Source organism: Molothrus ater, chromosome 3 (assembly GCF_012460135.2).
Source record: "Molothrus ater isolate BHLD 08-10-18 breed brown headed cowbird chromosome 3, BPBGC_Mater_1.1, whole genome shotgun sequence".
Lineage (NCBI taxonomy): Eukaryota > Metazoa > Chordata > Aves > Passeriformes > Icteridae > Molothrus > Molothrus ater.
Window position 1 is genome coordinate 92,648,360 of NC_050480.2, and position 144,179 is coordinate 92,792,538.

Consider the following 144,179-nt stretch of genomic DNA (forward strand, 5'->3'; position numbering starts at 1 on the left):
CCCATACCAGCAACTCTTGGGATCAGTCCATTGCTTAGTATTGCTGATGTGTAAAATCTACAGCAACAGGAAAAATCGATGAAACTGTCTTTTTTTTTTTTTTTTTTGTAAAATTAATTTAGTAATTGTGTGCGAATATTACCATTTGAAAGTCACAAAATGAAATAATTCCATTACTATTTTTTTAATGAAAATCTTTCAGAATAATTTCTCCTGAAAACATTGAATCTTGCTGATAAAGCAGGACTGATGTATTTTATTTTAGAATAATGTAAGGTGAAAAGATGGCATGAAAGAAAAGGGATTATTAGAAAGCAAAACAATAAAGATGGTAAAAATTCAGAGATTATATTTTTCTTCACTTGTGTGCATTACAAAAATATCTTAACTGAAAGAATAAAAAAAACCCTTAAAAAATATCTCTGAGAAATGAATGGAATATTTGTTACTGCTACAGGAATTCAATCTAACGTGTATCACCAAGCAATAATAATTAGGCATTTTCTCTTTGTGACTTTCATGTTGTGCCACACATGCACATAAAAATCCCACCAGATCTAATCTGTAAAAAGAAACTGGAATGTACGTTTGTAAAAGCTATTTATTAAATATTACTTGTAGTACTGCAGTGCTCAAGCTCAAGTCTGGGACTATGATTTCATTTTGCTTGATGATCAAAAAAAAATTAAATAAAAGACACAATCCTTATTTTATTGTCAAAACACCAAGAAGTTTTTGATTCTGTAGGCTGTATTTTGAACTGCAACAGGAAAAGTTATGAGTTGCCAAAAGAACAAGGAGGGTCAATATATCTAGGAGAGGTTTTCCTGTACTTTCAGACTCCTTAACTGTTAAAATTTTTCTATTACTTGGTTTACAGTTTCAGTGATGTCATACGCCAGTATACTTTCTTTTATGTAAACATCAAGGGAAATTAAAATGTTAATCACATTATTCATGTAGCCCTTTGTTGTGAGAATCACCTATGAAAGATATTACAATACACATTTCACATTGCTAAGAAAAGATTCAAGTCACTTTATTTTTAAAATCTTTATTAGACATTAAATATGATTTAATTTCCTTTTCAATTATTTGAAGCATGGATTTAAAATGAAGCTGAAACAGAGTGGTTATTGTAACAAATCTGGGGAAAGGGAGATACATGTGCATTTAAAAATATATAGTGATCATAGCTATAGATACAGTGATCAAATCTAGTACATACAGTCTTGCTTTTGTTTTAATTAAAAAAAAATGCTACAAAATAATTTACCTTAATGAAAAAAATTCTAGATTAGGATTTTAATGATTTTTAAGGACATGTAATAATTGCATATAAAAAATGCACAGCATCTAGACATCCACTATATAAATATAGTTTTTGTAATAGTGATGTTTTAGTCTCCCTTCTTTAACCTTTCAGGGTAACATTTCTTCAATAAAGCAGAAGGGTGATTGCAGCGAAGCTTTCTCACCATATCAAGCACAAAGCTCGAGCTCATACAGTGAGCTTGCAGGCCTTGGAAACACGTATAAAAATGCTCAATGCAGGTTACCCTCGTCTGTACAGAAATGTTGTTCAAATTTAATTTTGTTGAAAGTTAGATAGTCGAGAATTTCAGGGGGCTTTATGTACAGGAAAAAAATAGTTCTTTGTCTAGTTTCTGTACAATTTCAAATATACTTTTGTCTTTGCTTCACAAGTTGCATCAGTTAAAAACTGAAGCTAAAGAAATGTTTAAAAATTACAGCTTGCCCTGTTTACATTGATCCCTGCTAAATTCATTCTTATTGTCCACAAACACATTCGTTCTTGCAAGGCCCAAGCTCGACGAGATAAAGCACAGACGTGTTGCAAAACATAAAGACAACGAATCATGCTCCTTTAAATCCCGCATCAGATATGGATTTTTTTTAAAAAGCTAATTATCAGCGAACACTGGTTTTGTTTTTATTTTCTTTTAACTGTAAGCAGTAAAGAAACAGTTACAGCACAAACCGGAAGGTTTTATTCAGTATCCTCAAAGTAGCAAACATTAAATAAAGAAATTATTTAACTGCTAACCGGGCTCCGTACAATGTTGCAGCCTTTCAGGAACCTTCGGTAGGTTATCGATCCGCTAGTGATTTACCTCCAGTTCAGCCATAGGGTGCAGGCATCACCATCCCTCGCTGGTGCTCGCGTTGACAACATTGCTCCTCTTGCCCACCGCTCCTGGAAGGCAGAAATTCGTCAGTCCCGCATGTCTGATCTGCTCGGCGGCAAGAGCAATGAATAGAATAGTTATCAGCTGTCGGGGTTTGTTTGCTTGTTTTGGTTTTTGTTTCGTTGTTTTGGTTTTGTTTTTTTTTTTTAAGGGAAGTTCTCAAAGCGAGCGCCCTGCGAGCCCTTCAACCCCCAGGCGGAGCCGCCTGGGCAGCCCCGCCGAACAAGGGAGAAAGGGAGAAAGGCGAGTTTCTGGCTGCTGGGGGCTTGCTGGGATTTCCCCTCGCCGCAGACCCACGGCAGGAACCCGGGCGCGATGTTGCAAGAATAAGAACCAACAACGCGTGACACTGTGGCACTTACGCGCAGATGCCAAAGCCCCTGGCAGCGCCCCGAGGTCCCTGGCTGGCTCCGAGGGAGCGGGCTGGGCACAGGGGGAGCCGTGAGCCGGGGGTGTGGAAGTGCCGGGCCTCCCCAGCGGGGCCGCGCTCCCCGGGGGCATTTTGGCTTCGCTCGCTTCCCATTCTTGCGGCGCTGGAACTCGGGAACTTCCAGCGCCGACGCCGCCGCGAGTCGCCGCGGCCCCACCGCTGCTGCCGCAGCCCCTCCTCCCCGTGCGTCGTATCCCTCCGCGCGCCGGCACCGCGCAGAGAAAGCGCCTTTCAGCCGCCCGCCCGCCGCCTTCCCGCCCACCCCGCCGACATCTTCTGCCACAGCCCGCCCGCCTTCCCGCTAATAAACGCGTAGCGCTCGCCCCTCTCTCCCCTCCAGCGCCGGACAGCGCTGGGGGCCCCCGCGGCAGCGGGGTGGTAGCCGGGGTCAGGAGAGTCCGGCTCCCCCCTCCCTGCCCTGCCTGGCCGCCCCCGCCAGGCAGCGCCGGGGACTCGGGGGGGCGCGCGGGGAAGGGGCGGCGCGCGGGGCCGTGGGGGCTGAGGAGGGGGCGCGGAGGAGGAGGGGACTCTTTCTCCTGGCGGAGGGATCGCGCTCGCTCGCGCTGGCTGGCGACGGCGGCGGCGTTGGCGGCGGGCGGCTGCGAGTTGTTGTTTCCTCCTCCTCCTGCTGCTGCTGCTGCTGCCCGTGGGTTGAATGGTGGAGCCGAGACTCTCCCCGGTGAACGAGCAGTGACAGCGACCGGGCGGGCGCATTTCGCTGGGACCCGACGCTGCCGCGGGAGCGCGGCCCGGGCAACCCCCCTTCTCCCCCTTTCCCCCCCTCCCCTCCCCGGTTTTCGCCTCGCCATGTCCGGGGACGGCGGCAGCCGGCACACGGCGGAGCTGCGAGCGGGTGAGTGGTGGCCGGGGGATCCGGAGAGGGGCGGCGGGCAGGGGGAAGAAAGGGAAGCCCGCGGGAAAGAGGCGAGCTCCAGCCCTGACGGCCTGTCCTCTCTCCGCAGAGCTCTACTTCCTCATCGCTCGCTTTTTGGAGGACGGACCATGCCAGCAAGCGGCTCAGGTAGGGGATGGAGGGATGGATGGATGGCTGGATGGATGGATGGATGGATGGATGGATGGATAGCGCCGCCGGGCCTGGTGGGGAGGGGGCGGCCGGGCAGGGCGGCTGATCGGGCGGCGCGCTGGCCGCTTCGTCGTCCTTCTCCCTTTTTCTCTCTTTTTGAAACCTTTTCTCACGCCTCGCTTTTGTTGTTGCTGCAGGTCCTGATCCGAGAAGTGGCGGAGAAAGAGGTAAGAGCGGCGCCGTGCACCCGGCACTCGCCCCGCCTGCGGCCTCCCTCCCCCTTCCCTCGCTCTCCCGCTTCCCCCGCCCCATCCCGGGCGCTGCCGGGGGGCTCCTCGGGGGCGGGGGGAGCCGCTCACGGGGCGCCCTCTCTTCCCTCCCTCAGCTGCTGCCCAAGCGCACGGACTGGACGGGCAAGGAGCATCCCCGGAGCTACGAGAACCTGGTAAGAGGAGCAGGCGCTGGTAACAGGAGAGAGCGCTGCGGCGGGCAAAGTTGTTTTTCCCCCTCCCTCACTCTCCCTGAACAGCCCGGTGAAAAAATTGAATTTCCCGCAAAAAAAAAAAAAAAAAAAAAAGGCACCAACTTAGGAAAAAAAAAGCAACAAAACTTTGGATTTTTTTTTTTTAATTTTAGTTTATTTCTGACAGCCTCTGTCCCTCCCTGTACCCCCTGTCAGTGTCCCGGGGCGGGCTCGGGCCGGGGTCCGGCCGGTGCCCGCCCGAGCGGGGTCAATAACAACGCGCGCGCCGGGCCCGGCCGCTCTCACTCCGCGACGTCACGGACGCGGTGCGGGCGGGCGCCGCAGCCGCGCGCGCGGCGCGGCGCCGGGCGGGGCGGGGCCAGCGGCGGCGGCGGGTGCCGGGGCGCGCGCGGCCGTGCGGGGGCGCTGTGCGCCGCGCGCGCACACAATGGCCGCGCTCCGCAGCCGCACCGCGCCGCGCCGAGCGTCTGCCCCGGGCGGGCCCGCCCGCCTGCCAGGTGCGCTGCGTCCCTGGCAGAGTTTTATACACCGTGTGCGGTGCGTGGGAGTAACCGGGATTGCCAGGGTCACATCAGAAATTTGATGGGTGGATTTTTGGTTGGTTCTTTTTTAAAACTTCCTAGTGTGTGCTTTTCATCACGGGTTAGATCAGTGATAAAGTCAAGTGTTCCTCTCAGCGATGTACCTCTGGCTAGCAGAGAGGGGCCTGGATTTTTTTCCCCTAACATGTTGTTAACTGCAGCACTTGGCAAAACAGCAAATGAGGTGTCTGAATTGTGTGTGTTAGCAACTTGTTGCTAGTATTGTGTTCATTGCAGGTACACTACTTTATAATTTAGTCTCTGAATTTCTGAAAACGATTTAAGAGAAAGGCTGAGTCCTGTTTGTGATGCTCATCAAAGAGAGATTTCCTTTGCTGGTTGCTTGTAGTACTTCTGAACTCCAGTACTTCTGAAACATAGATATGTTGAGAACTTTTGAACTTACACGAAAGGAGACAGAACCATCTCCATTTGTAATGCCTCTGATACTCCATTTGTAATGCCTCTGATAAAGACTGTTGCCATATACATTTTTTTAATTCTATAACAAATGTTGTCGTATGAAGCATAGGTATTTATTGTAGTTACAACAGATTTACTTGCAGCATTGCTTTTTTTCTGTAGCAAGAGTTGCATTGGCATAGGCATTTTCATGTGTATGGTGTGGAAGAGTTGACAGCAATTAGCTTGTGGAAAACATAAGAATACATACAAGTATTTTTTAACTTAAAATCAAATATGAAGAAACTCAACTGGGCATTTCAAAGTGCATGATATATTATGATATTCTTAGTTACTTATTTGTAAGGCTGTTTTACCCATTTCAAGGAGTTGCTTGGTAAAGCTTATCAATAACCTTTCTCTTTTGTCCTATAAATTATAAAGACTTGGAGGCACAGTCTTAGTGTAGCATGGATTTGAGTTTCTTCTATATAGTTAGAGTATAAAAGGATGTGAAAAAAAGAAAAGTGAGGAAAAAAAAGACACTTTAAAGCTTGAAGTAAGAAGAGTTGGTGGGAAATAAGTTCATTCAGACCCTTTCCAAGAAGCTTCTTTTCATTGTGGAATGCAGGTAAATACCAATTTAGTAAGCATAGGTAATGACATAAGATGTACTTCCTTAAAACTTGGACTTGATGCTGGATGCTTATATTCAGAGAGGTGATGCTGACTAGCTCCTTTCTCTTTTCCTTGTCTTCTCTTCAAAACAAAGTTTCCTTAGACTTCCTAATAAACATTTCTAAGTGCTTTCCCACCTTTTCCCTACCTAGATTTTGGAGGAGGCGTGTGTCTGTAATTGGTTACTTTGTTATTGATGTTTCCCTCCATCTGTATTTGTTCTTGCTTCAGCTGTCAAAGCTGTGTGAACTTTGTATTACTTGACATTTTAGGCATGTGAAAGCTGGCACGGAAGTGTATTTGCACATGACAGTTGTATTTTGTACAAAAGAAGAGTTTTTCACTGTGTCCTCTTTAAACAAAAACTTATTTGTCTCGAACCAAAGGATTCTTAGCTTTTGAGATAGAGAATGATTGAGCTAACGTTTGTTTTTTTTTTTTTTTTTAATTTTCCAGCATTAAGATGCGAACTCTTCCTTCTCAAGATGGCACGTTTTGCCATGTTTTGATACCCTTTCTCAGACATGAATGCCCTAAGCTTTCACTAAACTTTGTAGAGAGGTCTGAAGGGATAAAAGGCTAAAAAAATGAAATTACCAGTAAATGTAGTGTTAGATGTTTGACTTTTACTCTGGGAAGGAATGAGGGCTCTGTTTACTGGGATAAAATTTAATCCCAAGCTTCTCTTTCGTTGTGTACAAAATCATGCTTTTTATTATACCCATATTTTTGAAAAATAATTCCTTTAATATATATGAATATATTTTCAAGAGATGGTATTTCTGGTTTTGTCCTCATTTGAAAGCATTTATTTAAGAATTTTTATTCGAGTTAACTTTTTGTTATTAGACTGGAATTCACAGCCCTAGATGTTTTATTTCTGTTACTTAATTTGTGCAAATAATGTTAAATCTGGTGCAATTTTTGTCTTGCAAGTTACTTTAATTTTTCTGTTTGGTCAGTGAAAATAAATGTTTCATTTTATTAAATAAGCTAATACCATGCTGTGCATGCTTATAATGCCTAATACAGGCAAATATGTGAGTTTAGAAATGCTATTATATTATGTTCTTAAATTATTTTTCTTGAATTCCAGTATTCCTATATTATATTTTTCTAGAGTCAGTATGTGTGGTGAAATAAATAACATGAATATGGCTTTGATAGTGTAGGCTCTTATTTCAGAGTGCTGATCTCATTCTAATATTGCCAGTGTTAAGATTTCTATTTGTGCTATAACCAAGACCCTGTGACAATGGAGTCCCAGTAGGCCACTTTCAATACAGATCTACCAAGGATGGTGGGACTCTTCAGTAACAGATCTCAGATGTTTTGTGTTCTTCCTTCTGTTGTGAAGACTTGCAAATTGTAGGATAGCTTATTTTCTCTCTTTTGAAATATTGAGGTTTTCTTGCTATGGGAAACAGAAACTGAGAAATTTTAAGAGTTAACAGCAGAGCAAGGCAGCCCTGTGGATTGTTTAGACGTTTTGGATAAGATGTTTAAGTGTTGTGTTACATTTTTAAGCTTTTCAACACCTTTGTTAGGGCCTTTATTACATGAGCAAGCTTTGGCGCATCATTTGACTCCAGGGTAATTGTTTTTTTCATGTTGCAGTTTCCCTATGGGTGTAGCTGCACTAATTGTATGCTGTGGATGAAAGCTGTGCATTTCTGCTGCATCTTTTGTGTAGGCACGAGTGCTTATCCAAATGTGTGGTTAGTTGGATGAGGCAGCTGACCTGTCTCAAAAATGAACAGTAATTTTAAGATGGCTCAGCTCGTTTTGTGTGCTACACCATGGGTCTTACCGCCACCACGAGGGAGATGATAGGAGTGAGTGTGGAGGGGTTGGAGAAGGTGTTGCAGTTGCTTCTTCTGGGACCAAAGTAGACTTCATCTGAATGAAACCAACTGTTGACATTCACTTTGACAATTTGGAGCTACCATAGGGAATGTTGTGGGTTTTTTTTTGGTTGGTTTTTTTTTTTTTTGGTGTATGTGTGTGTTTTGTGGTGGTTTTTTGTTTTATTTTGTTTTTAAGGTCTTATCCAGAATATAAATGTAATTGTCATTTTCTCTGTTGAATTAGAATTTTATTCATGGTGGTGATGGTGGTGGTTGAGGAGGGAGAAAGCTGGGACTTCACACTAAATAGAATGGCCCAATATGTTTAATAGGCAGTATGTCTTGGTCTCAGGAACTGCTGATGATTGTTTTGCTGACATATGTGCCTTTCTCTTCTCCAGCCCACAATTCTTAATGTGATTTCAAGTAAAAATTACAAAACACTTTTTTCAGGCCATTTCACTGTTTTTTTTTGTTTTTTTTTTTTTTTTTTTTTTTTTTTTTTTTTTTTTTTTTTTTGTGGTGCAAACCTCCGCGAAGTTACAAAGAGTATCTGTGGGACTGGGACACTAAGTACATTGATACTGTGTTTCTTTGTTCATGTAATAGTTAAGTCTTCTAGCAGAATTGTGGTTACTATTTAGAAATTGTTTCTTAATAAGTAACCAGGTAATAAGTGGTTTATTTCTCTAGGAAAGAAAGCTTGTTCTGTAAAGATATTCCAAGAAATAGGGAACAAAATTGAGTTGAATCAGAGAGCTGCATTATCACCTAGATTTTATTAACAGTATTTTGAGGATAATCTATACAATATTTTGGAAGGTGAACTTGGCACTGTGGTAAGAAAACTGAAGTATTCTGATTGTTATCCTTAGCCAGATTTTTGGTCTCATTAACTGTGCTTCTGTTGGACATATATCAACTTGAATATATCCTCTGAGTTCTAAAAGACAAATGTGTCTGCTCTACAGACTATTCCCATAGTTGAGAACTTGGGTGATGTTAAAACCTCTCTGTTCAGACCAGTATATTTTGATATGGGGAAACACTTGTTTGTTTTAAGTAGCACCACACATTTGTTTGTTCCACAGATAATCAGGAGAAAAGGCCAAGCCAGCTGTGTTTTGTGCTAGTTCTTTCAAACTGGGACTAAGAAACACTGTTGAGAGATGGGATGAAGAGGAATATCAAGTTTCTAAAGTGTAACTTTTGTTTAAAAAACCCCAAACCCAACAAAACCCACAAAACATTATGAGAGAGTTTAAGAAAGGCAAATAGCTACAGGTAATTTAACAGGCACAGCTGAACATCTTAGTCCATAAGGCAAAAAATGCTGCCTCTGCTCACACCTTCTCATGTGCTAAGGTTGTGGCACACTGTTTATACTAAGGCTTGAGTTTATCTGCTCTGGCCTCCCACCTATTAAAAGCATTAAATAGTTGAAAAAATAATGTGTTCTTGGAATGGCTGGTTTCATACAGATGTATTTAATTAGAGAAAGAGTAATCTCACAGCAAAATAATAGTCATTCTGATTGGAAATAGTGGTTAAATATTTGTATAGTTTTAGCTCAAGCAGAATTGGAAGTATCCAAGAAATAAATAGTTTTGGGGAAAATTATTCTCCCTCCCTGTTGTTGGTTGTCCCTGCCCTGTCTCCCCCCTAAAAAAAAAAGAAAAAAGGGAATAAGAATTCTTCAGAGAAAACTACTTCCATTTTGTTGCAATTCCTAATTTTAAAGTGATAAGGCAGTAGCTGGTGGTACATGGTACTCTATTAGATTGATGATCTGATAGAGTACAACAATTACTGTAATTCAATTTGGGGCTTGTTTTGGGTAATATGTTACATAGCAGGGTAGTTAAAGTGGGATAGCTGCTGGTGTTAGTAAGATTGAGCTCTCACATCTTGGAATATAGGTAGCTGACTGACGTAGTTTTTGTTGTTAAATGTCCTTGTGTGGAAATGTGTCTTTCTGAAACATATTTACAGCCAATCTGGTAGTTGAACATGTTGACTGTTAGCAGGGTGAGGGGGGAAACTAACAATTTTTGAGAGAACGTTTCAGTGTGCAGAGTATTTGGAGCACTAGAATAAGGTCATATTTTACTTGATGTCTAAAACACTGGTGGTGAATAACTGCATTATGTATTGCAGATTTAACTAAAGGCTCTAGGTCAAATCATGATTCTTTTGTTTTATTCATTGTGATTCTGATGCTGAATTATGCTGCAGAGTCATGCAGAATGAAAATATAAGCACTTAGGTCTATTTCAAAGGTGATAAAGATTTGTATGTTAGTCCAGATAGGTGTGTAGCTGCATTTTGTGCATTCCCGTGCTGCTTGTTTGGAATGGGTGAAGTTGGGGTAGTTGGTAAAGGAGAGGTTTGAGGGCAATGTTGCTTCTGATTTTCTAGAAAATAATATTTATGCTTAAGATCTGAAAATTTTGTACTTGCCAACAGAGTTTAATTTATGTTACAGTAATGATTAAGAAGCGTTAACTTATGTGAAAAGACTGTGAGAACAAAAAGAGGGTTTATTATTTTACCTTAAAAGCACGTCTTCTACGCATTTCTTTTGGGAGCACAGACAGAATGTGACACTGAAAAAAGCCTAATAGGGCAAGGAAGAAAAACAACTAGAATTTCAGCGGAGACTGGCAGAGAAAAAATCCTGCACTTTTTATGCTGTTTGACATCACAGTTTTGGCATATAAATTTAAAATTCCTGTTTGTAGAGTCCAGTTTTCACTTTCATTTAGAGCTGTATGAATTTTAAATACTTGTACATCTGTTATTTTTTTCCTTTTGCTTTCCTTTCTCTCTTGGAATCATAGATTGATATCCAACCAAATTTTATTCTGTTCTTTCATTCTATTCATTTCAAATTTCATTCCGAATTGTGTTGAGCTTTCTGTTCTGACAAAGCTTCTAAAGTTACCATTAAAACAAAAAATTATTGTTTTGTTTCAATAATCTGACTTGAAAGTACTCAGGTTGTGGGTTTTTTGCATTGCAGGTATATTTTTGTTGATTCTAGGTTCTTTTTGCAGTTTGTCACTGCAAGAGTTGTTTCCTGGTAGGCTGCACCATGGAGCAATCTGAATAATTTTAGTTTAATGTATTAAATAAACTTATCTTGTCCTGTCTTGATTTGTTGCTACGAGGTTGTGGTTATCTTTTCTGCAATTCTCATTTTTCCTTTTTCAAAAGAGAGAAATTGGGTGAATTTCTGTTACACAGTTTTTTAATTAGTGACTTCCACCATAATACTCACACATACAAATTAGCACTGGAACAGACTTCCCAGAGTGATGGTTAAAGCCCCAAGCCTATTGCTGGCTGAGACATTTGGGCAGTGCCCCTAACACTGTACTTTAACTTTGGGTCAGCCCTGAAGTGGTCAGGCAGCTGGAGTAGATAAAGAATTTTATTTTTTTTAATGAAGAAATTATGTCACCTGGAGAAAATTAATAGCCTGTTTTAAATAAGTTATTCAAGTTCCACGTTTTATTTGTTTGTAGAAGAAGAAAAGGAAAAATAAATCAGTCCAAATAAAGACTTTATTAAATAAGTTTTCTTATCTGATTTTACAGAGAAACGAAGCCTATCTTTTTATTTAAGTTTCTTGTGTGTACTTTAGCTTTATGAAGGAAAACAAGGGCCGAATGTTGACTGTTCATGGTTCATGAAGTAGCTCTATAAAATTCCTGCAACTGACAAGTATTTAAATGGGCAGTGCCACTTCTGTTTTGGCAAAGTGTACAGCTCCCAAGTATTGTTGAATCAGTTTGTTAATGAGCTGCTGCAAATGCTGCTTAGTACTGAACTATGATTACTTAGACAAATGCTGTGAAGAAGCATCACACAACTACTGCATAATGTGTCATAAATAGCTCTTTTCACATAAATGGACTTAAACTAGAAGAGACTTCAGCGTGGGTGTAAGGTATATATTGAGATCTTTAATACAGATGATCAAGAGCAAAACAGATAGCTCTTATCAAAACATTTGCTTTAAAAGCTGCAAGAGGAATTGAGCCTACCTAGTTTCTGCTAAAATAAAAAGTGAGTGCATGGCTGATGACAAATCATGAGAAATATGACTCAAGATGTCAGCTTGCTGTAGTTTTGGAATGTGTCAAAGATTACTTACTTCATTTACTTTAGATTTTGTGCATTTCTTAGGATGTGTAAAACTGTAGGATCTTGAGCAGGATAAAATGACAACTGTATTGTGTATTTAGTTGTGTTATTCATGGTTAAACCAGAAAACTCCATAGTTTTTAATCTTTGAGAGATGAATTCAGATTCTGCAGATGTAAATTCTGGTTTCAGATGGAATTAAGAAAAGAGCAGTGTTTGTTAAATTTTTGTGCTCCTTTTGATAGGAGAGAGGAGAACAAAAGCTAAGGAAATGGATCAGGGCTGTTGATGGCAAAAGTGTATACAGCTTCATAACTTCTTATGGCTATTTAGATATTTTAGAGCTCTCATGCATATATTTTGACTGTGATTACTTCTTTAAGCAGAAAAAAGCATATTGATTTGCTATTCTGATTAATTTTTCTTATCATAATAATTCTGAATTATTTTTTGCCACTCTTCTGTGTGAATGTCTGATGACATTGAATTTAGCAATTTTAAATTAACTGATCTTTACGAAGAGCTGCAATTTTATTTAAGTAAAATAAAATATTTTTTTTAATAAAACTTTTTTTTTTTTGCTTGTGTCATTTTTGCAAGTTATTGAGCTTTTAGGCAGCCAAATTCAGACAGTTTGCAAGGCTTTCTAAAAATTTAATATAATCCATAGAAGGAAAACCTCTTTTTCCAGGAAGCAGCTAAACATTTGCCTACTGATGGGAGGTAGTAAATAAATTCTTATTTTGCCTTGCTTGCTGTGCAGATTTTGCTTTACTTATTCAACTGTTTTTATTTCAATCCACAAGTTTTTTCTCTTTTACCCATCTGATTTTCTCCACCATTCCACTGCAATGAGAATGAGCAAGTGGCTGCAGAAGGCTGAACTGCTGGCCAGTGTTAGACCAAGACAGGACAGAGAAAACTTTCCCTCCTTCACTAGGAGATTGTGGTGGTGGTAGGAATTACTGGTGTTAGCAAGGTTTTTCCAGAACCTCAGTTTCAGACATCAGCACTCTTTATGTTAACAAACTGCTGGAGTACATTAAATGATTGTGGTTGTCAGCAAGATAGGAGAACATTTGATGAAGAATGAGGTATATTCTGTTAGTTGAGTGTAATATAGAAGCATCATTCTGCCTAAGTGCAGTCAAGATCTCCTCTAGTTAAAGAATAACAAAACATCACAAGCTTTCTCTTCAGTATTTTGCTGTTTTCCCCCCTCTTCTGTGAAGTAAAACTGTGAAGATGTATTTCAGGCTGGATGAGGGACAAAACTACTACATGCCAAATTCTATACAAGCATCTGAGAAATTGAGTCTATTCTCCCCCTTTATTTATAATTTTAATTTGTTTCTGTTATAGTCTGAATTGACAATAGCTTTTGCGTTTTAAAAATGCTATTTCTTAGGCAAAAGCCATATGTTAGTAGGATTTTTACTGTTGTCACATACATTTCAAAAGCATTTTCCCCCCCTTATTATTTAAGACAGTTCTCTGATCTAGATTTATGTTAGTTCAAAAGAATAAACTGTTTTTATCTGGCAGTCATTAAAGGTGGTTTATTATCAAGTGGTGAGAAATTATGTTGCTGATAATAGGTGCTTGTTTTTGTACTGTGTAATTATGACCTGTTGCAAAAACTTGTCATGTTTCTAGATGCAAGAGGGACGACATATACCAATTTAAAAGTTGAGTTACTTAAGCCAACGTTTTTGTTTCAAAGCTTTAGATGTAAAATAAATCAAGCCAGTTGTGAAGTTTCAAGGTGTTTTAACTTAGGTAAATTGAGACAGAATGTTTTTTAATTTTCTTTTACAAAGCTATGTTATTTATTTAGTATTTGTAATTATTGAAGAAGTAAATGTTCCTGTCTTTACAATCTTTGTCTCATCTTTATCTTACAATAACTTAAATTGACCAGACCACTACTTAAATGTAACATTGAATATATACTTTTATTTTTTTTTTTTACTGTGGTTATAAGGGAGCTTATTAGCATGACCAATTGTGGCTTGAAGTCAGAAAGTAGTAAATACCAACAGTTCTCTGTACAAAATGGCATGTACTGAATAGAAGAATTAATTAGGACCAGCTGGAATGAATTATTGTACTTAAAGGTCATTATTCCTTTTTATCCTTTAATATCCTATAATTTTGTTACAAATTTGTGTAACAATCTGGGGGGGGAGAAGATTAAACCAGTAAGGCATCAAAAGTTTTGCATTCTTTCTCAAATGTTCTGTTTGCTCTTTGATGTAATAGGTGAAATACTACAGACACTTGGCACCTGATCACTTGCTTCAAATATGCCATCGACTTGGACCACTTCTAGAGCAAGAAATTCCACAAAGCGTCCCTGGAGTGCAGACATTATTGGGGGCTGGCAGACAGTCTTTGCTTCGTACAAACAAAAGTATGAAAATTGCATGAGCATTTGAGACTTCTTGATATTTCATACCTTTCCTGTGGTTTTGCATGAAAAAGCTCACTTGCCTTCATTTTTTGGTGTGATTTTTAACAAACAGGTTGCAAACATGTTGTATGGAAAGGATCTGCTCTTGCTGCACTACATTGTGGAAGGCCTCCAGAGTCCCCTGTAAATTATGGCAGTCCACCTAGTATAGGTGAGTCAATTTTATTCTGGCACTGCCATTTTAATACCTAACTCTCAGGGTGAATGATTATTATGATGGTGAGAGATAAATAGTAGTTCTGTTTATATTTACCCTTGTTAGTGTCACATACCTTACTTCTAGTGTTTTTATTAAGATGCTGTGTTTCTATATTTATTGTAAAATTTCTTCTGAAGCTAATTTTGTTTTTGAAGTATGAAATTGAATGAAATGTATTTAAACTATAACTACATACAAACAAAACTCTTTCTTAAAGATATAATAAGGCTGCCAGTAGATAAATAATTAGTATCATAGGGCAGCAAGGCCTACACCTATTGGTAGGAAAGTAAGTCTGGTAATGGTTACCTTTGGAAAGAATTGAGTCTTGTAGAAGTTTTTCTTTTTGCAGTCTGGTCCATTCACTAATTCTGTAGCTGTCCTTTAGCTTTCTCTGCTGTGCTATATCATGAAGGATGCATGTGCTGTATGTACTGTTGAAAAATTGAAAGCTGGAGGTCAGAGGTATTCTAGTTTTTATTTTTAAGCTCTCACATGGTCACTGAAATGCTTGTTAGCTTTCATGTTTTAAGAACAAAGATACACACTTGTTTAGTTGCTAGAAGGATCAAGATGTGATATTTTAGAAGATCCTTTAAGGAGCACCCTTTCTCTTTTTTTCATGTATAGAAAAATGAGCAGAATCACTGGCATCTTTTCATCTTTCTCTATTGATGTCCACTGAAGGGGAAATGATTAAGACCAAATTGTCTGTGTGGATTACACCAGAAAAGGACTGGTGTAGGTCTTTTTAATAAAATGGTAGTTGCAGATAGATGTGCAGTGTTGGATGAGAGTGGGCAGAGAATATCCCGTTGATTGGCTCTGGATCAGGTGCAGCTGCCTTGGCAAAAAAAAAAAAAGAGAAGATTTGCAGATGTATTGGGAAACTAATATATAACAAAGTATGTGAAAAAATATATTTACATACGCTATATATAGTATCACGGTATAAATATGTAGGCACACACTATTAGGGACAGAGACTTTTTTAATGTGGTAACTTGCCATGGCAATTCTTCAGTCTCTAAATTCCTTTTGGAGGCTTTTGGTAGCATCTAAGTTTTTAATGAATTTAAATAGATACAGATAACATGTATAATCAAGAGAGGTTAATTTGGGCTATTTGTATTTTTTCTTCAGTTGAAGAAACTCAAAATCAAATATCAAAATATACACCATTACACTTAATCTAGAGAACTATATTTCTCTCACAACAGCTGGATCAGAACCATGCTATAGCTAAACTCTCAGGTTCAGCACAGCCAATTTTGACTTGGTAGATGGCAGAGTATTTAGTGTCCTCGTAGCATTTCCATTTTAAAGCACAAGTTACATGCTTTCCATGATATTTCTGTAGATGCTTGGACTGTAGGCTGAGAGTGTGGTTTTGCTTGCTGTTTAGAGCTGAGCTTTAAGAATTCCTCAGCTGGTATGTGTATTGATCAGCAGTGGTTCACTTAAACCCTAATGTAGCACCTGCATCATTCAATGTGGTTTTGGTTAGAGCCACTGGTTTTGTGTTCACTTAGAGGGTATTTTCTGTGTTGTGCTCTAGGTGTGTAGGAGAAAATGCTTGTTGCTGGTTAGAAAATTCCCTTCTTGAGTGGTTGTGCAATGGCTTGATGATAATAGTCTTGGAAAATCTTGGGCTATTTTTGCAAGGTGACTGTAGGACTGAGCTTTTTAATAGTGAAGATTTCTTTAGTGGTTGCTTAGCTTTTCTTGTGAAGCTTTTCTTGTGTTAAAACATGTTGGAGGAATCAGAATGATTGAGGACTGTTTTATGTTGTACTGTGGCTTACAGTGTGTGGTAGCTGGTGTATACTTTTTAAAGGAAAAAAGATCAGTGTATGAGATCCATGGTAGCTGAAGTTCAAAGAAAGCTGTAGAGCTGCTGTGGTAGTGAAATAAAATGTTAAGAAAAATAACTTTCAGACTCTTTTTAGAGAAGAGCAAGTCAGGCTTTTTAAATAAATGTTATTTTTATTGAACCTTTTGTAAAGCACTGAATGTTTGCAAAATTACGGTTATTTCAAATATCACTTTTTTCATGACCAGTAATTTCCTTTTCCAAACATTCTTATAAGTGCTGGTAACTGAATGTTTTCAACTGTGAAGTGTATTTGAATTTTTGCGATATTTGGTTCAGAGCTGTATGCTAAAACATTTACTTTTGATGTATCTTACTCTGTCTACTCTGATCTCTCAATAAAATAAGGAACCTGAATGACGTTTCTTTTATAAATTGAATTAGATTTTTTTTTTCTGTTTCCTTAAATAACTTCCAGTTTTCCCCTGGGAAGACTACATTTTATGTAAAAAAAAAAGTTAGAACCTATTATTCTTCAGGCTGTATGTATTTCAGGTAGATAACCTACTAATGTTTAAGGAATAGGAATAAAGACATTGAAATTCTTCTGTGTTGTCCAGGAAAACTTAACTTACATTTCAGTGAATGTACAAAGTTGTTAATTTATTTCCTAGCCTGATGAATCAATGCAGGTATGATGCTGATGGGGTATTGTTTAGAATTATTTTTGTTGATATTGTGCCACCTGCCTTGTAGGTAGCTGGCTTATACCAATTAAAATAGATCTGTACAAGTACATATTTTCCCCTGGAAACTACAGAGTATCTGTAGAACATGATGAAAAGTAAAACTTGAATATGGAATAGTCTTTGTCCAGTTGGGCTCACTTGTGTATATCTTATATACTCTCATTCACTTGTATATATCTTATAAAAAAGTTGCTGAAGTGCTTAATAAAGAGCAAAAGCAGCTAAGTCATATGCTAATTTGTTTTGTTAAAGGTCTCATTTTTGTGGAGGCAGAAAGAGAGGTCTTTTCAGTAATTTTTGGGAACTGGTGAAAAAGGAACAAACCTAAGCATAAGCCTTCAAGAGACTTGAGTTCAGAACTCTTGTGAAAGCTGACCACTTGGGTGTGAGAATCTGAATGAAACTGGCTGTTTGTCCCTGACAGAGAAGATTTTTTTTTTTCTTGACCAGCAAAAATATCTGCCTTCCAAAACCAGTATTTCACAGTTTTGTAGAGTAATCAATCTCAAGAAAAGTTCTGAGGCATTTTACACTTTTTTCAGTATGTTTATTAAGTGGTATTGGTGTTTTGGCTGTAAAGAGAATGCCAGATTCTGAAAGCAGTGTAAATGTCTATTTTTAGAAATGCAGTAAATACTTTAGGCCTAAAAACTAACTTCCCAGTACTTTGTGCAACTCTATTATTCTGTTAACTATAGGAAGAAAATAAAGGCAAAGACTACATTTTTATTAAAAGATCTGTGTAAAAGTAACATCTTGTTATACACATTTAGTCAAGTCAAGAGTGAATTATACTAAAGTAAATGACTTGTTAGTGTGCAAGAATAAATAAGCGATAGAAGTCATGGAACTTTGAATAAAGTACCAATGGAGCTATATAGTGAAATAACTGAGGTATTACTGAAGTCAGAGAAGTTTGGAAGGTTGTGTAACTTTCATTTGTTTTTGTTTTTTGCTTCTTGAAATACCTCACATTTAGCCACTCTGAATTAGGAAGGGTTGGCAGTTGCTTTCATCAAGCAAATGAATATTGTATGGTAAGTTTGAGGTGTATATAAAATTTTTGTGTTTTCAGAAATACTCCAGTTAGGAGTTGATATTTTTTTACCTTCATGATTTGACCAGAGACAAGTTTTGGCTTGATAACATAGCAAGCTTAATCATTTTACTTGGTTGACAGTCATGTCTAAGTCAAGAGACTAGGAATACTGTATAGAGTTTGAAAGCTGAACAGAGGAATGGTAGGAAGTTAGAACTCAGCTCAAGCTGGTTGTTTTTTGGTTTGTTTTTTTTTTGGTCTTGGATGTCTTTGAAGAAGGGAGAAAAAAAGCCTTCAACAGCACCAAACAGAATGCTTGATACATTCAGTCTTACTAGCTTGGAGAGTGAAAGGAGTTGTCTAGCAGTCTCTACTACTATTTTTAACAGCTCTGAATTCTGTGGTATTCATTAGAGGCCTGTCTAGCCTCTTAAGTTAATGAAACTTGATTCAATAAGGGTAAGAGTTGTAAGTGAATTATATCCTTTGGGTATCCTTCCAGGATTCTTCTGAATCTGGTTCTATTTTTGTGTGACTGGATGGGGAATGAAGTTGGATTCTGGTTTTCAGAACAGAACTTCCATTAGTTAAATACAACTCCAGAAAGGAAGAAAATGAAAGATTGTGTATGCATTTTAAAAATGTAACCTGTACGTGGTACAAATTAAATTTGATTTATCACTGGCTAGTGGATAAGGCAGATTACTATCCCCCATCTTTAAGGCATATTCCATATTCAAGGATAAGACCATGTAAATAAGGAGATAGAATTGATCATATTGGTAAAATTAGAAAGTAGAAAGAAAGCCAAGTGGAAAAAAAAAGAGGGCTAATACTGCCATATCTTTCAGACGCCCAAATTTATCATCCTTCTAACAGGTTTCTGTTTTTCTTTGAGCTGCCTGTTCTATTTGGGGTGCGAATGAGTTAGAGAAGTTCTGAAACCATGAAGGCATTAATTTGGTGCCTATTGCATGCCTTTTGAGTGGGAGAAAATCTATACTCTTCTGCGAGTTCCACTGAAAACTCCCACCACTTTCATCAGCTTTGTTTGACTTTTGTTCCACAGGAAACCAAACAAATAAAGTGTTTTTGACGCTTTGAGATGTGTGGTTTTGAGATTAAGGTTGCTGGCAGCAGTGAATTGTGACAGCAGAAGCAATATTTTAAAAACAAAGTTGCATTTTAGGTTCCCGAGTGGCCCTTATGAAAAAAGGAATTTAAACTCTTACATTTAGAGCCTTTAGGTCAAGAATGGCATTTTTTTTCCTCTACCCCACTTGGTTTTTTAAACTCTAGAGATGCAAGATTCTGAGCAATATTTGGCCCTTCTTTCAAAGGAGGGTTAGACTGGATGATTTTTAAAGGTCCTTTCTAACTTCAACCATTCTGTGATTTTGTAGTAATGGAAGTTGGAGTTCTTCTGGCAATAAATATGGTGAGGGATATGAATCAACACATGAAGCTTTTCAGGTCTGTCAGCAATAGGAGGAACAGTAGTCCTGCTGCTGCATAGGACAGGGGACCTGGAATAGGATGAGAAGGAGACTTTATAGACCTAAAGGTGGGTCCTCCTCATCTCAGTCCCTGGGCAAGTGATGAAGCAAATATTTCTGGAGGTCAAGATAGGAAAAGACAGATACATGGTTAAGAGTTGTTGGTATTGATCTATGAAGGAGAAATTATGCCTGACTGGCCCAATAACCTTTTAAAGGAGATGAGGGTCTTGGAGATTAGGGGACAGTAGTGAATGCTATTTATCCTGAGTTCAGTAAGGCTTTCTGAACAGACTTCTATAATATTCTCAATGACAAACTGAAAAGATATGACAGAACTGCTGGGGTCAAAGGGCTGTGATCAGCAGAGTGAATTCCAGTGTCTGGCACAAGAGCTAGTCCCTAACGGTGCACTCCAGAGGTTGATGCAAGAGCCAGTATTATTCAACATCTTCATTAATAACTTGGATGATGGAACATAACTTGGATGATGGAAAAGGTTTGTCAAACAACTGAAATCCAGGAGTAGTGAATGATAGAGAAGGACCTTGACAGAGTGGAGAAATGGGTCAACAAGAATCTAATGAATTTTCACAAAGAGAAGAGCAGAAGTCCTGCCCCTGGGGATGAATGACTTCATGTACCAGTGGATATACTGGGGGTTGACTGCTGGAATGCAGCTGTGGAGAAAACTACTTGGCTGTCCTGGTGCTGAATGTGTCAGACACAATGTGACCTTGCACACAAAACCCAAACAGCATCCTGGGTTGCTGGAGGTAGTGCATTGCCATTAGATTGTGGGTGTTCTTTCCCCTCTACTCAGTGCAAATAAGATCACACCTGAAGTGCTGGATCCAGCTCCTCAAGAAAAGACCTACATGGACAGTCTATCAATTGGTTAACATAGCTGTTAAAGGTCTGTCAAAGGACCAGAAAGGTGATGAAGAAATTGAGGTTCCTGTTATACAAAGAGGAGCTAAGAGATCTAGACTTGTATAGCCTTGAGTAGAGAAAGTGTGGCATGGGCAGTATGGTGGTGGTAGTATCATTGGTTGTCAATACTTGAATTGGAGCTTGCAATGAAGATGGAGCCAGACTCTTCTCATTGGTGCATCCTGACATGACAGAGATCATGAACCAAAACTGAAATAGAGGAATTCAATTTAAACATAAGAGAACAGCTTTGAGGGGTGATAAATTCTCTGGCAGAGGTTGCTCAGAGAGGTTGTGAAGTCTCCATCCTTGGAGACTCAAAACTGGACTGGATGCAGCACTGAGCAAACTGCTCTAGCTGACCCTGACTTGAGCAGGGCAGTTGGAATACATTACCTCTACATGGGTTCCTCCCCACCTCAGCCAGTGGTTGGGTGGTAGTAGACTGTATCAGTCTTGGAGGCTGGTCATAGTATAGAAACATAAGCACAGTTACTAAAAACTACAAGCCACTTAATTTTGTTTGGAACCAGTTAGTAGAGAATTGTTAGCAAATTAAAATAATAAAATTCGTGAATAAGTTTCACAATGTCAACAAATTCACAGCTTTCTCAGACACTGGCTTTCACTGATTATTAAATATGAAGAATTTTGATTTTGAAACCAGAATATCATTTGGGAGTAAGTGGTGGTTTGTCATACTGTGTTTTGTAACAACCACTTAGTAACATCTGTTTTTTAATCTATTTTCTATTTTATTTATTTATTTTAAAAACAGAACCTTATGTGTAAGTAGAAGATGAGAATGTAAACCTAAGGTAGTATTAATTTCTGTGTCCATTTCACAGTGCCCTTCCAGCAAGGAGCATGCAATCTCTATTCTCTTGTTTTCTTCTTTACAACCCTTCCCTTTTAGTTGGTTGACTCATTGTAAGGTCCAACCAGCATTCTCTAATGCATCCTGGGATAAAGTATAATCTTCCTTCACTCCCTTATGTAGTTTGTGGCTCCCACTGTAACCATTTAACTACTTACACCTTGTCTTTCTTCCTGTGATTAACAGCTTTGTTCATACTGACTCATTTGTGTGAGGCCAAGCAAAGACAGAAGAGTGCTAATATGGCTAAAACAAGAGAGATTAGACTTGCTGTCACAGAGTTTTCTAAATTCATTGTTTTCAAATGCAGTTAAAATCTAGCTAAATAGCGTAGAGACTTGACAAGTGTTGAGGTAACAATTGTTTTAAAACCAAGGGCCTATAATTTGTACAAAGGCATTATTATGACAGTGGGTAACCTTTTTCATCTTGGCTTGGACAAGAAAAATCAAGTTTGTTGTTTGAATGCAGGAATTTTTCACACAGGTATTTTTGATTTTTACCTGTACTCTGGAGGGGGGAAACAAAGGTTAATGTGCTAGCAAAATTTGCAGGTGTTTGGAATAAAAGTGGGAATTGGTCAGAGAAATCAAGATGGTTTCTTGATTTCTTGATTTCTTATCAACTTGGCAAAGTTGATAAGAGTAAATATAAAGGTAGTTAAATGAAAGGGATATTGAAAAACAGTGGTGGATGTAAGAATTCCATTTTAAATAACCAGAGATACCCTCCAGTTTGGGAAGTCTTAAAAGTTAGATGTTTATGGAAAGTGCTTAAACCTGTGGGAGATTGATTCTTCCCCTCCCCTCTGCTAATTGCATGAACTTGGTAAAAAAATTCTTCCCAGAGAATGTAAGTTCATAATACTGTGGAGGGTTTTTTTTCATGTCAGATTGTTCTTTAATTCACTTAATTTTATTTTTAACCAGTTTTTTACACGTTTTAAATTTTGATCAAGGCTAAAGAGTAAGATGGATTCCAGTATTGTTTCTAGTGTCACAATATTCCCTTTTATATCCTCTGGTAGGTTGATAGTTACTGAACAAGGGCTGTTTCACCTGTGTTTCCCAGGGATATGTGAACTAGTAGCAAGTTGCCCATTGGTGATTGGCATCAGTGAGACCACTCTTAGAAATACTGGCTTGTGTTCTGCTAAAATGATCTTCTCCAGTGTTGCCAAAAACCCTCCAAAATGAAACAACTCACTCCCATAAACCCTCTCAAGCTTGAAGCTGATCTTAAGTACTTCAGAAGTTTTTTATAAATTAAGGTGTATATTAAAAACTGCATTCTTATGTAAAGCCATTTGTTGTTTTATTCTAAAGTCTCCCTGCAGCTTTGTTTCATTAACACATCTCTAGAAATTAAACTTTTAGTTAAGCTTTTTTCAGTTTTGGTGAGCTATTGTTTCATTTCAAGGCATTGGGATATCCATCAACCATATCCATCTGATATTAAAAGTAGACAAAAGGTAATTTCTGTGTGGGTTGGGATTATTGTGTAAACTCACTTTGTTGGGACCAAGACCTTTATTCTCTTTGTGCATGTGTACTTGTTTGGTTTCTTTTTTTGTGTGTGTAATTCTTTTGTTGAGGATTTTCTTTCTAAACATAGGATGATTTGTCAGATAGCAGAACTAGATTTATCTTGTGCCTAAACTAATCTTGGTTTCCTGCTGTTTTGCAGTAGACTGCTGGCAAGGGAAAAGTTTGTCATAAAGCAAATGCAACTGCATCTTTTTCTGGTATGAGGGAAGGTTGAAAAAACAGTAGAGCCTAAAAACAGCAATTGCTGCTTGACTAAAAGTGCTTTGCTCTACAGCTAATAATTCCATTTCTTCACAGAGTTTCTTGAACTAGGAAAAATTCCTTGAATTAGGGCCAGAGGCTAATGGACTTGGCACTTGGCTATAACACAAGAAGCTTGTGGTTCTTACAGAGTTGCTACAATCCCACTGTAAAAATTGGCATATCTGACGTAGTTTGACCTGTGCTGTCTTATGAACCACTGTTCTGTTGGTCTGGGCCAAACCCGAGCAATGTGAGGGGTTTATAGCTCTCTTGCAGTTGATACTGGGGAGCAAGTTGTCCATGAGCCAGCAGTGCCCTTGTGGCCAGAAAGGCCAATGGTATCCAGGCATGCCTTAGGAGGATCATTTCCAGCAGGTCAAGGGAAGCGATCTCCTCAACCCTGATGAGGTCAATCTGGAGTGCTGTGTCCAGTTCTGGGATTGTCAGCACTAGAGAGACATGGAGGTCTTGGAGTGGGTCCAGTGGAGGGCTATGAGGATGATTAAGGGACTGGAGTGTCTCTCTCTGAGATAAATATGACAGGCTGAGGGAGCTGGGGCTGCTCATCCTTGAGAAGCAACAACTGAGAGGTGACCATGTCAATGTCTGTTGGTATCAGAAGGGAGAGTGCCGAGAGAAAGAAGCCAGACTCTTCTCAGTGGTGCTGAGCAATAGGACAAGAGGGATCAGGCAGAAGCTGATGCACAGAAGCTTCAACCTGAATCTGAGGAAGAACTTCTCCCTTGTATGGGTGACTATGCACTGGAACAGGTTGCCCAGAGAGGTTGTTGAGCCTCCCTCACAGGAGGCATTGCAGAACTGTCTAGGTGCAGTCCTGTGCCATGTGCTCTGGGATGGCACTGCTTGAGCAGGGAGGTTAGATTGGATGATTGTGGATGATTGTCTGTGGTCCCTTCCAAATTTCTTTAAATTGTCCAACACCATTCAGTGTGTGAATGTTATATTATGTGCCTTGTCACAGTTCTGTAGATTATAAAATGTATCACTATTGCCATTCTTTGGTCTGATAAAGATATGGAGTGTGACTAATATTTATGTATCAATGCAGAGAACTATTATACTTTGTTGCTTTGTTATTGCATGAATAGCAGTTTAAAATTAATTTCAGTGAGCTTAGTTTTCTTCTCTGACATTCTTGATGAAAGATTTCCATTTTGTTAAACTGAATTCTTGCTCTTGGAACTTGTTAGCTTTTAAACTTGCAAAATATCACCAAGTTCTTTGAAACAAAGTTTTGTTAGTCAAAATCAGAACTTTCTGTAGGTTTTGGTAAATTCATTTGTAAATTTTTGTTTAGTGGTTTTGTGTGTTTGTGTTTGTTTAGCTGTAGTTGGTGGCAGGATTCTTTAAAAATGAATGGTCTTACAAGTGACTGGTAAATGTTTGAGCAGATCTCAAGAAGCAGGTTGCCTTGGAGAAGATTTGAATATATGCTGACCTTCAGTTAATAGCTATGGGGAAGCTTTTACACTTTTTATACTTGAAGTAGGTTACTCCTTCATGGAAGCTGTCTCAGTACTCCTGAATTTGGGCTTCAAGTTGGAAGTTATATTGCATATTTATACTATGCCTTGCAGTTCAATACTTTTTCCCTGTCTGTATCATAGGCTACTTTTGTATTTTTCTCTAACTAGGGCAAAATGAGAATTGCTATACTAAGCTGTTCATATGTGCAGGTGGTCCAGTGTTCAAATAAATTTTCCATCCTTGTCAAGTATTTTAGTTTATGAATGCAATGTAAATGTGTCTCTTCTTTTTCTTTTACCCATTTGGTAGTGGATACCCTGTTTTCAAGAAAACTAAATGGAAAATACAGACTTGAACGCCTTGTTCCAACTGCAGTCTATCAACATATGAAGATGCACAAACGAATTTTAGGACACTTATCTTCTGTATACTGTGTAACTTTTGATCGGACTGGCAGGCGAATATTTACTGTGAGTACAAAATCTTTATTTTTGTAGATTCTTTTCAGTTTTAAGTACACCTAATATGTCACCTAGTTGTTTCCAAAACCTGAATATGGGATAGATACAATGATGATGAATGAAAACCAGAAGAAGTCCTTTACTACTGTTCCTCTCATATTTGCTTTTTAATAGCCATGCTGGTTTACACCCTAAAATAGTTTTGGCATAGGTATCTGAACACTAGAGATGTGATGGTGGTTGCTGATGTGTGTAGTTCATTGAGAAAACTGTTCATTTTCAGTGGAAAGGATTTACTCTGTATGGGTTCTTTCTTCTGGCTTTGTTTTCTCTAGCAAAAAACATAAGCAAAACAAGGAACTGCCACCATGGAATTAGATTAGGAAGTCAGAGAGAGAATAATCACATGGTGTGTTGTAACAAATGTTGGTTCACAACAAATTGTCTTTATGAAATCCTAGGAACTTTTTTCAATACTAGTGTTTTTAGTATTTTTAACTATTTGCCTTTTTTTTGTTGTTGTTAAGTCATAAATTCTAGACAGATATCTGAAATCAGTACTGAAATTGCAGGTTTTCAAAGGGATGGGATTTATAAAACCACATAGATGTCAGTGTAATATTTAGATTTCTTGGTTAGCAGTCAGTTTCAGGAGAGACAAAGCTTTCATAAACACACTTCATGCCAGTCCAGGATGCTTTGGCTGCATTTATTGGATTCCTACAAACACTGGATGTAATTGATACCTGTGTGGGTTCAGGAGCTTGATTGTGTCCTTTTAACCTCATGTCAGATAGACTGAACAATGCTGATAGAAGTACAGTTCAGGTTTCCTATTTTGCCTTGCAGTCCTAACTTCTAAAATTCTTTCAAGGCAGTTGTAAATATGATTCTCCCTTTTGCCCACATATATCTTGCTGTGTCCCATGGGGAAATGTATGGTTGAAGGAATGGGACACCTTGCAGTGTTCTGAACAGGCTTATTTATTAGTTCACTTGTTACTTCAGGCATAGAAGAGATTCATTTTCATATTTATTTTGTTTTTGTCACCAAGCTGAATCACAGGCATTAAAATCTTATGTCCTGTGGTTTATACATGATTTACTTGCCAGGAAATAGGCTCTGTGTTGTGGGTTTATTTTGTATATGACATGGCAGAATGCATGAAAGAAACAAACTGCTGTTACAGTCAAGATAATTTTCTCATAAAATCTAAGAGAGAAGTAGAACAACCTGAAATAAAATGGGAGATGGAGATGGGTGATATGTTTCTGCAACCCCAGAGTTTTGCTGGCATTCCTTTGCTGACTGGTGTCCTGGTCTAATTGCTTGAAAGAAAGTTCCCAGTTTAGATCATGATTACTTCAGGTGTTAAATAAAGTGGCCATAGATATTAATTGTGGTTGCTGAATTTTCATTTTGGAGGGCCTAGGACTGAACTTCTTAACTCTGTACTTTTAGGTAAATCCAGTGTTCTTTGGGTAGATGTTTAAGGGGTTGTTGGCAAATGGTTATATTCCCCATTTCATTAAAACCCAAATTACTCTAGCTGGCCTCATATAGTCAGTGGATAAACAGTCATGAACTGTTGTGTTGTAATTGCATCTGTATAATCAAATGGTGCCAGTTCTTTTCAATCTAGACCACTGCAAGTACTAAAGTCTCTAGTGTGGTATGTAAATTTGAGTGCATCAGTAGGGAATTGTTCTTGCCTTACATTTTTACTCTGCAGCCTTCAGTGTGATGTTAGTTAGTTGTGTTGTTTTAGATTTGTAATTGGTTCTGGAAACTGCATCATAATTGTTTCCTGTTCCACCTGACATCTGAAGGACTGAAAGCCTCTAAATTCAAGCTTTGTTCATGTTCTGTTTCAAGTTAAAAGGAAAAAAAGGTCTTCTCAGCACATTTTTGAGTCATAGTCATCTGGGAGATGTTGTCCTTGCTAGAAAGATGTTACTTCTATCTTGCCTAAAGACAGTGGAAATGGGACATTGTACATTTTTCCTTACCAGCTTAGTTGTCTTTATTGTGTTAACGTAGCAAGGTTGTGGTGCTGGGGGGGCTTCTGTGAGAAGTTGCCAGAAGCTTCTTCCATGTCTGGCAGAGCCAATGCCAGCTGGCTCCAAGAGACACCCACTGCTGGCCAAGGCTCAGCACATCAGTGATGGTGGTAGTGCCACTGGGATAATGTATTTAAGAAGGAGAAGAAAAATCACAGGGTGGCTGCAGTTGGGAGAAAGGAGTGAAATAAGTGAGAGAAACAGCACCGCAGACCCTATCATGAGTGAAAGAAGGAAGAGGTGTTTCAGGTGCTGGGATAGATATTCCCTTGCAACCTGTGGGGAAGACTGTGGTGAGGTAGCTGCTCCCCTGCAGCTTGTAGAAAATTTGTGTTCTGGTTCTGCTGAAAAGCATGACTTGCAGAACCCATGCACAAAAATACTGTCTTCTCTAGTTCCTGAACTACTTAAATTTCTGACTGCAAAAACCTCCTTTTCTCCTCACCTTTATTTTCCTGTCTCTGCTGAGATTGTTCTTTCTAGGGAATAATAAACAGCATTGTGTAATAGTCTGTGTAAGATTTCCAACCCAATATTAATTTGTGTGTTGCTTGGCAGTTTCACTTCATCCCACAAGTGTGTGTAATGGTAGGAAAATGAACCAATTTTACTCCATACCTTGGTAATGCAGTCATCAATTCTCTCTTGGTGCTGAAGTTGTTTTAGGATTCACTTTTGACAGATGCTTTTTAATAGGTATATAATTTGTAACAGTTGTGGATATAACCTTGGAAACATGAGCTGTGATGTAAGCCAAATACCCTTGCTAGTAGAATTACAACAGTATTTTAAGAGTTGTGGATTGTCCCATTCAGATCAGAAAGTAACACATGAATTTGTCTGAAGTCTAATATTGATGTCTTGCCAAGGGGCTACAGAATTTATAATTTTACCTTAGTTTTTTTCTCTTTTGTTTTCCTTTCCCCCTGCCTTATTTTTGCCTCATTTTCATTATTGAGACTTGGCTGACAGTATTTTTTCTCTGCAGTGGAGATGTACAACATGTGCCTCTATAGTGACACTATAGCCAGCTGGCAGGGAGCAGGCCCGTTTTATGCTGATCTTCTTGCCTTGGTTTGCTGCTACTAAAAAGACCTCTGGGGACCCTCCAGGTGGTATTTAGTGCCACAACTATTATTTTTTCCTTGCTGACCATTTTACATCTTTGTCTGTAACTGATTTCTACCTCTTCCAGTGTTGGGTCTGCCATTCCTTCCCCCTACTTTCAGGTCTCTCTTGAGCAGTGAGGCTCTTATTTGCAGTTTTACACACCAGCAGGCACACATACCCTTCTGTCTCAGCTTCTTGGGTTTTTTGGTGGTGACTGCATTTTGAGAAGAATATGCAAGCTTCTTCATACTCCAGTCTCATATCATGGTAACAGAACCACATGAGCAGATACTATCTTTCAGACAGTTGTAACATCCTTACTGACAAACTGATGATGTACAGGTTAGATGTGTGGACTGTGAGACTGTCAGATTAAGGCAATTTCAGGTTTGAAGGGCTGTGATTAGCAACACAAGGTCCAGCAGGAGGCCAGTCACTAGTGGTGTACCACTGGCTTTGGTACTGGGACCGGTACTCTCTCATGCTTCATTTAAGGACCTGGGTGACAGAACAAGAGGGTGCCTTCAGTAGATGCTCAGAAGAAAACAAAACCTGAGTGGTGGATACAGCATCATGTTCTAGCTGACCCTATTTGAGCAGGGAGTTTGGACTAGACCAAAGTATCTTCTCACCTCAGCAATTCAGTGATTCTGTCCTCTGTTCATTGCTGTAACTCAGACTCTGATTGTGTTCCTTGGTCTGGCACTGTGGCAGTCTAGCAGTTAAAAGAGGCAAATGTGTTCCACAGAATCTCAGTATGGAAGTTTTATGCATAGGTAGAAATAGTATAGGCTGTATCATTGCTCTTCTCACCCAAGAGGCAAAAAATATAATTATGAACAAGCTTCTGTAACTATTTCCTTTGCCTAGGAGACCTGGTGGTATTTTATAAAAGGTAGATGATAGTATTGCCATGCCTTCTGCTGTCTTTAAAGTGCAATTGCTAGATTATAGAGGCAGATGTGCAGAGGCACTGTAAGTAGATGGAACAGGAAAAACTGGTGACATTTTATAAGGGTGGTGTCACATTGTAACTTGTAGCACCTGTGTGTGTCCAGTAGCAGATCAGTGCTCTGGATATTATAACCCAACTTTGTATTGCTTCTAAACCTAAGTAATTGAATTAAATGTTTACAATAAACCTTGTCTGTCAGTGTGTGTGCAGTGTTCAAATGTCATGGTATTGAGCCATGGTGTGGTGCAGATGCTCAGACTTTCAGGAAGGCACAGAAACGCAATAAAAAATTAAGGAATGAGTTCTGAATTTTTGTTAGGGCTGGCAATTTGTTGTGTACAGGCCAGTAGCTGTTAGAATTGTGTAGGAAGACCAGCAAAACTTTAGTGAAGGATGAATATGTAGCTGAAACCTCTAGAATTTGTTGAGAAAGAATGATCATTTTGATGTTTATGTGAATGTGAATATTTAAGCAGGTTTATAATAGTTAGTCCTAATAATGGAATAGCTGTTCATAAATGCTCTTTACCTAACTTGTTGTGATAAGTATGATGATGATGAAACTAGGAAGATAAGGAAAATATGTGGGTGTAAATGATAGACTATACCAGTTTATAATTAACTTTCACTTTTAATGTAAATCTTTATTTTAATGTCTTGCAACAACTTCTTCATTTGTGCTGGATTTTTGGAAAAAGTGTCTTACTGAAGCATAAACCAACATGCTGTAGGATTTGTGATCTGTAGTATAAATGCATCGTGATTTGTATATACTGTTGAGAATCAATGTAAACTTGTGTTTTGAATGCAGTGTGGAAAACTGTTAAAAGCATGGGTGGGAGTATCTGCATGTCACTAGTTCTGTTTTTCACTTCACTGTGCTAACTCTAGCATCAAAACAGCCAATGGTGTGGTTGATATTATTTCTACCTTACTTCTAGGGGTCAGATGATTGCCTTGTAAAAATCTGGGCAACCGATGATGGAAGGTTGTTGGCTACCCTGAGAGGGCATGCAGCTGAAATATCTGATATGGCAGTAAACTATGAAAACACCATGATAGCTGCTGGAAGCTGTGATAAAATGATCCGAGTTTGGTGCCTTCGAACTTGTGCACCCTTAGCAGTCCTGCAGGGCCACAGTGCATCTATAACATCATTGCAGGTAGGTTTTTACTTTGCCAAAATCAGTCATGAGAACGTTCAGCATAATAGAAATGCACACCTGGCAAGTAAGCTTGAAGTGAGAAGGAATTTTCATGATATGCATTGTGAAAAAACACGTTTATTGTCAAAATGCCTGACCTTTGAAGAATCCCAGACATAATCCTTGTTCAAAAAAATTGCATGACACGTATGGGCAGTTCTGTTTTGAAGTACCATTTCTTTGAAGGCTGTGATTCTGAGCACAAGTGCATTGAGTAAAAACTGCAGTCACTGGGAGTACTGTGGTTTTGTTTGCATGAGTTACATTCTATTGTGCAACTTGGTTGGTGGGGAGGGAGGAGGTACCTGGAGGGCTTTGGCAAGTACCCCAGAAGGGTCGTTCTGTAGTTCTGGAGGGAGTGAGAGAGCAACATTTTGTTATTTTGGTGTTCATTCCAATCAGTTTCCCTTAAGTATGGTTTGAGGCTTGATTTTTTTTTTTTTTTTCCTGTTGAGATGAATTGGGGAATTCCTTAGCACATCTGGAACAGATTAACAGGAAAACTTTTCTTTTTTCTTCCTCCTTTTCCTAGTTCTCTCCACTATGCAGTGGCTCAAAGAGATACTTATCTTCAACCGGGGCAGATGGAACAATATGCTTTTGGCTGTGGGATGCTGGCACCCTTAAAATAAAGTTAGTTGCTATTTTATTTATTGCTACTTCTGTTTATGTGATTAAGAATGATGTACAAATATAGAGAAAAATGTGACTAAACCAAGCTTGTCATTTTATTATTGACTACTTCAGTATATGATTGTTGGGTATGATCTATTTCTGATGTAGCTATAGCTTGCTTGCTTATCTCTTAAAAACTAATTTGTTAATACAACATTTTGTGGATTGATAATGTATATCTGTTAATTTAGAAAATGATCCACTGTTAGGGTTTTTTGTTTAATATAATGTCAAAGTTGGCACTCCATTATTCTGATGTCATCACAACTTCAAATGAAATTAAAATTATGTTGATAAAATTATTGCGATATATATTGCAAAATCCATTTTTAAAGGAGACAGTAATGTCGTAGTATGAATCAGAATAGAATATTTTTAATGTTTGTTGTTTCTTTACCTGTGTTTACCTTTTCATAGTTGCCCTTGGCTGTAACATGGCAGAAGGCAGAATTCTTAGACAGCCATTATTGATGGCTGAAGTTGTGCCTGAAGTTTCTGCCTTCAAAGTTACTAAAAATGTTGTCAGGACTTTCATACACAGTTTTTTAAAATCAACTTGCTCAGCGGCTTTCAAATGTTCTTTGCTCTTTATTTTCCTTTATCACTAAAACCTATAGCTTAAAATTGGAAATAGTTGTTTTAGTAATCATCAGTGATTTAGCTCTGATGATGGGATATGTTCTTATGGATATATGCTCCTCACAGGTAAGTTCAATTTTCTTGTAGTTTTGGTAATTGCTGCTAGAATCTTTTTCTTCCAGTGTGCTGAGGTTGTGCAGAGCATGCAGGCACACTTGCATAGGTACTTTTCTAGTGGTTAGGGCCTTAACTATTTTGATGTTCCCTGGATGTTTTGTCTCTCTTTTGGTACTGTAAGTGAAGCTGTGTCTCACATTCTTACTCCTCTGTTGCCTAGTGCATGCTGTAATCAAATTAAGACTCCCCTTTTTACTGAGGACAGGAGGAGATAGCTTACATGCTTATTTTTGTGTGAAGGAAAGGAGTTGCCACCACATTATTTTCTTAAGGCTTCCTAAATCTGAGATCTTGTTGACAAGATGAAATTTTAGTCTCTCTGACTGGTAAACCTCTTGAGCCCACATGTTTTTTTCTTTTATCTTTCTCTTTTCTTTCTTTTCTTCTCTTTTTCCTAAATAAATGTTTAGTCTGTGATTGATTTTTGAAACTAATCTAATTGATTTTTGAAACTAATTCTGTCATTAGAAAATAGTGAATCCTTGAGAGTTAGGTAGATTATAATATATAAGCTGGGAGATGATTATTTAGAAATCATGAAAGTTTGAATGAATCATGGAGTTGGATGAGATTTGCCCTGAGATAAAACTTAGAGAGGGAGAAAATTGGTACCTATTATGGTAGGGGATTCTCCCATGGTGATGTATAATTGTAGAATAAAAATTGTTAGTGATGTGCTCAGCAAATATTAAAAGAAGAGAAGATATTTGAGGAATGCTTTCATGTAAAAGTCATTTCAACAGATGTGATTAGACAGGGGCATAGAGAAAACAGATCAGTTGAGATGTCTTGTGCAGCACAGCAAGGAAGTGGTTTGGTAACCTAAGTCATGCCAGTGACTTGTGTTGCTTAACAACAGAGTGCAGATTAAATTTTGAGGCTGGAATTTTTCTACTGCTCTTACCTTCTGTTTTGGAAATACTTTTTATGTTGGGTTTGAGAAGAGAGGGGAAGTCATTAAGCTGTATTTCTTCAGTCTGGAAAAAAAGGAATACATGAAGATGAGTAATGGACAGTTGTGAGTGTGTTGAAGAGGGAATGTAATAAGGAATTGCTTGTGGGCCCTTATGGTTCTAGAAGGTATCAAATTGAAGTATCAGTTTTCAAAGTGGAAAGAGATGGTTCTTTACAAAACATGCAACTGAATTACAAAACTCCTTGCCACAGGGTATTATGCATAATATGAAGATATTAAAAGGCATCACTGTGTGCTTTTTCTTCTTTTAGGTCTTTGTTTAAGAGAGCTGTAATGTATTTGAAGTAATTGATGCTTTTTAATCCAAACTAAAACTTGATAAAAATGTCTAAATTAGAAACAAGTATGTCTTTTAGGCCTGGAGTATAATTGTGTGCCATTTGTAATACCAAAAACAGTTGGACATACAGATGAGTCTTAATTTCCTGAATTGAACAGTGTACTACTAGTTTAGGGAAATTGTTAGTTAGGGGAAGTTTTACTTAGTGTGCTAAGCTATAAACCTTCCTAACTGTGCTTATCATGATTATTCCAGTAAACCAAAATAAATTTTACTGGGAAACTTGCAATCCAGTGTAATTTTCCACAAGAAGGCTGCATTGCGTGGCCAGTGCAGCTCAGCAATGGATGTATATTGTCAGAGCAGTTTTCAATGAGGTGATTGCACTTCATACACACTTGGATGTGGTTCTCCTTCCAGAGCTGCAGAAGCGTGGCAGGTTCCCTCTACATCCATTCAGTTATGTGCTGGGGGAAAACAAGTACCAGCAAAATAAGAGCATCAAGAGAAAGAAAGATGCCTGTTAATTTTTGTCATAAGGCATTTTTGCCATAATGTCATTTTTGAAGTTAAATTAAAAAAATATGATGTGTAGGCCATCTGGAAGAGAGTATCACTGGTAAGATGGGAGGTTTATCCTTCCATTTATCTATGTAGTAAAAAATACAGGCTTTCTTCTGTTCAATATTTCGGAAGAGGAGGAAAGCTGGCAGGGACAATAAGATCTTACCATGGTTGTTCAGCCTCTGAGCTTGCTGCCCTGTGTCTTGTTCTAGTACAACTCCCACCCCCGAAAGGAGAAATTGGAGCTTTCAAACAAGACTTAGAGTTCTGAGTAGTTCAGGGGAAAGATGCTGTAACTTGTTTAAGTCAGAACTTGAATTCATGATCCTCCTGAGCTTGACTGCAGCCTGCTCTACAAGGATGCAATTTCTATCAGTGATGAAAATGTGTTACTAAATTATCCAGTCTTCAAATGGGGATGGGTGGTAAAGTCTTGAAATTTTAGCTACTTTAAAGAAAAAAAAATCAATATATCCCATGCCTGCTTTTTGTACTGAACACTCCTCGAAGCACCTGGTGCCCCTGGTGAGGGGCAACTTCATGATGATCATGTGGTTGATTGATTGTCATTTCAAGATGATTGTCAGTGCCATTAGTACTTTGCTCAACTTTTTCATGGAATACGGGAAAGGCAGAGTTGGTATTGTGTTCAGTGTGCTCTCAAAAATAATCAGTGTACTTTCTGTGGTTTTTCCTTATTTTTGCAAATGTTTATTTTGTTTCATTCTCAGATTGCAAAAATCTTGTAACTCAGCTTTGCCAACAACTCTGCTGCAGTTAATATTATTTAATTAACAGTATGTCTGAAATTAGTTGGTCTCCTATTTTTTGATAGCCTTGTTAATTGAGGCATGTTCTATGTTTGGGTCAGACATATAGCTCAGTCTGGAGATGTTAGTGACAGCTTTGTTTTGATGAACTGCAAAAGGACATATTGTAATAGATTTAGTGTCACAGGATGAGAGAGACATTGGTGCAGCTGACCACAAAATTCTCAGTTTGTTCAAAGGAAAGTGAGCAACCGTGTTCACATGATTCTGTGATTAGTGTGGATGCATGCTCTTTAGTGTTACAGGGGCACCTGTGTGCTCCTCTTTCCTTGAAGAGATTTATGACCAGGAAGCTATCATGTCTGTCTAAAAGCAGTGACATTCCAGGTAGATTAATTCAGTTTCCAAACAGAGGAAGACTGGTTGTTGCTGCAGGCAAGGAATTCACAGAATGTAGCCCCAACAAGATGGTAAAACAATTGAAAATTTAGGCAATCAAGTCTTACCTTGGGTTTAGTCTTTTACTATTCTAGGTGGTGATAGTAAACACAGGAGTTGAATCCTGCATCAGTTTGCAGAAGGGAGGAGTGAGAAAGTCTGCCTCATCAGAAACTAAATAATCATGTGCTTCATTCAAGTTTAAGGGAGAATTATTAAAACTGGTCAGTGCATCACGGTTAAATTAGTCTCACTGTGAAATATTTGCCTATATATCCTTTCAGAGGAAGACACTGAGTTTCATTTTTCTTGTGCCACCTGTTTGCATCACAAGTTTGCAGTGTTAGCCTGTTACTGACAGACCATATGAGCAAGGCAGCAGAACCGTCTCACAGATTTGAATAGAGGAGCTTGGTGTACTGCTTTTCTTCTTATCTATTTATTTCCCCATAATTTTAAAAAGATGGAAAAAAATCTCAGGAAAAACACGTGCTGATTTTGACATTCCTGTTTTGGACAGGACACTGATTTCTCAATTGTCATCAGCATCATGTGATATTTCCCATCTGCTTTATGTCATGGTTTGATGCTGGCACAATGCCAGTGCCCCCATGAAAATACACCCTCCCTGGTGTCTGCTGTGAGATGTGACCAGGAATAAGCAAAGCAGGCCCCCACTTAGAAATAAAGAAAAGAAAACTTTATTAACTACACTACAACTATACGTAAAAAGGAACACACAGGAAAAATGAAAACCTTCCATAAACATTTCCTCCTCCCCCCACCAAATTTCCAATCCATCCCTCAGATCACCAACCCTCAGTCCATCACCATCCTTTAGATAATCAATTCTCAGTTCATCAAGAGGAGAGGAGTCCTTCTTGTGCCATAGGCTTCCCCTGGAAACACAGCTGAAACCTCGTGTGTTTCCATGTCACTCGTGGCACCACCTGGAGTACATCTGCCGTCGTGACCTCTTCCTTTCATGTCCAGTGCTCTCACCACTGCACATGGACCAGAGCTGCTTCTAGGGTTGTCCTTTTAAGGATGCTTTGTCCTGTTCCAAAAAGAGCACAGTCTCACCTCCGGGACACCTGTCCCCTCCAAATTTCACCCCCTGGGGCCCTGGGGTCTCAACACTGAACCCTCTTGGCTCTGAGCCATTGCCTCCCCCTGGATGCAGTCTCTGTGTCACAAGGAACATGGTTCTGTCCATGGCTATAACAAGAAAAGTCCAGCTAAGGCCACTCCATCGTCTCTTCCTACCTAAGATTCTTCTCTACTCTTCTGACATCCTTCACTTGCCCAGACCTTCACACTTGCACATTTCCTTCTTCTATTTCATCTCTATCTCTCTTCTAGGAAAGGTTAATGTTCTGCAAAGTTTTCATTGTCCAAAAAAGGGTTAAAAGCTCGGGCTCTGCCCGCCTGGATCTCCCACAGCGGCCGGACACCTTCTCGCTGCACCCCCCCCTTCCCCCCCACACCCCTTCTCCTTCTCAGCCGTGCTGCCGGCACATGTTATCAAGTTTCAAGGTAGCAGTCACAGGCACAGGCTGTACTCTCTCTCTCTCTTGGGATGGCTGCCCGATGCCTCCTGGTGCTTCTCCCACCCTTCCATCCTCGGGGCCTCTTCACCTCCCATCTCTGTCCAAGCCCCGGTCTACCTCACCCGGCTGCATGGCTTCCCCTCCCCTGCCCAGCCAGCAGCTGGGCCGGGGGACGGATCCGAACTCTTTCCCCACCGGAACCCAAGAGAGCTTCCCCTGGGAATGCTCTGCTTTTAACCCCTGTGTTCTCAGAGGTGTATCCATGTCCCCAGTGGCCACACCAGGTGCCAATATTCAAATCTGAATACCTATTGGATTGACCACAGCATATCCCAGAAAACTTACTTCCTCTCAAACCACGACACTTTATTATGCAGAGGGCACTTGATATTAAAGAGGCTGGTAATATATCACAACTCAGATATGCTGAACCTTTTTCATTAACTTGTGAATGAAGACTTAAATTACAGAGATTATATCACACATCTTCACATCTGTGAAGAAGTCTTGCTTTAACTACTACATATGACCAGAGTTTGGCTAGTCTGCATTTTAGATTAATAAACTAATAAAACACTTAATAAATACATTGAAAATGTATTTAAAGTGAAACACTTTAATGGCCCTGGAGAGAAACAGCTTTTGTCCCCTTTCCACACTTCACAAAAATATTGATCGCCCCACTCATTTTGTAATCTGCTGTATTATAGAAGAGTGCTGTAATCTCTTGTCTCCTAATGCCTAAAATAGCACACATTGGAGAGACACAAGTTTGAGAATTTAAATTGATTTTCTGAACTAGGATGTAAGTGCATACTTTCTCTATTTTGTAGCTGTCCTAATGCCAAAGGCAGAGTTCACAAACAACAGTGGAAGAAAATAGCAGCCTATTTATTTACATTTGTTCCAAGTTATGTAAACTGCGTATTGAATTGTTTGATAGTTCTTGTTAGTATATCAGTTAAGGAGCATTTCAACTGTTTTGTAGGAAAGATCTTTGTCTTGATTATAAAGATCTTGTATCTTGTGAAGTTTTCTTGTTACAAATCTGCACGGAGTTATCTTAAAACTCCTGCAGGAAAGGTCACAGAAACAGCCTATAGTGAATGGATAATTTGTAGAAAGAGTCCTTAACAGGTACTGCTGATGTTTATTACTTTGTGTTATGCATAAACATCACCAAGGTTTAACGCTTATTACTTTTTTGAGATATGAATAACTGATTAGTGGAGAAAGATTTTTTTTTTTTAATGCATCTGCCTTCAGGTGAAATGAATTATACAGGACATTTTGCTTTTAAAATAGAACATTTTGGATAAGTTCTGAATATGCATTCTTTTATGTTAGAGCAAATCTTTAGTGATGACACTCGTGGGTGTAGTGCTGCTGTTCTCTCATAAGTTAATTCTTTGAGGGAAGATTGCAGATGGCATACTGTGCAAGACCACCTACTGGTTTGAGATTGCTGTAATGCATGAACAGAATTGAAATAATTATTGAAGAACTTGATCTGATTTGTTTTGGTTTTACACATCCTTAAAGTGCCAGGTTCACTGAAGCTTTAGTTTGGCTTGCACATCAGATTCTGAAATGCCTAGAGAAAATGAGGGCCATAAAGTAAAATCTCGTACAAACTTCAGTCTTTGTGCTGACATTTTGGGTACTGTTTGAAACTAACCTACAAGGGTATATGTCATTTGAATAAGCTCTTATATTCTAATACCATGAAAAACTCCAAATTTATTTAAATTTCTTTGATATCCTTGTCTGTATAGAGCACCTAGCTCTGTTTCTCTCTTGTCAAAGCAAGCATATGCCACAGAAGAAAACCAGGACACCCAGTGGTTTAAAATTGAACATCATGGGAAACTGGCTCAGTTCTGCCTTGCTGATAACTTCAGGAGAGTGTTTTGTATAGCAATATCAGAAGGGAATGGGATTTAAGTTACGTTACAACTCTTGTTGATGCATGGATTACTTAGTCCATCTGGATGTCTTAGTTTCCTGAAGATCAGATCATGAAGCATAGTCACACAAAATTGTTTATAAATGGGCAGCCATCTGTTCCTTTATATTTAATTTTATCCTTCTGTCCTTTATTTCTAAGATACTGACTTGTTTCTTGAAACTCTATTAGGAAATTATTTAACTGGTGTTTTTTTTGGTTTTTTTATTTGTAGTCCAAGGCCAACGAAGTTTACAGAACGTCCTCGGCCTGGAGTCCAAATGATCTGTTCTTCTTTTAGTGCTGGTAAACAACTTCTTTTTTTCTCCTCTCCTTGTATCTGTGTAGGAAGTAATTTGAAGTGTAAAATAAAGTACAGTACAGTTACTGTAGCATATTTCATTTTAATGAGATGGATTTGAGTTTAAGTGGCTGTTAAAAGACCCCAAATATTTAAAATAGAGATTCAGAATTTATGCATTAATACTTGCTGCTACAGAAATTCCTAGAAATGGTTAAACATGAAATGTTGTAAGTAAGTCTCTTGTGACTGCAAGTCTTTTCAGAACAGATAGATAGATAGATATATACCTTTTTTGCAGAATAATTAGGAGAGTCAGCTTTGTCTGAGATGTAATATGTGGGGATTTGTACAAGAAGGGGCTGATTACAGAGTTCTCACAGTCTGGGTTTCATTGATTCTAGAGCTGGTAACTGAAGAATGCTACAGAAATAATTGGATAAAATATCAAAAAATACTGGAGCTCTAGTTCCGTTTGATTTTTTTAAGAGGGAGGCTTCTAAGGGCTTAGCTGCAAGCAAATTAGTCTGGTTAGCTAATCTTTTGGATACATCTGCTGATGCATATTTACTGACAGCAAATGTGAGGTAATTCAGCTCCAGTTAAACTTTGGAGTTTCTAAGTCTTCTTTTGACTTAAAGGTCAGTTACAGACATAGTTGAAATGAGATAAAGCTATAAATTTCAGAGAATAAATTGAAATATTTGATGTTACATCCCTTTGAAAATATTGTAATAACAGTAGATTGCCCTTTTTTTAAGACTTATCTGTTTGTTTTTCTCAGGTGGAATGTTTTTGGCCACTGGGAGTACAGATCACATCATTAGGGTTTATTTCTTTGGATCAGGTCAGCCAGAGAAGATATCAGAGTTGGAGTTTCATACTGTAAATACATTTTTTAAAATTACATATGTACTTGATTAAAGTAATAATTTGGATAAAAGGGGATAACTTGGAGAAATTTGATTTCTTTTTTCTTTTTCTGCTCTTTTTTTATATAGGACAAAGTTGACAGCATTCAGTTTTCTAATAGTAGTAGCAGGTAAGCACACTATTCAGAGCTAGCTTTTTGACCTTGTGTAGACATTTTTAAATGCCAGTTTCCAGAGAGCGTTATTTAAACAAAGGGCTTTATTTTGAGTATCATTCAGTAAAATTGTCTATAACTCTTGGAGTCTCACTGTTTCTTTTTAATGATACTCCTTACTTTCACAGTTCTTTTCATTGTAATGATTGAAGTATTTTGAATTTGCTAAAATTATGGGTATAAAAATACTTGCAACTTCTTCCTGAGAAATATATATGTGTGTGTGTATATATATATTCACATATCAAATACATGTCCTTTTAGATATATTTTAATGTGTAAACCTTTTTTCAGTTAAGTGACTGCTGCATACAGAGAAATTATCAAACTAGGTCTAACAATGTGTTGTTTAGCTAGCCTAATGCTTTCTTTAATGTTTCACTTTAAGTTCTGAATGTTGGATATGAAGGATGCTCAAGAAAATGGTTTGGTTTATTATGAAGCATCTGACACTTTACTTATTTGATATTCTAATGTACACTTTTATCATGACACAAATAGTTGTAAACCAAGCTTCACCCACCTCTTTCTCCTCCTCCTACCCCTGAAACTCTAAAAGGGGAATGAAAAGGATGGGAGAGAAACTCAGCCTGGGAAACACTTCTTCATATAAATATCATGATACTTACTCTGTATACAATGCTAACTTATTGGGAATAGGTTTTGTTTTAAATCATATCTGTACTTCTACTGGCAGGGTTCTCCTCTTGACCTGGTGTTATAGGGTCTGTCTCTTGGAAAGTTCATTGGGTTGTGGTGTCCCTCTGCCAGTGCAGTGTCATAACTCAGCAAGGTGCACCAAAAGTCATAGAACAGTTAGTTTGGAAGGGGCTCAGGATAGGGAAACAGATTTGACTTTTTAGAGGCCTTCAATTTTTTTACTGGTATGGGAAGTTTTTTTGACCTCAAACCATTTGTACAGCAATCTGACACTGTTTGGACTTCTTAATCGTACCTTCTGGTTTTGAATTCTAATGTCTGGGACTTCAATTTTCAGGTGTCTTTTCTGTACAGATCTGCCTTTGATCTCTGAGTAACTTTTTCCCCCTTTTGTTAGATTTGTGAGTGGAAGCCGTGATGGAACAGCACGAATCTGGCAATTTAAGCGAAGGGAATGGAAAAGCATTTTGTTAGATATGGCTACTCGCCCAGCAGGGTAAGTGATGTAAAATGTTCTGCTATCACATAGATTCTTGAGGGCCTTTGATATAATTTGCTGACTTACTAAAAAAAAATTTAAAAAGACAGTGAGAGAAAAGAAAAAGAGAAGACTTGAATTACTATTGCTTAAATGCACAGTATGCTTATCTAGCTCTTGAAATCCAGCTAAAATAAATATTTGACTACATATTCAGCTGTGGAAATTAGCTTGTCTGATAATAGTGCCACTAGTATTTTGATTAGATTAAAACAATAAAAGATAATCAAAACCCATTGAAGGTCAGATTTATATGTTATTTTCACATAGACATTTATTTCTGGAACAAGAAACAGACATTTATTTCTGGAACAAGAAAACCAGGGCAGGTCGGTCTCTTCTTGAGACTGCTTGCATTTTAGTATTATTTACAGATATTGTGGAACATGCATGCCCAGAAAAGCTGTATTGGGTCCTTTTCATACAACATGGCAGAGCAAAGAAATTGCTGGCTCTGTAAGGGTTTTGTGTTTGTTAAAGCAATCTGTGTTTACAAGAGTTTGTAGGTATGGGAAACTTCTGTACACTTGAACAAGCAACAAAAAATGCTTGAAGATGGATTATGACTTCCTAGGAATTGTGGCTTGCACCTTTTTATTTTGGCATGAAGATATTTTCCAGTTGACATAAATTAAGAAGATTTATAACAGGTTTAAGGAATAAACCTTTTCCCCCTTACTGAGTGCTTTGAAGGATATTTAGTAGAAAAAGAAATTATAATGGTTTCAGGAATAATGTGTGGTAAGATGCCTAAAAGACCAAGAGAGAGATGGAAGAGAAGGCTAAATAAGCAGAAATTTAGTTAGATGTTTGGATTAGACATTATTTTTTCAGTTTTGGACAGATGCAACAAAACATAAGTTATCAAACTGTTGGAAAAGAGTGTATAAAATGCTGCTACTTTGATAACAGGCTGAGTTACTCTTAGTAAAAATTCTCAGTTTTAACTGATACTGGGCATTGTGGTCATAAATGCTGAATTTATCTGAGAAAATGAAGAGCTCTTTTTGTAAAACACTATAGCAGAATTCCGTTTTATCCTTTTGGTGAGAGGAATAAGTGCAGTTCCAAATTTCATCTTTTCTGCACAAGAGCAGTTTTATCAAAAAAATGAAATCGCTGCACTGAAAGGAAAGAGTGAATTCAGCTTGTAAAGCCTGCTGGGTTTTGCATTGAATCTAGAAGGGAATTTGGCTATAACTACATTTTCTATTATTGAGTTTTACAATACATACTATTGTGCAATGTGTTGCTGTGCTTACTGTATGGAAGATTCTGTACTTTGTCTGCCTACTTAGTGGTCACATGCTATTGTTGCATTTGGTTGATGTTTTCATAGAAGTAAATGTGCTAGAGAATTCAAGGGTGATTAGTCTTTAAATCACACCGCCAAAATGTAATTTTTGAGTATTCTGGTATATTATATTATAGATTACTGTTCTTTGTGTTTCATGCAAGATTAAGTGCCATTATTACCAATAGTAAAGTGATGGCAGGGTAGTGGTGTAGTTCTAAATATTGCCTGAGAATTTAGATAATTTAAAGGAATAGAATACTTCTCTCCATATTAAGAACTACTTGTTACAAATATTCTTTAGGACAATTGCTGTTACTTGGTTGATTAATTTGGATTTTTGTTCTTTAGATATCACAAAAAATACTGTAGCTATCAATTTAAGTAAATTAGGTCATGTATCAGAGGACCATATTTTCTGGAAGATCCTTTAGTCATTGTTTAAGTATCTACAATTCTTTGTGATTGTATGTGCTGCATTATAGAAAACAGCTTTAATTTCTCTGGTTTCAGAGAAATTTTTAGAATATTTCTCAGGAAATATTCTTAAAAATACAGAAGTATTTTCACTTGTTAACAGTGTTAAACTATTTTGGCAAAGTGTAGGATTACACTGAAATTTTTTACTTTTTTGTTTTAGACAAAGTTTTCAAGGAGTTGAAGACAAAATCACAAAGCTGAAAGTGACCATGGTGGCATGGGACCGCCATGACAACTCTGTTATAACTGCAGTCAATAATATGACTCTGAAAGTCTGGAATTCTTTCACTGGCCAGCTCATTCACATTCTCATGGTAAGGTGTACCATCTTGATTTATCAATCTTGAATGCCAAATTTATTTATACATTATCAACATTCCTCCTTATGGTTTTTCCTGTCTGAAAACTGCCGTGACAGATGTTTCCAGAGAACTGAAGTGTAATAGAGATGTCTATCAGCTGCTTATTAGAAAATAAAAGCTTAAAGTTGCAAGTAACCACTGCTATACAAGATGTCTGAAACTAATTTTGGAAATTTTGTTGTTTTTTTTTTTTTTAATGTTGTTTTGTTTTTTTAAATGAAGTTCTATCTTGAAGGAGAGAAGGAAACGGTTGGCTTTTTAATCCTTATTGCATGTGATGTTTTAAAATACTGTTAATGGGTAAATTTGCCCTCTTTAACCAGTGACACTTCTGCAATCTAATCATTCCATGAGTACAAAAATTTGTCTTCTAACTAAAATAAATCAACAGTTTTACTAATGTCTAACGCTTGTTTTGTAATTGAGAAAATGGTTAACTCTAGGTAACTTGATACTCTGCTTAGACATGGAAATACTTAATGCAAATCTCTGAAATATAGCAAGATGAAAGATGTTTTTCTCTACCTTTAAGTTATATATTTCATCCTTTATGAGTTTAATTTAAATTTCTAACTGATACTCTGCTAAAAAAAAATGGAAATCTGTGGAATATTAAGACCTCAAGATACCAAGTATTGTGGACACTAATCTTTTTAAAATCCTGGTGAAATTGTTGGGATGTACTTGTGAAGGTGACATACTTGACAAACTACTTAGGAAGGTAAAATTGCAACTGGAAAGAAAAGAGTGTAATCCACTACTATGAAAAATAAAGTGTGGTTGACGTAGTTTTTTGCTGGGTATTTCCTAGGTTAATGTGGCAACTGCTAGTGTCACCATGTTGAGTCCTTGGGTAATATTTGAGACAATACTCTTTTTCATTCTGCTGTGTCTTTGTTTTCAGGGACATGAAGATGAGGTATTTGTGCTTGAACCTCACCCATTTGATCCAAGAGTTCTCTTCTCTGCTGGACATGATGGAAATGTCATAGTTTGGGATTTGGCAAGAGGGGTCAAAATCCGGTCTTACTTCAACATGGTAATTATTGTGCTTTATACAGATATGCCAAAGCAATCATTTTAAACCTTCTGCTTTTAGTACATTTTTATGGAGGCCATCTTGAAGTATGATTTATGTATAGAGCAAGATCCTGCATCTGGTGAAGTCACGAGAAATTCCTTTTCAGTTCAGTGGGGCAAAGAGTAAATCTGTAAAATGTTAAAAATTGTTTCTTTGGCTGTATTTCATAGTGTTTTATTTTTGTATGCTTGATCCACACAAAATTGGAATGTTAGTTACATTGTCAGAGATCATGTGTAAGAGACAGGGTGACAAAGACCCTCCTTTTGTGCTTTTTTCCTGCCTGGGAGCCAAGGTGGAACTTGGTTTATTTTTGCATTACTAATTCTTAATCTGGCTAAAGCTGTTCAGGAATCTCCTGATCTCATACAAGGTTGTTGTAAGTTGCCTTGGTCTGTTGGTTGGAATACTGTCAGTCTTTCTGTGTAGACTCCCCCACAGGCAGGTTTCAAATTTGGTCTGTTCTGCACTAGACTGATTCTCCTGCAAGATGAATGCAATAGGTGTTTTCATCTGTTTCTTGACATTAAGTGGGTCTTTGTACATACCTTTTTCCTCAAAAAGGTGATGATGTGTTGTGCAATTCAGACTTTGCCTCATGGACAAAATTGCAAAAGCCTTTGTAGAATATCCACAATAATTTGGAATGCTTGAGAATAGGCAGATGGGCTTCAGCTGTAGTGGAATGGCAGTTGTGGAGAACAGCATAAAGAAAATCATCTGAAGAAGAGACCTATGATAGATATATTCACAAAAAGATAAGGGACATTTAGAAATGAAGTCAAGCCAGGAAGGTCACTGAACCTAAAGAAAGGTTTTGAGATATGCATTACAGTTGGGTTCATAAGGTCTCAGAGAAAATTCAGCCAGTCTTAATCAGAGAGTGCAACCTAGATTCCTTCAGTAATGGCCTGGGTTGAGGAGTGTTCTCTCTGCAGTGATTTCTGTAACTGAGCTTGTGAAGGATCAAAGACAATCATATTGGAGCTATGAGCATGCATCTTCATTACTTGGTGCTATTCACTGTTGCCAGTTGAGGTGTATGTTCTCATTTCATGGTTAGCTTGCATTTCCAGTTCTACTTACAATGGATATACGATAGACTCTTCTGACCTAAACTCCATGAAAGCTGAGCTGATCTGCTCTTTTTAAACCAAGTCCATTTAAGAGCTATCAGAGTCTAAATTACTGGTGCCTGTGATATTAAGCAGCCCCCAAAACACTGAAATATTTGTGTCAAGAATGCCATGCAACATAAGCACCTAAAAAGGTAGTAGTCACATACATTTTAATATCTTTGGAGTTAAAAAAATTTGTAGACAATCAGAAGATCTCAGCAGCTAGTAATCTGTGTTTTATGCTAGAAACTAATATGAGAAAGTCTGCCTGCTGTGTGAGGTGAGGGGAATTGTAAACCTGACAATCAGTTCATCTCAAACCAAGGAATTGGACTGTATGAGCCAGGTATGCAAGAGAGGCATCTCTCTATGGACTTAATATTTCACCACTGTGTTCGATGCTTTAAAAGACATGGGTGGAAATTACAGGTTTTCTTAGGTGATGGGTGGCAGGCAGAGGACATTGTGCAGTCACCTCTGCAGAGCTGCAAAATTTAAGTGCTCTGGTTTGCAACAGTGAGGTAAATGAATTCATACAGAGCTGCCAGTCCTCTGTTTCCTAAATGGCAAATGAAAAATCTCTCATTGTCATTGCCTGATCTGTGGTACCAGAAGTAGCACTTAATGATTTTCTCATAATAAAAGTTCCTTAAAAAATGTTGCAGAACTTGGGGGAGTCGGTTGAATTAACAAAATCATAGATGACTGTTAGCTTAATGTTGGTCCAGTCCATCTATCCTGGATTAATTGCTTTGTACATCTGAAGCCTTGTGGCAAAACCCTAAAGTAGAGTTGGGTTTTTTAAAATTACTTTCCACCCTGCCCCAAATGCCTTCCTTGTCAACATGAAAGAACCTAAACAAACAAAATCCCCCAAAAATTGAAAAAAAAAAAGCAAAACAAAAAATCAAAAAGGAAACAAAACACCAAGGGATGCAAGCAGTGTCAATCTTAATTCTTTTATCCAGTCAGTGAATATGAAAGTGCAAAGGAAATCATAGTAACCAAATATACTGTTTGTTTTGTATTTAACTTAAACTTTGATTCCTCCATTTATTTGTTCCTTGCTGGTTGCAATTTGGTCCCACTAGGTGACTCTGGTGGTCCTGCAGAACATCCTTTCCCAGGTTTTTAAACTGAAGATTTGCTATTTAATTAATTGTCATAATTGTGGTTAATTTGAAGCATCTTTGGTCTGTTTGAAGCATCTTTGGTCTCTTTGCCAGATTTTGGTCTTTATCATTAACAGTCACCCCATACTGTCACATGGGGTACTCTCAGTAAGTATATATATGCTTTATATATTTCATGTTTTCACCTGTAGTCTTCATTTCATTTGGTCTAGTTGTGTAAATATTGCATAACTTGGTGTTGGAGTCCATGGACATTCAGAACTGGTTTAATTCAGTGGCTTGAGTCCCCTACACTCAGGGGTGTTTTCAATATGCCAGAGAGTGCAATTTGTCATAGAAATATCAAGAGTGTGAGATGGTTAAAGCATTTTAGGCAATTTTGACATTTAGCAAGATGATGAGATGGTTTTAAATTGCATATGTAAATACAGGTGTTTGGTTTTTGGCCTATGTCATATTCACACCAGGCCTGACTTAATACAGCTGCTAATGAAGAATGTGCTCTTGGTGCAATATTAGGGCAGTTTTATCTGCAGTATTTCCCAGGTACAAAGAAGCATTCTGAAGAAACAGGGTAATAATTCTTAAGTGATTCCTTTAGCCAGCTGTTTCAGAGTTTATGTATTTCACAAAAACAGTGCTGTTGCTACACAAGAGCAGTGCAGACTCTTGTAAATGTTTAAATTGTAGTTTATTTTGCTGAAGAATGTATGAGCTGTAGGTGTCTTCGTGGATGATCAAGGGGAAAAAATACACTAAATGGTAGGCTGTCTGGTGAAAGCAGCTGCATGATAATGTACATAAAGATATCTTTGAAATGCAGTCCCTTACTCAAAGCTGCAGTGAGGCATCTGGATCCCTTGAGTGGTAAGGCATGTTTTCAACAACTGAGGGAGATCCTTGCTTTCCTAAAGGAGCCTACAGGAGGAGCAAGTGGCACTCATTTTTTTGGATAACCTTGGCTGTTGGAGTCAGGAAATGGAAGACCTAGATTCTGTTGCATCCTCAGTAGTAAAGCACTCAATTCAACATCTGCTTACTCAGGAAAGCATCTTGGCTGTAAATGCCCTAGACAGGACTTCTTCCCAATTTTCCCAAATTATGCTACTATGGAGAGAACTGAACCTGTAGCCTGTGTATTAGGTACTGGCTAGTTTTCTTGGGTATACAAATCATTCTAGGTAAATTAGAAAGTGGTGGAAATTCTTTGCCTTCAGGCAAGCTTTGGTATTTGCAGGATTCCTGTTCCATCAGATCAAAAATAGGAAGTGTACACCACTCAGTTCTTGTCATAGCATTTATTTTCTTTCAGGTGTTCCCACTAAGTTACTTCCTAGTAGATCTGACACTGTTGGTTTGTTAGAAATTCCAGGGTTGACACTTGATGTATGCTGCAGCTTAGCCCTTAGGCTTCAGACAGAAGTCTCTCAATGCCGAGAACACATGAAGGCAAAAAACCCTACAGGGACAAAATATTTCAGATCTAAATGGAGATGTCTGGTAATGTTAGGTGGATGCAGAGGTCTTTGGTTTGGTGATTGGGTTTTTGTTGGTATTATAATTTAGACATTAAGTATTGGTGTTCCTTGAGTGTGACTCTAAATACGTTTGTGGTGTTATGGTGCTGCCCTTGATTGTTACTTAGGCAGTTTCACTTAAGCACACTTTCCTCTAAGTACCTCTTGGGATGGGCTCTGTTTACTCAGACTGCTTGCAAAAAGCATTTTGTCTGGGGCCTTGGAGTATAGGTTTCTCCTGATAGTTCTTGTCCCACGAGTAGACTGCCTTGGGAAAGAATATTGAGAGAAGTTTCCTAAAAGATTTTAGGATATGTACAAGTCTGTAGTTCTGTTCTTTATCTTTTTATATTTGCTTGGGATTTGGCTTGGTTTTGTTTTGTTTTGTTGTTTTTTGTTTGGGTTTTTTTTTTTTGTTTTCTTTTCTTTTTTTCTTTAGGTTGTTTTTTAAAAATTTTTTAAAAGAATAATTTGGTTTATAGCATAGATTTATGAACAGTTGCAGGAACATATGGTGACTCCTACTACTTTAAAGTATGTTTTTGAAAGTATGAAGGCTGTGCTACAGTAGCAAGAATGAAAGATTAGGGGAGAACACGCATTTTTAAAATTTTTGTCACTATAGAATATTGGAATTCTTACTGTGGCTTTGAATGTCATTGTTTTACCTGAATCTGATACCTGACTAGGCAGATTCTGTAGGTAGGCATTGAAATTACTGAAACAGGAAGCCTGTGTTTTGATAAAGACAAGCCTTATGATGTTTAAGAAGTCTTTGTGTAATGTAAAAATTAATCAGGTGGGAATATTGAAGCCTTTAAAGAAAAAAAAAATACTCTGGACAACAGATTTAAAAAAAAATACCCAAAGAGAACCAACCACAAGAGATCTTTCATGGCTAGGTGTTGTTCTCCTGTCTTACTTGATTGACTCTCATTGTGAGTGGCTTCTTTGAGAAGGCAGGCTCAGCTGTAGCCAGCAGTCAGCCTTCTTATGTCTGACATATGTGTGTCTTGGGTGCCTCCTGTGTGCCTGACAGCCTGTCAAGGTCAGCCTTTTGCTTATTTGTAGTCTTAATGTGTTGCCAGTTGTGAAGTGTTTGTCTGGACTGATTCTTGTGACATTACCCTAGTGCTAAGAGAGTCTTTCTGAGCAGTGTTTGTGTGAGGGTATCCTTAACACCCTCTGGGTGGTAGCTCTGGAACTGCCTTGGAACTCAGGGCTAAGATGGCCGTAGCTCTTTCATTGTACTGTGAGGAATGCTTTGAAATACCGATATGAAACGATTTTTTTTTTACAATTTGGTATTAAATTCACAGATCCAAGTACTTCAAAATCCCCCTACCTTTGTGACTATCTGAGTTGCTGAAAGGCTAAGCCACCTTAGCCTTTGACACTTACACATCACGGTGTGTATATCTCTAACTGTTGAGAATTATACGATGAGTCTTTTTCTAAATGCCAAAGCACATTTCATGAGAGCATATAGAAATACCAAGGGTGTTTCAGAAATGCATTATAATTTGAACTCCAAACTGGTCATTTGAAGCAACCTTCTGATTCTTTTGGAGGAGAAGGAAGAAAAAGAAAAATTTTAACTGAACCTGCTCTTCACCTTTCCCATTTTCAGCTTCCTTTGAAATGACAAGTAACTCAGTTAGATTTGTGAAAGAAAAGCTTTAATCTTCCCCAGAAACACCACTGTTCTCCTCTGTGTAAATGCTTACTCTCCACTTAGTAAATGCTGCTTGCCCTGGAAACCATATTGGTAGTTCAAAACCAGCAGTGTAACTCTTAGTGCTTGAATTGATATTTGTCATTCTTATGCCCTCTGTCCCAGCTTTATGGAAATGGTCAGGAAATTGAAATTATACAAAATAAACCTTTAAAATGGCAAGGCCTGAGGGGCAGGCTGATGTGCTTGTTGCATTGCTACTGGAGAAGATACAGGCCACAGTTCTGTTTCTTGGCTGTTTCTGAAAGACTCTGATCCTGGAGCTAAGGTATGCTCTTTCACTGAGACTTAGAAGGACAACAGTGTCTTTGGTAGCTGTAGTTGGTGTAAGGTAGGATGAGGCTTCTCATCCTAGGGTCCTAGGTCCTAGGGAAAAAAATAGTTATTTTTAATTTTTTTATTTAACTGGGACATATTTTGTTCTAAGTCTCTGTATCAGAATTCTAGCTGTTTTCTTCATTTCGAGGCAGTGCTCTATTAGAAGCTCATGATGAATGGTCCCACACTTTCATTTAAAATGCATTAGTTACATTTTATGGAAATAGACATTGTATACAGAACTAGAAAGCTTGTGACATGTGATTTACATGTGTTCTTTATAATATGTTTTGATTTTTAACAGGTTATGAAACCTAAACCTTAAATATGAACATTTTTAAAGCGAAAGTAAGAATTTACACACTTTTGTGTTTACTTAAAAAGGTTTAATAGCTTGTTCAAAGATTTGGTTAGTGTGATGAGCATAGTTTCTCCTATATGTGTCAAAAACCAAATTAAAACAGATACAATGTAAGCAGCTGAATTGAAAAGTGAGTTTTCTAATGAGTTAAAGTTTTGCACTTGCAATTTCCATGTAAGTTTTGCAGCACATTATTTTGTCCAACTTCATTTATAATTGTCAGCCCAGAAGAAATTACTTAATATTTTAGGATAAACCTGGATTTAACTCCATTAACAAAGCTGTGTTTCTTTTTTGGATTTTTTTTTCTTCTTAATTAAAATCACGACAACTAAAAGAGAAATGGAGAGGAAACTTTTATTTCTGAAAGGATGAAAGAACATATTACTGGAACCTTATGTAAATAGTTACAGATCTTTTCAGCAAGATAAAGTTATATGACTTGGCATTATGTTATCACATCAAAACTTAAATGTAGTCATTCTCTTTAACAACTGTATTAATAGGGAATAGCAGCTCTAAAGTTCTTGGTACTGAAAAACTCTTTCAAGAACTTAAATATGAACTATTGTTGAACATACAGTGCAACAGGTATAAGCTACTTTATCAGACCTAGCAAACTTGGAGGGCTGATTTTTTGCTTATTTTCTTGGTTGGAGTTGGAAAAGTACTGCAGAAGTTAATAATCCTTAGGGGAAAAAACCCAAGCCAATAAAAAACCCAAACCAAATTAAAAAAAAAAGCTCAGAGCTTTGCAGCAGGGTGAAATTGTTACTGACTCTACAAACGTTTTAGCTATAGAATTATAAAATACAAACATCGCCTACTTTCAACTATAGAATTGTAAAATTTGAATGTCTTATCCTGTCTTACCAACTTGACTCATAGGTTGAGTTGGCTTCCCTAATGTAGTCTCAAATATGATGGTTCAGTGCTTGTTATCAGAAAGATGAAAATACTGAGCTGTGGTTGAGAAAGCTGGTCAGGATTTCTTAGCAAGATGTGAGGACCAGGTATTTAGCATGACTGACTTAATGTAAATGTTTTACCACAAATCCTAGAGAAAATTCCCCAAAGGGGAAAATTTACCACAGCTTGTTTATGTAGTTTTCAAACCAACATGTGTTATGGCTCTCTAAGTGCTATTTAATTTTTAGTGAAAGGGTTAAATATTGGTGCGTTAAAAATCACCTAATTGTAAATTAAATTTTGAACGTCTATGCATCAATGTCAGGTACATGAAGTGAGACAGTTGTGTAAATAAACTTTACTAGAAGCTTTTGAAAAGCTATGGTGGTTATGTCTGGTTATTCCTGAAGTACTGTTTGTGAAGAACAAAAGATTTACTTTGCTGGGAGACCTCTGTGTGTTACTTGAAGATAAGACTCCAAGATCTGCTTTTTCACTTTAAGGGTTACAACATGACTATATTTCTAACAGTTACCACTGCAAAAGTTAGGTAGAAGAAAAGGTGTGTTGGAAGGATCTTGGAATGGTGCAGGACCACTCATTAAAACCTTATTTACTTTTACCTCTGCTGTAGTAGCTTTCATTTGACTGCATTCAAACTTCTTATACAGTCAGGAGTGCTTTCCTATGATTGAGAGAATTTACTCACAAACTTATTTTTAGATCTCTTGATTTTCTCGCCAATCTTGAAGTTATGACCCAAGTTCTTATGACTTTGCTATAGTAAAGAAAAATCCCTGACTTGTATTGGTCCTTAGTTTTCTTTTTCAGATTGCTTCTCTGTTGAGAAGCCTTGGGCTGAAGAAAAAAAAAGTGGATATGATAAGGTTGTTTGGAAGGCGATCTCTGAAATTCCTTTATTTTATTTGATTGTCTTTGAAAACAATTGGAGCAGTAGAATCAGCAAGCAGATACTAACCTACCTTGTAAGGTTATGCTTATCTGGTTATGTGAAGATTATAGTTGTATCTCTCTAAATGCTGCTTTTATTTAAATGATGTAGTAGTGTAACAGATTATTCTTAGATATGCTGGCATAAAATCAGGAAATGGGGTGATACATAATTTAAAAAGCAATAATTGTATTTAAAACATCAAACTTGTTTTTGAAACTGAAAATGCGTATTGCCATGCATCCAGTGAGAAAACTTTGAAGCAAGTGAGTACATTCATGCTAATTTTGTTTTGCATTCACTATGTGAAGTTACCATGGTGAATATATGCCTTTTCCTAGACAGATACAAGTAAATGTGTGTAAATGGAGATAAATTTTTAATATTATTTATATATTATGTATTTAAAAAAACCCCACCAAAACACACAAACTTAAAAATACCCTCAACCCTAAAATCATGTCACACGATGATGTTAAGGTTGAAAGTTATGGCTACACAGAAATTAAGGAATAAGATGGCTGAAGATAATGTCCAAGTGTTTTGTCCCCAAGTCTGTAGCAAACCAATTGTCTAATGTAAAGTTGTCTGGTGCTATTCCTGGTTCCATGCATTTCTTTCCAAATTCTTAATTACTTTTTTAGGATGTATGGTAGTTGCATTGCATGATTCTTTTTTAAGCTTATACATTTTCTCCAACTTTTAAACAATGTATCTTTTGAAAAATTTTAATAGAAACACTTTCTTAGCTTTTGAGAGCTTTGGATGTGTTTTATATTTATTTGGGGTTATTAGCAGAAGCAGTGACAGAAGTCATCGTGTACAGAACTTGGTCATAAAAAGGTCAAGTTGAAGCAGCTGCAAGAATTTTCCTGATTTCTACAATGGAAATTGTGGAGGGTGTAATTTTGATCCTATTAATGGATGGTCTGCAGTACAGTTGAAGAATCAGACTGTCTTGATGCAGTAATGTGTTGGTTGTCTACTTGCTCAGTCTCTCTGCCCTCTTTACCCATTTTATGTTTTTTATATAAATCAGTCAAAATATTAGAAAACCCATGGAGGTTGTAGTAGGAATGCATTTCTAGTTTTTGTGAATTTGGGCACACACATTTCCTGTTAATGACTGTTTTAATGTTTTAGTGCAGTTTAATCCTTGTTTTGTTTAGAATTTACTGTCAGTGTTATGGCATTAACTGATTCAGGTTAAAAGGGTTTCTTCCTGCAAGTTGTCAATCAAGCAGAGACCACTGAGTTGCAATTGGATTTTTCTGTGTGCTCTTGCTCCTTCAGAGAGCTGGTTGTTAACTGTCCTGTATTTTTAGCTTTAAGTGGACACTTCATTGCAGGCAGTTCCTATGCTATGGCTACTTATGTCTGTGTACCTTAATGTTTTTCCTGCCCCATCTTCTGAAGTCTGATCTTCCACTGATCTGTGTGATGTGGTTTCTTATTTTCTGATTCTACTTCTGCTTTCAATGCGAACTGGCAAACTCTAAAGCCATGATAGCATTATCATATCACTTACAATATTGTTTTCTTTCCTTTAAACCTATCAGGCCTTTCTAGGTCTTTGTTAGCAGCTACTTGATTAATTTTAGGCTGAATGATCTGCCAAAAGATTGGAAGTCCTTGTCTAAAGAACAGTGTGAAAGATCAGGTTCCATATAGAACACCTCAGCAGAATGCTCTGTGTGTGGATTTTCTGTCACACAAGGTGATTTTTTTTGACTAATGTCTGAAAGACATGACTTTTGCTTATATGAACAATGTAACTTCCAGTGGGAACTAGAGATGTGAAAACAGTATTTCTTATGTTATGGCTTTCATAAAGGCTTTCACTTTCAGTGGAATTATGTAGGATTGTATTTTTAGATCAGGTTTTGTAGTTATGTGAAATACAGAATGACCTAAGTAAGGTTATGGATGCATTATTTTGAATCAGTTTGTCTACAGTCCTTCTGTAATGGTTTGAAATCTTTGAGAGGTTCCATCTTTGAATAGCACATAAGAGCACATCCTGAGAAACCGACTCTGGAGAACAAAACCAGCATAACGCTCTAGTAGTTCAAATAGAAGAAGCCAGTACTAGGTTTGCAGGATGTATAGTAAGAAAAATATTTAACAATAACAAAAAAAAAGCTGTAAATAATTTAAATACATACATATATATATATATATATATATATATATATAGCCATTATATACTTCATCCACAGGGTGGGTGACCTATCAGACCTTTTAACTGATAGATTTATTTTTCAAGACACATGCAGCATTCCTGAATAAATAAGTGACTTGGCTGGTAGGAGGATAGAAACATTTTTAGTAAAAATGTTACTCTGAATTTAATTATTCCTTGTCTTCTTCCTACCATTTCATCTCTTGTTACTGCTCTGGGAGCAGTGTAGAAGATCTGCTGGTTTTTTTGTTTTTTTTTTTTTAATTTTTAAAAAAATTTAATTAAAAATTTTTATAAACTGGCTTAAAAAGTAAGTCTGCTTTCCACTCCTCCAAATTAGTAGCAACCTCCTTTAACTTTGCAGAAAGTCTGTAGATAATTTTTGGCTTACGGAAGCATGTTGTGACTGAAGATTTTTCCTTAAAGCAAAGGAGAGCACAAACCTACAAAGGAACTTCCAGATACTTGGAGGCTCGTTTGACTTGAGCAGTTATGATGTAGCTTCATCACTTATAAGACAAATTTTAATAATAGTTAGTGCTGCTTTCTTTGCTAGTTTCAGAAATTTGTTCTAGCATACCATTGTTTTTGTTAGAATCTGAATTTCAATTTTCAAGTTTGGATGTTGCTTGTAACTTATATTCATTTGTTCCTATGCATATAAGTAGAGAAGTTCTCATCCTCTTTAAGGTCTTAGTATAGTAGTTCTCTTCCTGCTGAAAATCTTTTAGTACAGTCATACAAAATAGTCCTCTCTCCTTAGTGTTCTTATAAAGAAGCTGAGCTCTTAGATTTTGTGTTATCAGGATGAGTGACTCTGCAGCTGTTCCTCTTAGAATTTATTCATCTTGAACATGGGAAGGAAAAAATGTGTACTGCTTTGGAAGATTTTGTTCTTAGCATTGTCTATTTGTCTAGCACATATGCACTTTCTTTTCGAGATGCACTTCTGGTCTGGTTTAGAATTGCAGTTTTCATTTTGTTGCTGCGTTATATGTAATGTATTGCAAAGAATACACAGTGATCTTTTTCCCTGCATTTCCAACTAATTGCCTCAGTTCTTAACATGAAGGATAGATTCTACCTCAGGCTAGTAGAGGTTTTAATTCACTGATTTTTATTTGTTTTTTTAAACTGTGCTGGTGACTCGTAGTGGAAGATTTTATAGAAATGTGTAGTGTTACTTTATGTAGACTGAGTTTCATTATTTTTTTTCTGGCAGTAAATGTGCTAGTAAGTTATTTCTAATTATCTTATTAGGTTCATGCTCTTTTGCATTTTGTCCTGTTGGCTTTTCATTGCTTCAATTGATATCATTTATGTTGTCCCAATTTGTTCTCAGTGGATGATTCACTAATGTTCATTTCATCAAAGGGCTCTTATTTTTTATTTAGTCAATAACAGAAAGGCCTAACTTGAGAAATTTTAGCAATAACATCCTTTTAGCTCTGCATGTCTTTCCAAAATCAGTTACTGTTAACCTTTCTTTATAAAGTTTGCCTACTCTGCATTTCTCCTACTAATCATAATCACTTGAATCAAGTTGAAGTATCATGCCTTTGAAATCTAGCTAGGTTGAATGAGTTATATTTTCTTGGCATTAAAAAATTAGTTATTTTTCTGAAGAAAGTCTCCTAAATTTCTCTGGTACTTTCTATTAATTTTTCATCTTACTTGAATTTTTACCTTTTTCTTCCATGTGTTCTTCCATGTCTTATACTCTTCTTGAAAAGTAGGGTTTAGCTATTTCATACTGTCTATTGATAACAGGTCAAAAAGGCTTATTTACTGAGCTTGCTATGTAAGTGTTATTATTCTGTTTTCGTACAACAAATAATTTTTAGGCATTTAAGACATTACTTTGTGTACAAGCTTGACAGCTCTATTCTCCCTGGTTTGGGGAAACAATAATCTTTCCTCAAAACTGAGAGGAAAAGTCTTCCCTCTTTCATTCTCTTATATCATTATCTTTCCTCCCTTCTGGATATACCAATGTCCATATGTTTCCTTGCTAGTGAAAATATGGGCAAACTGGACTCTTCATTCTTGGAACTAAAACAAAAAATAATCTTTACTTAATCCTCATTGTATAGCATCACTGGTTCTTCCCTGTTTAGCTGAAAAGTCCTTGCTACCTGCTTTGCTACCAGGAGTGTCTTGTTCACTTTTCACAGCGTTTTGTTGTGACACAGCCTTTGTTGAAGCACTGGAACAGGATGTAAGAGAAACTGGGGGCTCCCCATCCCTGACAGTGTTCAAGGCCAGGTTCAATGGAGCTCTGAACAACCTGGGCTAGAAGCTGTCCCTGCCCATGGCAGGGAGTTGGAACTATGTGATCTTAAGGGTCTTTTCCAACTCACATAATTCTGTGATTCTATGACAGCTCTTAATTAACCAGTGCTTTTTCTGCACTCCTGAGCAGTCTCTTCCCTTCACAATTGATATCTTTTTATGCAGCAGGGGAAGGTTCAAGACAGAATAAGCACTCTAAATCTTCTTGGGATACAGTCTTTACGTAGTTCTTGCATCTTTGATTTAAAGGAGATGGACAGGGAAAGGCAGCTTCCTTCTTGCTGAAATTCTTTATCTAGCCTGCTGAAGTAACAGCTTCACAGATTTACTACAGCTTCCCTTTTTGTAACTTAATGTTTAGTTTCCATTTCAAATGACTATATTAGCTTTATTATGGAAAAAAAATCTATTGTAAGTTGTCACTTATTAATCCTGAAATAGTTTTATTGGAAAGAAAATTCTACTAGGTAGAATTTGGTTCTCTGGTCACTCTGGTTGACTTTGTTCTTTAATTTAGAATAGTAATTATATCTTGGAAGGTTATCCTCAATGGTAGTTTTTGTTCCTATAAGAATCTTTATTTCCAAGTATTTGTACTTCAGACTTGAAGGTTTGTGCTGAAAGGTCTTAGAGTTGCCCTTTCTGGAAGCACTTTTTAAAACCAAATTCTGGGCACGTTTAGATTAAAACTATTTGCACTGCACTTGTCCCCAAATAGTAGAACACTGTTCTTTACATAAGAAGGGAACGTTTTCTGATTAACACTCTAATTTCCAGAGGTTTCTTGAAAATGGTCTATCCAAATCATTTCTTGATGGAAAGGATTAAAAAACCCCTCATCTTAGTAGTTGGATTTTTTTTCCTTCTGTTTATAATTTTTCCCCTCACCATGGTTAGCAAATAGTTCTTCTCACAACATGCATTGTTTTCCTTGTAAAACAAAAGGTAGTAAAAACTTAGGTTGAACCATGAAATTCTATTTATGAAGGACTTCAACATTAGGAAGCTTGATACTGATGTTTCCTTTGTTGGAGGAAGGGTAAGGGAACAGAAATCTCTACGTATAAAATTTCTTTTCCAATTTCGAACTGTGTTTCTGCAAAACTTATTGTGGTGAAATTCTGTCTGCTTTCCACCTGCTTTCCCAGACTGTCTCCCTTTAATACAGTGAGCTTTCTATATGCAAAAAGCAGCACAAAGTTGTAACTTTGCTGTGGTAGTTGGATCTTGCTTAGACTTAAATTAATTCTGCATTCCTGACTGCTGTGATGTTAGTGTCACTTGAAGTTCTGTTTTTATTTTCCATCCCTTTCTGTAAGATACTTCTGTTCATTTCTTCTGGAATAATGGGCAAAATAGAATGTAAGACTTGCATTGGTTTATGTTCCTCTTTCGCTAGTCCAGAAACTCATTTGACTTTTAGGGAAATTACCTGTAGTGAGAAAGACCTGAAAGCAATAGATGTAGCAGCCTCTCTCACTGGGGGGACGTGCAGGGGCGTGGATGTGTTGTAAGACTATGGGGAAAAGATTTAGAATTCTTGCTTTTGTCTCAGCCTGTAAGAGAGTGAAAACAGTACGTATCTCACAGGATTTTTGAGGCTTTGTTAACTTTTTAGAATAATGCTGATGGCCTCTGGAAGGTGCTGAGAAGTGCACAGAGTTACTGTCTGAAGGCTGAATATCATTGTTTTTTGTTTTGTTTTGTTTTTTTCCCCCTTTCCTGGCAATATATAGACGTGCCACAGTTAGGGAAAGAATTTTGTTTGGTGTCTCTTTAAAGAAAATGCAAAAGTGCTTTGCTGGGGAGAATAGAAAGGGGCTTTCTGAAGAGGTGCTGAAGACATGAAAATTCAGAGTGGTGATTGGTCACCTCTGCTTGATTGACAGGTTGCAGGGAAAAACAAAAACCCATTTGTTCTGGCTTAATGGAACTGGAAAACAGAAAATGAGTATCAGGTAAAAATTCCTTTTTTAAAATCTTTGCAGTTCTCCTATAAGAGGTGGAGTTTTTACACAAATTTACTCCTTCCCCACTCCAATAAATTAGGAGTAGGAATTCCAGAAACAGGTAGTTGCTAAGCTGTGTAATGTGGGTTGTCTATGTCAGTGCGTTTTCCAGGGGGCAGGTGTTGTGGAACACCCCGCAGCAGCCACTGCTGCTGGGGTAGCTTAGCAAGAAGGCAGAGGATGGAAAGGGTGTAGTGACTAAGCCCTGAACTGGGCCCAGCTCTCTGGTTAGGCTCATTAGCAGGACGTTCAAGGGGAAGCTTTTATTTTCACTTCCTATACTGTGCCTGCTTTGTGGATAAAGTCTGTCAGTTTCTACTGCTATCAATTTGGAATCTTTCATGAGCATTATTACAAAATTCACTGAAAAGTGAATAGCTAAAAAAGTAAGCTTTGTTTTAAAGTAACTTCCATCTAGCAGTATACTGTCATACAGATTTTATAATAAGTTTCAATATCAGCACCACAGTTTTGAGAATCGTAATTGAAAATTATTAATTTCTGTTAATTATTTTGTATGTTGATGTATTTCAGATTGAAGGACAAGGACATGGTGCAGTTTTTGACTGCAAGTGCTCTCCTGATGGACAGCATTTTGCATGTACTGATTCTCACGGTCACCTTCTGATTTTTGGCTTTGGTTCCAGTAGCAAATATGACAAGGTACAGTGCAAAATGTAAACCAAAATGTTTGTCTGTGTTGAATGCATTTGTACAAACTTCTTCAGAGCTTCATTTCAAGAGGGCATGTCTTGATACAATTTTGAGCCATTAATATGGGATGTTTTGGATGCCTGTTGTTGACAATGAGATTTCTTTCACTGTCTTTTTTTTAAATTATAGAAACATTCTGTTAAGCTACTGTTTATGTGGGAAGTTCAAAATAATAGCAGTAATAATAATAATAATAATGATAATTTAAAACCAGAATTCAAAATTAACCAGTCGCTGTCTACTCTCTTAAGTGACAAAGTTACAAATATCTACTAATGGTTCGACATTAGTAGAATAAGCTACAGTGGAATAAGCTACAGTGGAACTGATAATAGTTACACATTCTACTTGAATTTTTTTTTCTGCTTCCCAACTAAGCCAAAAAAATAGATGTGTAATAGAAGTAGTTCCTGCTATCTGTATTTAAATATTGCATAGCTTATGAGAGAATTATTTACAAAAAACGTACTATGTTTTAGTGGTGCAATTTTATGTCTGCTAATGAAGTACCATCATGGATACCTTTGTGCTTGCACAGCAGTATTCTACCATTAGTGTGATTTAAATATTATATCTTTATTCTAATGTCTATTATCTAATGTCTATTCTAATAGTCTACATTGTGTATTCTGAGTGTGGGTGTCTTGCCACAGACCCTCATGACTGTAAAGATATGTGGTGTTGTTTATTTTCCTTTGTGGAGGAACGTGCTCTGGGAACCATACAGGTTTGGAGTGTCCACAGGTTCTTGGTTCTTCATTTACCACCCAGGAAAGAAATGAGGTGTGTCTCTTCTCCCTTTTCCTAGGACTTAAGTAGACCTATCTGCTCCATTTTCATCTCTGCTTCTGGTAACTGACACTTGAATGCTGTTGGGGAGGTGCTGTTTTTTGGATCTTGCCTCCTGCTTTGGATCTTTGGGCCTAGGCAGGTTTTGAAAGCATTTTGGTGAACAGCAGTACAGAGGGACCTGAGGAGGGAGTGCAAAAGGAATTTTAGTCTTTATCTAGTAAGCTACTGGATTTCTTTCTGTAGTCTTACAGAAGGATTTGCATTTGGAGATTTATTTTTTCTCCTTGTTTCTCAAGTATGATTTGAATTCCTCACTACTAAGCTGCTGTTGCTATCCCTCAGTTATTACTATCTGTGCACTTCCCCTTCCATTCCAAATAAAACAAATAAGTAGAGACATCACAAGCAAGGAAAATCAGGATGATCAGATAGTTTTCTTTGTGTTTCAGGATTCTTACTGTCCTAGACTTAAAAGCCTGTTGTAATAGGAACATTTTTCTCACCATATCTATGGATTGTTTCAGGTTTCTTTTTCTCTCCAATTGTTTTGGAAGAATGTAGTTCTCTGCTACTTTGAAATGCTGGAAATTAAATTGAAACTGTGAGTCTTTTGGTCTTTGCTATGATAGACCAAAATTTTCCTTTATGCTGCTATTTGAGTATTTACCTGTGAAAGATTTAATGTGTTTGTAGAATGAATGCAGTTACTTCTCCCTGCTTGAATTCTACAGACCCTTGGCTCCCTTGGGGATTTTGCTGCTGCCCCTGAAAAAAGATTGTTTTAAACTTTTCACTTATTGAATGATTTAAAATAATCGTCTACCTGGTTGCTGTGCCAATGTTACTCTTGGCATGCTTCATCATAGCAGAAATGGGAGCAAATAGGACTTATTTGTTACCACTTTAATCTCAGTCTTCCACTCTCAGAAAACTCAGCTTGGAAGTGTCTGGTGTCTTGCATGTGTGGTTTCATCACCTCTGTTTTTGTCCTGATTTATGGGAAAATGTTACTACAGGTAGGTAGGTGCTGGAGATGGCGGGGTTTTTTTTCTGTCTTTCTCCCCTCAGATACTGGGGAGGGTTTCAGACATCTTCTACCTATGATCTGGTAGGATATGCATTTTTTGGTCTTAAAGTGTTTCCCATCTCTCTGGGGAAATGAATTTTATGGAAGAAAGAAGCGTTGCAACCTGTCCTGTATTCCTGCATTTTGGAATTGACAGTGGTTATAGCTGAGATGGTGCTAATTCTACTGAGAGAACAAGCTCTTATTTTTCTACGTCTTTGTTTTTTCATGTTATGTTCAGATACATTTCCTAGTTGACTGGAACCAATGTCAAGGCTTTCTTTCCCCTGTGGTGTGATCTTGGCCACAATGAAGGGGAATGGGGTGGGGTGTTGGTTTTTGTTTGGGGTTTATGGGTTTTTTGGGGGTTTTTTGGATGATTTTGTGAAGTAATTCTTTTGTGGGGGAAAATAAAAAGAATACATGTGCTGCTTGTCTTGGGTTGCTTGAGCGAATCTCAGCTAAAATCTGAGTGTGTCATCACCAGAGCTGAGCCAAGTTCACTGTCAGCAGGGCATGTGCACGTCAGAAGTTCTTGATTAGGTGGAAACTTGTCCATGAGTGACTAGGAGTTCTAGAGTGTAAGATACTATTCTGTTGATTTTAAGTCATTTGGAAGGGACCCACTAGGATCAAGACCAACTCCTAGCTCTGCACAAAGCACATCACGTGCCTGAGTGCATTGTCCAAATGCTTTTTGCACTCTGGCAGGCTTGGTGCCATGGCCACTTTCCTGGGGAACCTGATCTCTGAGCTTTCTAAGGCATTTGTTCCTGCAGACTGCCCAAACCACAGCACTGTGAGCTGCAAGTTGACAGTTCCTGTACAGTGGATTGGTGCAGTACTGGGGAAAACCTCTTTGTGTAACTGTGCCCATTTTTAGAAACTGAGCATTCTGAATGTGTGTTTGGAAGAGAATATATCTATAGAGCTCAGAGCTTGTGGAAAGCTTTTGTGCTCATTCCCAAGCTGGGTTTGTGAAGTCATATGAAAAGAAGACTCTCATGCAAATGGTGATGTGATACCATCTTATTGTCATGAATTTGACCTCTGATAGTAGATAAACAAATAAGTCTCATTGTTAATACTTCTGGCTGGTTTTCTGATGGAATGTCTAATTCTTCCTATTTTTCTCAGGATAAGACATTTTCCTGGGTTCCAGTAGGGATATTCTACCTGAGAGTTGTTCTGAGCCTGTGTTCTCCAAGAAATGCCACATTATCTTATGGAGTAGAAAATTGTTATTTAGTCTCCCTTTTATACTTGATTGCAATATAGGGTGCACAGAAGTGTAATTGCAACAAAGTCCCTTGTGATCTTGTACCAGGTCTTCCCTTTGCTCACAAAACTTGGGATGCAGACTAGACTGTACAGCCAAGACACAACATAATAAAACTCATAGGTTGTATGACCTTGCCATTTAAAACTCTTTTTTTCTCAGTGTGGGAAGTACTTAGTAGAAAGACTTATACTAGGTGTATGTAATGCATATTCTATTATGATTTTCACAGACATTGTGAATCCTCCTAGGGGACCCCTGTCTCTATCATATTGAGCTATTGTGAGATGAAGAAACAAAGGTGTTCATCAGGCCTTGATTCTCTCAGTCAGACACATGAAAGCACTTTTATCTTTCTCATTCAGCCTCTGTTAACAAAGAATCTGGCAGCAAGATTTCATCTAGTCAACTTTTTTACTGTAGTGGGTTATCACCTTGTCCACGTGTATTTTGTAAGAGTAGTCTTTTAAATCTCTGAAATGAATTATTTTCCATTGCATCTTTCTTTGTATCTTTCAAATTTCTTCCTGTTGTTATTTTTCTGAGTTTTTGTGAGGTCTAGAACCCATGATATCTCTGATTTTTTCCCAGTTCTTTTTTTTAAAATCCATATCATATGGATGCACTTTCTGATGTTGTAATTGACAAATGTTTGTTGTCATCTTTGTTCCTGGTCTTCTTGCTTCCAGGGTGGGAGACATTTATCATTGAGAGACCAGACCTCTGAGTAGCTGCTATGATCTCTGCCTTACTGATTTCTACTTAACAAATTACTGGAAACCATGTTATGGATTGGTCATGATAGAGCATACTCTCCAGAAATTAGAGGATGTTCTATGACAACTTGGGCATTCCTCTCTCCATGCTCCAAAGACAAGATTTTTTGAGATCTCTATGCATTGAGGCAATCATTTAATTGTTTTCATACTGCACTGGAAATCTTAATTTGTGTGAATGATGATTTTATGATTTGATTTTCACTTGTTCATTTAGTTCAACTGAATGCATGAGCTGCCACAAAGTTTGCTTGCCAGTAGGTGGTCCTGGGACGTGTAGTATATGCATCAGTTTCTCTCCTATTCATTTTTTCTTTTCTCTTTTTACTTCAATATCTTTCTTATTGCTCAATACTGAGATACCTGTGCCAGCGAGGGATGGAGCATACATCTTTTGATATTTAATTGGACAAAAATACTCTTCAGTCTTGAGGGTCTGTGGAAAGTCATATATAATAAATTAGGAGCAGATGGACAGAAATAAAAAAGAAAACTTCAGTTTTTATTTTGAAGAAATAAAGTGAGAAATTCAGTTTTTAGTTTGGCTTTATTTTATCAACTGGAACTTTTCCTGATATCTAGCATTATAGTAAGGATATATATATTTTGATGATATTAAAATATTTGGCAATGCCATCATGCAATAAATATTTTTCCTAGTCTTCTGCCTGCACCATATCTCATAAGTCTGTGACACAATTTTTTATTATCAGAAAATTTATTCATGTATTCAGACTGTGGAAGAAAATTTATAAACTAATACATTAATGCTGTATTTGCTCAGATGTCTTCTAGTAGTTAAATATTACCCCATTCCCCTATTATTTAAATGCTTCCCACCCTCAAACATGTGGATTATTCCCTTTGAAGTGTTGTATAGAAAAGAGTACTTTGAAACAAAATAATAATGGAATCATTAAATTTTCCCCTTTAAACTGAAATAAACACATCAGCTTATAGCCCTGTTTTTTGCAAAACTGACCATGAGTACCACTGTTAAAAATAATTTTGGCAGTTCTCTTCTGTATGCTTTTGTAATAGGTTCTTTAAAAAAATTACAAAATGACTTTGTTTACAGATAGCAGATCAGATGTTCTTTCATAGTGATTATCGGCCCCTTATCCGTGATGCCAACAACTTTGTCCTGGATGAACAGACACAGCAGGCTCCACACCTTATGCCTCCCCCATTTTTGGTTGATGTGGATGGCAACCCTCATCCTGCAAGGTATCAAAGACTAGTTCCTGGTCGTGAGAACTGCAGGGAGGAACAGCTTATTCCTCAGATGGGAGTGACATCTTCAGGTATGGAAAATTTCACTTCACTGACCAGTAGTTTATCTAGTTACCTTCAGTTGTTCTACACTTTCACTTTGTCCTTTTTCTTCATTTATGGGCATAGTAGTTCATGTAGTGTGGAAGAATTGCAATGCCTTTGGCACTGGTTGCTTGTGACAATTTCATTTACAGTATTGTCAGCAATCAAGTTGGCACTTGTTGATGCTACAACACCAGTTAGCTTGGAGTTTGTTTCATTACAATGAATGTAATGAAACAATGTATAATGTTGTGTGAGCTCTCAGTTATCTCTTTGGGATAAGATTTCCTTTAGAAAACCTAGGAAACAGACTGATCTTCCACAGATCAGTTAGAAAAGGTAACACTTACAAGAACATCTCTTAAGCTTCGGTGATATGGTTAAAGAACTGAAGACTTGAAAAAGAAAAGATACAAAATGTAGGAAGTTCCTTGTAAGTTTTATTCTCATGCACATGACATGAGAAGAACATGCATATGTTGGGCCAATGGCTGGCTGTTGGAAACTGCCTAAAAGTGTTTCACATGGGTAGGGATAGAAAAACAATGCCTACTTACATGTTACAAATTTGATATTAGTATGAATAAGCAATCTGGTGACTGGTGAAAGTAGCTTTAAATGTTTTCAAAATAAGCATTGTTAACTATTTGGATATTTTTGAAAATGTATGAAAACTGACTATTCCTATAAATTGTAGTTTATATGTTCATGATACTTAAACCTGTGGTGTGTCAGACATTCCAGGAAGGGTAACTGAGAGTGTTTTTACAAAAAAATCTCTTTATCCTTATTTGTAGTTCTCAGGATTACAGGGCAGTGAATATTTAAGCATTTTTAGGGGAGGATTTCCATATTTCCTCCAAAATTACAAGAAAAAATGTTACTTGAGATGCAACTGTAAGAAGGAAAATATCCTTCCTGGTGAATGTAAATTTCTTAGTTAGTGGCTTATGAAATAAAATTTGATTTTTAGGGAAGAATGTGACTTTATTTCATTGTTACAGTTAAAGTGTGAATCCATTGCATTGTGAAATTCTCCAAATTTCAAACTGTCCTGGGCACATTCTTCAATGTATCTTGAAACAAGTTAGACTCTACACACAGACCCAAAACTAAATTTAGTGGTCTGTCTGCATGACACATGAATGTCTAAAGGAAGACGATGTCCATAGCATTTTGTTTAATAGCAGAGAGCCATCCATCAGCTTGACAGGTGGTGGACAGACACAAGACATTTTTCTACCTTTTTACAATATAGCAACAATGCAGTTGTATGCAGACCTAAACAACATTTATATAGTTTATATGTTCCCTTCCACTAAGAAAGTTCCTTTTCTTTCTGAAGCTTTGTTGTGGGGTTTGATGCATCTCACTCAGAGCACTGACCATTTATTTCTTGTTATGTTTTCTGTAGGGATTTCTAAGAGTAGGGGGAATTCAGGTAGTCATACTTGATTTACTGCCTTGATGAACATGGAGCTCCTTTAAACCAGATGTTTTGAAAAAATCAAGTATACACCAGTGTCTTCATTATTTCATTTAAAAAGAAACCACTTGCTGTTTCTTGCTAAGGCATTGTCTCACAGGCTAGATACATAAAGACTTTCATTTTGTTTAGATAGCAGTTTCCTTATTTAAGAGCATTCTTGGGTTATTAGTATTATTTCCCATTGTTCTCAGTAGACAGTATGTCTGCTCATGAGATTGGCAAATTAATGTCTCACCTGACTCAGAAAACATCCAACTGTAGTTATACCAGAGCTCTTTCTATTATTCCAAGGTTCTGCTGCTTTAGGGAAGTTGACTTCAATAACCTTTAAAGCCTGAGAGCACTACCTTATAAATATTTATGGTTTTTTCTGCATATTGTTAAGAGACAGCAGCTTCTGTTCAGCCACATAATCAAAGCTCTTCATTTCATAGCACAATTAATGTATTATCTAGCCTTTGGTCTTGCAAAGTACAGTTTGTACTGTGATATTTCTTTGGAATCATGCTGGAAAAATAATTTCTATATCTTGTTTCTTTGAACACTGTTATTCCTCATTACAAAGTTTTGCAAGTTCTGCTTCTCTTGACTAGAGCTTCCCACCATTCCACTCCACTCTGTCACTGTTCTGTGTGGAGATGTCTGACTTCTTTTTGAATCAGTACTGTAACCCTTGCCTTTTCTCTGTACCTCTCTAACTTTTTTGTGATCATTGCAAGTATGAAAACAGGTTTTGTGTTGTTCATGCTTATGTGCTGTGTATTTTGCTTGCTGCTCAGAAACAGTATTATCACCTTGTAATCACTTCTTTGGAACTGTTTCCCATCTTCCAGTCACAAGACCTACCCCAAAGGAGGTTTCTTGGCTGTTTTACATACCAAAGAAAATTACCATTACTTGATCTGTGCAGTCATTATGTCCATGTGGAGCTCAGTTAAACATTTTTACTGCTTCATTTTCTACAGTATAGATAATTATTTTCTAATTCAGTTAGACCTTCTTGATGTCGTTCTTTCATTGAAGCTTATAAAGTGTTTTTTAATGCATTTGAGGCAGGCTAATCTTGCATTTGAACAAATTGCATTGACTGAGCTGACAAACAAGAGTTGTATTAAGCTTCTGTGGCTTGCTGGCATTTGATCAAATTTAACGTTTTATTAGAAGTGAAGTGTGGTCATCTTGACCCTGCTCCAGAAAATATAATGCTCTCAAATATATTAAGAAAAGAAGTTGTCCTGTTTTAAGAAATGGCTGTTAGAAAAATAAGCATTAGTTTGTAGCTACACATGGTAATTTACTGACCTTGTTTCAAAGCTAAAACTTAGATGAGCTGTCTGTAACATTAATTTCCTAGAAATTTACATTTGTGTGTTGTTCTGTATATTTTACTTCACAGGATTGAATCAAGTTCTTAGTCAGCAAGCAAATCAAGAAATTAGTCCGTTGGATAGCATGATTCAAAGACTTCAGCAGGAGCAGGACCAGAGACGTTCTGGGGAGGCAGGAACGAGTAGTACCAGCCGGATAAGCAGAGGTAGATCACTGGGGGATGGGTGTTGAGGCTGGGAGTTGGAAAACATAAATCCTTTTATATTGTTCATGATCTGTGCATTTTGTTGAACTGGTAGAAAGGAGGTGTGCAGTTGTAGAAAACCGTACAGCTTTCCCATCATTTTTTTTTTGCCTTTTGCAAAATATTTGGCTTCTTAACATTACAGATTTATCTTTGTTATTGTCTCCTCACTCAGGGAAGTGCAGCAGCTGTGTTCCCTTAGGAGTAACTACCCTACTGTTTAATCTGGAACTGGCCACCTAATTGTTTGAAATCTGACTTCTTTCAAATTAGGATACAGGAGGAAGAAAAGTGGAAGGAAATACTTATTTCTCTGCAGAGTTTTTCCATGTTTCAGTGTCTTGCACTAGAGTACACAGTAGTTTTCAACACTTTAAAAATTATGGTTAGCAATCCACTAGAGTAATCAGGATTAGCTTATGAGTGTAAGGATATGGAAAAATGTTGATATTTTGCTACTGTGTAGGTGTTTGAAGGCTCTTGCATATGTGTGTGGTTTTGTTTTGGGTTGATTTAGTTATTTTTAACCTCTTGACCATTTCAGTTTTTTGTCTGTAAATTTTACAGCTTGATTCCTAATTTCCAGGGCTGAGGCTTCCTTTTTTTTGAAGATAGAAGACTGTTTAAGGAGCACACTGATTCAGTGAGATAGCTCACTGTTTTATAATGCAGATCTAGAGTGCAGTAGCAATAGTCAGCTTTGCATAAATGTTTTCAAAGGTATTTTTAAAGAAGCAAACATTTGCTTCACTTCAGATTGTTGGTACACCTGCTTCTTTTCAAGGTGAATTTTTAAACAGGGTGCTGCAGCCCAGTAGCTGTTTGTGCTGTGTTGTGGTGACTGTAGAAACTGCTGAAATACTTATACTCAGTTCGTATGATTTCTTTTGAAGTAATAGATCAAGTAAAGTTATTTTTTCCATTTCTTTCCAAGTCTTTCTTTTCTAATGCTTCCCTAAGAATTTCTGATCAAGAACTGTTGGTTTTTGACTTTTTAGGATCTGTAAGCTCTACCTCAGAAGTACACTCCCCACCAAATATAGGGTTAAGGCGCAGTGGGCAAATTGAAGGTGTGCGTCAGATGCACAGCAATGCACCAAGAAGTGAAATCGCCACTGAGCGGGACCTCGTGGCTTGGAGCCGCAGGGTGGTAGTGCCTGAACTGTCTTCTGGTGTGGCCAGGTAAACACAGATGGAGAATTTTACTGTGGTGAACTTAATTAAATGGAACAGTTTTGGAGTTCTTATCGCCGTTCACATTGTCATTTGTTTTCTATTTTGTCATCTCAAATTTCTTATAAAGTCAGTTTCAGTTTGAAATCACTTGTTGGTATGTTGCTTGAAAAATCTTGTAATTCCAGAAAGATTTGGAATAAAAATTGTCCTTTTAATGAATGACACAGTAACTGCAGTTGTATGGGCAATGGAATCTAGTTGCTTCAATATCTTCTGACTTGTAGCATAAGATTATATCCTGTCATTATATGGTGTTTTATGGCTGGAATACTGACCTAAACTATTAGGTGCCTGAGATGAATTTTGATTTCTGAACTGGAACTTTACTTTTTATCAGTAATTACTTCTTGTGATGAATACTCAGTAAGTCAAAAAACCTACTTGCCATAGTCAAGCATAAGCTGCTCTAGTTCAATAAAATAAGATGAAAATCTTCCTTTTTTGAAAAAAGCTAATTTTAAAACTATATGCTAACTGTAAAGAGAAGAACTGCTGCTTAAAGAATGGTGTAGATGTTGAATGTCTATTCCTTGTTTTGGAATAGATCCTCTTCTTAGTTTTAGTAAAGTCCTTTGAAGTTAACATCTCTGTTTTCTTTTTTCAGTAGGCAAGAAGAATGGAGAACAGCAAAGGGAGAAGAAGAAGTGAGAGTGTATCGATCAGAAGAGAAAAGAAAACATGTAATGAGTCACATTCCAAGAGAAAACAAAATACCTACTTTCCCTAAGGTAAGTGGTTCACCTGTACCTTATCACAGAATGAAGCATAAAATGTAATTCAATAAGTTAGGTCACATAAATTTACATTCTTCTTCTCAGTTTTAAATTTACAGACCAGGGTATGGGAGTTTCTTTGCCTCCCCAGAATGAGGAAGCCTGTCTGTACTGATGTTTCAATATGTTCTTAATAATAAGCAACATGGATTGCTTTCAGAAGGGGGGAGAAATCCCTGCAAATCTGGCGTTAGGGACGTGATTTGCTGTAGGGAGTCTGTCACTATTAATCAATACACCCTGCTGCTGTTGTCTACTGTTTGACATACTGTTCTGTGGAAAGGTTGTATTAAAACTCAAGTCACAGTTCTTGAGTTTAACAGATTAAATACATCTCCAAATAGATAATGGGGTATTTTCTGTCCTAGTGCCCTAAAAATCAAAATTTGGGCTATTATGGGCTATATCTAAGTCATGCTTTTTGCTAGAGCTGGGAGTACATTTTCAGAAAAGACGAAAGCAGGATAGGTTAAGTAGAAGGAAATAAGTTGTATTAAGAATTAGATTGTCATAAGCAACATGCTTTTTTAAAAATAGGACTTGCAAAAAATTTCAATCTTGCATATTCTTGCTGGTTACAAAAATTGAAAGATATATATTTTATATTTACAGAAAGAATTTTAAGTCTTCTTTGTTTAAAATGAGTTTTATCTATTAATTGAACATGCTTATCTATGCTTTTCTAGCTAAATAGCCAACTATGTTTTTGTAATAAAGGAAGTAAATTTTAGCAATGGTAAAGGAGAACTCATGCTTTGAGTTTCATAGTATGCTTAATATGGAGGAGATTCTTTTCATCCTCAAACCAAAGCTTGTAAAATACAGCTTTCAGGAACACCTGCAAATTGTGGCATTTGTGATTGAAAAGTAAAAATCACGAGATATAAGGTGGAAAAAGAAATAAATTAAATAAAAAGAACAAGTATGCAAAAGACTACAGCTCTTAAATTCATTAGAATACCATACTTTATGCCTGTGATGGAAGGAACTGAGATTGAAAACAATCTGAAAACATGTAAATTTCAGATGCTTTGTAGTGATTCTGTAATTTTTAATAATGATGAATTAATTTTATATGTAGTAGAGTAAGTTTGAAATGAGTAAGTTTATATTTGATATTAAATTTGAGTATTGTTTTGCTACATTTTTCATACCCAACCAAAGTAAATATTTCAAAAGAAGTGATGTGAACAGTCCCCTACCCACAGTTCCCTAATAAGTTTAAATTTCTTTATTAAATTTATTTCTTACTTTTTCCTTCAATTTCTTTCTTGTATTAAAATTTCAATGCATTGCTATCTTAAAAAATGGTCCTGATGCACTCTTTTCAGTTTTGCAGGCACCAACATTGTGTGTTTTCCCAAGATACACTGAAAGAAATTTGTTCACTTTTGTCTCCAAACTTTATGCCACATGACAGAACTCATTAGTGAAATACCAGGACATCAGAAGTCTTTAACTCTTTATTTTTCTTTTGGGAATAATAAAAATGGGCCTCACAAATTCACATTTAACAAAGTATTTTCCTGTCTTGAGGGAATGTATTTTGATGCTGAATTATACACTTTCTTTTAGTTTAGTTAAACATTTACACTGCTCAAGGGTTTCTATTTTTTTTTCCTTGTCTTTTGCTGCAGCCTAGTCAAAAGATCCTTCCTGATAATGTGAATTCATACCAAATTACCATTAAATTTCTAATTGGGTTACAGTTTTCTTCTAAAATATCACTAGGACATAAAAGTTTAATAGAATTGGCTAGCTGGTCCAGCACTGTGGTTTTAGCAATTATTTTTATGATATCTTTGCAACAAAGAAACTTAAAGCAAATGTTTTTTTAAAATCCTGTTTAAAAAAAAAATTTTTATGGTAAAAATTTTGATAATGGTAGCACTGGATCTTTTGGGCCTCCTATTTTTATTCCAGATATTTATGTCCTTGAAATCCTTCAGAGCAACTGCTACTTAGGAATAACTTTCTTCAGTTTCATATATTTACACATGGAGGGTTCTGTGAACTGGATTCTGGATTCTCAGAATGTGAGGGAGATAACTTGGTAAATCCTTCAGTCACTTTCTACCTTCGTTCTGAGAAAATGATGAAAAACCGTGGGCAATTGTGGTCCTTTCATATGAGTATGTCAGGAAGTTTTCTACATAAACATTACTGATATACTTAGTAATAATTTCAGAACACTTAAAGCCTTCATAAACCTTACTGAATACTTTTTTTATAACACCTTGGAATAAAAAAGTGGTATTCTTCCATAGCTGATTCTTCATTGAATGCATCTCTTTTTGGAGGACTTAGACTGCTGAGAAGTACACTAATTCAGATCTCTTGAGTAAAATCTCAGAGGGATTCAGAAATAAGTAGATATCCCATGGGCTTTAAATAAGCACGTTTCAAGAAGAAAAAGGTGTTTGATCTTGAGTGATTTGAGTCTCACAATTCAATTAACTGCTTTTTATGATTTTTATGATTTTTGTTGTTGCCTATAGTTAACATGAGCAATACTTCTGCTCAGGAATGTCTAAGCAACAAGAATAGTGAATTTGAATTGTCATCTTCTGTAGTGTTCACAATAAATTCAAATAAACACCTGGGAAGAGAAACAGGATTGACTGCAATCCCAAAACTGTTGTGCAATATTTTAGGGTTGTTTTAAGTAGAAATTAATAACTTCATTATGGTTGTTCTTCTGTTGCTGTTCTTATACAGTGACAGTGTGACTTGAAATACAAACTGTGTTAGCTTGAAGATTGAACTGGAAAGCACAGTGCAAATCTTTTTTTTCCTTGAGAATATCCAGTAGGTTTTGATACTGATTCCTTGTAAGTTATACTACAGTATTGTTGCCAGACTATTCCTTTTAGCATAGGGAATTCTTACAGGTTTTATGAGAGAATTTATGAGCTAAAGGAGATGGGGAACACGTCCAGCAAAATACAGGGCATGACATTTTCTTCCAGTAATCTCTAGACCTAAGAACTACAACATCAAGAATTCTAGAAAATGTCTCACTCTGTAGACCTGTCAGGTTCTCTGGGAGTAGAGTAAAACAAGGCTTGTATTTAAAACATTGTCTTCATAGGAAAATTCAGTTGTAATTCATACCAGTAGGAAATACTGGTTTTTATATCAACTTCCAAAATTTCTCAGGTGTATTCATATAATAATGATAATGGTGAAATAATATTTTCTTCTGTTTCCTTCTTCCCTTCTAACCGAAAAAAAGTTGAAAATACAGAAGTAAAATGAAAAGATGGGCAGGAATGGATGTTATTAACATTTTGGATTGCAAGCTGAAGTGTAGGTCAATAAGGAAGAACACAGAGCAGCTGTACTTACATTTTGAGGAGATTCCAAAGTCCTATTGCTAATTTTTAATTCAGGGTCATTGTAGGGTGTGTTAAAAGTAGTACAAAATTATAGCTCAGTCTTTCTTCTTTAACAATATCTGCAATTTAAATGGAAGTCACAGAAGTGTTCTGCTATTGAAAGCCCATGTTTCTTTGACACAGGTCATACAGAAAAGTGTTTGTATGTGATTGCTTAAGGGACTAATGGAGTTGTGGGGGAGAAACTAAAAACTTGGGGTATTTTAACCTGAATAGTTTTTAGTAAATAGTATTTAGTATAACTGACCTGTAGGCTGAATGACAAAGTTGGTTTGACTTTCAAAGTCATTGGTGAGGATTAGAGTTTTTTCTATTATTAAACAAAAACATGAAAAAAAAGCAAACAGCAGAAACTTGAACCCCCAATACATTAATGAAAGAGGATAGAATGGATTTTTTACATCTTCAAAATGGAACTGTATTCCAAATTACTTGTTTTCAGGAGCAGATGAGAACTGAGATAAATAACATGCTTAGGTAAATATTCCCAGTCCAAGTACTTAAGAGGATTAGTCTGTTAAACTACTGGGATTAGAACATTTTAATAAATATTTAAGAGTGTGAAATTTCTGTACACTAGAGGGTTGATATGATGTGTGTCCTAGTAAAATGTGACAAAAATGGAAATATTCCTCATTATCATTAAGTGGAAATGTGATGCCAATTAACATGGGAAATTGTTATGGATGGACAAAAGTAGGCATAAGCCTCTGTTATGATGGGTGCAAATGACTGTATTGTAAACTAACAGAACCCAGGGAGGAGCAACATGTACTTTGTTCTGCTGAAAGTGGCTTATTTTTGTTCCACAGAAATAAGTTTTTCTACTTACATGTTATTTAAACAATACTTCAAATTAAATCAGCAAGATGTTAAGAGGAAAATAATCTAAAGCTCCAGAACCTAGCAGTTAGTGCTTAGTGTCTGTTATCTCACTGCTTTTGGAACAGTTCTTACTATTTTTTTACATACATGTGATGTGGTAAGAGTAAATACTAAGTAATTACAGACACTGATTCAGACTTGAAGAGAGTGTGGAAGGGTGCTCTTTAGCCAAAGAGAAAATGCCAGGGCAAGAGACCTATTTAATGTTGGGGTTCTGATACTGGGCATATGCTTGTGCCTTGCCCCTGTTAAACTTCCTAGCAGAAGTTAATTCCTGTTGGCTTAAGGAAGGAAGGATCATTTTCACATAAAAAATAGATTCTGCTGGTTAAGAAATACCATGAAATTGCTACAGCCAAAGCTTTCCAAAATTGCTTCAGCCCTGTATGAGACTGCAGCAAAGCTGTGCTTCCCAGTGCTGTCAGAGTCATAAGGACCATAGCATGCAGTGTGGTCTGAATTGTCAGGACATCACTGGGTTTCCACTGTATCTCTCACAAATGATGTTACCAAGACCCCCAGCAGTGTCCAGTATCCCTCTCAAATACAGGAAATGCCATAATTTTTATTTCACAGAAAAACTTCTGTCAGGAGCTGTAATTTCTGTTGTATCAATAGATATGCTCTGATACTGACTGGAAGCCTTGGACAAGGTACATGGTACTTGTCAGCATATATTACTGCTCATCAAAGTGTTTAGAGAGCAAGTGATGATTGAACTTCAAATCATAGGTTATCTTGGCTTTATTTCCCAGCCTACTGTTAGAGTTAGGAGTACAATTTCAAGCTCTTTCTTTAGGTTATATATTGAGGGAGAGGAGGCATCAGCTGTGTTTCCTCAGTTTTAGTTGAACACGCTGGTGATAATTACATTTTGTCAGAAAAAAACCTGTTGTACTTTATAGTCAAACTTCCACATTCAACTCCACCCCTCCCCAAATAAATAAAGTTCTGCCTTTACAGCTTCTCTTCAGATTTTGAAAAGTAGAGATGAATAGGAATGATGTTAAAATGTATTTTTTTGGCAAGATGAGACAATTGTATATGTTATGACCACTTTTCTCATCCCTGCTTGAGCAGTGGGTTTAGACAAGGTGACATTTAGAGGTCCTTTTCCAACTTCATTCTATCATTCTGTTACTCATGGATAAGTACTTGTGGTTTTGTTTTCCTGTTGTTTTTTTTTTTCTGTTCTTGTTTTGACATTGTATCTTTCCCAAAGCATCACTATGACCCAGTACTTATACAGGGGTATTGCTTTTTTCCATGTGGGAATGATTGGGGTGGAGGGGCTGGGGACTTGTTTTTTCCCTCAAGCTTTGAACTGCCAAAAGAAAAGAACTCTTTTCAAAACCAAAGAGTAATGCAAAGTGCTTCAGTTTTCCAAGCATCTGTAGTTCTATTTGAGTAGGGAAAAGCTGTATTTATGATAACTGTTTGAGAAACCTCACCTCTGAAGAAAAGCAGGGAGGTAAGGATTTTAGGACTTTTGTTTCTAGAGAGAAGACATGAACATCACAGTCAAGCTGTAACGTAGCTTCTGCAAAATATGTCCCCCTTATCGTTATGGATACTTGACTAATTTGTTTCACTGGGGTTATGGGATTCCATTCTGTTGTCCCTGCTATGTCCCTACTATGTTTTATGGTGAAAAAGGCACAGTGCAGTAGCAGAAACAAGTTACTATAGTGCTGGCTTTTGTGACCTCTTTGCTTCAGTAATGAATCTTGAGAGCTTGATGAGAAGTGAGCAGCCCCAGAAGGCTGAAGGACAGAAGGCTGTGGGATGGGCTCAGCCACTGAGCTCAGGGCTGCCTTGGAGCTGTTCTGGGTCAGGTCAGAGCAGCTTGAGGAGATCCCTTGTGCACTGCCAGTTTGAATCCAGAAGGAGGAATGAGTGCCCCAGGTCTCAAAAGTCTTAGGCAATGTTAAAATGCTGATAGCTGAGCAGTCCCGTTAGAAGTGTCTCTGGTAACTGTGCTGTCAGTGATAACTTCCCCAACTAGACAGAAGGACAGAACAACAGAAGCACAGTACTCACTGAAAAGAGCATGGAGCAGTTTGTGTTGGTCCTCTGTGCTTTGATGAAAACTGGAACACAACTTTACAGAGTGGTGTGCTGGCTTGCTTTACTGAACTGTTGCAGTCATGCCTGCAGAAGGTGTATATCTTCTAACAGGGAGCATGGGAGAAAAACTAGTTATTAGACTTCTGCATTTTATTGATGACTGTTGTGGCTCAGGAAAACGAAATCTTATAGCCAAATTTTAGTACAGCTTTTACTGTAAAAAGTGGGAGTTATTTTCCTCAAGAAGAAAATTTAACCTAATGAACCAGCTTATATCATACATGATAGAAAAGGTATTTTCTTTCCTACAAAAGAAAAAAAATCAAGAAGAATAGGTACAAGCAGTCTGCTCTACTAGAAGGCTGTCAAAATATTAGTGCCTTTCTTTGTTTTGTTCCAGTTCTGCTTTCTTCATCTCTGGGACTGTTTTTTTTTAAACTATTATCAGCACCTAATAGATATACGAGGTTTTCGTTGTGGCAGGAGGATAATACTGGAACAGAAGGAAGTGTGCCTCTTTTTGTGGCACTTAGTAATGAGCCCAGAAATTATTTTCTTGGATCTGAGCTAAGATGAAGTTTGACTGTACATGCCAAAAAAAAAAAAAAATTAGCACAAAACTCTTGAAATTGAGATCATGACTCTTGAGTTTTTTACGCAGTGACTGGGGACTAAGACAAGATTGTAGACTTGATGAAGAGAGCAAGTGTTTGCATTATATATATTCTACAGGAGGAACAAAATCTCTTAATGCTGGAACATGAAGTGTTTCTTTATTTCATTCTTTTAAGCTTCGTATTCTTTCAAACTCACTTATTCATTTGAATTTTTCAATGCATCATCAGACTATTTAAAGGTCTGTATTTTCTAACAGTCATCTCTATGCTAAGGATGTATTACTGTACGGGTTTCTTTTCTAACACATCTGACCCCTTGGCTGCAAAATAGCACTTTGGACTTCTGTTAAGGAGTTTGCTTTCCTTGGCCATTTTTAGTGTAATTCTAAGCTTTTACAAACCCTTAGCAGCCTATCTGTAGTTATGTTTTAGTCCTTATTAACTGACATGTACTTTCAGAGAATGAATACTTTTAATAATTGCAGATTTAAAAATTGTGTTTGTGTATGGGAAGAAATTTAATTATTTCCAGAATACACAGACTGTTTGGTGCTTATATTCATTCAACTATGCCTGTGGAGTGTTTTCTTCAGCAGCTCTTTGTTTTGGACTTGTAACTTTTTGCCAGTCCAAAAATTGCTTCCTGGAATAGTATTATTAAAGAAAATGCTATGTATTAATAAAACGTATGCTCAAATATTATGTATTTTGACTTTTATATCTTCACAGAACCATTCTCATGATAATTTACTGGATGCTAGTGACTCAAAGAAACAAGCAGCCAATCAGCACAACTACCGTACGAGATATGCAGCAGAAGAAACTGCAAGGCCTGCTGAAGAGTTGGAAAATGGACACAGTTCTTCAGATGTAAGAGCCTTATTCTTAAGGCAGTCTTACACATTCCATTTCTATGCATAAAGCTCCTGCTTCAGCGAATGAAACCTTGTTTTTAGTGGAAACTCAAGTTACATTCTTAATTGGGTGTTTCCTTTCACCTCTTTAAAAAATTATGTTGTATTAGGTTTTCATATGCTGTTGTATATGTAAGTCAATTAAAAAGTAATTGACAAAGGAGAAAAATGCTCATTTGTAGGGGTATTTTCTAAAGTATATGCAATTTGTAAGCCTAGTCAGTACTGCCCACGTGGCCTAGCAATATGGTCACCAACTTTAGGTGACCCTGTTTGAACAGGGAGGTTGGATAATATGACCTCCAGAAGTCCCTTCCAGCCTCAATTATTCTGTGCTTCTGTAGCTATGGCAGAGAATGAGTGAGGAGTACATAATGTTCCAGCCTCAATTATTCTGTGCTTCTGTAGCTATGGCAGAGAATGAGTGAGGAGTACATAATGTTCATATTGCATATGAACATATTTTTGTTTGATATTAAAAAGATGCGGAAATACGATGTTAAAAATAATTTTCAAGAAGGTAAACTAATCTTTTCAAATGGTGATGAAAAATGTTGCTCTACACTGCATCTGGCCAGGCACAGGTATCTTCGTGCTTCTTTATAAAGTCCACTAAAGTAAAGGAACCTCCTGCAAACTAAAATTCCTTTTTAACATAAAGCTTCTAGAATACCAGATGTTTATAACGCATATAAAGCCTAGAAGAGTTTTCATTGTATTGTCATATATTATAACTTAAACTCTAAGGAAAATCCTTTCTTTTTCTCTGCTTCCCGACTCTTCCCCTTCCCAATGCCCTCTGCTCTCCTTATTAGGAAGGGGAAGTAGTTGTTGCCAGTGGTGGAACATCAGAGGATGATGAAAGAGCATGGCACAGTGATGGCAGTTCTAGGTAAGTGACAGTATAGATAACATACAGAGAAAATTCTTGCTAAGAAATCTTTAATATTTTTTGCTGTAAACAGTTAATGAATAACAACTAATACTTGTGCAGATTTAGAAGAAAAAGTGAAGAAGAACATGAAAGTTTCAGGATTTAATTTTCAGTCATATTGCTAACTAAAATTTAGGGAAGGTTTTTCCTTGTTTGCTAGAAGCAGAATTGTTTTGCAGGAAGGTATTTCTTATCAGGCACACAAACATTTCAGGCTGGTAGTAGCAGTTTCCTATGGTGCTCAGTCTGAGCTGTGCTCCTTGGTTTGAAATTAAAGAGCAAATAGAGCATCCTTTATTTTTTGTTCAAAGCTATTCAAAACCAGAAGTCTTGAAAACAATATCCAAACTTCAGTGTTTATCATCTTGAATTGATGAAGTAAATAACAGTGTTTACTTTGAGGGATGCTATAAGTTAAATTTCTTGCAAGACCAAATGATGTCAGGACTTTTGGTTTATTATCATTTAAATTGTAGCTAGAATATAGGGTTTTAATCATCAAGGTTTTAACTATCAAAACATTGTAGTTAGCTAGGCTGTTAACTGTAATCTTTTATTGAGTTATATTATGTAATCCAATGCACTTTTTAACTTTAGGGTTTAATTTCTTTTTTCTTTGTTATATCATATATAGTGACTATTCTAGTGATTATTCTGACTGGACGGCAGATGCAGGAATCAATTTGCAACCACCAAAGAAAATTCCGAAAATTAAAACAAAGAAAGCAGAAAGTAGTTCAGAGGATGAAGAAGGACCTGAAAAACAAAGGAAGCAAATTAAAAAGGAAAGGAAAAAGGGTATTGAGGAGAAGGATGGACCATCAACATCACCAAAGAAGAGGAAACCCAAAGAGAGAAAACAAAAGGTTAGATGTTTGTGTATTACAGGTTGCTCATTCCAGCTGACTTAGAAATAATTGGATGAATGATTCGGTTACATATACAACCTAATATTGTCTAATTTTAAAACACATAGTGACTTTTTACTCTTTAGAGATGGTAATTAAAGACCTCTTGCAAGACAGATGACTATAATGATATGCTTTCTGAATATGATACATTTGATGTAAGGAGCACTTTTAATGTCCTTATCGCTATCCTTGCTCACACCAGAAACTTTCTTTCTGTGGAAGTAGAGAAATTAAACTTCCAATACAATTGAGTATTGTTATAAAATGCCAGTATTTTTTACAGCTGTGCTGACTTGTCTTCTTATATAATTGCAATTTTTTTTAGATCTGCATAATCATATAATTTTTTTCTGTCAATTATATGATACATGATATTTGCATTATGCTTGTCAGTATTGACTCCATCAAGGGAAATATGACTTGATCAGGACTTTGTTGTTGTCTGTATTTTGTTTGCATTCTAATATAACGTAATTACAATTTATATCAGTATATAGAAATTTCCAGTGATTTAGTTATTTTCAGCGTGGTTTTTGAGAGGTTGCTTTGTTTTTAATTGTTAGATCTGAAAACTTCATTTTTCCTTCTTTCTTTACAGAGACCAGAAGTGATCCATCTGGTAGATGTTAGTTATTATTGTAAGCTTAAAGCTTCTATTTTTGCAGTACCCAAGGAAGCTAACTGTATCATCTAAACTAAGTACCTGTATTTTGTTTATTTATTAGGTTAGGAGTCCTCAGCATTCTTTAAGATAATTATTTCAGTGTTTTAGCCCTCATTAGAAGGTAGACTAACAAAACAGCTGTTCGAACACAGAGGTTGGCACAGTGTCAGATTAGCTGTGAATCTCTGGTATGGCATAAAGGATGTCAGGTGGTAATCTTTATTCTTTGTTTTGGCTACTTTTTCTGTATTGTACACAATCATTAGTTGCACTGTCAATACTAATAGTATATTGCTATTCATACGATCTGAAACAAAAAGAAGGTATCAGATGGAATAAGAAAGCAGATGAGAAAAATAGATGCTGGGGGACTTTTTAAATGATTGAAACTTCTAGTTTAGCTTCTTATTATAAAAAACTGGTTGACAGCCTAGTATTTCCACTTAGATTAAAACTAACCAGAGTGTTTTGGGAATCTTGCATCCATTTTAGTCCCAGTTATTGAGATATGGGACATCTTTGATTAAAAAAGTACCAAGGCTAGATATTTCAGACTGAAAGCTGACCTGCTTATTTCTTGAGTCAGAAGAAAATATGAGGCTGGAAGTATTGCAGAAAATCATCTCTCTTTCCTCTATCCCTTGGTAGCATTAATTATACCTGTCATTCCTGACAGATGTTAATCTTTGAAGTTTCTTGTGGTGGACATTTGACCTCCTTACTGAGCAGAGAGCTCACAGGCCTTTCTGGTAGAAAGTTCTTCCTCATTCTGATCTTGATTCTAAATTAGGTCTTTCAATTGAGGAAAGAAGTTCTGACTGTCTTTGTAGCCACACACAGAATCTTAAAAATTAAAAAAGGATGACATTCATCTCTATTAATGCATGGGTTTAATGATTTTGAATGGTGCTTACATTTCTAATCCCCCTCTACCAAAAATCAATCTAAAAAATGATACAGCAGTATCAGAAGAAAGACAAGGAAGAAAGATAAGGAAGGTTCACCCAGGAAGATCAAAAGTGCTGAACATTTTTTTTTTCTTTAGATCAGACACAGAGGCTGACTCTTAGAAGAGAGAGAGTTTGGAAGAGATACGTTGAAAAAGCTTGTATAAAACTATAATGGTTTAGAAAGGAATAAATACACAATGATTTCCTTCCTTGTTTTGTTATAGTGAGATGTTGCATCTGATGACACAGAAAGCTCAAAACCCCAAACCCACTTGAGTGTGTAGTCAGGTAGTGGAACTAATTACTAAAGGATTTAGTAGAGTTTCAGAAATTACTTAATAAAATCACTGGGAATAGTCCCTTCCTGATGAGTAACTAAATTCAGACTTCAGTTCCAGAATGTTTTCAACTGATGATTAATGTGTAAAGTTACAATAAAGGAAGGTTCTACCTTCCCATAATTCACCAGTTAGCTAGACATTTTGCTCTGATGTAGTGTATCAGTTTTTTGCAAGACAGACCTACTTGAACCTCAGAATTCACAAAGTGCTTCTATGTTATTGACTCATTACAGTAGAGATGTTGTATTTTTTTTTTTTGTGGGCTTTTGTTTTTTACAATATGTATGCTTTTTCCTGTGATACTCACTGGTGCAATCATCACAGTGCCCTTTGTCATGTGAAACCACATTTGAATTGATATAATGGAATTACACGTGGCATATCCTACTTGCAGTCTGGAGATGCAGTCCTCCAGCAGTGGCTGTATGAAGTGGATTTCTGTACAGACATCCAGGGTTGCTTTCTGTACACACTCACAAGATCCTGTTAGGAATTTCAAAGCAGCCTTGCCTGAATGGCTGTACAAACCCCTGCTTTATCTGACTTATTGGGTACAGAAAGCAGTGTGCACCTAGGATGAGCAACTGCCTTGAGTGTCATTGCTTACAAGTATGTGATGTAGAAATGCATTCTGAAAATGTAGTTCCATAGCACTTTATAGTAAATATAGTAAATGTGGATGTGCCCAATCCAGGTAATTTTCACATGATTTACCTCATAAATCTTCCTCCTTGTTTTGTGCAAGGTTCCTTAATTGGAGGCAGCTGTATAATTTTAGTGCTTTTTTGGCCAACGCAACCATGTGAATTTGGTTCAAGAGAATGACATGTTTCCATTGTATCCTTTTGGGCATGAGACATAATTACTGGACTGTTACTAATTTCAGGTTTTGTTAGAGTTCACCCCCACACACCCCCCAAAAAATCTCAAAAGGCAGTTAAGATTAATCCTCACAGTAACAATAATTTTGTACAAATCCTCTATGTTTTTTTCAGAGGCTGGCTGTAGGAGTTCTGGCAGAAAATGGTTTGACACTGGAAGAATGGCTGCCTTCAGCATGGATTACAGACACTGTTCCTCGGCGGTGCCCATTTGTCCCACAGATGGGAGATGAGGTATTGTAGTTTTTGCCTCTGTGTCCTTGCTTCTTTAGTTTGTTTTTGCCTTTTGTATTTTCATCTGTGCATTTTTCCCCCAGAGACTTTTTAATCAAAATATTTTGGATTTTCTTAAAAACATTCTTTGATCTGGCTAAAATTGCTTTTGCTTCTTTGTACTTCGAAAATATTCTGCATAGTGTTACTTTATATTATTATTCCCTGCTGTTGCAGTAGTGTTCCTTCTTGTATGCTATTCAGTGTGTGGATTTCCTTATGACACCTGTAGAAAAGCTGTGCGAGGTGCTCTATGTTGTGAAAGTATTCCTTAATTGTAGAGCATTTAGGATCCTGAAAAACAGGTAAGAAATCAGATATGAAATTAAGTCTGGAAAACATACTTCAGTTTGGGACTTGAAAAAAAAACCCCAGGAATCAAGCCTCCTGGGGAAGGTTGTGGGGTTTTTTGCTTGGTATGATTGTTTTGATGTCATTTAAAAAAAAATCATTTATTTTGAAGAAAAATACTGATATTGTCCTTATCACTTGTGTTCCTGATATAAAAAACTTCTGCTCATCTCATCACAATGGAAAACCACGAAAAAAGTTTTGTATATATGTATTTTATACAAACCAGACTGTAAATACTTTGTAAACATGACCCAGATGTCTCAAAATGCAGTAGCAAAAGTATACCCACCTGTTTCTGTTTTGGAATATGTAGCAGGTGAACATTACAGTGCATTCTCTGAATAAGTAGTATTAGGTAGAATGCAATCTTGAAAGCCAGAGTCTGTACATGTTTCTTAAAACCCCCTCAGGTTAAAATAAGAGGAAATAGCTGGCTTATGCTGTAATGGGCAGTGTGTGTTGTCTGTTTGGGGAGCAGCATGTTTTCTGAGTTACTAAACAGAGTTGTTGTATAGCTCACACTTTTAGAATGCTGTTGGAGAAATATTTGACATGGTGGCAAAATTGATTAACTTTGTTCCCAAGCTGAAGCTTTTTGTGGGCACCACCTCAGAAACAGAATCAGGAGCAGAGGTTGCGTGTGCAAGCAGTTTTGTTTTTACTGGATCACTTCACTGATCAGTTCATAGCACAGTTATGCAAAAATTACATCAGCAAAGTCTAGTGTGGGAGGGAAGGAGCATTTCAAGTTGAGAGTTGCAGCTAGAGAGAATGCTTATGGATTGATACCCTCCAGGAAGCATGTTTTGGAGACTCTGCTGTTCAAAAGATCAAGTCCAAATAAATATATTTGGTGCCTGATACCATCTGGATACAGTGAAGCAGCCAAGGATTTATCAGTACCATATTGCTCAGGAGACTTTAACATCATATTGGTTTAGTAAGATAAACAGTTGTGTTTGACTTGGCACCTGCTGAATACCACGTACAGTGTGTACTAGGAATATCTAAGTAGGGTACATCCTTTTGCTGAAAATGCTTTATGTGGGAAAACAGGAGGTTTTGTGTCCTGTGCCTAGAAAGTAGGAATAATTGCACCAATTGAGAGTAGGTTTGTAATCCAGCTGCTCTGTCTGAAATTCCTCTCTGATACTTGCCTTCCCCGGATTTGCTTAATATGTGAAAAGAAAGTATTCATCTAGAAAGTTACTTTTGACATTCACAGAAATAAAGGGTTGGTTTAATTAGAGGAATATTATGAGAAGAGATATTGTGTGGCCTTCCAACACTTTGTTGGATGGTAGGTATGTTTTATAAGATTTGGGGGGGGGGGTTATATTTAAAATTTGTTCTCAAGCTGTACAAACAAGTAAGAAAAAACCACTAGTGCTATATTTAGTTACACTTAGGGTATAAGAATAGCACATACCATCCATTTCCCTTTCTGAATAGTGCTGTTTACAGATCTCTGCCCTGTGACTTGAGGAACAGTGGAAACACACCAGAGAGATGGGCTTGCAACTTCACTGTCTGAATACCCAAATGCCAGGCATGTTTGTTGGAGTGTTCTGCCCTTAACACAATAAAAACCAGTTTTGTCTAGGTACTACAACAAACATGCAGAAGCAGGAATTCACCAAACATAAAAATATTATTTCCTGGGAAAAAGATGAAATTTTTTTTCATTTCACAAATATCTTGCAGTTTGTTCTTCTGCCAGAAGATGCAATGCTTAGAGTCATTTGCAAAATAAAGAATATTTCTCTTCTGTAAACAGTGGGTTGAATTTATGTAGTGGTTTAGCAGAAACACTGAGTGTAGCAGAGATTGTTTGTAGCCTGTGCCCTTTTTTTGTTTTGATTCACTGGAATGTATGGGAAACAATCATCACAATGTTGAGAGTGTAATGTAAATTTGCCTTCAGATGTGTCTCAGTAGCCTCTGTTCCTTTTCCTGACAGATAGATTCTGACAGTGCCTGGGAGATTCTCACTGCTTTCATGCCTTTTGTAGCTGCTGTATGTTTTGTCCCTATGAGGATATTATGCATATTGAATACTCTGAAAACAGGGATTTAAAAAAAAAGTGGTGCTGAGTTCTTCATTTAAAAAAAGAAAATTGACACATGACACTAAGAGTTCAGTACTCGTTAATGTAGAAACCTGGCAAAGACTTCTTTATAATGTTTTATGATACAAGTGTTTTGGCAAGTAGGTAGGAATACAAATATTAGTGTCTTTATTTGTGTATTTTAAAACTTAGAGTGATTTCTGCCCTGCTTTTTCTTGTTGTATTGGATCTTTACATTAAAGCTATCTTTCCTTTCTGCAATTAGATGGAAATCCCATGCTGGGACATTTAAAGAGCATCTTTTATTTGGCATAAATTGAACCAAGAATACAGCCACTTATCAGATCTTTGTTCTGACTAGTTTGTGGAACCTCTGTTTCGCATTTCAAATACATTCCTTGAATACATGTTAATGGGTTTCAGCTTACTAACTCATTACAGTGATGGCTTATTATAAAAGCATTAATCCATGTGGTATGATATATACAACAAGATCAAAGCAGAACTGGATTAGACTCTGGATGTCTGAACCATGGAAATATATACTAGAAGGATTTAAAAAATTAATAAGCATTGGAAATGTCTATTTTAGTTTTCAGGCATTTGTTAGGCTATTTTTTGAGTGATGTGGAAGCAAACACCAAAATCTTACCAGAACAATAACAGACTTTTCCTTCTAGAATATATTTCTTGTTTGAAAAAGATAGGCTAGATAGTGAGTTTAGTGATACTTGATAGTTAACTTAGGGCTGTCCTGCAGTGATGTCTAACCAGGTAGATTAATTGTTGCTGTCATTTAATTGCTCTATGGTACAATGATAAATGGATGGTTTTGTTAGTGATTTTGTTAGCCTCATTCATGTGTAATATAGGGTATTTTGTCCATACAGAAAATAATGTTCTAAGTGTTTTCTGCTCTTTTTTTTGTAAATGTTTCTATAATTTTATATAATAATTCTTTTTAAGTTTTCCTCCACTTAAATTTTGAGAACCCCTGACTTTGGCAGGAAAACAGACTGAAAAGTTGATGAAATAGAAAGTACACACATTGTATGACAGTGACTTTTTAGCATTTCAGCTCCACAGAGTCTTTGTAGGATAACTGTCACATTTCACTTTTAGGTTTACTATTTCCGACAAGGTCATGAAGCATATGTTGTAATGGCCAAGAAGAACAAAATTTATAATATTAATCCCAAGAAACAACCATGGCATAAAATGGAATTACGGGTATGACTTTTTTTTCTTTTTTGTTTCTAACTTAATATTAAAAAAAGCAAACAAATTCCCCCAAAACAAACAAACAAACCCAAAAAACCAACAAAAACCACAAACACGCAAACAAACCTAACTGGAAGTAAGTCCCTGATACAAGTAAATCTAGTGCTCTTAATATTGTAAGATAAGGGGGAAAATTTGACTTATAGTCAAATGAAATCAGACCTTGAACTTTACTACTTTTTGTATCACCTTGAGCAGATAAGATGGTTATACTTCATAGCAAAATATGTTTCAAGCATATTGCATTGTGAAATATAGCTCGTTGTGGAAGACTAAATTTCAGATTCTTGATTTTGACATGATCTGGCAGAAATATAGTGCATTCAATATACCCATGTTTTCATGTTTCAGAAAGCTATTTCAATTAACTTCAGTGGTGGTACATAGTATTTTATTTATTCTAGGAGCAAGAGCTGATGAAAATAGTTGGGATTAAGTATGAAGTGGGATTGCCTACTCTCTGCTGTCTTAAACTAGCTTTTCTTGACCCTGATACGGGTAAACTGACTGGAGGAGCCTTCACCATGAAGTAAGGAAAGCAATACTGTATGCAAATTGGGGGTTTTCTTGGATGGGGATGACCAGGGGGTGTTGAGGTTGAAAGTGGAATGATTACATTAATATTGCCTTGTGCTTTTCGAGTGTTGATTTTGAAGTGTTAATTTTATGTGGTTTATGCTTTTGCTGGTTTATTGCTTAATAGTTGTGTGTTCTGTTGTAATTAGGTACCATGATATGCCAGATGTCATAGATTTCCTAGTTTTGAGGCAACAATTTGATGATGCAAAGCATAGGCGATGGAATATAGGTGAGTTGTGGGGAAAGTTGTGTGGTGTGGTTTGGTTTGTTTTCCTAAGTGTCTACCTATTTTCATGATAGCTTTCTTAAAAGTAGATTATGGTAAAGAAATCCTAATACTATACTGAAGTCAGAGAGTAAACTCTGCCCATAGTTAGCTGGAGAGTTCTATGTAGTCCTTGACCAAAGTGGCAGCAAGCAAGCTAAATATTGCAGGTGATCTTTAAAAGAAAGTGCAGAGAAAATTTCAGTTGTATATTTGCAGAGAGAATAGTTAGGGATAGGTTTTAGGAATGTGGTGTTTGTTACTAGCTGAAAACTTCTTGTAGCCTATATATTGTTTGTATCTTTTTTTTTTTTTAATTGAAGGCCCTCCTACAACTGCATTGCTACTAGGATTATTTTTTATCAATTTCTGAAATTTCTGCTGAAAACATGGGAATACTTTTTCATAAATTGCAAATTGATGTCTAGATTGTACAAAAAGAATGCTCTTTCCATCTTATACTTTTTGAATTCTTTTCTAAACCCTATGGTTTAGCTTCACTGAAGCGTATATAGTTATAATTTGCTGCCAAGTGATGAGGGAATGACTTGGATTCTTTTTACTTTGCCTGTGCCCAGTTATTTCGGAGTACTGGATATTGGAACAATGCCCATGACTGGTAGGTCCTCCAGTCAGATCTATTTCCAAGTCATCTTTTCCATATGATGACAAAGATCAACTTTCAGCTGTGGAATGAATTAATCTCCTGTCCTTTGATATCCTTAGGTTGTATGCCTCTGCAGTATCCTTAGGTTGGCTACTTTACATGTATAAATTACATGATGCCATAGGAATAAGTTCCATATCATCTCATACTTCACACTATGTTGTCTGAAAAGACAGCTCATCTTCAGTTCTTCAGGGAATTTGGTAAAGACCCTACGCTTGTGATCCAATAAGAAATGTAAACCTTGATTTCCTCTCCAAGATCATTTCAGTTTAAAGATCTCATAAGTGACAAGGTTGATGAAGATCTACTAATAGGTCACTAAGCTTTGCTGTTTCCTTATGGTTATGGATCTGCAGTCTTGTCCTCCTCTGCCATGCCATGTTTTTGCACAAAATCATTGCAGCAGCAGCAGAATGATTGCCATAGTTTGTTTGTGACAGCCTAGCCAGGCTTCCTGAGCTGATGCTGTATTTCAAGAAATTTCCAGTCTGGAATAAATCCAAGCTACACAGAAAGTATTGGAAGTACCAGGACCTTTTATCAAGCTTCCAATGCAAATAATGTAAATTTTTGTTGTTGTCTTGGCTTTGTTTTTGGAAAAAATATCTGTGTATCTATTATATCTTTTAATATTAAATTTATATAATTGTATTAATCTTTTTAGAAGGAACAAACAAAATTTGAAATTACAGGTTCTTATTTGCATTCAGATTCTATTTACTGCATATTTTTATCTTACTATAGTTAAACTTCAGGTTTAATACTTGGGCTAAAAGCTATCCCAGTAGCATTCCTGCAGCTTCCTGCTGCGTGTCTTAGGCAGGTGTGCATGCCTGTCTCTTACATAGCAGCCACTGTGAGTTGCACATACATTTTTTGTTATCCTCAAGTGAGCATTATGCACGGATACTCAGTTCTGGAAAATTGCACTAGAGCCACCTTCTTCTAAAGGATTTTTGACTGCTTTCTGTATAGATGAGGTAGCACAGAGGACATGGGGAAAGCAGAGATTCAGGAGATGGTTCTTTCACTCATGTTTTCTGCTTTAGCATTCTGTCTGTAGGAATGCTGTGGCTCTTGAGAACTTAGAAGCAGCTGCCAATATATGCCTCTTTAAGTGGTTTTGATCTGCTTTATGTTCAGCTCAGTGAACTCACTCTTAGTTGTACCTATGGATGTTTCTTTGTAAAACTGATCACTAGGGAAGGCTGTATTGGAAAACTAATTTTATAGCTCTTCAGAAGATAAATTATTCTTTCAAAATAAAACATCAGCCCTTATTTACATTTTTGATCTTGCATTTCACATATTTCTGGTTTACTTGGTTCTATTCAGCACAATTAGGATTATTAATAGAAGCTTTATAATTGTCCTGAATTACTAGTTATCCATTACATTCAAATTTTTTTAAAATGTAGTAAAGAAAGCAGACCATTTTTGAGAATAGATTTACTTCCTATTATTTCAGACAACTTCAGCAAGCATTTGGGCAGAGGGTGGATGTATAGAAATGGAACAAATACTGCAGCAGCTGAGAGTGTGTATATATTCAAATCCCACCTAAAAATGTGTAGTTCTTGGAATCTCAAGCTTAAATTACATTTTTTCTTATATTGAACAGAATACTACAGTAAAATTGTTTCTTAATTTTGTGGCATGTGTTATAGAAAATGTTAGCCTTTATGATGGTGTGTAATACATGCATTCTCATGTGTAATTTTTTTTAATAATGCTTCTGACCTTTTTTCTCAGCTGCGTGAATTTTTTGTGGTAGTGAAGCCGTTGCAAGTCACAGTAAATTACTTTGCTAACCTTTTGAGCAAGCTTTAATAAATTTTATTCTATTATCAGTCAGATTGCCTGCATAGTAAAGAGAATGAACCTCTTGAGTTACATTTGCATTGCTGAAAAAGCACTTCAGGAACTAAGGAGGACGAGCTCAGCAGCTTGTAAAATATTCCCCATACAGAAGTGTCACAGTGTTCAGTTATTTTAAGGTAGCATGTAGCATTTAATGCAAGTAGATTTGAGCTTTAAAGGAGTCTCAAAACATTGAAATGTCTTACCTTTTTATGAAATTAAGAAATAAATTCATAAGTAAAGAATATGTAGGTAGATTTGCAAATCATTATTTTTCTAAAATGCCATATTAACTTTTATTTTGGTTAAAAAACAATCTTCAAAAAGAATGTAATAGTTTTGTTAGTTTTTAACAGAGCATTGACTCATGCTTGCCTGCTGAGGCTGTAAATGTTCAGAAGGATTTCTGTATTCAGGATCAAGCCAGATATATCTACACCTGCTTTTCTGGGAGGGTACATGTCTTATATTGATGAAATTATTTTTTGTTCTTACCTAGGTGATCGTTTCAGGTCAGTTATAGATGATGCTTGGTGGTTTGGAACAATTGAAAGCCAGGAACCTCTTCAGCCTGATTATCCTGATAGCTTATTTCAGTGCTACAATGTCTGGTTAGCAAATTTATCTTCGATCTTTTTTATGTTAATTAGTTCCTTCATTTGAAGTACTGACTGAGAAACTTACTTTCATTAAATTCAGTCATGCATTTCACTGTACCAGTTTATTATAATATTCTGTGGTGTATAAATTAAAGTTTTGTTACAAACATTAAATAATTACATTGTTGAAGCAATATTAGTGGATAATTTAAGTGTGGTTATTTTTAAGCTGGGACAATGGTGATACTGAGAAGATGAGCCCTTGGGACATGGAGCTGATACCAAGTAATGGTATGTTACATTATTAATATAATTTGCTTTGCAAGTGTATTTTAAGAAGAAAAAATATGTTATATGGTTTTACATAAACAATCCTGTTTTTTGGGGGGAGGGGGAAGAAGGCCCACAAAGCAGTTGCATTTAAAGAATATCTTTAAATCAGTTATTAACCTAAAAGAGAATCAAGATAAAGGAAGTGGGAAAAACCAGCAATGCTAGATAAACTGAGTGATGTTGAAAATAGAAATAATACAAAAAATGCTATACATAATGTACTGTTAAACTTAACTCTTTGTACAATTAGGAAGATAACCCATTATCTAGGTCAGCTTGAGGAAACTGCTGCTTTAAGATATGCCAGCATTTCTGCAGACATTCAGTGCATTGCAGATGCAACCTGTGCCTGTGAGAGAGTTTGGTAATAGCAGCATTTTCCTCTCCCTCTGACCCAGCACATGTAGCAAATACACAGGCTGCATGGTGGACAGCATAGCATGGGCACTATTCACATGTTCACAGTTTGTTGGTTGGTTGCTTGGGTTTTTCTAAGACTTCATAGAACTCTTGTTAAAAAGCAAAGTAGAATCCGCATTTTTTCCTTGTGCTTTCCATGGAACATTTGATAATGTTGTCTCTCGAAAGTAAGCATAAATAATTCTTAATTGTTTTAATTGTACTTGTGTTCATTTCAACTTTTTATTTTGGTTCAATCCTTCTTTTAATGGGTACCTCTTTATCATAAGTAAAAGACAGGTGTTAGAGTGATAACGTGATTAAAATAGATAATTAAAATAGACTGCCCCTGTTTACTTTTTAGTAGAGGCCAATTCCTATTGTCTTAAGAAAGGAAAATTAATTTTCAGATAATACTGATTAAGATAACTAAACCTGAATTTGATTTTTTTGCTATATTCACAAATATCAACTTTTTTTTAAAATTGTTAAGAGGACTGCTTAACATCATACTTTAAAAATCTGCTGTTACAGTATAAATTGTCAAAACTGGTAGGTCCTCAAGGATGCTAAGGTGATAAGACTATTAATTTGCATACCCAGGAGCTGTCATTTTAGCATTTGACTTCAAAACTGTGGCAATGTAGAACCACTACCTGGAGAATGTTTTAGCAGCAATGTCAAAGCTATCTTTAAACTATCTGGAAATCATCCACCATTCCTTACCAAAATAACTTATTACCTAAAATATTGGCTTTTAAACACAGAATAACTCCAAAACCAAAACACAAGTTTTAACTATGATAAATGAGTGTCTAACTTGGTTCTAAAATGAATTTTACAATTAGTATTTGGAAGAGGATAAATCTTCGGGGAGGACCTCTACACCAAACTGCATTGTAAGGATTTAAATGTAACACAGAATAATATACAGAAAGGATACTGGATATATCCAAAATGTCTTTGAGCAAATCAAGGGCTATGCATTTATAAAAATGATTTCATGGTATCTTGGATTTACAAGTATATGTATTACACAAGATACAAACATTTATGTTTGATTGAATTTTCATATTCCGTTCCAGCTGTGTTTCCAGAAGAACTGGGAACTAGTGTTCCTTTAACTGACGATGAACGTAGAACGCTGCTCTACAAACCTTTGGATGGAGAGTGGGGTTCCAGGGCCCGAGATGAGGAGTGTGACAGAATTATTGCAGGGATAAACCAGCTTATGACTCTAGGTAAATTCTGAATAATATGGGTATGTTTGTAGTTGATGTTTTTCAGACTAAGATCATGAGCACTTCTGAAATTACCAAAATGAATGTGAGAAAATACACAACAAAACTTTCTCATTGAACATTTTGAAGTTTTTTTTTTTTATAGTGAGTATTTGTGAAACCTACATTTTTTTTCTTTTTCCCAAGGTAACCGTTGCTTTTTGGTAGATAATTTGACATATGCTAGGGGTTTGGGTTTTATATGTTAAAAGCAAGTTACTTGATTTTTTAACTTTAGCTACCAGAATCTCATGTTGGGGATAAAATTAAAGCCTTTATGATTAAGTGAATATTAACTACATTATGGACAGATGGGGGAGGAGGAAAAAAGCATAGATTTACTTAGATAATGAATATCTATGTGTGGATTTTCCCTCTGCTAATTCCTGATTTCTTCCCCACATTTCTTTAATTACATAAAATGTTGAGGGCAAAGTAATTTATTTACCTTAGGAAAGCTACTTGCTATTTAGTTGCAGAGCAATTTTTCTTTACAGGCAGCTTCTGAAAAAGTAATTGTTAAAATGTTTAACACATTGCTGCAAAATTTACCTGATCACAGATGAATGTCTGGATGGAGATCCATCAGTAAATACAGGCTGAATTATAAGTCTTCTGTATGTCTTTATGGGGATCAAAAGATGTTCAATCAGCAGTCGTAGGTTTTGGGCTAACCGTGGTCATGCATTAAATATAAAAGTCACAAAAACTTTATTTAACTGATTTTTGAAGCACTTAATGCAAAGTAAGATTTATGTTTCAAAAAAAGCCAAAAACCTCTCAACTCTTGAAATAATTCTGATTACCTGTATATTCCATATGGTTTCTTTGATGACATACTGCATAAGAAGCCTCCTTTTGCTTCCTAAACAAAGGAGTTATCTAATTTGTCCTAGTGTAGTAGGACAAATTAGAGATTTCTGTTGAAAAACCCTAAAACTCTGAGGAAATGAAATATGAGTTGTTTTTGCTGTGCCATCTAAGAGTAATCATTTTATATATTGCATTATGGCGTATGGTAGAGCACTCAGTTTGGGATTCAGCTACAGCAGGTGTGGTGCATATTGGTACAAAGTAGCAGTTGCTAGAACATTCAAAAAAGTAAACAGCTTTAAGAAGAGGAGAAATCTTTTTAGCAGCAGCATATTTTCTGTTTTTAAAAACTTTTGATACTTTTAAAGATGATTTTATGGTTTTGTATTGCAGTATTTTTTCCTTGAGATACAAGATGTTAGAATGATGTGTCTAAGCCCTCATGATGATTCTAAGTACAGGAGGGAAAAAGCAAGGTTGTTAAGGAGCACAGACTTAAATTGCTCAGCAGTCCTCTAGCACTATATTGGATTGATTTTGGAAGGCTTCCTTGCTTTTAGGTAGGGATAGGAGAGAGTGTTTCTGTTTACTTTAAGCATGGATTTTACCCACATCTTACAGAGGCTGAAATAGCACTGTAGTTTTTATGGCAGGAATTTAATGTATTGCTTTGTTTAAAGATGTGAGAGTAGCAATATAAAGTAAAATGAAATGAGCCTGTAAATAATGATATTGAATTGCATGCTTTCATCTGTGTATAATATTTCTACTTTTCAAATACATGTATTTCAAACGTGCACTTGGCTATGCCTTTGGGGAGTGTGGTGCTTCATGCATAACATAATGGGCACCCAGTTACTGCAGCAACGGGATGTACAGCACAACCTCAGCAAGCACTCTAAATAGGATATCAGAAATCATTTGGAATATCTAGTTACTGTTATTTTTGGGTAACTGCTGTGCATTTCAAACATGAAGAAATAGCTTATGTTGCAGGGGGGTGAATCTCAAAACTGCTATGGAACTTTGTGGTATATAACACTGGGGGTTTTGTGGTTTGCTTGTTTTTTTTTCATCTAGATATTGCTTCTGCATTTGTGGCACCAGTGGATCTTCAGGCTTACCCAATGTATTGCACTGTTGTGGCATATCCCACAGACCTCAGTACCATTAAGCAAAGACTGGAAAGCAGATTTTACAGGTTAGACCCAATTCTCAGTTCTGCTGTGATCTACCAGCAGCTTTATTTTTGGTAGCTCTTTGTCTTGTCATACAAACTAGGAGGTGGGCACGGGTGTGTGCTTTTATTTCCTTTCATCTAATATCCTTGATCTAGGTTTCTGTTTCCTAAAACTCAACAAAGGATTGAACATCTCCAAAATGTATTTTAGAATGACATGGCATTCAAATTCCTGATTATGTAAATGACTTTTTCCATGTGAGATTCAAATTCCAGGGTTAGTAAAGTAACTTTTAGTCCAAAGGATATAAAGTTTCCACTTAATAGTTTAAGTATTTTCAAAATTTAATATGAGAGACCTTAGAAATATCTCAAGTGGTTTTTTTTGTCCTTATGTGCTTTAAAAAATATTTTTGTATCACTTGAACAGCTACACAGAATCGGACTTCTTGAATTATTGGTGTTGAACTTCTGAATTGTTCTACAGCAACAAAAAAGTTTATACTTTTTGATACTGTTTTGATATTTTCTTAAACTGTGATTTCAATTGCTGTGGGTTTTTTTCTTTTTTTTTAGTAAATATCTATATAGGAGTATAGTTCTTTAAATTACTTCAGTTTTCTTGAGGTTTTGTTCTATTTCTATTTTTAAAATCAGTGTCACTTTAGTTTCTTTTGAATAAATATGGATAGGATTTTGTTTTGCGCCAAATTTCAAAATTCATTTTTAATGCTTTATACATGCTAAATGAAGATTGAATTCTAAAGTACATTTGCTTTTTCATTTTCAAAATAGCACCTCTGGTTTTTGTCATTCTATTGCAGTATTGAATTCCATGTTTATTGTGTCATATGAGGTAATCCAACTTTCTCTTCTATAATGCACTGCTTTGCTGTCAGATAGAGAGAACTTTTTGCTGGATTTGGTTTCTATTGTCAAAAGAGAAAGCAGTTATTTTTGGTAATCAACACACCTTCAATAAATGGGCTTTTTTAGTTTGTAATATTGCTGAGGCCTAGTTAGGTAATAAGCAACCATATTGTTGCACTTTGCAGTGATTTATATATATATTTAGTGGATTGTTCAGATCACTTTTGATTTTTGGTGGTTCTTCATGAGGTTTACCTTAAAACTAACTTTTATGCCATCACTCATTACTATCTTGTTATTTTACCTTTTTTATATAGGGATCTATTTTTTTCAGTTATTCTGCTTTTGTGCATAATTTTCTATAATGTGGCTATTCTATAGTTAGGTTATTAAATCAGGGGAAATCTGATTGTTGTCTGTCAGAAAAAGGTATACTGTAAAAGATTTTTATTACTATTTTGTTAATCCTTAACCGAGTTCACAGGCTATGTAGGATGGGTTATATATATCATAAAGGAAAAATAAAAGCTGAAGTGAATATATGTTCTTTAGGCCATTTGTAGAGATTACCACAGAATATAACATAAGAATGGGAAGCCAGAGGAAGCTGCCTGCTGCTGGTCACTCAGGGCAGCATATCCGATGTGCACATTTTCTGATGTAAGGGAAAACAATGGTGAATGAGAAGAGGGCTGTAAGGTTTTTCCCCCAGTTCATATATATTGCTAGAAGTTGTCCTTATTTCTTTTCCCTTTTCTTTCCTGCCAACTGTTTTGATACAGGCGCCTTTCTTCGTTAATGTGGGAAGTGCGGTACATCGAACACAATACTCGCACATTTAATGAACCTGGAAGTCCTATTGTCAAATCTGCCAAATTTGTCACAGATCTTCTGCTACACTTCATAAAGTGAGTTGCTTAGTAGGTCTGTTGTTATTCCTATCTCTTATCAAGGCAAAAGCCTTTTTAGATCAGAATTTTAAAGTAAGATAGTTCTGCACTTTAAATAAAACTGTTGTCTGCTGTTGGGGCAGAAAAGAATAGAGCTTATGTTGACAAAGAATTCATAAGTTTGCAAAACAAGTTTTGTAATACATTGAAAGGCATAGATTGGCATGGCATTTTATTTTGAGAGACTTTCTCCTAAATGATAAAAACGGGTTTGAGTTCATGGAGTTACAGATCTTTGTGGAGATACAGATATATTCATTGGTAAGTTAGGAGTTCTAATTTTGAGGTTGAATACTGGCTATGTTAGCATAAATATGAAATCTAGGCTACAATTTATAATAGGTTTGAAAATGATGTTTTATATGTATGCAAAGTAAAAATTAAAGGCTTTGTAGTCAACTGAAGTTGTAGCTGTCTTTCAAACATTCTATTATTATCTATAGACAAACTCAATGACAAATATTTAAGATTTTTCATGCAGTTGACACATCTACAGAGCTGAAGTTTGTAAGAAGTTTCTGTGCCCACAGCCTTGGTTTGCTCATACACAGTGAGCGCTGCTGTTTCCACCTTGCAGACACAGCAAGATACTTCATTAGTTTAATAAAAATTGTGACATTTTTAGTGGTTTCATTTGTCAGTGTTAAATTGAATCTAGTTCTTCTTTATTTTGTGTGTTCTTAAAAAACATTAGAACTCTGTTTAGTATTTGGAAATCTAGGACTTTGAGTCCATAAGTAAATCTTCAAATTCTCTAGTGCCTGTGATTTCTGATATTTGCTGGAGAATGTAAAACACTTAACTGCTTTAGACATTAAAAGTTTTAGTGAAGTATATACCATTAGGAACAGATACATATCTAAAGGGCTTTTTCTGTTACTAATTTTGTTCTTTAACATCTTTGTCCTACATGGTTTTTTTCTGATTAATTAAGCAGCTCAGAGTTTTTCAAAGTGTATGTAGCTCAGAGTTTTTCACAGTGTATGTTTTTAATTGGCTTAGTTAAATTAGTGGATATTCTTGGATATTCTTATTTAATAATGGGCTATAGCTTGACTCTATTAATATACTAATTTAAGTGAACTAGCAATTCATGTAAAGCCCAGGCTTTATGGTTGTAACTGTAAGGTAGAAGGCCTAGACAATGGAAAGCAAAGCCCATGGTTGTAATGAGAATGAAATATCTCGATGCCTCTGAGAATATACATCTTAGTTTCTTACATCATCCAAGTATCTTAAAGAGCTGAAGATGGGCGGTGGATGTTGCAGTTAGTTTATCTTTTTTTACCTTCTCTCACACACAGCTGTTCTAGTGGTAACAGCAGTAGCCTTTATTAGGGATTCTGATTCCATGTGGAGTTGCTGAGTGTTTACAGTTACAAGTGGTAAAAGTGTTACAAACCACTTTTCTTTCCAGTGGTTTGTATTGCTACATAATAGAACACCTTTGAGCTTTCCTTTGTAAGGAGCTTTAGGTGTTAATCAAGAACTGAGGATCAGGGTGTTTTGCTGATTTCATTATGCAGGTTTATACAATAACACTGTTGGTCCTTCCATATGTGCATTTCAAATGTCATACATTGTGAGTGCTAAATTAAATTATATTATTAAATTGCACTTTTGTACAATAAATTTACCATAATGCTCCTTAAAAAAATGCGAGCCTCAAACCTTTTATATAGTACAGGATTAGATTTTTCTGATGCTGGCCAATGCATGGTAAAGGATTATGATTTTTAATTTTAAAACATTCACACTGTTAAGTGATCTATATTTTACAACTTTTTGAGCAGATGGTTAGCTTGACTTATTACTTCAATTCTCTTAGTATTCATATAGCACTAAACACATTCTCAATTTATTTGAGATGGCTTCATAAATATTTTGCTTTTCCTAAGGAAATTACAGTTGTTTCCACAGGTGATAGAAAATAAATGTTAGCTTCTGTTTCTTTTTACAGAGACCAGAGCTGCTATGACATAATTCCATTATACAACGCAATGAAGAAGAAAGTGTTGTCAGACTCTGATGAGGTAAGTGGTTGTGTCTTGGGCATTGGCATTGATACACTGGAGAAACCAGACTGCTGTCTGTCCTGTGGAGGACCAACGTACTGCTTTCAGTCACTGCTGGGAAGCGGAGTGTACTTTTCTGTCAGTACAACGTTTCTTCTTGTCAGCTGGGAAAGTGGGTGAAAATCCAGCCTCCTCTCTTCCTTTAGTGCAGAGAGCTTTAATAGTTTGCTGGAAGATGCTGCTTAGATTTCTGAGAGGTTCTCAATATTGACTGTTATATGAAATTCTTCTCAGAGGGACGTGGTAGGACTGTAAAGACTCAAATTATAAGTTTAAAGTATAAAAGAACTCACCTACTCATATATGCTTATATTTTTTAACCTTTTTATGCGACTCATTATCTTGTTCAAAGGAAGAAGAGAAAGACACAAATGTGCCGGGGACTTCCACTAGAAAAAGAAAGGTAAATGTTTTTAAATTTTTTAATTTATATTTTTAGTGCTACAGTTGCTGAAATTGCCTTGTTTATATTGTATTTGTAAACAATGGAATGTAAAACTGAATATTTCTAGTATTGTGTAATGTCAGCATTTTGAAAGTTTTGAACTTTGTGATATGTAGTTCTACTGAACTGTTCAATGTAAAAGTACTTCTGTCTCTGCTGCTGCATGTTGTGAATTCATTTATATCCTGTGGGGTAACTCTCCCATTAGATTTTGTAAAAGCAGCTAGTTTATTTAATATACACCAGGCAATATTGTCATTTCAGGATCATCAGCCAAAGCGGCGGCTCCGTAATAGGGCTCAGTCATATGACATTCAGTCATGGAAGAAGCAATGCCAGGAGCTGCTGAATCTCATTTTTCAGTGTGAAGACTCTGAGCCATTTCGACAACCAGTGGATCTTCTTGAGTATCCAGTGAGTATTTTAGAACAAGATGACTGGTTATAATCCAGTTGTTAAGTAGTGGGTTGGTTTGTTTTTTTTAACTTTGACCATTTCTTTAGTTCTTTCAGTTGAAACTTCAGGCAGCTGTAGTGACAGAATTCTTTTCAGCACTTCATTGTCACTTATTTAATAATGTTTACTGTTTTTTTTCAACTAATTTCTAAATAAATAATACTTCTCTGCTCTCTCAGATACTTTTGTTGGAAAATATTTAATATTCAGGGATGCTTATGTTATTAAGTAGATTACAGCTTTTAAAGTAAATTACAGCTTTTGCAATTAAGATGTCTTTCCTTTCCTGACTGAAAAATGGTCATATATATGAAATGCTTATATTTGGTTGCTGCATGTGATGTGTTGTCAAGGATCATTGGTTTCATTTCGGAGTACAAAAACTAAAAGTAAGATTATATAAAAATTTGGAGTAATAAAGCAAAGATTTTGCTTGCTTTCCTTCTACTGTATCTAAAATTCTGTAAAATATTATTCAAGGGTGATTAACTTGGGCAAAATTAACTGTCTCAATTAGAGAAAAGAAATGCTTCTTTTTCAGAACATCACTAGTAGATCTGTCTTGGCACTTCTGCAGCCACTGGGTACCATTATTTTTTATGTAACCTAAACTTTATGCTGTGGCCAACTACAAGTAGCCCTATATATATGAGATCCTTAAATGAGCTGATAGAGAGCACTCTGCTAGGCTTAGGCATGAAACACACTGGTCCCTGGAGTCACAAGCCTGTTTAACATGCAGAGGCACTCCTGTAGCTTCTGTTTGCTCTGATGGATTAACTAAAACTTTTTGGTTAAATTTGGTATTTAAGCTTTTCCTTGTATGAACATGTCTCTATTTCTTCCATTGTCTGGAAAAAAAATTTCTGTCATTGGCTTGACTTGGGTCCTACCTAAGCCTGTGGAGTTTTTGATACTTCATTACATTCATAAATTGTTGGGTCTCCATTTAGGAAACTGCTCAGGTTTCAGAAAGGATAATAAGCCTCTGATCAGGCTCAAGTATTCAAACTTCATATTTTAAAGCTAATGTGTGAGAACAGTATTAGTCTTAGTCCTAAGTTTGAGCTGCTAAGCCGCCCAGCAGGCTTGTAGTCACACTTTCATATCACTGTTATCTTCATGTCAGTGTGTCAGTAATGCAACCCTTAGGACACCAAATTCTGAGCTCTGTGTTTCAGTAAACAGGTTTATAAAATGAATTAAATCATCTATCAGTTAACTTCTAACCTTGACCCTGCTGAGTATGTCTGCAAGGGAGTTATGTTGTATATTAGTGGAAAGGGGAAAAATATCTTCAGCAGTCTTCCATACCTAAAGAGGACATTTTGCTTAAACAGGTTTATCAAACTCATCCTAATGAAAATTATATATTAAGGCTTGGGAGAAAAACTGTAATAAATTGCTTTGCTATTTCCAAACAGGATTATAGAGATATTATTGACACTCCTATGGACTTTGCTACTGTTAGAGAAACACTGGAAGCTGGCAACTACGAGTCACCAATGGAGTTATGTAAAGATGTGAGACTTATTTTCAGCAATTCCAAGGCCTATACACCAAGTAAAAGATCAAGGGTAAGATTTTATTGCTTTCCATTGTTGTTGTTTGAAAGAGCACTCATCTCTGAAAAATATAGGACTGAAAAAGCAGAGAGACAGCGTAATTTGGTTGCTTTTAAAAAACAAGTTTAATTATATTTGATCTTAAAATATGAATATTTCTGAGAAACTATTACAGATTTGTATTTGAAGAGAAAGGAATGTGTGCTTTTTAAATATCAAAAGTTCTGATGTTCTGCATATATGTTCCAAAAGTAAATATTAGAAGGTGGGTCTAAATGGAAAACCACATAGAAAAAAAGTTCTGTAGAAGCAGGATTATGAGTACAATAGTGAAATTTAACCAATATTTTGGGGAAGGAACCAGATTTTCAAAAGAGATACCCAGGGAGCCTCTCTACTTTGAAGGTGCTCCAAACTGAAATATGCAGGTATAGACAGATGAGGATGTTGAAATTCTGAGCTGTTCACTACTGTGCAGTGGGATTGTAATGAAGCTCTTAGGACTTCTGGGAAACAAGACAGTTTACACAAAGTGTCAGCTTACAAAGCTCTTCATACTGAGATGTTCTGCTAGTAGTAGGTGCAGTGTCTGATAGCAGTTAAATCATGGATGCATATTTACATGGGTTCAAGGCTTCTGTGTAGCTTTTCTTCTACTAATGTGTGTTAGGTTTTAAGACCAGAATTATTAACAGCTTTTATGTTTGGCTGTTCTAAATACCAAGTTAATCATTAGGACTTCATTGTTTTAAGACTTGGGCACAAATTTCTTAGTAGGTAACTAGCAGGATCGGTGATTACTCTCCAGTCAGTAGCAGACAGGCCCACTCTCTGTTGAGGCTGCCATAACCCATAAAAGAATTACTCTTTCAACTCCAGCAAATGGCAGGGCTTTTGGGGCAGATCTGGATTCTTTTGTGGTTTTCCTTTCTCTCCTTGACCTCATCATACCTGACATTATCTTTAGCTTTGTGTGGTTTTATAGATTCTTTTGACATTTTCATTTCTTTCATGTTTCATCCAAACAGACTGGTATAGTAATAAATTTGTCTTTTTTTTGTTTTACTCAGAAGTGGAAGGTTCTTATGTCAAGAGTTTTAATATTCTAGAACCTATGTGTTTTCAGGGCATGCAACATGTAGTTGAATGTGATGTTTTTACTGTGTCATGCACTTATATTTTTAGCATCTTACTTGATGTCACTGATACTTATTTGAACCATAAACTGATGTCACTGATGCTTTCTTGAACAGTAATCCTAAAGTCATCAGATTTTCTTTTTTTTTTTTTTTGCTTGGCACATCAGACACACATTCCCTTGCATGCTGTCTCCAGTAACAGAATCTGTCAAACCTGCCGAGTCTGGCGCTCAGATGGTTTGGTGTGTCATTAAGTAGAAAATGGTTCAATATTGTCTCTGTGTTTCATTGTCTCCTCAAAGCACAGGTCACTTTGGGGTTTTTTTTTCTGTTTCAGAATTAATAGCAACTGTGCTCAAATAATTACTTGTGATCTACACTGAATTTGGGAGTCACTGTAAATCATCCAAGTCTAGAGACAGGAAAAACAAAGTGCACCTACATAATTCCAATACATGTATTGTACCTGTTGCAGCCAACTTGTAGTATCAATTCATCTATAAAAGGAATAGAGTGTTCAAATATAGGATATAAGGATACAAGCTAATAGAGCAGAAAATAAGATTTCTTGACCCTAGGTATGATACAGCAAAATTACCTTAAGGATCTCTCTTTGTGATTTCTGTTGAAACTAGAAAGGGATACAGTCTAGAAAGGCAATTGAAAGACTCATTTTTCCAATTCTTCCTTTTCTGTGTCATTTTCAGTTGTGATACGCTTTTCAAAATCATGAAAATGGTTAGAGCAAACCTACACATGGGTTAGCATATATTTATTGAGACAGATGATAAATTTCCCTAAAACATTTCTATATAAATAACTTTTTACTTTTCTAGCTCTTGTTTGGTGATAAATAAGTAAAGGGACACTTTGGAAAAGTATCAAGCGTGTTTACTGGCTTTTCCTTTTCAGATCTACAGCATGAGCTTGCGCCTTTCTGCTTTCTTTGAAGAACACATAAGTTCTATTTTATCGGATTATAAATCTGCCCTACGCTTTCATAAAAGAAATACAATAAAGAAACGAAGGAAAAAAAGAAGTAGAAGCAGCTCAGTTTCCAGTAGTGTTGCATCCAGGTACATTAATTCCTTTACAGTATTCATGAAATGCTGTGAAATTTTGACATACCTAAACAATAAAACTTAGTGTGTTTTTTTCTTAATACTTCCTTTACTATTCCCTATATTGCAGAATGGTAGCTTTGACATGCAAGTCCCTATGATGTGGAAGAGTTTTAAACTTTACTTAGAGCTATCCTAGTGTAAGTGCTTAAAATTCAAATAACTGCTAAATGTGTACAGTAAAACAGCATCGTTAGGATAGTGATGGCATCATGCTTTATCATATAACTATAGTATTTATTGTAAAGATTCACTTTCCAGAAGCTCACAACTTACATGAATTTCCACAGTAAATGCCATATTTTTAACATACTTCATGCAGAGGTGATTGTTTTACTCCCACAATCTCAGACACTAGCATTTAATTTTATTTATTCCTGTAAAATGACAAGGTGGTCATCCAGGGTACAAATTGTTACTCCTTTTGCAGCCCTGAAAGGAAGAGGAGATTAATAAAACCTCAGCTGAAGGCAGAAACTTCTGCCACTTCATCATCTTCTGCACCTGCACGGTCGACAGCACTGAGACACGCTCCGCCTCAGATGAACGGAAAAGCCGCTGAGGCCGCCTCCCTCGTGCGGACTCGAAGCAACAGAGGGATAACAGATGTGGCTGTCACAGAGCAACCATCCACTTCTTCAGGAGCAAAGCCTTTAACTATAAAGCCTTTAATTACAAAGCCTAATACTACTGCAGGGTCAGGAAAGTCAGGCAAGTTGGGGTGCTTTTGGTTTTGGTTTTCTATTAATTAAGCCATGAATGTTTTTAAAGATAAAACCAGCTCTTTGGAAATCTAGTATCTTTCTCTCAGTTAAGACTGGTTCTGTTTTCAAACTGATGGGCCTTTGAGGCTCTTCAGAGGAAAATTGAACAAGTTAGGCTATGTTGTTTTATCTAGGAAGCTTTCTCCCTTTTGGATCACGGAGTCAATTTGTTTGTAGTAGAACATGAATTCCATTTTAGCCCAACAAGATTGAATGTAGTATAATCTACTTGAGTTAATTTTTTTTTTCTTTTTATCCTTCTAGTACTGGAGAATTCAACCAAACATTCCAAGAACCAGAATATTGTATCAAACCCTTCCCCATCTGATTACAGTCATAACACTAGGAATAACTCCACGAAAGAAAATCCTGAGAAAGAGAAGCAAATCAAGCGCAAAGTAAAATCTTCCACTGTTAATCCACAAGGTACCAAATTTCTCTGGAACTTCCTCCCCACCCTCAGAGTTATTGATGTAGTGACTGTAGTGTTGTACTTTAGTCATGGTAATTTGGGGGTAGGGAAATTAGAATGCATGATGATTTAGCAGAATAGGGAAATCTAACAAAACAACTCAGTCACCATTAGTTTCCTTCTTGATGAATTAGCATGGTTTTGACACCGTTTCCATGGTGTGATAACTGTTGTTTAGATGATTTTGAGATGTTAGCATCTCAAACTTGTACCTTAATTTAAATTATTACAAATGTCATGTTAAAAGTTTCTAAATTCCAAAGCAGACTTCTGCATGGTCACACTTTAAATCCTGTGTGTTTAATCACATAAAACTTCTGTGGGTTATATTTGGGTCACTAACACTGAGTGTGATGACATTCTGTGCAGCAGCAAGCATAAGGATCAGAGGACCCCAGCTGCAAATTCATTCTTTCATTTTTTGGCACAGGAAAAAAACCCTATGCAGTGTTTACTGCTTCTATTTAGTATATTTGAATGGCCTGCTTGGACCTAGTTCATGAAATCTCCTGAGTGAGCTTGCTTGGTCTTTTGATGTCAGAATACCTTAAAATTCAAAGCTTCTGTGGAGGTTGAAATAAGATCTCCTCGTCAGAAAGCTTTCCTGTTTATGAAGGAGCTTTGAAATGTTCATAAGATGCTTTAAGCAGGTAGATCCACTAAACATCTTTTCTCTGAAAATGGGGACACAGTAGTCTGCAAATTGGGTCCCATCAATTAATCTGCCTACTCCTTGCAGTCCTCTCCCCAAGGAGTTCTTTCTTACTCATCCATGCTTCTGAAAAAGTAGCTCTTGATCTGATAAGTGAAATCATCTGTCCATTGCTTGTAAGCTTTCCTACAAGGGTCCCAGCTGTTCCCACACTGCATGGCTAAATATGCAGCTGTTACAGGATGGGATGTCAGGGATTTCTGAATGTTGTTGACATAGTCCTGTCTCCTCACATCCACTCATAGGAGAGAGGAGGCCTGTGCTTTTAGTGCATGATGGTGCACATTCAAACACACCAGAAGCTGTGCATGGGTGTTTCATGAAAGGGGTGCAGGAACTACCATGCTGGCTATGAGCCTGTTCTTGGCCATATTTTAGGCAAGGCTGTGGTGTCAGAACACCTTTCTAAGAGGTCCAGTGACGTGCCCTGCTGAGAAAATTGATTACCCCTCACATAATGAAAACTCATACCCTGTAAAAGTCTCCAAGCAAGTACATTCTGCTGTCTGTTAGTGTGAGAAATCTGTACAAATTTGATACAAAAGACGGTACCTCAGGTTGAAAGAAAATCTTTATTTCTCCAGAGATGACTTACTGTGAAGCATTCCCAATCCTTGCATCATTCCCAATGCTTCTTGAGCAACCTTTTTAGAGTATCTTTTAGATACCTTTTTAGAGTATCTTTGCAGATAGAAAATAGGAGTTTTGTCCACTGATGTTGTATCATTTGAGAAAAACCCTTCAGCTCTTCCCTTTTTTCCCCTTCTTTTACCCCCCCTGCATTTTTCCTGGCTTTTTTTTGTTTCTTGGGTTTTTTTTTTCCTTGCAGCTACCATGTGCTAAATCCAACTAGAAGTTAATCCTCATTCCATTGTAGAACAAAACTCTCTGAGCTCAACTTTGGGTTTCTTAGATTTTGACAGATTGGCAATCACTGTGAATCCATTCAGATATTTTAGTAAGAGTTTTATTAAGGCAGTGTGAAAATGAATGTAAATGCAAGTCTGTTATGTGACGTGTACATTTCTGTACCATTTCTTTACAGCAGATTGCAAGAACAATGCTTTGGCATCAGGAAGCATTCAGGTAAATGGACATGGAGGACAGCCTTTGAAACCTCCAGTTAAAAGAGGTCCTGGACGGAAGCCCAAGGTGGAGACTAATAACAGTAGCTGTGAAGTGGTGGTGCACAAGAAAAGAGGCAGGAAACCAAAAAAGCTACAAATTGTTGAACAGCAAAAGGTTGCAGAGCAGAATACAATCCAGACCACAACGGATTTACCAGAGGAAGCCTCTGTTTCTACTGCATGCAATTCTCTTTCTGAAAATAATGTGAAGGAAGACTTGTTACAAAGAAAAGGCCGAGGGGGTAGAAAGCCAAAAAGGAAGATAAAGAGCCGCCAGCCAGGCTCAGACGTCTTAGCTCCTGCAAATGTTAAAATGCAAACAAGAAGCAGGAGGAAAAAGACACATGAGCCTATGGAGGAGGGTTCTGAAGAGCTTAAAGATTCTGAACCTCACATGAGAACTAGAAACCAGGGTAGGAGGACAGCCTTTTACAATGAAGATGACTCTGAGGAAGAGCAAAGGCAGCTATTGTTCGAAGACACCTCCTTAACTTTTGGAACTTCAAGCAGAGGCAGAGTCCGAAAGTTGACTGAAAAAGCAAAAGCTAATTTAATTGGTTGGTAATTTTTACCAAGGGTTATACTTCAGAATGCTATGAAGCAGGTACAGTTAAGGAACAGCAGAACAGACTTCTGCTTCCCTGCTGCTATTATGGGTTAGAAGATTATGTTCTGATTTGAGGAGAAAAATTTAGCAAAATGATAAACTGAAAGAACATTCTTTGAAAGAAATATATATTTTAAACTTTTGCTATTTATTACCCTCCAAATAGGTTATACATTTCAACAGTCATTTTGTTCACAGTTGAGAATAATTGAAGCAATTTCTGACTGACGTACAGAGTTCAGAGCTACTCTGCTCAAGTAGTATGTAATATCTCTACACAATTGGAAAAAGATAATAGAACTTTTAATTGCCACAAATTGAAAACAGAAATCTATTTTTGACCAAGCAAGGTACACTTGGGTTGTAAAGTCAAGTCGCCTAGGAAGGCAGACTTTGGCAAAAAGTGGCAGTAAATTCACTTGCATTTCTATAAAATAATAAAATACCAAACTTTGCTAATCTGAAAAAGTTTAATTTCAGTTGTGATGGAATGTTCAGCTGCAAAAGAAGCCTAGCACAGGCCATTGTTTATCCAAGTTCTGCCAAACATAGCAAAAATGTAATCACAAATATATATATCCACATTGGAAAAAGTTTGACTAATGTCTAATTTTTCAGACCTTGATTCTTGTATCAATCACTAAATCTCTGTTTATTGTGCCAAAGACTGAGAATCAGTGCAGTGGAAAACCTTTTTTTCTTTTTGAGTGTCAGTACAGCATACCATTTGCAGTGATAAAAGCTGTGTCTTGTTTTAAATAGTAAGTTGTTAACATTGTTCTGAAATGTATCCTTTTTGGTACTTCTGGTAGAAAATAATGCACTGGTGGGGTCCTTTGACAGAGATGTTTTAGTCTAAATGTATAATTGGTTAAAGGATTCAAGGAAATTACAGGACAGATATGGAATTATGATGTTTACTTTCTGATCCAGATTGATTGTTGTTTCTACAACTTTAGACATGCTTAAGAGGCTGAAATGACCTACAAAGAATAGTGTATGTGTATATATTAATATATACATAAACACATATGTCTAAAATATTACCCAGGTATAAATTTTTTTCAGGATTTTTTAGATAGCACTAGAATTGAAAATTTTAAATGTCATACTTTATAGTTTAATTTTAAGGGGAAGATTGGTTATTTTCAATTATTAGGGTTAAAAGGCCAAATCACTTTTTATGCAATCATGTTTTATACAGTGGTCTCATTGCACATTGTGTTTTTCTGCACTTTTTATGGTATATCACGCTGACATATGTCAATATACACCCTAAAGAAAAATTCCATTTAATGATTGTGCCTTGTATTCTATTATTTCTTGCATCCTTACTAAAATTAAGTTGTCTATTGTAAATGATAACTATATGACTTAGGGGAATGTATTGTTATATGTACTGCTCTGGAAAAGAAAAGCAGTTATTTATTTGTTTATGGTACATTTAGTTATTTTATACCTTTACAAACAAACCTTAATACCATTTTCTATCACTTAAAAAAAGTATTGTCCAGTTTCAAGGAAAAAAATACATGAGAAGTGGTATTTACTGAGATCTGGTATGGTACAAAAATGTAACCAAAATTTTCTGGTTATACTTTTTTTGTTTTTACACATCCTCTGCAATGTCTGGAAGGGAAGACATGCAGAATTAAGATATTAAATTTGCACAGATTCTGTATATGTGTTTGAGACCTGATTCTTCACTCTTTATTTTCTTACAAAAAAAAAGCCTAAAAGTTTGAAGAAAGAATATTGGTATTTTCCACCAAGAGTAATATAAATAGGCTACTGTGGATAGCAGATGAGTATCCACCATACCTAGTTTTAGGTAGTTCATTTTGCTACAAAAAATGGCTGAGATATTTTCCAGATCCTCTTTGAATTGTTATGGATTTGAATTTGGGGGCCAGGGAATAGTTTGTATTTGATTTGTCGGTGTATTTATTTGTTCTAACAAGTATTTCTTTATCATCTGATTAAAATGGAGTCACTAAACATGTGGTAAGATAACAAGCTACGTTTGTACAGTTGCAATACAGCTTCACAATTCAAAACTGATTGATCCTACTTGTTAATTTTGTCTAATCTCACTGATGAAGGCAATCATTTGAAAATGTGTAATTTCCTGATGTTATCTGCATTGTAATATATAAAATAGATTATATCTAAAATTCATTTTCTGTATTTACTCCGTTTGTAATAATGTTTTATATGGCATGTTTATGTATATATTTATATATCAAAAATACCATGTGTGTAAGGTTTGGAGACTGAAATAATCTGTGTTCCCTTAACAGCAGGGAGAGGAGTGTACATCTAAATTTTACAAAGGTAGAAGGCCTTACCTGCAGAACATGGGTACTGCTTCCCACCCAGTAATATCGGTGACTTTAGCCAGTAACTTTTTGATTCTTATTAGACACATTAATGTTTTTCCTTTAAAAATAAACTGTGGATAATTTGGGTCAATTTTTTATAGAAGCAACGCTAAACATGTATTAGAAATTAATACCAGATTTATTTAAAATTTATATTTTTTATAATTTAATTTCACTAGGTTGCAAACTTTATTTATGAGACTTTAGTCACCATCAGACTGTATTTTGGTTGAGGAAAAATTTATTATTTGAGGTGGTTGTAAGATACTGTATCAATACAGAAAAAGAGCTTTTGATTACAGAGTCTTAGATTTTAAATGTGAGCAATAAACTATTGGTCAGTGTTCTGAAATAATTTAAGATCTATAGTTATGCATGTTTTATAATGCCATCTCAAGTACCTAACAACTGGTTCAGAAAATGGAGTATCAAAACCTCATGTGATTGTTTTACATTTGCATTGTAAATAACATAGCTTCATGGCCACATACATGCAAATGATCTGGCAGCAATTAACTCAGTTTTATTCATTAAATTCGTTTATATTTGACATGGATATGAGGATACTGTTCTGGTACTTCTGTGCTATACTGGGAAACGTTAAAATTGGTATTTGCTCCTGAGTGGTATCTGGATAACAGTGTGTTAACTGCCAGTGAGGAAATACTTCTGCTTCTGTCATAAGTGTGCTCTAAATGTTTAACAGGAATCATTGTGCCTGTGCCTACATACTTAACAACTCTTTACCCCACTCTGTTTCTGTTGTGAGTGTGTTCTCTGGGAACTGAACTGAAATCTTACCACTGTAGTGTTCATTATTATTGTCAATATTGAACTAGAGCTCTTTGTCACTCGGCAGTGACCAGTGATACAACTTCACAGAGAAATGTCTTCCTCCAGTGATTTGACTGCTGTGATAAAGATTTACAGATGTTTATTTGTACAGTGTCCGGTTTGTACCTGTGATCAGTTTGTTGATAGACTTGTAAGGTTGAGTTGGTTGAGTTAAATATTACTATGGCTTAATATTTGTAAAGCTATTAATTGATGAAGGACCCTGATGCAGCACGTATAGATACTAATATCTATTCAAAAATAAATTGTAGTGTAGAGACAGTTTATTCACTATACTGCTGTACAAATATTTTTAAGTACCAATTCTGTGCCAGAGGCTTTTGTCTTACCAAAAAAAGGACTACATGCAACACAAAAAATAAGTCTGTCCATTCAGTAATTTCAAGCTTGTTAGGATTTTTGCACCGCATTTTTAAATATTTTGCTCACATTTGTTGGATTGAGGACTACAAGTAAATGCTTTAGTGTGTAGTTTGAATTTAGGCACATGTTAAATAGTTGATTGGTTCTTCAAAAGCAATAGGCTTAACTGGATGGGACCCCTTTCACCCTGTATTTATATAGTAGATTGGAGGTGAGAGGTTTTTAAGCTCCCTTTCATCAGCATTCACATTTTATTTGTAGCATGTGAATCTTGCTGATGTAATTTTAACATCACTGGTCAATTGAAATATACCCATACCACAATATTTACACTGTGTCCCGAGTCCTTACCTTATTCTAAAATAGTGTATTTTTGTTGACAGTAGATTGTCAAAGGTTTTTCTTTTTGCTTTTTTTTAACAGTGTTATAAAATCTTTAATTATAACTCTGCTACAGTGCTGTGATAGAAAAGGTAGAGGGTTTTGAAAACTCACCTAGAAACAGCAAAAGCTCATTTTCTGTTTATGACCGAAATGAAGGCAAATGAACTGTGTAAAATGAGTATATATTTTCTTTTATCCCTGAAGTTCTTGTAACAGTTTGGTTTCCAAGGGGACCTAGATATTCAACTGATAAAAGGGCTGTTAGTTTTCTGCTGTAAATTACTGTATATACTTGTTTGTTCATATGCAGAGGAAAGTGTATTACATTTCATAAATCTGGTCAAGGCTTGACAATGTGTTTCAAGTAACAAATCTGGCACTGACAGCTTACGTAGCTTCTTGTTTTTGAATTGTGAATACAGCTTGCTGACTTTCTATGATGTCTGGGGGAAATCAGCAGGTAGCTTTTAGACCAGAGCTAACCTCCAGGTGCTCTTGTGCTTCTGCTGGATTTAATGCGGGAATTCGCCATGTCACTTTTACAGTGTGTTGGAGAAGGAAACATGCCAGGAAGCCAGATTAAAAGACATCTTAAATTGCAGAAAAAGGTGATTAGCTGCTTCCCCCTCACCACCTCCCCCCACTTTTCCCAAGATTCTAACAGCCTCAAGGCACTCTAGAAAGAAACCTTATATGCTGCAATAAAATAAGGGTGAATAAATTTAGCTTTTAGGAGATATGTAGTGAGACAAGTAGTCATTTGGGTCCTTTTTAATGCAGATAAATACATCAGGAAATTCACTTCAATTAATACAAACAATACATTTTAGGGAGGGAAAGTAGTACTATACTATGAATTTCTACACTGAAAGAACAAAGAATGAGGTCACACAAATTAGGAGTAGAAGGAAATAGAAGTACCCATCATGTACTGCGTGATGTACACGTACTGTTTTGTGCTTACAACTGTGCAGGTTGGTTTGCTAATGCATTGAGACCATACAGAAGTTACATTTTTGGACCATACTAAAACTGCAGAAGTGTGGTGGACAACTGGATAATGATCATGTGTGAATTAAATTCTGTCATAATGTTTCAATATGTATAGAATGGAGCTCAACTTCAAGTAAATTACCTAGAAAGGTTAATTTTAAAACTGACAGATTTTCAGATTAAAAATTACACTTATTTTGTACAGAATTATGTAAAACACAAATCTGTTGTATGTAATGAGTAACAGTTTTGAAAACTATAATTCTTTAGCTTTATCAAGGCTTTTTTCCTTCCAGAAATCTAGATTATCATGTTATATATAACCTGAAGTATCTCACCAGGATAACAGTGCCCTTTCTTTTTGTACATATGGATTGGAAATTTCTTTACTGTTATGTGGACACTTTCTATGTTAGTTTTGATGCATAATACTTTGAATCCTTTTATACAAACTAGAATGTATGTGTAAGAATTACTGTCACTGCAATGTAGTAACTACAAACTTATTTTTAAATAAATAGAAAACATGTTTTTCTAAGCTGTCCAACAGTGTTTGCTTCTATCTGGTAATTTACTGTGCTGTGGGATGATTGGTTGTGTGTTTTTCAGAACTCCTTAAATTCAGCTCCTCTTGATTCCCTGTGGAATATGGAATAGCTGTATCTGGTAGGATGGTATAGTGAGTGGGTAAGTGGGAACAGACAGAACTGGAACTGGAACACTCTCTGACTCTGAAGAGAGATCAGAATTTGCTGTTTGGTAAGGGTTTTCACTAGACCCTGCAGTTCAAGAGGCAATATAAAGGCAGTAGCATCTGTCACTGAAGAAGACACCTCGTTGAGTCCTCTTAGCTCACTTCCATGTGTGCACCAGGGCACCTGCCTCTAACCCTCCAGGAAGCCTTCCCTGGTGACAACTGTTTGTACCAGAGCTATGTCCAATCCATGGAAATCTCTGCTCCCAACAGCTCTAGAAGACACTAGAAACACTTAAGCAGAGAGGATCCCCTGCCTCCCTCCTGCAGATTACTGGTCTGCAGCCTAGCTGCCCTGAGTGGGTAATGCAAGGAAAAGTCAACATAGGATGTGTTTTCACTAAACTGCAGGGTTAGTTTGTTTATGTCTACATTTTTCTGTTCAATAGATGAAAGAAAAAAGAATTGTGGATTCTGTTTAATTTCACGTTATTTGCTTTATCAGATGATCTTTTCCTTACGTTCCTTACCTGAAAACCCAAGGAAGTGATGGAAGAGAGCCTCACTCAGATGCAGGTATGTGTTCCTCTGGGGGACAGGAATGTGGAATGGTCACAGTGGAATGAATTGAGTTCCCTGTGACTTTCCAGACTCCATGTGAAGTCTGGCAAAAGCAAGACTTCTTTTAACAACTGAGCAAAAATCTCTGTCCCGAGCGTGTGAGTTTTGCTCGTTGGCGCATTCTGCTTGGAGAAAATAATCTAGGAATACTGAAAATATGACACACTTTGGTGCTGCTGTTATGTCCTGGAGGTGGTAGTTCTGTGGAATGTACATTTCCAGTATTACAGCACAACAGTAATAGTGGTGTGCTCATCCAAGCATCAGCCACTCCAGGTCTAGGGTTTTAGTTTGGTTACTGAGAATAGTCTTAATAACATTTCCTTTGTTTTAAAAATATCTAAAAATATTTTTCTGTGTAACTCTGTACAGAATCCTTAAAATACAATTGTATCCCTATTCCCATTTCTGTGACAGGTATATTTTGGAAACTTACTGTAGTTCTTTCATTTTGTGTAGAAATCAAGACTTTGCTTAGTATTAACAGATGTTGTGAGATGTTGGTACCTGACAGTGCTGTTGGAGCATGTGCTGATTTTAACATCAGCGGGAAATTAAACTCCAAACAAGCCACACCCCAGCCCCTGCCCCTTCCAGTAAAGGAGGGACAAAAGAGGAGGGACTATGGGGAGAGATAACAACTTACTGAAACAGGAAATGATGGAATAAGACACCCACAGTACAATACAAAAAGAGAAGGTGTTTTATACCCACAGAAAGGTATTCACCACCAGGAATAACAAGAACAAAGGTGGTGGTGAACATTCCCTGTGGTTGTGTCCATGTGGTTTTTCCAGACCAAGGCAATAGGATAATCATTCCTGCATGCTGGCCACGTGATAGTCAGGAAAAAAAGGCAGTGTGGTGGGGTTGCTCCCATGGCTAACATTTCCCAGCCCAAAATAATGGAAAACAGTGATAGACAACCCTCCCTGGAAGCTGAGTCATCTGAGTAGGGGTTGCTCTGCCAGGCTCAGTTCTGTGCGTTTGCTGTTGCTTCCAATGTTCCTGTACACCAGGGCAGGAGAGGATGGTCCCATTGGGATGCTGGCTTCATGCTGTCCCTGATCGCTGTCCCTGCAGGGCCCCGCCATAGGGGAGCCATGCCACAGCCGTGTCCCAGAAAAGTATCCCAGGATGGAGTCCCCAGGTCCTTTGCTGTCACCCTCCTGCTGAAGCAGGAGAGGCAAAAGTGGCCAACTTCCAGTAAGGGTGCCTGGCTTTTCCTGCTGAGCCCAGGTCCCGGTGAATGCAGTGCGTGATACAGAAAAACAACTTGGCCACACCCACACGGCTGACTCCCCCCCCTCTAACCAGGACAGACCATTAATGCTCATTAAAGGAAGGAAATTGTGTGGTCGTTCAAGTTGACCATTTTGCTTTCAAAGTGAAAAGTTTTTGTGCCAAAGCTGGTGTTCACTGCTCTAGCCATCAATATGAGCTTTGCAAAAAATGTTTGTCACTTTTTCCAAAGATAAATGAGCAAAGTGTAATGCATTTAAAAATTAATCAATGCTGCTAGTTGAAGCAAATGTGAAAATAAAGCAAGTGCCAGCAAGCAATGGACAATGTGACTGGAATTTAAATAGCATAAAGTTGAATTACTGTACAACAAATTATGATGCAAAATATAATTTTTGTGGCTTTTACTACTGTTAACAGTGAACTCAAAGCCCAAAACGTCTGGTTGTTTTTCTAGCTCAGAGAAACATTGTGCTAAGAAATCTTTGCAAGAGGCTTAATTTACTTTTTGAAAGGGCTGTAGTGAGAATTTATGAATCTTCTCTTATACTTTGAAATCTGTGTGAGTGCTGAAGGGATGACAGGGTAGAGAATTTGGGAATTATGTTCCTACTCTGGTAACAGCCATACAAACTTCCTTCATGCTTCCTTTTCTTGTCTCTGAAATGGAAAGATTTTACCTAAACTTGGTTTGTTGGCCTCTCATTTTACTTTAGCTAGATACATAAATAACAAATAAAAAAAAAAAACCACCAAAAAAAACCCCCCAAAAAAACCCAAGAAGGAGGAAGCAAGAGGCAGATAATCAACTCATTCAGCATCAAATTTCTGCAGAAGCCTATTCCTGGAGGTACTGCCTTCAAACAATGTTCGCATTCAAGAGATTCAAGAGGCAGGCAACCTCAGCTGTTAATTTGTGTTTTGTCTCAGATTTTGGAATCTAACTTTGAACAAGGATATTCAAAACAATAAAGACAGAACTTAAAATGCAAACCTGGTTAGAATCTGATTAAAATATTAGAAAGAATTACTGTATTTGTATTCTGTAGCAGAGAAATCTAGTGGGGTTATTATTCTGTAATTTTAGCACCTTATTCAAAACTTGAATTCTCTTAACTCTTAAAGAAGATGGATAAAACTTCCATGAACTGCTAAGAATTGGAATACAGCTGTCAAAAACTTTAAAAAAAGAGCTACTTAGAAGTCCTTAATTAATGATTGCCTCTTAATACACTGCCTATTTTTACCCAGCTGAAATCTCAACATGAGGAGCTGGGTAGATGTGCAGTCTGTACTGTTGTTGTCCTTCATTGGCAGCAATTAGTCTGCATGCACAAGTACATGGGGAAAGATTAAATATCTGGAACTCAAAACATTTATGCTGTTTGCTGCTTGTAAAATGTTTGAGGCTGTAAAATGTGTGCCAATGTTAAACTCTTCTGATCAATAAAGTTTACAAGGGAAATCAGTGGTTGTTTAGGAAAAATTACTAAAAAATTCACACAAGCATTGTCTTAAGAAAGGGCAGGTCATCTGAAATTGTGTTATGGTCAGGATTGTTTCTTTTTTCTTGCATGCTAATTTATGAAGTTGTAATTTTCCTCTGGCTTTGGCCTCTTTGCCCACCTCTGCATCATGACAGAACACACAGGGCTGGTTTCTTTCTGGCTCTTGCACTGAAGATCTCTGCTCAAGCACATGGGCAGAAAGCTGTTTTGTGAAAGAAGCATCTTGCAATTTGATCTACTTTGTGTTAAGAAGATGTCTTAATGTTTGGGTAGTAATAAGTTGCTTGAGTCACACTAAAACCTTCAGCCGCCCTGAGGTAGGATCAGGTGTTTGCATGGCTCCTGAGGTTTTGCTCAAGGGAGCTGGTAGGTCCCAGAATTTACTGCAGCCTGGGACTGATGATGCAAACACAGCCACGATGTCCCAAATGAGTCTGTTCTCCTTGGGGTGGGCTCTGTGAGGCAAATAGGTTGCTCTGAACAACCTGATCTAGCTGAAGATGTCTCTGCTTGTTGCAGGAGGGGTGGATTAGGTGCCCTTGAAAAGGTCCCTTCCAACTCAAACCATCTATGATTCTATGATTAAAAAACTATTTTTCTTAGGTAGAATTTGTATTTCTAGTGTAGGCTAGTATTCATGTGAGTTTTCAATTGGGCATTCCTGCCATGTTGCACAGGTTTAAATCCATCAACAAAATTTCATCCTAGGCCTGGGCCCTTAGCTCCCACATGTTCACTAGCTATGGCTTGGTAACATTTTTGGTTTTTTTCAGAGTCTTGCCCTTTGGAGAGCTGTGCTCAGTGAGAAGTGATGGCTAGAGCATTTCCTTTCTCTTGTGAGAAAGTGATGGCTAGAGCATTTCCTTTCTCTTGGTAAGGCTCAACGTTTGCCACTAATGAATTTCTCTTCTTGTCTATAATGTTCCCATTGCTCTGATCTCTCTGGAACAGTTGCAGTTTGAGTCTGCCTCCTCTGTTTTGGTGCCATCAGCTCCAAACTGATTTGGAGCTCCCACTCTGATTTGGGTGCCATCAGTGAATCTGGTTGCAGTTGTATTTACAGCACAGCAATCCGTGACACAGGTGGGGCTCCTGGCCGGGTCTGACCCCCCTGCAGCAGCCCAGCAGAGGCAGCCCTGGAGTTTCTGTTGCTGACACGTGTGCTACGGAAACCACCGAGGACGCTCCTGCTTCAGCTGTGCCGGCATCCAGCTGTGACAATGCCGGGCCAGGGGCCGCACCAGGAGCTCTCTGAAGTACCAACAGCGTAGAGAGAGGCACGGCATGAGGCTGGGTTACAGGGTTACAACATATTTTGCATAAACATCACATGAGAGAACTACCACCGGACTTCTATTCATACCGGTTCAAGCCACTTGTTCATCCACATTCACAGAAAAAAATACCTAGGTAAGGAAGTTGAAAATGTTACTTTCTTTAAGTTAGTCTGAAGAAATAACTTAGAACTTTTTATTTCTTTATTTTAATCTCTCTAAAACTGTTGGGGTGTAAAGTCCACGGGGATGTTTGTTGCGTTTTGAGATTAAGAAATCCTTCTGCCCTGAAAGCTTTTTGTGCGAGGGAAAGCCGAGAGCAGGAGGCAACCTCCCAACCCGGCTGAGAGCCCGGCCCCGGTTCAGGCTCGGCGCTCGCCTCTCCGGGCTCCTTTAGGGCGTTGTTGCTCGGCCCTACCTGCCGCCCGTGGGCGCGCAGCCGGGCCGGGCCGGGCCGGGCCGGGTGGGGTCGGGAGCGGCGCTCACCGGGAGCCGGGACAGGAGCAGGGGGGCTCACCCCGGGAGCCGGGACAGGAGCAGGGGGGCTCACCCGGGAGCCGGGACAGGAGCAGGGGGGCTCACCGGGAGCCGGGACAGGAGCAGGGGGGCTCACCCCGGGAGCCGGGACAGGAACAGAGGGGCTCACCGGGAGCCGGGACAGGAGCAGGGGGGCTCACCGGGAGCCGGGACAGGAGCAGGGGGGGCTCACCGGGAGCCGGGACAGGAGCAGAGGGGCTCACCGGGAGCCGGGACAGGAGCAGGGGGGGCTCACCCCGGGAGCCGGGACAGGAGCAGGGGGGGCTCACCGGGAGCCGGGACAGGAGCAGAGGGGCTCACCGGGAGCCGGGACAGGAGCAGGGGGGGCTCACCGGGAGCCGGGACAGGAGCAGGGGGGCTCACCCCGGGAGCCGGGACAGGAGCAGGGGGGCTCACCGGGAGCCGGGACAGGAGCAGAGGGGCTCACCGGGAGCCGGGACAGGAGCAGGGGGGCTCACCCCGAGCCGGGACAGGAGCAGGGGGGCTCACCGGGAGCCGGGACAGGAGCGGGGGGCTGCGGCTCCCCCCGGGCGCTGCCGTCTCCGGGCTGCTGCGGCTCGGCCCCCGCCCGGGGGCTGCAGGCACAGCGCGCTTCTTGCGGGCGTTCGGGTGCTTCCAAATATGCACAAAAATGTTTTGATTCGGGCTAACTTGCTGTATGCCACCACATCCTTTCTGTCTGGGGAATGCGGCTGCTCAAAATGCCGATGTCAGAGACAGAGGAAGATGCGCGGCGGCAGAAGTTGTACTGCCCTACTGTGTAAGTGCAGAGGGCAGCGCGGCGGCGACCCCCGGCTCCTGTCCAGTCCCCCAGGGTGCTCATGGCTATTTGGCTGAACTGTGACTCTTCCTCCCCCCACAACACGCAAGGCTAAACAAATACTCTACAGCTACTGATAACGTCTAAAAGGTGATTAGGAAATGTTTTTCTCTTTACTGGTGGCTCTAAAGCAGATGATGCAGAAGTTAAAAATACAGTTTGTAGTAAGGCTTCATCACACTCGAAGACGTTTCCATATTCCTTACAATATTCTTTGAACCTCTTCTTTGTGATCTTGACTGCTTTTGTTGGGCAGTTTTCATGAATCTACCTTCCCATGTGCATATGTGCTGTGTATATTACAGTAACCCAAATTATTTTGCATATTATATAAATTAGGACAGCAGGATCTAGAAGCAACTCGGACACAACTGTAGTGAATTGCTTTTGCTTGTGGGCTGAGTATTCCACTCCATGGGAGAGCAGGAGCTGCACCAGCTGCTCCTGGAGAACAGAGAGCGGGTGAATGCTGCAGTAAACCGGGTACGCTGACAACACCTGCGTAAAAGACACAAGTCCCAAATTTCAGCATGCCTTAGTTGTGATTTGAAAAAGCCTCACAGATGTAAAGACAGTCCTCAAGTGAAGGTGAATATCTTGATGGTTTAGGGAAGGAGGGAAGAGCCATGAATATGCACTGGTATGGTGTTTCAGGTGCCTATGGGAATGAGAGGTGATGTCAAATCCTTTTCTAATCCAGTGGTGGGACTGGGGCACATTATCAACCTGGTACAGTGCTCTAAGTGCCTTCAGCCTGAAAGAAAAACCCTTTAGTTCTGTCAGATGTGCAATTATCACTGAATGCAAACAGATTATTTTTGAGGCCATCAATCTGGTATGCCAGACATGTTTAATGCACTCCATCAGATGACAAAGCAGCACAAATAATTTGGTTCACAGACAGCAGCTTTTTACTGCAAATTGGACAACCATACAAATTCCCAGTTCCTCTTTTCTTTTTCCCCCCCCCTCTGTTTACAGACAAAAGAGATGCCTGTATAAATCTTAAAAGCAGGTTTTTGCAGTCTTGTGTACTTTAGTCTTCTATTAGCTTTTGTAAGTACCATGAAATTTAATGGAGTTAAAGTGGCCTAAATTAAGTGTGCTCCAGCTGTAGCCAAAATGCCTGAGTACAGATTGGACATAAAGTTGTGAACCAGCAAAGCAACCTGAAGGAAACTTTTAAGTTCAACACATCTAGCAAAGCTCGCAACTACTTATTTTATCTCTTTTAAAATTTTTCTCTTCCTCTTTTCAGAGTAGGGAGCAGTGAAGTGTCTTTGACAAAACTTCCTGTTGGAATGCCTCACATCAATGCAGCTGCAGCTCTGCAGATTTCCATGCTACTCTTTGCTCTTCCTGCACAGTATTTCATATCTCAGTGGTACGGAACGGACTCTGCCGAGCGCATCCAAATAACAGAAAGGTTGTAAGACTCCCCTTCCCTACTGCAGTTATTTGTAAGAGAGTTCTCTTCCTCATCCCCAATGACACTTTGTCCTGGAAAGCTGAAGTGTGGGTAGATTGGCTATTCCTATACAAAACCAACATTTAAATCACACCTCAGGCATTTTTGTGGCTTAATATGACCATATTTAGTTTCAAAATTCAAATAGCAATTGTTGATTTCTTCACATAAAAATCTTATTAATCTGCATGAGTGCCTTAACCTCATTCTTTTTTGGGACATTCCAATATATGTTACTCAGGGTTATGTCCCTTTCAAAAGATGAAAATTAAGTGTTTGATTAAGTAACATTAGTTCTGATTTTCCATCACCTTTTGACATTTACCGTTATAAAATATTTTCTTGCACAGTATGACTCAGTACAGACTCTTAACCAACAAAATTCACTCACAGTAAATTACTTAAGGCAGGGACAATGATAAGAGCTAAGTAAGGAGTGCCATTTTATCTATGAATTAAGAAGCAGTGTATTGACAGAATCCCACACACATATCTCCAAAGAAAAAGTGGAGATTATTACATCAGATCCAAATTTTTGATAGTGGTGTCCATTGGCAAGCACTGGCATCTTGAAATGAACCATGCAAAGAGAGACTCAGTTGTACATGTGGCCTGTGCAGTGTGCTGGCTGTGTGCTTTATCTGTGGAATTCCAGTGCATGAAGCAGGAAGAGCAAAAGATTGGTCTGATGAAAAGAGAACTAAGCTTGGCTTATGCATAAAGATCCAGAGTGAAATAATCTTCAGGCCTCATGGAATGAGTCAACCACTTATTATTTAGATTTATGCAAAAACCTGTAGGCTTTTTTAATAGTATTTTGATTATGTACACCATTTAAAAAATATCTCATGGTCTCTATTCTCGAATAACAGTTGAAGCTGCAGAATCTGAATGTAATTTAACAATTCCTATGGTCCAAGTACAGGAAGAAAGCAATCTTGTAATGAAAAATGGTATTTTCCAAAATTTACATATGGTTTACTGGTACAAGTGATGACTGAAAGAATATTCATTTTCAGTGTTGATATTAATCTTGAGGAGAAATTGTTCATGGTCACTGACCTTTTCTTTCTCTTTGCTACAGAAGTGAAACTTCAAAGCTTAAATATTAAAAATGTATAGAAGAATACTAGAGAAGGTTTTAAAAACAATCTGATGACCATTTTTACTCCTAAAGGATAATTGCCTCTTGGAGCATCTCAACAAGATCTTACTTGAGTCTGGATGCATGGGCAGATGGTTTAAAGCTGTGGCTCTCAAAGACAAGGTAGGGTGTTACCGTCTGCACCTAGGAGATTTCAGCCATGGTCTGCTCTGAGCAGGAAGGTGTGCTCTGGGGGAAGTAAGTGACAAAGAGGAAATATCTCTCATTTGCTTCTTCAGACTGATCTGGAACTTTATGAACAAACATCAAAACTGAACTCCATGTGAAACTAAATGTAACTCATGCCAGTAATCCTGTACGTGTTATCCTCAAAATTTATCTGACTCTGAAGGCAGAACAATTAGTCACATCAGATGCTTTAGCATTGGATGGATATCTTATGCTCTATATTGTAGTTCAAGTTCGAAATCTGAATTAGGAATCAGAGACAGAAAATCTGTGGGCTAAGAAGTAGCGAAATTTTGATTATTGGTCATATAACAATGATTGGTCTAGAAAAAGTAAAATTCTATCCATTCATACATACAAACCATTTTAATTTAAGAAGACTTCATGGACTTCTTTTGGTTTGTTGATGGACTTATTTGTGAGATTTAATTCATGTACAGTAGAAATACTCCAAAGGTTTTACTTTGTATGGACCTTCAAAGGTCCTTTATTCTAGATCCATGTACAATAATCAACGGTGTCAAGTCCTCTGAACTGTGGAGGATCCCGACTTAGTTTTGCTCCCAGCAAAACCTAGGGAATGGTCTATGAATGGAATCAGAAACTGTGCTCTTCTAAGGTTCACCATAAATTGCTTCTCAACTTTGTGGAAAGCTCCATGCATATCTAAAGATAAAGCCTGCAAAGATCAAATGATCCATTGATTATTTGTATATAGTTGGATTAAGTTGGATTATTTGTATATAGTTTGTATATAGTATAGTGTCTGTGTCTTCTGAATATTTTATAAAGAACTGGTTATCCCAAAAATAATGTCATTTGAGACCTTCTATATTAGCTGCTGTTTTAACTTTGCCTATTCCTTTTTCTGTTAAGAGGTACTTGTCGTCCTTAAGTCTTTCTACACATTTGAGCTAAACCAAAACTTTTGTAAAAAACATTGTTTGCACAGGAACCTGCTCTCATTTTCCTGCAGGCAGGGTGAAGGGAGTAGTGAAGTGATGGTGCTGAAAGACACCATCAAAGAGGAAGGAGACTAGGACGACCTGTAGTTCTTTGGCACTAATGGTTTGCTGGCTAGTATGGATGCAGGATGTTACCCAAACTCCTCTGTTTGTAGACTGCTGCTGTTACACTGCCAGCAGAAGGAAATGTTCCATATTCTCATCGGTTTTTTTTACACTTGCTCTTTTTCACTACAGCAATGAAAAAGGTTAGCCATTTCCCCTTTCTAAACATGTCTGTCTCCTACTGCTCACCTTTTACATTCAGATGAAATTCAGTCTAGTGCAGAAGGAAAAGCTACACCTACTGCAGCCTTAGGCAGGGACTCATCACCAGACACCTTGTCCGTACCAGTATAAACCAATTTTAAAAGACTTTACAAAAGAAGTTTTTTGAAGAATCACACTGTAAGAAGAGTGCAGAGCAGTGTTTGTTCACATCTATAAAATTAGTGGATTTCCTCTGATATAAAAATTCTAATGCAACTGTAGAGTAAGATATTCAAAGAAATTAGATCATACTTTTTTTTTTCTGTTGGAACAAATTTCTTTTTCTTGTGTATCCCTTAGAAGTGTTTTTATGTAAAACTCATGCAGGCTTCAAATTGTAGGGAAGTTTGTATCAAAGGCTTTGCAGTATCCCACTTAGGATAATTAACCTTCTGATTATTATTAAAACTCAGCTTCTAAAGAACTTGTTTGTATGTTGAGTTATTAATTTTACATTTTAGGAATTGGTACTATGGAGAGAACAAAACTAAAAGCGGTGCCAATGAAGCAAAACTCCATTCTTATCTTGCAGGTATTGAAGTTTCTGCAATCCTTTCATATTTTACTTATGATGCTGTCTATGAGGCTTCTATAGTGGATTTCTTTACTTAGTTTGTAAATGGCAGACTTTTTTCCTTTTTTCATCTTTCTAAACATGATTGATAATATTCAGTAAACAAAACAGTAAACATAAAACCCAAGGCCTCTTCCCTGTGTTGTGTAATAGTATCAATATGATGTAACTATATGTATGTATTTACTGAATACATCAGTGTATGTATTTTGTATTGACCTATGAAACAGTGGTAAAGCTTTCACTTGATTCAAATGAACTGATTTAGATCAATTTCATAGAAGGAAAAAGAAATAGTTGACCACTTTATTCCTGGAAAAAAGTCCCTAATCAGACTGAATAGAAGAATTCTGTGACCTAAACTGGCAAAAAATGTCACAATAAGTTACCACATGTAAGCACTGTAAAATATTATATGTAAGGCTTAAGTAATTGTCAATGCATACATGTGTTAATGCTTTCTAAAACTCTGTTAAGATCCCTATGTAATATCAAATGCATACAAATAGAAAAGTTTCTTAGTGGATGTTCCTTCGTAAAATACAGTAATTCATATTCTCGGGGGGGGAAAAAAAGCACTCGTTCTTCTTTAATTCCCCTATAAATCTAATTATCAGTTCTCTTCAGGTAGAAGTCAGAATAATTTCTGTTAAAATGTTTAATATAACTGATCAAACTTTTATCCTTGCTAAGTCTCTTTCTTTGTTAAATTAGAATCAGCTCATGTTCACAGTCCAAAGCCTGAATATATTAAGTTCTGTGTGGGCCAGGTAATAATTCACAGAAGATTTGGCTACTCAGGAGTCATTGTCGGATGGGATGTAAAAGCTAACACTCCAGAAGAACAACTACAATCCAGATATCCTCCAGTGAAACAGGTCTGAATGTACTAAACTCTTGCTTTATTAATATATACACAGAATAAACTCAGGTTAAAATACCCTCAGAAACACTGTTACAGACCAACTTCCTGCCATCCTAGTGGGAAATGCTCCAGAGTTCTGCATCACCTGTGCAGCTGAGTGGTGCCTTTGCTGCTTCTGCACTGTGGTCCCAGTATAGCTTGGCTTTTACACCACTGAGTGGCTAAGCTTCGCTGGTCAGGGCTGTAGTGGACATATCTCAAATTAAAACTGCTCACTTTTTATACACAGTGTTGTATTTGAACTACCAGTGTCAACCTATGATGTCTGAATGGATTTCTCCTGCCATGTCACTAAAATTGAGAAGCTGTTAAGTCCTTTATCTGGTTATCCATAATTGGTGGCATTTTCACTGCACTTAAGAAATGCAAGTAATCCTCTGTGTTTAATCAGTTTCAGTGAAAAAGCAATGTTTTTGAGGATCTGGTTACTTGGAGTGTAAATCTATTTAAAAACACATTTTTGTTAGAATTCTTAAAGCCTTTGAATTTCTCTTGCTTAAGTCCTTGTATTTGAAAATCAAATGCTAAATCTTTGCTGACAGTGCTAATCTGGTAATGCAGTGCTGCACACTCTATATGCCACTGACATGCTGCTTAAGTGGCAGGAAGACACTAATTATTAAGTCAGAGAACTGAAAATGAAGAAAACATGAAAATCTTTGCCTATAGCAGAACATTCATGTTCAGCTGGGAACTGACATTCAGTCCCATTTTGTGCTTTTGCTTCCTTCCCTGATGTAGTTTTATCCAACTGTCCCTCATCTTTGGCCTCCAAAACACCTGCATCCTTGCTTTCTTTTCTCCCCTCTGTAGTGTTATCACCAGCTGAACCCCCAAGAATTTCTTAGCAGGCATTGATTCTTTTTATGTACCTTACATTGTTCTGCTGTCCCATCCTAGTGTTCATCTTTATTGTTTTAATTTCAAGAGTGATGACAAGGGGTTTAAGCGTCTTTTGCTGGTTCTGAGGTTTAATTGCCTTTGCCTCTCATGTCATAAGCACTTTGCAAAATGCCTTCTGACATTTAGGCTGCAGCTTACTGAGCTTGGTCCTTGTAAATCCCTCAAAACATCAGCCTGGTTTTCCTTGCCTTCCTCTGACTTCCAGATCTTTATGAAATCACTGAGCAGAGGCCACTGCCTGTTCATTGATCAATACTGATTGCTTCATAAACTCCATCTGTATTCATCCATCACTTTTATGTGTTTAGATTGTGGGTTACTTAGGGCAGAAACGTTTATGGATAGCAGCGAATAGCACGGCCCATATTCCCTGGCCCAGGATTTGTTTTCACAGGCACTTCTTTGTTGGAAGATTCAGGTATATATACATATAGAAGTTGCCTTAGCTCTTTCCAGGGACCATGGTTGTTGGAGGTGGCACTATGTTCTAAACTTGTCTCTTCCTCTCTTGGAGTTTAGCTGTCACTTGTGAAGGAAAAAGGGATGGTAGCAGATCGCCATTGGGCCTATGTACAAAAAGCAAGGATATTGTAAATCTGGTCTGTGCGAAAAAAAGGTTAATTAAACTTAAAAAATGTTTCAGATATCCCAAGAACTTCGTGTGTTGCAGTTCTGATTGCTTTATATTTAATTCTGACATTGGTAAAATCATAAAAATGAACTGGCTGTATATACACACACACATATATACACACATGTATCTCAAGGGGATTTAGGTTCTGTAAGCCCACTGAAAGTTAACTGATTATAATATGTAATCTTTAGTCATCATCTCTCTTTGAGGCTATTTATTTTCTTTCTATTTTTACAGGATCTAAAAGATACTCCTCACTATCGAATTCTAATTAACAAAGCAAATGGATTTGGCAAATCTACCGCTTATGTTTCTGAGGAAGAGATAACAGTTATTATGGGATTAGAGGTAGTATTTATTCAGTTGCAACTTGATTGTTACCCTGTATGTTTAAAAGTTGGCTGACCTTTGGCTTAATAGATACCAGCTAGGATGCAAAGTTAGTGAAAACTAATAGAGAAAGCAGATAAACAAATTACTGCTGTACTTTCAAGCATGGGTTTTTGAAGCCGAAAAATGACCAAACTCAGGTAGTACCCACTTTAAAGTATCCAAGTGCTGAGGTTTGTAAGTGTTTTAACAACTTGATTTCCATTTTATTTGGCTGTTGTGATTTCTGGGCATCTAGTAAAGTATGTTAGTTTCTCAATTCTACTCTGAAAAATCTCTATTTCAAACAGCTGCTGCCCAGACTGAAGAATGTCTCCTTTCTTAACTACAAAATTCTTCGGGAGCCAAAAATTCTGTTTTGTGTATCAGGGTTGAAGTAGCTTTTGATTCCTGGCTTATGCAAGGCACACCTGAGTTTTAGACTAGTCTGAGACTCTGAGCCAGAAAACAGCCTTCAGGCATGCATGCCACATACAGGTGGCTTTTTGCAAGGGAACCCTTATCTGTTGTGGATGCCTTCTCTTTGGACAGTGGCAGGGTCTGTATTTTAAAAAACAGCAAGTAGATGAACCATTCACTTAACAGGAGACACTTGGTCTAGTCAAACAGAGCAGATTAAAATTGGCACATTCCTCTGCCTTTTGGGAAAACCCTCCAAAGGAATTGTGTAAGTCAGACTAGCCTGAAGACTCTCCATGCTCTCTCTCAAATCTGTGCTGCTGCACATAAAGGATTCCTCTCAAGCACAGTGTAACACAATCACCTCTTTTACTTGGGAGAAGCCTTAGTTCAGTCCATTCTGGTTTAGCCACCAATTGTAATATAGAATATGCCAACATGCATGAATTTAGGAGCAGAAACTATGCTGTTCCAGATGAGTATCATAAATATTTAAAACTGGATTCTGCCCACACTGTCTAAAAAATGCACCTTCCACTATGCCAGTTAGCTGGCTACCTTCAGTTTCCTTTGTATTCCATCAGGAGAAACAGATACTTCATCTTAAATATTTACCTTGTGGAATTAGCTTTTAAGGTATCAAATTGCTTTATTCGCCCACGTGGCAGGTTAATTCTCCATGAAGATTATTGGAGAAACTATTGGTAACAAGCTCACAAAACCAGGTATTTCAAAGTTGTCTAGCTGAAATTATTAACAGATGGTGAGTCATGTCTCAAGTTCAAAAGGTCTGTGGATTGCCCTCACTCAGCCTTTTGTACAGCCTAATAGGCACAGTAATTTCTTGAAGAGTTGAAAGATCAGAAAATGCTTAGACTTGTCATGACCCTTTCCCAGCTGACAGTTCTGAGCCACCTCACTGTAGGCTTCCTGCATCAAGACAAGGCTTGGATTGTCCTTGGTGGTTTTGCATCTTCATATTGGACCTAAGGTCATCACGTGGGTCTGTCTTCACCATCTCCCCCACCGCTTCTTTACTGTTCTTGCTGCCTCATTGGATTAGATAACTGATCCAGCTAAAAGAAATACCAAATACCTCTAACAAGTGTTAGAGGTTCACAAGTTAGAGCAACACAAGTGGGAACTACTTCAGTAAGAAACAGTGCTGATTTTAAAAACTGATGCTGGTGTAAATCTAGCTTGTAACATCTCATGAGATCTGTTCAACATTTGTAAAGTACTTGGAGAGAGTTGCTATTCTGATGACAGAAATTCAGTTATGGTACACAGAAAATGCCATTGAAAGTACCTCTATGTGCATTAAAAACTCATCAGGACTTTTCAAACAATGTAGTAACTTCAATACTTCATTTAAGTATCAGTTTATATTTATTTCCAATTCTAATGCTTCTTTAACTTGAAATATTTTTTTCTCAGGTGTATCACCCTGATATGGAAACCTACTTCAGTGGATATGATGGATCAAAGTACATTATGCAGCCATGGTTGAAAAAACTCTACCCTCATGACTGAGTACTTCAGTGTCTGTACATGTAACGTACATCCAGATAACAGATGTCCTTTTCAAAACTGAGCAAACAGACACCAGGATAAAATGTGTATTTCTTCCTGTGATGAAATAAAACATTCCTAAGCAGGTTTTATGTTGGACACACACTTTTGTCAGAAGCGAACACAATGCCTGTTCAGTTTGTCACGACTCAGCAATGGGGATTAATTTCCTTCCAGTTTTGGGAGGAAAGGTAAACACAGTTTCAGATATGGCACAGTTTCAGCCAGGTGTGCCAAACGTTTGGACATCAAATATCTTGCTGTTTTACAGGGGCCAGGAAAAAAAATAAGCAGCTGTGAACTGTACTTTCAGAATTAACTGTAACCTTAATTTTAGGGGACAGACTTACCACAAGAATGAAGTAAAAAAACATAAAAAATCACAAGAAAGAATAAAAATTTTATTAAGCTGTGTAGGATTTGAAGGTTTCTAGGGCAATTTGCTTCTCCTGTTTTCTTTTCCCTTTATCTCAAACACAGCAAACACTCTACAAGATGCATAAGCAGTAGCATTCTGGATTCTTTCTTGCAGAGTCTGTGAATCAGCAGAGAGTGACAGGTGACTGTCTATGTGGCCTCCCCATTCTTTTGTTTCCTCTTCTTTTATCAATAAAGGCTTTCCCAGTGCCTGGCCAAACAGCTGACAGACTTCCTGGGCCTTCCGGCGCGTGTTCCCCACGGCAGTGACACACACTTGGCGGCTGAGAGGTGGAAGCAGCAGCACAATAACAAGCAGGTTCAACTGATGTACCAGTGCTCCTGCCAAGCTTTTTGTTTTTAGCGTCACAGGTTTCGTAACTGCAGAGATGCTAAGGCACATCACCTTCCCCCAGCTTCTGAGCCACAGCTTGGGTATTGAGGGGACAATGTGTGGAGGAAATGTCAGCATCCTCACTAATTCTGATGAGATCAAGCATTTCTAACACCTGCATGCTGCAGGCATCCACGCTGAGTCAAGCAAGAGTTCAACCCTTGCTCCAGGCATTTTGGTGGCTCAGCTGCAAGGTATATTAGCACCTGCTTAAAGTCACTGGCCATATTTCCTCACCTCCTGTAGATACCTCTGACATTCACTTTTGGCATCTCTGGAACCTTTAACAGCAGCTAATTAAGCTTGCTGCTTGGACCAGGCAGTTCTTTTCTTACAAAAGGCAAAACCCCAACCAAGACTAAACTTCCTTCTGTCCCTCCCACTTAGTGAGAGGAGCCTGGACTGTGAATAGTCAATGCTTAAAACAGATCAAAATTGTGAGCTTCAGGGCAGCATATTTTGATGCTGAGAAGTGCCACACATGTTCTTTCCAGATCATGTCAGCTAACAGTAATGGGAATTGGCAAAGGTACTTAAAATTATCAACACCTGGTAACACACTTGTACCCTCATGAATAAATACAAATGAAATCTACACATGATGATGTAATCAGAGACAAATTCTGTTGACCTAAGATTCACAACAGATTATACTCCAGTGGAAATCAGTGGGAAAATAACTTTTATTACATTCTGCTTTTGCGCAGGGACAAGAACAAACTCTATCTTCCAGGCTGAACAACATTAACTTATATCAAATACTGAAATCTCTAACATAAATATTAATAGGTGTGAAGGAAACTACTTGCTCCCATTGCAAACAGCATAAATTATGTATTCATATTAACTGAGGCTGTAAGACTTTTGGCATGTGAGAGAACTTACCGAAGTGTGTCTATGGCTTCTGGTGTATGGTAGAAATGAGGTGGATTGATGGTAACAGAGGTTCCTAACTTTTCAATGAGTAGATTGCAAACATTCTGCATTTTTCCAAAATCACTGAATATGATACAGACCTGGGAGTGAGCGAACAGACATCACATGAGTAATATTTTCATTTTCCACTATGACTCAACACTTTTATTTAAATCAGTGTAAGACCAGACATCTACAAGGTAACTAAACACACTAGTGCTATATACAACTCCAATATTTATGAACTTATAAGACTTCTATATAGCCCTAGAGACTAGCATTATGTTTGCAACAGAAAGAAGTTCTTAAATAGCTTAAAACTGAGGATTAAGAAATCCCTTCCAGAGGAAATGCAGAATTCTTGGTACGCAGACAATCTGAAGAATGCATGTGCTCTGGTGCACATGACTAGATGCATCCTGGTATCCTGGTTCGTCCCTTCTTAGATTGCTAGATGTTAATTATGCAGAAGCTCATACAAAATGATGTGGAAAACATTGTGCACGAAGGAAAAATATTTTAATTCCAAGCATTAGATTAAAGAAACCTCAGCTATGAGATTAAGCTAAACCGAGCCAAGTTCAGCTTGCAGTGGGCTCCAAATCCTGTGTTGTCTGAAGAGACTCACTGCAGTGCTGAGAGGGGAACTGGGCACTTCAGACTTCGATTAAAAACAATTTAAACACCCAACAGTCTCTGGCTGTAAGAAGCATTAAATGAAGATGCACTAGGAATTGCGGTCCTTCCCAAATGCTATGAAGCAGCAATCACTATCAGCCCTGGATCCAGAGCCCAACAGTTTTCCTGGTGGAAAGTCCAGCCAGGCAGCAACTGGCCAGGCAGAAGCCAGCTCTTCTCTGTGGCAAAGCACAGCTGCTAGGGCTGAAGCAATGACACTGAGCTGATACAGCATTCAGGAATCAGAAATCCTGGATCCCTAACTTTTTTAAAAAAAAAAAACCTAAAACCTCATCTTCACTTCCAGTACAGTGCTCCCACCATGAGTCAGGTTCACCTTCTCTCTTATCCTCAACTCCCTTCTTTTTGCATAGTAATACAGCTTCCACAGGAATGGAAGAAAAAACCTGCAGCAAGGAAAATTCTACTGCCAACACGTGGGATGTACAGTTTCCCCCATGGCTGCTGCAATCTATGCATCACTCTACCCCAGTGAAGGGATATGACACAGAAATCCCAGTTGCAGCACGTCAGCAGCACTGCAGCAGCTTCCTGTGTGCATACCACAGATTTAACCTTGTGCACTATGAGATAATTCAAAGGAGCTGAGTCTCTCAGTGAGGGAGGAGGGAGCTACTTCATATGCAGAAAAAGGTAAAAAGTAATTAATGCTCCCATCTTGCTACCCTTGACAGCCTTTTGGTGTAGTACCTGAACCTTATCCTGGCTTGGATCCTTGCACTGGTTCAGTGGCTCTGAAAGGTGCAGTGTCAATTGAACAGAGACTGAAGATGAGGCTACACCTACAATTTTTTCTTCAGTGGGAGTTCTTTCCATACATATAAAAAGCACACATCTCCCTGTGATGTTTTGCCAGGAAACTGTCATAGCTGTATTTTGTAGAAAGTCTCACTATGAGGACTGTCATAGTGTTTTCCAGATTGCCATCAGCATTTACAAGATTTGCTCCTTCTAGGGATGAAACAAAAGAAAAATGATGAAACAGAACTACGGGTCTTAAGCAGGAGATAAATTGCTCAGACTGGGGCACTTCTGGGCACTCAGGAACTTTACTGTTAAAAAAAAGCACTTGATCAGGTACCCTCAGAAGCAGAAAACAACTGAGCAATAGCTGATTTTGCTGTTTCCCCCTCCTAAAAAAAAATCAAAATTTTCGTTTAGAGCTACATCCAATACATTCCACTTACAATTACAGAGAATACTTCAACATTAAAATGCAAATGAATGTTTTAACTTTGTCAGTTATTAACGTTAAAAAGTGTGAAAAAGTAGCATGAAGCTATGCAAAACTATTAGAGACATTCCCAGGTTTGGAAAAGGCTGCAAATGGCAAGAAGTTATGGTTTATAAGGAGGCAAGCAAATCAAGAAATGCACAAAACCAACATAATCTTCCTCCCATGAGCACGGCATGCAATAAATGAACTATTATGATAAAGATATTATAAAGCTTTGTGATCTTATACACAACTTCATTCTTCTGCATATTTTCCTTTGTTATAGCATGAATTAAAATTATCTCCTTACAGTTGAAAGAATATCTTGAGTTCTTCATTATACTTTTAAATAGCTACACGCCTGGGAATTTTTCAGTCATCTAAAAACTCTTTACAGAGAACAAATGATGAAGAGTTTACAGAATCAAGTAAAACAGGATGTCCAAGACTTTACATATAACACAAATATAATGGCAAACTCTAACAGAGAAGTGAGTGGAAGTGAGTTTTAAATTCATTCATATTGCTAAAGTAGGCAAACAGGCTTGTCAATGGACCCTCACTGGTTTATGAAGCTGCACTAATGAAACAAGGATATTCATAAAGAAGTGAGACTGATCTCTGCACTAAGAGTGGCCACACTGCTACCTCGGCGTGCAGGGCAGCCAAAACAGCAGCACTGTGCATGGATTCTTCCAGTTCCAACCCCCGGGGTCCCAGGCAACCACACAACTTTGCAACAGCAATTACAGCTGGTCCAAGCTGCTTACAAATCAACACTAAATCTAAGCAATTAGCCTCCCACATATAATCCTTGCTGTATAAAGACTAATAGCAGAGGACAGATAATTGGTTAAGTTACCACTTTAAGACTGAAGTTGTAAGCCTAAGCTTGTCTGTAGCCTAAACAATAATTCAAATAATAATTAATAATAGGGGTTTTATTAATTTTTAAGTACAGGTCATCTAAAAAACATGGTGATTTAAGCTCTCAAGGTAGTATGTGTCTCCACAACGAAGCTGAAGTCATTCAGAACATGAATGCACACCATTTAAGTATATTAAGGCTCATTTTAAAATCCAACTTTTGTTCTCCAAATTCTCAATCATTTCTGTATTTATTGGTGTTATTTAGATAAGAATATGCCTTAAAGCAAGCAAACTAAGGAGGCTGAACTTGTTTAAGAGGACTCTAAACCACAGCTCTATAAACCAGCTATCATTTTATTGCAGGCCTCCAGGTTTACTTTGTAAGGATCTCTAAACTTGCTGGGTAGTGATTAAAGTTTTATGGTCTAAAAAATACATTAGCTGAACACACATAATTTCCCTCAGTGAATGTTTCAAGCACAGCATTTATTTCCTACTATGGCATGAATGTGCAAATATGTACTTCCCTTAGCAGATACTGAAGTAAATGGGATTATTCCCACAATATCTGCATTTCACAGAGCACTTTTTACCTACAAAATTCTGAGCCAATTACCCAGGAAACAATTACCTTTACTTTACTTAGAGCAAGCTGATGGCAGAGTTGTACAGAACAGACCAAAATCCAGGTGCTCTGCAACTGTGGCCTAAGCAGATCTTGCATTTGCTCCCAGTTCAAGGAGCTAAAATAATGAAAGAAAAAAAAGAAAGCTGAGCTGGGGAAAAAAAAAGGTTATTAACTGGGGCAGCTTTCTGAACTCACCAATTTCTTGAAAGAAGCAGAGGGCAGGAGGGGCTATAGGTGAAGGGAAGTTCAGAATTGTTGGTTTGCTCACACTGCCCCAGAACCAAATATGACAGTCTGTAGCATCAGGTAACATTTAAAAAGCACACATTCATCTGAGAAGAAAAGTTCAGTACACAACAGAAGACTGCAGCTGAACTCTGCTATAAACTGCAGTCCTTAAATAGTTTTTTTTGGACTATGCTGCCGTTATGTTCCTTGGTCTGAGTAAAGATAGTCTGCAAATTTTTATAGGTCCTTGACACACTTACTTTTTAATTTTATTTTTATTTTTGGTTAGGTTGAATACATACCTCTGCTTCCATTTGGTAAGTATTTTCTACTCTACTAAAATCTTCTGTTACAGTCATATTTTCTTCCTAAAACAAAGTAGAGGAATATAACCTTAAAAGACAGAAATTAAGCATCTGCTGTATGTACACGGTGTCCTATAAAAGCTGAACTGTTTTGGTATATTACTCATGACTTTGAAACAAAAATTTTGAATTTTCCACGCAAATATCTTCAGTTAAAAACTAGCAGGATGTTAAAGATTTCTTGAATTATTTTAAGTCAACTATACAGTAGCTCTATAATGTGATTTTGCTGCTATTCCCTTGAAGAGAACAATTAGGTCATAAAAGTAGCTGCTAGGTAGAAGCTGTGTGTACTAGTGTGTAACTGTAAATTCACCTGGTACAAGAAATCTAGAATCTTCAATTGCTTTTAGAAAGTTAGTATGTGAGAAGTGCTTTTCAGGCCCCTATTTTAAGATATTTTAGCAGCAGCAGCAGCTTGTAGCAAGGTCATATGAACAAAGATTGAACAGCTATTATTCTGGCATAATGGTAACCCTTGAAAGAGGCTGTTCCACCAGTGATGCCTCGGCATCAACAGCAGCTACATTGGTCAACATAATGGCTGCACAGAGCACTAGCAAATCCTGTAGGACACATAAATAAGGTACTGAACTCAGGAAGATACAGAATAACTGCAGTTACATGTGAAAATTTGACCAGCTTGCTACTGGTCTAACAGCCACATATCTTTCACCCACTTTGCTCTGCAGTAAACAGTTTGAACAAACAATTTATTGTGAAATTACTCTACCATAGCAAAAAAAGCACAAGCACAGCCTACAGTTTAATTGCAGCTTTGCATGTAACACCTATGAAGTGTAGTAAAACAAATACCCAGCCTTCCAGTTACTCAAGAAGTTTTATTTACTAGATTTATTTGCATAGGAAATATTTTCTTCAATGTTGACATTCAAGATGCTTTGTGTCAGAGTATTTCCTACAGATGCTCAAGTCTTCAAGTTTACCATGTAGCATGCATGCATGCATAAGTTTATGCAAATGATATTAACTATGAGAAGCATTTTCCTTTTAAAATATTATATGGTTTTATTACCATTGAATAAAAGTCTACAAAAACCTGAAATTTCAAAATTTGTATCATGATTGATTGGTAGTGCTCAAATTTAAGCACAACAGTCCTATTTTTAGATATTTTCAGAAAGTCTCTTCTAGTAAGGGCAAGGATTAGCAAGGGCCAGTAGTCCATAAAAGCTGTATTTTTTCTTTTATGTAGCTAGCTGGGGTTTGCTAGAGTGATCAAGACAGTCTAGCACCAACAGCTCATTTAATTTACAGGATGGGGTAAATCTTACTATTTATGTTAGAATTCAATTACAATTGCCAAGAAACATTTTTCCCCAGAGGTTTCACATATCTTATAGAAATTACCACACAGAAAAAACAAACTACTACAACTCGTATCTTACAGAAATAGCTGTGCTGTAACACAACTGTAAACATAGAAAAAAATGCATTTGTTTTCCCCTGTTCCCTCTCCTTAATCCTTTTTAAAAACAGGTTCTCTTTCCTGCTGAGCAGATCCAAGCCTTGGAATTTGGCTGTGCCCTCCCAAGGTTCCTGAGTATTTAAGGACACTGCCATCCCGTGGTATCAAGCGCTATGGCAAGATCAATATTACGGAGTGAAAGATCATTCTGCACCACGTATTACAAAATTTCCTTCACAGCTAATTTTAATCCCACCAAATGTGACAGTAGCTGTATATGCTACTGAAGATAAATGGATGAAATAATTGCTGAAGTCATAACAAGGTGGCCTTCTGTGATACATTTTCTGTTAGATACTTCGCTTCTGTTTGTGACTGTGTTCACACAAAGATATGGAAAAGACAGGTGGGAGACAACAGAATTTTAAACTGGAATCAAGACTGAGACTACTTCAAAAGCAAAAATTTTTATTCCCTACTGTTTATGTCTACTATTCATATTTTGGCTGAGGAAATACCCATTTGATTGCAATAGCCCAGAAGAAATACTTTTCACTGTGACTTAGGGAAAGCTGCACTTCAGGTATTCTGGACATCTGGAATAACTTTCTATATTTTCTAAATCTGTGGGCCAAGAATCACAAAAAAGAATTAAACCAATATAACAATTCAGGTTGTGATTTCTGCTTATAAAGCCATTTTTTTATGTGGCATCACATCACTGCTTCAGGCACTCTAAAATAAACAAAAATGAAAAAGATAGTCGATATCCCATTGAGCATATCAAGTCTAGAAATTGCTTTGCTTTATATTTTCACTCTTTTCAACTGAACACAACTTTTTATAGTCCTTCCTCCAATCTGCTACTTCTGAACAATGTCTTAGTCACAGGACCATTGTGTCCACCCTCATGACACTGGCTGGCTATAGGAATGACTGCTCTTTTCCCCAGAAGAGAACAGGAAAAAAAAATAAATGGGTAAGTTAGCAAAAGCATACTTCAAGGAGACAAGTATGCAACAATACACTAAGAGAACAGCCCATCTGCACATAAAATTATGTTCTGCTCCAGGCTAACAACTTAACGAAACTATGACACCTTTTTATGACACACAAGCCAAGCTTCTGTTTGTTTTCCCTGAGCAAGGGAAAGCATTTATAGTTTGAAATGTATGCTAATGCATGTTGGGTAATGTATGCTGATATGTGTAACTGTAAATAAAAAATATCTGGTGACACTTGAAAGTGTTTCTTAAAATCTACTTGTACATTTGAACTGATATATCCAGTATAACTTTCCATTATCAAAAAAAAAGATATCTGAACAATCAAAAGAGTTAGCTTCTTCCATGTGATCACAGCATTGTTGTTCTTGGCACTATGGAAATGGTAAATGAGAGCCTTGATGTACGCTCCTGTCTCCTGACACTCATCCACAGTGTCTCCAGAGAGTTAAGGATGGTGAGCACCTTCTGGGATTGGGTAGCTGTGCTGCAGCCTCTCATCCCCACACTCTGTCTGGTCTATTTGGCATGAGATGACAGAATGACAACCAAAACCCTATGGTGAAAAAGTTTCTGCTGCTTAAAGAAGAAGTAATGGAGGTATATGTAACAGTTATTACAAGAAAGACAAAAAGCAGATTCGTACTCAGCAAATGCAGGGTACTCTGGAGATATTTCTTTAAATATGTAGTAATATAAAAAAGGAGATGCCTTACACAGGTTTTTACCTTCAGTCAGGGATATATTATCATTGGAAGATTTTGCAACTAAGTCAGCAAACTTTAAAACCTTTTTTAACTGACTGTATGGATGTGCATCCATAACTGTGACTCCTGAGTAAGTTTTGAAATATGAAGAATATTGCACATAAATCCAAAGGAGGTATCCCAGTTCAGACAATCTCTAACCCAGAGCTTACCAGATATGTTTTGCTAGATGGTTTGTTTTGTTCTACAACACTCTGACAGGTACAACAAATATTATCACTGTTATTTTAAACATGGTGCCAATGCCAACAGTTAGATATAGCCAGTAAAGAAAACAAGTGTCATCTCCACACCACTCCCCAAATAAATCATAGCTGGCAAATATAAAATCTGTTTGCTTCTAGAGAAAGAGAAAAAATGTTACTTTTGAGCAGCTGGGCTGATTAAGGGAGATTGCTTTGAAGGCTGCAGGGAAAGTAAAATCAATGGGGAAACCACATTCTGTGCTCTGAAGTGCTGCATATACTTACAGCACTCTATAAATAAATGCCACTATGTGCATCTATTTCTGATTAAAATCCTGTGTAAATGTATATGGAAATCAGGTGCTGCCTCCAGGCCTCCTGAGAAGCTGCTAATGCAAGCGCCTGCTGCTGCAAAGGTTATGCACTTCCCATCTCACAGACTTCCTACTATAGCAACAATAAGGGTTAAGAAAATTGTTCTGTGGATTAATTAAAATAAATATATAGCATAGTTAGATGATTTCTAAAGAGGCCTTAGATAAGCTCGCAACAACTAGAACCATATGGAGACTGTGAAGAGACATTAATTTTACAGTTGTCTAGAATGGTATTAGCTGCAAGTGAAGTTAGCAAACGCAGTTAAGAACAAATTGCCAGCAGTGAGAGTTGTTAGTGGAAAAGCTGCAAGGCAAATAAAAGCTCCAGCAGCAGAGTGATTTAAAACTAGATGAAACAAAGCACTAAAAATTATACGGTGGGGAACTACTCTGAAAAAAAATAACTTCATGTTGTTTTTCTCAGAGTTCCCTAGAGCTAACACTTTGCTAACACTGAGAAACCCACAACTCAAGCAGCATTTCACAGTCTCTCAACTAAGTGGAAAGAACATTTCCATTCTCCAACACAGAGCATCTTTGAAAGAGAAAAAGATTACTGTGAAATTATTGTAACTATAATAAGACACCGAATACTCTCACATTGTAAAAACAGCCCACTCTCTACCCTGCTTGTCTGCTCACATTACTTTTCTGAACCTGACTGTTATAAACCCAAATAAAGTCATTTGTTTGTCCAAGTCATACTTCAGTTTGCAATCCTTTTTTCTATCCTGGAGTGGTGCACACAGCCCCTCTAAAGCACACTCACCTCTTTAACACCCTGCCTACTCTTGTTGTGTGCCAGCCACTACATGCTGGATGCTCCTTGCTGTCCCAATTCAATCAGTATCAAGTCAAAACTGGAAGTCAGTTGTTCAGATTCACTGTAGGGTAAATATCTGCAACTATCTTTTCCAATATAGCCATGCTCTGAAGAACTATTTAATTACAGTCAGGACAAAAATGTCCCATAATCTGATAGCTCACCATGGTGGTGGGTACAAAGAGTAACATTTTCTCTACTAATAGGAACGAATGCATGCTGAATTGCTTTGTCTTCTCCCATTCCTCTTAAAATCCACCACTTTAAACTCCTGTTAACTCACTTAATAGACACTGAAGGCATTTAACCTGTAATCCCTTACAAAAATACACCAGTTTTGGCTGAACGATTCATCCTGATGTCAATGGAACCCATGACAAATGCTGCCTGTGACAAACATGCACCCAGCCATGATCAATACTTAGCCTAAAGCAGCCTCCATGTCTCTTTGTCACCTAGTCCCAGAGCTGCAATATGAGCTTTTTCAGGGGCTAAGTGGTCTTCTTTACTGCCTTCTTTATTCCTGAACAATTTACAGCGACAGCATAACAGTTCAAAATAAGCCCCATGGAATCCTATTTTGTTTGGGAAATGAAAAGCTGGTGCCAGTACTTATCTTCAAATGCATGCAGCATCTGAAATGTGGGCATGCAATTTCACTGTGGCACATCACTGTTTAGGCTGAGTAACTGACTCTCCTACTTTGCATTTACTAACTCTGACTTGCATTGTACCATCATGCAGTATCAGGAAACTCTTCTGCAATTCCTTTTTACTCCATTGAATAATCCGGTGTTCATAGCAAACCTGATCATTTCCCTTTCCCCCCAGCTTAGCTGTGAATACACTCAAAAGGCACAAACCTCCTAGGGAACTTCAATAAGAAGTAACTTTTGAAAACAACTGCATAGTCCATAAAAGATAAGGGTTTTTTTTCCTGTTTTTAAGAGCCCTATGTGTGGAACACTGTCCAAAACTCTTTTGTGAAATCCAAAAACATCATCAGCACAATTGTTAGGACATCACTCTTATGGAGCATTTACTGTTTGGACAGAGCTTTAAAGGTAAGTCTATGCTTTTTTCATTGTTGCAAAATTGCTTTCAGAGGCTAAAATACTCATTGTGGTAAAAAACTTTCTGGGTCCACAAGGGGCTTCTGTCACTTCAGCTATCTTGATCATATCCCAAGTTTTTCAAAACCTCTCTACTTAAGTAGAAGAAAGCGAGAGAGGAAAGAGCTCTGTATGTATTTGCTGCTAAGCTCTGGTCATCACAGTTACTCTGACACACACAGGTACAGTTTATGCAGCTGTGTACAACTTTATCAGTTTCACTCGCCTGCACGGGCGAATGCTGTATTACACCAAGAAATCACAGAATTAGGTTGGAAAAGGCCTCTGGTGTCATGGCGTGCACCGCTAGACTGAACACCACCATGTCAACTAGACCATGGCACTGAGACCCACGTCCAGCCTTTCCTAAAATGCCTCCAGGGACGGCGATTCCACCACCGTGGGACTCGAAGCAGGACGGCTTTCACATGCTTAACAAGCAACCTGTTGGAAAGCCCGGGTAGGGCCATTCCACCTTTTCCGCTGGGGCTGGCGTGGCTGCAGCCTTCCAAAGACAGGCAGGCTTTCCCAGCGGTTCCCGAGGCTCCGAGAGCTCCAAACCCGTCACTCCCCTGCTCCCCGCCGGCACCAAGGCCCTCCGCGGGCGCTTCTCCTCAGGGCCGCTCCGGCGGGACGGCACCGCACCCCGCCGGCTGCCGAGCGGGACCGGGAACGGGACCGGGAACGGGACTGGGAGCCGCCCCGGGAACCGGGAACTGCCCCGCCTGCTGCCCTCCCCGCCTTCCCCCTGGGGACGCCCCGGCGCCTCAGCGGGCCCCGGGCGGCGGAGCTCACCGGGATGCCGTGCAGGCGGGCGGTGTGCGCGATGTACTGCAGCCGGCGGGACACGCTGCTCCGCGCCGCCACGGCCGCCTCCTTGCGGCTGCCGAGCCGCAGCGACACCCGCGCCCGGTCCGGGCGGGCGCTCAGCTCCGCGCTGCCGTTCACATGCACCTCCCGCCCGGGCAGCGCCGCAGGCTCCACGCGTCCCTCCGGGGCCGGGGCTGGGGCCAGGTCGAGCTCGGCGAAGACGCGAGAGGGGGGCGGCGCGGGCGGCGCCATGGCCGTGGCTATGGCGGCCCCTCACGGCACCATGGCAACCCTGGGGCGCCACGTCACAGCGCCCGCCCGCTCCCGACCGCCGCCGCGCGGGCCCGGAGCCCCCGCTCCCGCCGGGACCGGCGTCCTCACGGCGGCGTTAAGGGAGGAAAAGACGTCTGGGATCATCGAGTGCAACCTATGGCCGGACACCACCATGCCAGTTAAACCGTGGCACTGAATAGCACGTCCAGTCTTTCCTAAAACACCTCCCGGGTGACTCCCCCATCTCCCTGGACACTCCCTTCTGATTTATAATCACCCTTTCTGTGAAGAAGTTCCTCCTAATGTCCGACCTAAACCTCCCTGGTGCAGTTTAAGACTCTATCCTCCTGTCCTGTCGCTGGTTGCCTGGGAAGTCCCTCCGCCGCTCGCCGAGGGGACGCTGCCATGGCAGTGTCCCAGGGTGGTTCCCGGCCATGAAGGTGACTGAGCACACGACAGGAGGACAAGGTTCACGCCCTGGCCTAACTGGGTCAGCCACAGCAGGTTGCCCGTGTCCTGTTGAATTTTTAATATTTCAAAACATGGAGACTCCAGGACCTGAGCAACCCAAGTCAGTGTTTGACCATACTCGGAGTAAAAAATACAGAGTTTTTATGTTCACCTGGAGTGTTGTGTGTTTTAATCTCTGTACACTGTGTCCTGTCACAGGGCAACACTGAAGGCAGACTGGCTTCCATGTCTTCCATCCATCAGGCATCTAAATATAGACTGATAAGATCTCCCTGATCGTTTTCTAGGCTGTAGTTCCAGCTCTGTCAGCCCTTCCTCATAAGAGAGATGCTCCTTCATCATGTTCACGGCCTTTTGTTGCACTTTCTTCAGTATGTCCATATCTTCCTGGTGTTGGGGAATCCAGGAAACACTCCAGGTGTGCCTCACCAGAGCTGAGCAAAGGGGAAGGATCCCCTCCCGTGACCTGCTGGAAATGCTGCCCCTAATCCAGCCCAGGATGCAGCTGGCCTGCTTTGCCATGGGGTCCGTGATCCACCTGTTGTCCTTTTCTGCTTTCCAGCCAGTGAAGCCCTGGTGCACAGCATTGTTCCGCCCCAGATGCAGGTTTTGGTGTTTTCCCTTGCTGAACTTCATGACATGTTTCTTGGCCCAGGTCTTTAGCTGGTCAGAGTGACTGCGAAATGAGTAGCTCAGTGATGAGCTCTGTATGTCTGGTCTCGTTTGTATGAGGATTTTTGGGAAGGACTCTGGATATGTCATCGCTGCTTACATTTGTGGTACGTTGTGTTTTGGTTACCTGAAATCTGTAGCACAGAGGCTGGAATGGTACTGCATGTTTACAGAAGGTCTTGCAGCCTTCAGAATTCACATTGCAAATTTTGGAAAGTCTGTGTTACTCTGATAAGTCTGTGTCTGATAAATATTGCTATATTCTCCTCCTAGATAAAAACATGGCATGTGAAGACATTAAGATCTGATTTTAACACTCAGATGAAGATTTCTTGAAGGTGTCAGGAAGCGGAATATTGAGGGAGTTGAAGCCCTGTCTTTTGTCCCCTTCATTAGTCTGCTTGGTGTGTGTGTGCATTTCATGTCTTGTCATTAGACAGCTTCTGTACAAATTTCCTTTCTTGTCATTAATATCATATCTGCCTTAAGAGGTGTCAGTGACTTCTGTCTGCTTCATGACTTTTGGAGTCTTCTGCCTTTGAATCTGGTTTTCTCTCCATATTTGCTGAACACTTAAAGCTTCAAATGAAACAGATTGAACCTCTTAGGTATTCATTACATCTGGAGATGACACTCCATGTTTCTCAGCAGGAACAACCAGAAGTAGAGACTCCTAAAATTTTGAGTGCAACTGACTTTGATCAAAGTTATATGACAAGATAAGGAAGCAGCTTGTAACAGAATCCAAAAATATCAGTGCCTAGTCACTTAAAATAAATCAATTTGAGAGCTTGTATGAATAAATTGGCACTGCTGACTTTAAGAAACAAAATGGAAAAAAGAAAATGAGTACAGAGGAAATTATAAATGTATATTCCTCAGAAATAAATTCTTTCATTAAACAGAGAGTTAAATGCTTTTGAAAGTAGTCTGTCACATCTGTACTTACTTTTTTGTTGTTTTGTTTTTGTTTAGCCAAGATGTTTGTAATGGAATTACTTAAATATGTAATAGTATCAATCAACATACTCTAAGTATTGAATGGTGCTTATCAAGAAATCATTAATAAAGCTTTTAAAAAACTCTTGGATAGTGTAATGAAGCCAAATTGTTGTCAAGGTTTGACACTGGCACAATGCCAGTGCCTCCATGACGATACTTTCTCCCTGGTTTTTGCTGTGAGATGTGACTAGGAATAAGCAAAGCAGGCTCTTACTTAGGAAAGAAAAGAACCAGAACTTTATTAACTACTCTACAACTACAAATAAAAAGGAACACACACATACAGGGAAAATGAAAACTTCACAAATGCATTTCCTCCTCCCCCCACTAAATTTCCAACACAATACATTTGTTCTTCAAATCACCAACTCTCGGTCTAGCATCACTTTTTAGACAATCAATCTTCAGTTCATCAAGAGGAGAGGAGTCCTTCTTGTACCATGGGCTTCCCCTGGAAACACAGCTGAAGCCTCGTGTGTTTCTGTGTCACTTGTGGCACCGCCCGGAGTACATCTGCCGTCGTGACTTCTTCCTTTCCATGTCCAGTGCTCTCACCACTGAACACGGACCAGAACTGCTTCTAGGGTTGTCTTTTAAGGATGCTCTGTCCCGATCTAAAAAAGGCACAGTCTCTCTTTTGGGACACCTGTCCCCACAATCTCTCTTTTTGGGACACCTGTCCCCCCCATATTTTTTCACCCCCTGGGGCCGAGGGGCATCAACACTGAGCAGTCTCTGTATTACAAACAATCTCTCTTTTGGGACACCTGTCCCCCCCATATTTTCACCCCCTGGGGCCGAGGGGCACCAACACTGAACCCTCTTGGTTCTGAGGCCATTGCCTCCCCCTAGAATGCAGTCTCTGTATCACAAGGAACATGGTTCTGTCCATGGCTATACAAAAAGAGTCCAGCTAAAGCTACTCCATCATCTCTTCCCACTAGGATTCTTCTCTATTCTTCTACTATCTCTCACTCGCCCAGACGTCTCTCACACTGGCCCATTTCCTTCCTCATCTTCCACTCTATCTTCTAGGAAAGGTCAATGTTCTGTAAAGTTCTCATTCTCCAAAAAGGGGTTAAAAGCTCCTACAAGCGGCCGGCTGAACCCCCCCCTCTCCTCCGTTCCAGCCGTGCTGCCGGCACAGGCCCATGTTTTTCAAGTCTCAAGGTTACAGTCCCAGGCAGCGGCTCTCTCTCTCTCTCCCTCTGTATCTCTCAGGGGGGGGCTGCCCGATGGCTCCCGGTGTCTCTCTCTCTCTCTCTCTTCCACCCTTCCACCCCCGGGCTCAGGCCTACCTCTCTTGGCCACATGGTTTTCCCCTCCCCCTGCCCAGCCAGCAGCTGGGCCGGGGGAGAGACCCGAACTCTTTCCCACCGGAAACCCAAGAGGGCCCTCCCAGGGGAGAGCTCTGCTTTTAACCCCGTGTTCTCAGAGGCGTGTCCATGTCTCAATGGTCAGGTTAAATGCCAATATTAAAGTCTGAATATCCATTGGCCAAAAACACAGCATCCCAAAAAACACATTTCCTGTCAAACCACCACAATTGTGTACTCTCCATTTTTTTTCATGTTCAAGATAATTCTGATTTAACTATTGAGTAAAAGTGATTTGCCTTTTTATGAGACAGTCTATATCAAACAAAACATGTTGCAGTATTTATACTCAATATATAGATATGCAATGAAATCTCATAGGTGCTGCATACTTCAAAATTCAGTGCTATGTGATCTTTAAATTTTGGGAAACGCAGTGTGTCTTGTAGAAATATTACATAAAGGTATCAATTTAAGAGCTTAATTGGCT

At 37.8% G+C, this 144,179-nt stretch overlaps 2 protein-coding genes and 1 long non-coding RNA gene across 3 annotated transcripts; 1 reads left to right on the forward strand and 2 right to left on the reverse strand.

The window, feature by feature from the left end:
* Positions 1–3,197: 3,197 nt before the first annotated feature.
* On the forward strand, positions 3,198–112,095 carry PHIP (pleckstrin homology domain interacting protein). Its single transcript, XM_036380897.2, has 40 exons — positions 3,198–3,493; positions 3,603–3,661; positions 3,862–3,891; positions 4,050–4,109; positions 14,068–14,218; positions 14,331–14,429; positions 24,972–25,132; positions 30,191–30,412; positions 30,987–31,087; positions 38,644–38,714; positions 39,494–39,594; positions 39,711–39,751; positions 40,854–40,952; positions 42,929–43,082; positions 44,035–44,169; positions 59,272–59,400; positions 64,443–64,668; positions 67,567–67,704; positions 68,742–68,925; positions 69,584–69,707; positions 77,449–77,589; positions 78,449–78,525; positions 79,202–79,433; positions 82,429–82,548; positions 86,133–86,240; positions 86,696–86,820; positions 87,017–87,099; positions 90,165–90,276; positions 90,494–90,555; positions 92,082–92,237; positions 94,170–94,290; positions 95,922–96,047; positions 98,050–98,122; positions 98,517–98,567; positions 98,874–99,023; positions 100,490–100,642; positions 102,682–102,845; positions 103,321–103,601; positions 103,919–104,080; positions 105,884–112,095. The coding sequence occupies exons 1-40, from the start codon at positions 3,448–3,450 to the stop codon at positions 106,528–106,530; spliced, it is 5,475 nt and encodes a 1,824-aa protein (XP_036236790.1). The 5' UTR covers positions 3,198–3,447; the 3' UTR covers positions 106,531–112,095.
* A 16,001-nt stretch (positions 112,096–128,096) lies between these two features.
* IRAK1BP1 (interleukin 1 receptor associated kinase 1 binding protein 1) lies at positions 128,097–140,207 on the reverse strand. The gene is made up of 4 exons (XM_036380898.1): positions 139,941–140,207; positions 133,386–133,451; positions 129,413–129,543; positions 128,097–128,417 (listed from the first exon to the last, which is right to left on the reverse strand). The coding sequence occupies exons 1-4, from the start codon at positions 140,205–140,207 to the stop codon at positions 128,147–128,149; spliced, it is 735 nt and encodes a 244-aa protein (XP_036236791.1). The 3' UTR covers positions 128,097–128,146.
* A 2,380-nt stretch (positions 140,208–142,587) lies between these two features.
* On the reverse strand, positions 142,588–143,772 carry LOC129046643 (uncharacterized). Its single transcript, XR_008508281.1, has 2 exons — positions 143,141–143,772; positions 142,588–143,049 (listed from the first exon to the last, which is right to left on the reverse strand). It is a non-coding gene; the product is annotated as an uncharacterized LOC129046643 (long non-coding RNA).
* Between the last annotated feature and the right edge of the window lie 407 nt (positions 143,773–144,179).

Coding starts and splice junctions, on each gene's coding strand:
- PHIP (XM_036380897.2), top strand. CDS start 3,448: ATGTCCGGGGACGGCGGCAGCCGGCACACGGCGGAGCTGCGAGCGG. Junction 39,752..40,853: donor TTTTCTAATAGTAGTAGCAG/GTAAGCACACTA, acceptor CCCTTTTGTTAG/ATTTGTGAGTGGAAGCCGTG. Junction 99,024..100,489: donor TGGATCTTCTTGAGTATCCA/GTGAGTATTTTA, acceptor ATTTCCAAACAG/GATTATAGAGATATTATTGA.
- IRAK1BP1 (XM_036380898.1), bottom strand. CDS start 140,207: ATGGCGCCGCCCGCGCCGCCCCCCTCTCGCGTCTTCGCCGAGCTCGAC. Junction 133,452..139,940: donor CCCGCCTGCACGGCATCCCG/GTGAGCTCCGCC, acceptor ACTTTGTTTTAG/GAAGAAAATATGACTGTAAC. Junction 129,544..133,385: donor CTTACCAAATGGAAGCAGAG/GTATGTATTCAA, acceptor GCTCACTCCCAG/GTCTGTATCATATTCAGTGA.